Source organism: Catharus ustulatus, chromosome 1 (assembly GCF_009819885.2).
Source record: "Catharus ustulatus isolate bCatUst1 chromosome 1, bCatUst1.pri.v2, whole genome shotgun sequence".
Classification (NCBI taxonomy): Eukaryota; Metazoa; Chordata; class Aves; order Passeriformes; family Turdidae; genus Catharus; species Catharus ustulatus.
In genome coordinates this window covers 99,674,050-99,818,228 of record NC_046221.1, presented here as the reverse complement: position 1 = coordinate 99,818,228, position 144,179 = coordinate 99,674,050, and the positions used below count along the sequence as shown (strand labels likewise).

At 41.3% G+C, this 144,179-nt stretch overlaps 1 protein-coding gene across 2 annotated transcripts; it reads right to left on the bottom strand.

Annotated features, from left to right (window-relative positions):
- Positions 1-25,808: 25,808 nt before the first annotated feature.
- Positions 25,809-126,865, bottom strand: ZNF516 (zinc finger protein 516). Of its 2 annotated transcripts, XM_033074505.1 has the most exons (6): positions 126,784-126,865; positions 83,304-85,325; positions 41,062-42,525; positions 36,155-36,259; positions 35,184-35,251; positions 28,610-28,774 (listed from the first exon to the last, which is right to left on the bottom strand). In XM_033074505.1, exons 2-6 carry the CDS (start codon positions 85,198-85,200, stop codon positions 28,712-28,714), a joined length of 3,597 nt encoding a protein of 1,198 aa, XP_032930396.1. In that variant the 5' UTR covers positions 85,201-85,325; positions 126,784-126,865; the 3' UTR covers positions 28,610-28,711. The 2 variants fall into 2 exon arrangements, with proteins under 2 accessions (XP_032930387.1, XP_032930396.1); XM_033074496.1 differs by lacking the exon at positions 35,184-35,251 and having other exon boundaries at positions 25,809-28,774.
- Positions 126,866-144,179: the final 17,314 nt, after the last annotated feature.

Below are 144,179 nucleotides of genomic sequence, written 5' to 3'. Positions count from 1 at the left end.
GTAGCAGACTAAAGCATGCCTGAGCCAGACTAGGATGAGAGGGATACTTGAATGAGAGGGATGGTTGCAGTAGAGAAGGGCCAATTCAGACATTTAGGCTCTGTGTTTCTTCTTGGGCTGGTTTTGCCCTTTACCAATAAAAGAGGAACCAAACTACTCACTCTCCCTGCTGTTCTGCTGCTTTATGCCACAGGAAGAGGGGAAAGAGAAGAATGCATTGTTTGGAGCATCCATTCACCATTTAGATCCTGGAACCCACACCCCAGGACCATACTGCTACATCCCAGGAACAGCCCTCCTGGGAGAACAGGAGGCTCCTGGCTGCTGCAGTATGTCTGACAGAGTTGGTAGGCAAACTAAGATGGATTTGAAACTTCTCCTAGAATAAGAAGGAAAAAGGTTTTAAAAAATGGGCAACAGCCTAATGGTGCTGGTACAATCACTGGGAATGGCAGCTGTAATAGAGTCAGCCTTGAAGCGAGCTGCAGAGTGGTGATGTTACTTTATTCTTTGTAATGATCAGTGTTAACTAATATTTGTCTGCTGAATGCCCACAGGTCTTTGTTAAGGATCAGGCCCCCACTATGGCTGGCCCTGAATACAACCTAATAAAAAGCTGCCATCCTCCAGAGCTTGAAATTGAAGCACAAGTCAAAAGAAAATAAGTGAATTCTGCAAAGAAACAGGTGGACCCCAGGGTAACAATGAGACAAATGTGTCATGACATGGCCTGAAAGTGGCCAAACAGTTACATGCAAGAGAATGAGAAATGCTGCTATTTCTGTTAATTTGAAGAGTCTCTCGGACAGTCTATCTAAGTTAAAGTTGCCAGGTCTTTTGATGCCTTTTCAGAGTTGAAGTCCGCCTCCTGGTAAGCAGCTGTCAGCAAGGCAGGGAAGAGGTAGCCTCTCTCTCAAGGTGACATGAAGTGAACGTGGGAGCAGCAATGTTGATACCTAAGGCTAATTCTCTGCACACAGTCCATTTGAACTGTATCTTCCAGAAGCCAAACCGGACTTCCCAGGCAGCTAATAAAAGGGATTTGTCTTCTGTACAAACTGGCTGCTTCCAAACGGCCGCTGCAGAGTGAGCAGCCAGTCCTTCCCCAGGCTCGCACTCTTCAGAAAATAATGATGGCTTTGCTGTCTCTGCTGACCAGCTCTGTACCGAAATGGGAAAGGTTCCATACATGTAATAGGAGCTCAGAGACCATGGTAATGAGTATGGTGTAAAAAATGATAGATAGGTGGATGGACAGATACCTCTTTATCATTTTTCTGAGCCATCCAATTTCCCCAGGCACAGAGTACACCCCGGAGATTTGGGTTTAAGGCAGAGAAAGCTTTACACGATGGATTGAGTGTTGTGTAAATATGTAAATAAAGAATAGCTCTTTAATTTTTTATGAGGAGTGCATTTTAAAGCCCTGCTTTGGTCTTCTTACTCGGGCAAAATTGCCACCTAACAAAATGGCAGTCATACCTGAACAAACATAACTATGTTCTGCACATAAAACACCTGTATTAAAAATTAACTAATGAAAAATATTTGAATAATATTAAGAAAAGCAAAAAGCTTGTGCATCAGATAAAAGCTTCGTAGGGTATGAAGTGCATTTGGCTATCAAGATGCTCTTTGTAGGCCACATGCTGCTTGCTGACATGCTTGAATCCTAAATAAACAGACTTTATACAGGGAAGCTAACAGGGTTCAGGGGCAAGTGGAATGTCACAGCCACCCTACTGCCATGTGTGACGTGTCTGGAGGCAGTCTGTGCACAGCAGCGTGTAGTGGTGGCACCGTACAGGACTGAGCTGTTCAGCAGCAAGACTGGTACCTGAGCACCCAGGAGATGCCAGGCCCTCAATATGACTCCTGCAGGACTGTCAAGAAAGACTGCAATGGGATTTAAACACACCAGTTCCCAAACTGGAAGCTGGCAGAGAGAAATGGAGGGCCAATCAGTGCCCTCTGGCACTGTCTGAGCTGGCTGTAGGGTGCTGGGTCCCAGGCAGGCACCTCTGCACCCCACATCTCAAGCACACAGCCTGTGCCCCAGCATGTCAGCTCAGGACCTCTGAAGTGACGCCAGTTTTTGTGGTTTCCTTTGTCCCCACACAATCCCTCTGTCAGTGCCGCAGTAAGGAGACCTGCACGGCTCAGCTCCCAACTGCACAGAGGAACTGGCATGCTCTTGCCTGCCTGCCTGCCTTCCCCTGTCCTGGTGTGCCCTTACATGCTGAAACCGGGAAGGGAGAGGAAGCGAGCCCCCAAAGCAATGCATTGCAAGTGATTTACATGGAGAATGGCTAAGGCAAAGCCTAGGAACAACCCTGAGCTGGTAGGAGCACAGACAACACAGTCCAGTCATAATTGCTCTATTCCCCCTCCAGGATCTCCATCAAGATGTGAAAGGTTTCAGCGATTGATCACCATCATTCAAAGGGAAAAAGTAATTTTCAGAGGTCTGGTTCTGCTTGCATGTAAGAAAAAAATCTTCAAACTGTTTTACTGCCAGAAGTCCAAGTGTAAATATCATCCATGAGAACAGACTCTCTGCCATTAAAACCATCCTTGCTTTGTTCATACCACCAAAGACACAGTGTTCTGCCTAACTAAAGGTCACAAAACAGCAGAAATTTGAATGCCTCTATCAATGCTTCTAGCAATCCAGGAGATTTCACATGAAGCCTGTAATCCATCCGGTAAACATATCTACATACATACATACATACAGACATTTATATACACACAAATGCACACAATGAAGGAGGAAATACTCCCTTTAATAGCATGACCTTGTTGTTTTGTATCACTGCTTAAGAAAGGGATTATTAATGAAGCCAGAAGTAGCGCAGCAGTGTTTGTTAAGGCAGCAATTCCTCCTTTTTTCAGCCGAACTGAAACCCTCACATACATCCACACTCTTGCAGTGTTTAGGTGTAAATAACACCCGGTGTGTACAAAGCTCCCCCTTTCATATTCATTACTGTCATAGCTTTGAAAGGAAAAAAGCAGAGGTCATTTATTAGAGGTTACTTTTCATGCAAAACACCCTGTGGTTGCTGTCATTCAGAACTACTTAGTCTACGCCCTCAGTCATCTATTAGCAGGGCTTCAGGTCATAACCTTTAGTGGCATTTGGAATCCCAGAACCTCTGATTAGTGCAGGATTTACATATCCTTCAGTAAAAAATGCTCAGCTATAGAAATGCATGAAGTGTTGTAAATTTGTTTGGCCTTTTGTCTGGAATACATATGAACTCTGCATTCAAAGTAGGGTGCATTAAACTATATTTGTTTATCGTGTTGTAGCTCCTCTGTTAATGTGGCGTCCATTAACCCATTAAAGACAAACTGTCCTTTCAAAATGGGCTCGTAATTGAGCACAAAGAGGAGGTAGACGCCAGTGCAATTAATAGGTTCAGATCCCACAAGCCAAATGTTGGTGCTTCTTTAGGCCTGTTCTGTTTTTCTCTGAGAAGTAGCCATGCCTGTACGAAGTTTGATTTAATGGTCTCTGCTGGGATGCGTATCATGAAATTTTACTGGAAGGTGTGAAAGTACTACTGAGTTGCTGCCTTGGCAGATGGTAGCAAGGTGTAACCAATCATACATTTTTGAGTTTCAGTAGCATAGAAACATCATTCATTTGCAATATAGGATCAATACATGTTGGGGCTTTTTGTTGCTAGAATTTAGAAATAGAGCCAAATGACACTGTTCTTCTAACAGAAATGCCATTAACAAGCATTAGCATGACTAATTGGCTAGTTTAGCTCAGCAGAGAGGATTTGTCAAACAATACTAAGCCGGTTTCCCAGATTTGAGTACTTGGGGTGCTCTTCTGATACATTCTGGTGTATTTCAAAGAAGATATTTTTAAAGGGTATAGCATTCACAGCGCATGGCTGGAATCAGTCATTTGTGCATTTGGGAGGATGTCAGCTGAGCTGAAGTTCTCTAAGTCTTACACAGTGAGAGACCACCTATGTTTTATTTAGGTTGGTTTTGACTCTGCCTGGATGTGAATCCTAATAGTGATAACAAAAATGGTACCCTGTGCTCTTCCTCCTTGGAAAGTTAATTCAGACAGTCAGTGAGCACTAGTGACAGCAGACCAAACAGAACACTTGCCAGGAGTATTTTTTATACATACAGTATGATTTTATGTGGTTATACATCCCCTCTAGGTAAAGCTGGATATATTTTCACCATGAATTTACCAAAATAAATATTATTTTAAAATATTATTAATACCTTCTTACACCAAATGCATACATGACCATGAATACACGCTGGTGGACATCTCTAGCCCCCAGTTTCTTCCCATTTACAATCCAGCTGAGAGGTGACACTTACAAGTCAGTCTTGAAATTATTTTTTGAAAGAGCACCCTCAGCTGCCTCTCTGCCAATCCGTCCTTATTTCTGCATGTCTTGGTGTTTCATAAACTCAGATGTGAGATGTCCTGAAAATATCAATGGGAGATACAGTCTGAAGGGATGTTCCCTGCATGGATGGAGCCTTAGCAGACTGATCCATGGTCAGCAAGGAGGATATCACCTTTGCATATCCATCACATATCAACATCCAAATGACTGCCCAGTTCTGTAGCTACTCTTTGACTTGCCTGCAACAAATTGAGAATGTCAGAATGACCTGGCCTCTGAGTATGAAACTTGACTTTTGTGGTCACATCTGTGCATTGCTTCATTCAGGTATTTAAAAGTATCTCCTGATTTAAATTAAACTCAGTTATAAGAGGCAGAGAGACTGCACACTGGGGTGATTTGCTGAATGGCTTGGAACCAACCCACACCCCAGGAGTGCAGAAGGACATAAGCTCACCTTTAAATTGGCAGCAATGAGGAAAGACTCAACCTGTGAGCTGCATCTCAGGTGATTATAGTTAACTTGACTTTTTCAATTCAGGAAGGTATTTCAAGGCATACAGGCTGAAACTGAGAGCCACAGATCTAGACACAGCCCAAGAAGAAAACCTGCCCCTTTCTCTCTCTCTTACCACAGAGAAGCAATGCCTTTTCAATTACAAGAGACATCAAAAGGTCTATCTGTGACAGACAGAAGGCTAAAATACTTACCTAGAAAATGTCATTTTCCTGCAACATCAGGTTCTGGCATGGGTATCTTCACTGATCAGGCTTTATAACTCCTCAAGGTTACCAAACTCTTCAGGGTGGAATCATGTGTGCCCATCTTATTTTACTCTTCATATTTCCAGGCAGAACCAGATGAAAAGCAGAGTGCAATTTTCCGTCCTGCAGGATCAGAAAAGAGCCTACAATTATGTGAGCTTGTGAGCAAAGCTGAGGACATTTCCTGTGGGAATGTGAGGTGGAGAATGATCAACCCCAAAACACACTGAAAATAATGTCAAGGGTGCAGCCATGTCTTCCATTCATTTTTTGAAAGCCTGAAATGCTACTGATTCTTCGAGGTTGCACTCAGAAGCTGTAGGAGGCAGGATACTGCCAGGTGAACATGACATCTGAGCTTTCATGGGATTTCAGAAAAAAACTCATCAGTCAGCCCCTGATGACAAAAGAAGCTTCATGCATGGGACAGTGCTCACCACCCACAGAATAAGAGCCCTGGGGGACATATCAAGGGTAAGGGAGGATTAATAATGGGAAACAAGGAAAAGTAATAGAGAATGGAAAGTAAGAAGCAGTAAAATACATGGAGGAATGGGATCAAAGCAGTAAAATCACTTTGAAAGCAAATTTTCTCACATGATTGGTTGAAAAGAACAGATGGCACATGGACTTATTACAGCTGCTTGTCAGCACAAGTAAGAAGGCAGGCCTACAGATACCTCTGAGCCCAACAACTTCTGCCTGCCTGTGGCATGCACATCTATTCAATGTTAAAATGGTTAAAGCAGCACTCTAAAACAGAGGATTTTCTGGTGATATGAAGAAAGAAAACTGGAAACCACCAGTGATAGAAAAAGTGACCAGCTCCAGAAATTCATAGGAGAATTTGCTTTCTTCTACTATTGAAGCAGTTAATCTTCATTCATCAGAGTTTTTACACCTACTTTTAGGTTGTTTAACAATAATAGGACTCTAGCCCACCTTTATTAAGATGGAACACAAATGTTTTGCTGAAATGACATCCAAGGAAACCATTGTTTGCACAGAAGTCAGGGGATGCTTTGTGGCCACCTTCAGTGAAAGAAGACTGAATTCCATGTTGCACGGTTACAAATTGTGTTTTAAAAAATGAGTTTAATTTAGAAATCGTTTTAGTAAGATAAATACCATTAGTCCTCAGATAAATCCTCTATCCTTTGTTTTCCTCAAAACCTGATTATATGAAAGTACAATATTCTGGAAAATGTTTGAAATATACTGTTGTTGTTTAAACTGAAGATGATAAATAAATTCAATTGATCTGTCCCTGCTATGAACAGGAGAAGCTGCTGTTGAGGTCAGCACTGAGGAGTTGTCACCAGATCCCTGCCATGTCCCATCAGTTACTCATGCACTTTTGATGTACCAGACACCCACTGTGGTTTAGTTAAATTAGATGGGTTTAGCTTCTGTTGGATCTTGAATGTGAATCACATATTCTCAACTAAATAAGGAAATAAATACAATTTTGGTCAACCCTCTACCACAAGTGGAAGTTTTATGTTTGTATATAAAGATGTTTAAATCTCCATAGATGCATACAGTTTTTAGTGGATTATTCCGATTGTCTGCCATCACACTTGCTGTGTTTAAGAGCACTGTGACCTTCCCCTGCACAGGAGATTGTGACTGCAAGAGAAGACACATCCATATGTTCTCCCCTCTGCTTTTCCCTCCTCTGCTTCCGTACTCCCCCACATCCTGACACTTGCTCAGACAAGAAGGTCTGATAATTTTCCCACTTCACAGGTTAACTCATTTCATTACTCCACTATTCTTCAAAATTCTCCCCTGCTGCCCATGTTTGCAGTGCCTGCACTGCAGCACCTCCAAATATAACTCTCCTCTGTCTTAGGGGCTTGTGCGCTGACCTAATCAACTTCTCTTGGAACGATAGCCATAAACAGCACTTTAAACATCGGATTTATTTAAAAGTGAAGTGGTCAGGACAACCAGAGCTCAGGGAACATGTTTTTTTCCCGCTGGCTCTCACACTGACTGGCTATTAAGACTTCAGGCAAGTTACTGAGTTCCTCTGTGCTGAAGTTCAGTGCTCAGACACGTTTCACTCTAAACTTTGCTGTCTCAGAGACAAGGCCTGTCTTGTATGCTCTCATAAGAGAAGGGGTGGTGGGCTTAGGGCCACAGGGGGTTATTCTCAGCCAAGCACGTGGGCAGCGTGGGTGCTTCTGCCTGAAAAAGGTGTTGTGTAGAAATATCCTTAGTCAGCAGATGACTGAGAGTGAAGCTGCTCAGTAGAACATAAGGTGAGCAAATGGAAATGGAGGGGGGAGGAAATGACCCTGAAATGAGCCTGTGCCCAGCCAGGACTCTGCTGTCCCCTCCTGCAAAGAGGAGGCTGCAGTAGCTCTGCAAACATCTACTGACCTCACTGAAACACGTGGCAGAGATGAAGTAGGTGACAAACAGCAAAGGCATGATTTCCTAGACAGCCATATTTATAATTTGTAGGCATACACACACACTGTAGAGCAGAACTGGGACCTAAACAATTTGTGTGCATTGATTTTTGTACTAGACTCAAGCTGTTCAGTTCACCTCTGACATCTCTTAGCAGATTTTTTTTTAAACTACCATGTGACATTGAAGTGAAAAATCCCTGTTGAGCTGTCTCCATCACAAGTGTCTTCACCTCACTGAACTTTGCCAGTAAAGCATCCAGGAAACACAATGATGCCACTTTTAGTCATTGTCTCATTTTCCTGCTGTTGGTAATGGACACACTGTGCCTTAGCCTGTAATGATAAAACTGAAACCACACTCTGTTTTTTATAGGCCTCTGCTCTTTTGAATTTGTGACATCTATGCTAAAATAGATCTTTTTTGACTGCAACTGGAAAAATGCACCAATGAGACACTTAGCTGAAACATATTTTATCACGAAAAGGTGAGAAGGATTGTTTTTAAACAAATTTCATAAACAGAATGGTATATTTTTATGATTTTTAAATACTAGAGATTTGTAAAGAAAAGCAAAATAACAGTTCTATATGGATTTTGTCTTTGTGTATCATGGGGAAAAATCCTTTGAAATGTTTTAGTTGTAGATGCTGCTCAGTTAAATATCTCCTAAAGTGGCAAGGTTGAAGGTTTTTTGGAGAGGAGGTGCGAAGCCAGCAAATCCAGCCAGAACAATGTATTTATACTGTGTGTGAGCAAACCACAGTGAGCTGGGACTCAGACTGCCTGGTTAAGACTAGGAAAAAAGCTATAGCCTGGAGTAGGAAGGATCCCTCTCTCTGTTCCTGGGAGTCTTGTGCATTGCCATAAATGATCATCTGAAGGCTTTTTCAGAAAGACAAACAGACAGCCAAGGTAGCAGATGGTGTTTTAAAATGAGGCTATGGCACAGTCCCAGCTTGAGGGAATCCAGCAACACGGGGCTGATGAGGGAACCCCCGGCTGACTGGGTCACACTTGTGGCTACATTAAATTATAGCAGCAATGAACTCGCACTTACAGCGGGCTGAGATTTGGGGTCCTCAAAAAATGTAATGAAGTGACCAATGCTGTGCAGTCCCCTGCCCCAGGCTGTGTCAAATGGCCCTTGGGCTGGAATTCTCCAGCCAGCCAGAATCCTTTTCAAGGTGTGCTACCCACCAGCATTATCCCCTCACAAACACTGTCCTACATTTATCCCTCCTTCTTCCACTACCCACAAGAGCAAGTGCAATGCATGCGAAGGAAAACTTCCAGCTTCTATTCAAAAGATACCAGTGATAATATCTAGGAATTAGTCCTTTTGTTTTCCCATTATTAAATGCATCACAGGGGATAACCAGGCGGGGATGGGAGAAGGGAAGGGAGAGCACCAGCTGTTTCCAAAACTCCCAGCTGATCTCCCTGGAAGATGTCTCACACCTGGAAGGGGAACTGCTGGTGTGTGAATGGCAGTAGTTACTTAATCCCCACACCCCCGGAGAACGGGAGGAGAGCATAAAGGCTGAGGCAGTTCTGCTTGCTCCTATTGCCAGCCCCTGTTTTAGCAGCCCAGCACCATTTCCTCCTTACCTTGCCCCTCTCTCCACTCTCTCACCCCCAATTTAAACTGGAAACCAGTCAAATGTTTTCCTTAGGCCTGCAAGTCTAATTCTTTGTAGGCTTGAGTTGTTGGTTTGTGTTGGAGTTTTTTTTTCAAATGAAAATGCCTAGTTATGTGTAACATATGGATTTTATAAATGTGGCTATGTATTAAAGGTAAAACAGAAAAAGAAAGAACAAAGTTTATTATTTTACACAGAGGAGTAGACACCTCATATGGCTAATTCTTGAGTTAAATGAGTTTTCCAAGAAAATGTTTAGTCTTTCATTGAACAATTATTTTAAAAACTTTGCCACCAAGAAGTAAGGCAGTGTAAGTTTTATGAACATATTTTTTTTTCCCTTTCACAGAAACATTTGCCTGACTGATCCCCTATAGTTCCAGAAACAAATACGAGTGCATTTGCTTAAAATAACAAAACCACACACAATACTTAACTCATTAGGATGATTTACTGGTGGTTCAGTATTTCTTTTGGCTGAGGGTTCTGGATGAAATCCCATGTACACAGTCTTGTATTTTACGCTAATACTTTTACTTCAGGTTATACAGTAATCTCTGTCAGGCGCTGTGCCCCAAGTACAGTATTAAAAGCTATCTGCTGGTGGAATGTCTCTGTCAAAAGGGCATGTGCAAAATAGATTCTAAAAATTAAACTTGTTTAATGCATTACACTTCATGGGTGTTAGAGCGGAGAATTAACTGAGATAGTAAACCCATACTCCCCACCACTTAAAAGATAAACACAATCACTGAGCAAGGGATATATTTGTAACTATGAGGAAAAAAATTGCCTCAGTTCTAGAAAAACTGTCTCAAACTGTCCTCTTTCCTTTTCATGCCTGACACATGTAGAAATTAAACCTGTTAAGTTGTAAATTTAATTAAAAGAAACCTCATAAAATATATTAATACAATCTCTAGGAGTACTCCTCTGTACAAAACTTTTATTGGCTTCCCTTTTTATATGCCAGAATAATCCTTTGTGAAATTTCTCCTTAAATACATTTAATTTATGTCTCTCTGGCTGGTGACACTCACACTTAACATCCCTGCAGTATGGAGGCAGCTGGCTGTACCCTACACCCTGTGTTTCGAATGTGTGGCACAAGTTTTTCCTGCTGAAACTTGCCAAATGCTGTCCTGTGACCCCACAATCCACTGCCTACTGCTCGTGACCATTTAGGTACCAAAAAGCTACTTGGAAGAAGGCTGATGGAATCCTGACCTAAAGAAGACCATGTGTTTACAGGCACCATTCTGCCATCCTATCACAGCTTCCTGCTGACTTAATTAGAGCTGCAGAGGAACTTCTAATTTTTCTGGCCACACTTTATTATCTTCTGATTACTAACCATTAGTCTACAAGTTTCTCTAGTGTTTGGTGTCTCGGATTTTTTCTTTTTGGAGGGGGTGGGGTGGGGATTGGCACTTTAGGATTTCTTTGCTTTTTTAAGAAATACATATTTTTTAAATGGCCAGAAATGAGATATATGTTGAAAATCAATCTCCTCCTGTCAAAGGAATTGCTAGCTGGGGATGATAACTTCTTTATTCGGAGCAGATACAGAACTATTGTCTTGGCCTCCTAAATTGGCACACCATACCCCATGCTGTCTGCAAGCACCAGTGTGGAGCCATGCACAGTAGATGCTGAATATCCGATATAACGGTGGTGTCCCTGTCTAACAAAAACTAACTCCTTCTCCTTTTTTTTTTTTAATGGAAGAGAAATAATGAGACAACTGCACAGCATTTTAGTCCACATTTCTCTATTTCCTTCTCATAAAAGGTCTCAAAGAAATGCAAAGCACCATTGAGGAGTTCAAAGACATACCTCAGAATGTGACTGCACATTCAAGGCACACTGACATATTCAAGACTGGATAGCTCTATTGGAGGAGGGAAAAAAAGGAAAGAAAGAGAGAAAAGAAGGAAAAAGGCTCAGCATACAAAATACAATACACAATATCTACTTCTACTGTGTGAAACTCACTGCATTCATTTTGCTCACTGAGCAAACTAGGTCCCAGAGTATAACACACACAATAAATCCAGCCTTTTTTTTTCCATAGGAGCTGATTTCAAGAGAAGCTAAAAATTACCCAGTGTAAATGATGCAGAGGCTGATGCAGCTGAATTTATAAATTGGGTTGAAAAGTTGGACGTGTTGAATTAGATTATACTATATAATGCATCACTAAGTAATTGATATGTACATTACGTGCAAAGAAAGCTCCGCTAACTCATGTGTAACTTTCTTTTTTTCCCCCACATTATTGTGTAACTTGGCCATTGGCTCATTGTCAGTTGAACAAATTTTCAAAAGCAGATTTAGTCCCTTATAAGCTGAATAATTTTTTTTTTACATTCTGGTATTCTAAAAATAGAATACAGGACAAAGATATATTTTTTTAAAGTAGAAAATAGACAGGAATGGATCAGAGCATTTAAAGCCTCTTTTGTGGCCTTTTTTCCATTTTTAGGGAAGTTTTCCTTATATTTGCTCAAGAAATGTAAAAGCCAAGATGAAAGATGTGCTGTACCAGCACCAACTGGAGAGGTCATCGGAAATTTAAGGGAATGGGGAATATACCATTTCCTCAGCTAAAACCAAGCAATGTAACATTAATTTCTGTCTTCTGGAATTTTTATTTTTTTTTAAATCATACCAGAAAGAAATTTCAGTTTGATTCTGGCTGTTCAGTATTTACAGTCTTCTACTGATGATCTGCATTTATTTCAAGAAGATGAGAGCATTTCCCTCTGCAATTACTAGCATATCTGCTCTGATCCAATGTTGATTGCAGCACAGGGCCTTAAATCTCTGTAATCTGTCTGAAATGTTATTAAATATTAGATTTCACTGTGATTTGTTTTCTTATCACTTTACTTGTAACTTTACTGCCATTCACCGCCAAGAGACCTTGAACTGGAGGCTATGGCTTTAATCTCAATTTGTTATACTAAAATGCAAAATTAAAGAAGAATGAAAAAACGTTGAATATTACCAAGGAATGTAATTGATAACACTGTGTCAGTTTTGAGTTTTAATATTATAAACTGAATTTTATGATACTCTACCCTAACAGTGACATATTTAACATTTTAAGACGGGATATAATAATTTTATGGGACAAAATGGGTATTGTTAGAAGGTTATACAGTAGTACTTTATCAAGTCCTTGTATATTAAATACCAAAACACTATGATAAAATAATAGTAAGTCTCACTTCTCTTTGGAGAAGAAAATCTGTCTTTAATGTCTCATCTTTGGTTCAAGTCCTCCTGGAGGCCTCTGGTCAGGAAGCAGTGCAGTGCAGCATGTGCCACCAAAGCTCTGTGCACAGGGGTATGGACAGACAGCTTTTACAGAGTTGTGGCAGTTTTCATTTGAAAATGCGAAGCAGGAACGTTTTTATATCCTGACAAATTCCGCTTTGCTTCCAGGAAATCCTAGTTAGGTAGGTGCCCAAAGGACATATACCAAAGGGAAGAGGCATGAACATGCTTTCAAACAGTACAGGAGCTGCCAGGAATGGATGATTTTTTTTCCTTTCCTGTTTTACCACTCCTCAAAACAGAGGTTCTCTCTTCCATATCACCAGCCAGACTCAAATTTCCTTACATCCAAGTCCCTCTAATGCACCTCTGCATGCTGCTGGTTATGATTCTTGTTGATGTGCATCACATTTTCCTTCCAATCTTCTCTTCCCCTGGCCTCTATCTACCTCCCTCTCAGCTCATCCTTAAACATCCTTAAACTGTGGAGAACTTGGGATATTAAAAAAAAAAAAAAAAAAAAAAAAAAAAAAAACATGTAGAAATCCAAATCTGTGCTTCAAGTCAATTACCTTGCTGGAATGTGGCAGGATGTCATAATTTTTAACATTGGTACACATCTGTCATGGTGAAGAAAGGCAATTTTCTGGACTGGGAAAGAGAATAATTCCTTCTTGCCAGGAGCCTGCAATTCAGACAGTGTCCAAATGCAAAATAAAACTTAAAAAAAGATATTGATAGAAATATTAGATGTTATGAGTGCAGTATGGTAGCAGCTCTGGAGATGAGGCATAGTATGTGAGGGTACAGATGTACAAAGAGGGAGGATAGCACAGGACTTCCAACCATGGAAATATCCAGATCAGGATACTAAGCCAGCAGTTCCATTCTGCTTTTTCTGTCTGAATCACTCAAGCAATGTTCCTCCTCAAAAGTTTATCCTTAAAGCATATATAATAAAATGAGGCCACTGAGACTTGTACACAGCTGGCTCTCTCCACTGGTTTTAATTCACTACCTAGAAATGCTGCTCAAGGTCAGTTTATGTGGAAAAATCTGTATCAGCAGAGGCTGACACTGACCCTTCTTTCTGAAGAAAATGATAGGATTTGAAATTGGGGTTTTGTATAGATTGGGAAAAGTGTCCACAGAACAGAATGGCAACTGCAATTTTATACAGACACGTATAAAGGTTTTGAAGAGCTGTGCCATGCTTTTGCTAGTTCTGTAGGGCTCTTTCATGATCCACAAAGATCAAAACAATTCTAAACTGCCAAATAAAAGGGGTTTGGGGAAGTTTTCAAGAGGAGGGAGGGAGGGAGGGAGGGAGGGAGGGAGGGAAGGAAGGAAGGAAGGAAGGAAGGAAGGAAGGAAGGAAGGAAGGAAGGAAGGAAGGAAGGAAGGAAGGAAGGAAGGAAGGAATCACTAAATACAAAAAAACAATCTAGCTATATTTGATGTTCATTAATGGGTTAATGTTAGAGTTGGCTGCTCTAGAAAATTCTGTCCAACAAGTTCAGGTGTCCCTGCTGTAGAGCTCCAAGCACAACACTTTATTGCTTGTATTTGTCATCTCTTACTGCAACTACAATTTAGGGACAGATTTAGGATGAGATTTAGGGACAGAGTTCTTTTCCCACTTCTTCCCCACAAAGTACAGGTCAACAAAGGTCTTGTTAGCTGCTGTGTTTTCATAGTTTGCTTTCAGATTCACATCACAGATGAATACCTTAATATTTGCACTGTCTTTGTCTCTCCTTTGTGTCCATTTACACACAAAGTGAAACATTTTTCCTTTTAGTCCATCAGAGATATGTATTATTTTATTTTTTAATTCTAGAGTATCACAGGATTGGAAAATGTTAAGAGTAAAATAGGGATGGCTATCTATAGCAAGAGAAAGCCTACTAAAACCTTCAAAAATACAAAGGACAACATTCACCCAAAACAAGATCCAAACAGATTCTGTCTCCATTCATGGACAGTCCTGGAAAGAAAGGTCATGATCATCATCCTGTTGGAAGAGGATCACAAAATAATTTCTGAGATGTTAGTTTCAAATAGACATCAATCACTTTGCCTGCAACATTATCCCAGGGCTAAGTACAGAAGAGAAACATTTATTTAAACATACCAGCTGTGTTCAAAGTGAAAGAAAATTCCCCTAAAAATACTTTCAAAACAGAAATGAACATCAATTTAAAACAAATAAATAAAAATCAGCCCATGTTTATAAAACAAAAAGAGAAAACCTGCTGTCTGCACTGCAGAAGTACTTTGCACATTTTGTAGTACAAAGAAAGGAAGTGAAGTTATGGCTAATTTTCTCTGAGTTTTGTTTCTTTTTATTCTCAGAAAAGAAAGACACCAAAAAAAGTAAATAAAAAGTGGGTTCAAAAATGCACAGGGAAAAGGAAATGCTCACTCACAAAATGATTCTCTCCAATTCCACCTTTGGAGATGTCAGCAAACGTGAAAAGCTGCACTGGCAGCGGGACAGGTCATTACAAATATGAGGAGCCACACTTTGCACCAGGCTGAAGTCCCAGGGGCACTGTGACACCCAAGCAGGAGCAGCTGGCAGCTCCCCCAAGGCTTCTGTGCCCAGAACCAGGAGGGCAGAGCTGCCCCTGCAAGGGGCTGGGGCCAGCACTGGGCTGGACTGACTGTCCCAGCATCAGGGCACTGCAGCAAAAGGAAGGACACTCCATGTGCTTGCATGCTGTGAGGTGCTGTTCTAAAAATGACTCTTCCTGACACATGATTGCTGTGGTTTGGCTCACTGCTCTATCAGAATAAAAAAACAAAATAACTCCCCAAAACCCAATAAACAAACAAAGAAAAAAAAAATTAAAAAAAAAAAAATCAATCTTCTAGAAAAATTCTGTTTATGTTCAACCTGGAGAAAAAAGCTGAAACACCCAAGAGGTGCATCCCAGAGCCGTAACACCCCAGCAATAATTAAAGGAAAATTTTTGTATTATGGTACAATATAGTCACGGTGTTTGGACTTGTCAAAACAAACAAACCATATTCAGGGAAATCTGTGGTACAAAAGAGCTAAACAAATTATGGGGTAGAGGCAAACATGGCCACACCATCAGCATTCAAGACCTGAAGAAAAGAGTGGAAACTTTCAGGGTCTGAATGCGAGAGTGGAAAAGCTAATTGAGCACAAATGAAAGGATCTATTAGGGCTGAAAGAATAAGTGAGAGTACAGGCAGGACAATACTCTCATTTATGATTCAAATATCCATGGATAGTGCAGTACAGCTTTAAATACAATTTACAGCCTTGATTACAAATGACTATGTGCATCAACTTGGAAGCAATGCAAAGAGTGTGAGCGGGAGAAAGAGCCTGCCTTGTCAGAAAGGAAGGAGAGGGGGATAAGTGACGGCAGAGCTGGGCTGGACACTCAGAAGCAATTGGAATGTGCAGAATTATGAAATAGGGCTTTTAAAAACCTGAAGATGAACTGATTAGTGGGCAAGAAGGCCCACATTTAGAATAACCGAATTGCCCAGTGATAAGATTATAAAGGGAGATTTATGTTAGATAATCACAGTGAGATCAGGGGCAAAGGAGTATCATTCTGTCCCTGTGACTCCAAAAGCAAAATATAAATATATGGATGTGGTAAAAATAATAAGTACTGGAAATGAAGAGCAAGGACAGGCTCTTATTTTTATGGAAAGCAGCAGCAGCTTTTTTTTCTCAGCCTGCATGAGACCCAAAACTGACCTGAAACCACCCAAGTTGTGAATTACTTTCTACCCAGAAACTGCCTGTATACTCACTGCCTTTTTTTGGTTATAAGCTATGTTATGTTTTATTAACCAAACATTACTTTTGTTAAATTTCCAAGAGTTGCAAAACTCTAAAAATCTCACAAAAAGCATAAAATTATTTGGGCTCTGTAGCAACAAAATTAGAACTGGATGGACATTAGCACCAAAGACAGTGCACCCTGAGGTTCCACAGCCTGTATATTTTCATATTTTTTCTATTCCACATCCATTCTGAGCTCCAGCCATTGCATACCACAGCAGCTAACAGAAGTCAGGAAAATACCATCAACCATCCACAGGACCCACTTTCCCAGTTCTCCCAGAGCCTGCCTGAAACCAGAAGCTCTCTAAAAATCTAATGGTGGGAGTAGACCTCAGTGACAAGGAGACAAGCAGAAGCAAACAGCTGGGTGAAGGTGTGGCCTTCACACCTGCAGGAGGACATCAGTACCTGGGAGCTCAGCCCTGCCACACCTTTCACTAGGATTGGCTAAACAGCACAGGTAATTACTTTGCATTTACCTCTTCTCCTTGGTGGTCCTGAGACGATGTTTCTTCCGAGTGGAAATCGCTCAGTCGAAGTGATCTGTGCATCCAGGACTGTCAGTCTTAATCACAGGCAGTGCACCACGTTCTCAGGAGTGAAACCCAAATTTAAAAAGCCTTCATGCCTTGTGCAATATGCAGCAGTCCCTTGACTAAACCAAATTAAGGGGTGGATAAATTAAATTAAGGAGAGCTGTACATACATCCCTGCAACACCCCAACCCATTCCCTCTGAACACTTGTCAGAATCAGTTTTCAAAATTTACAAGTAGTGAGAACAACCAAACATCAGGAATCACCCCTCCTCTCACATCCAAAAGCCACAATCTCTGTAATTATGTGCATGGGAGACTGGAACTGTGCAATGAGGAGGAAGAAAATGAGAGGCTTCTGATGTCTGATTCAAGACAATGGAGCCCTCATCTCTGAGCCCAGAGAGTAACCACACAAAGGACAAACCCAAAGTCTCTTCTCTTTCCCTCATAACCATTCACTGCAGAGCACAATAATGCTGGCCAAACTGTGTGTATTTTTTACTTCTTTTGTAAGAGTTCAGGTGGCACCTTTCATAAGCAGGGCAGTTAGCATGAGTAGCCCAACACAGCACCCTTTCTCCACAATTACTCAGTTTTTATGGACACTGATTTTGAATGAAAAGGGAATGAAACTACATGAAATGCACTCCCAGTCTCAGATCAGGAGTGGAAGAAAATAATGACCACACACTGCTATACAATTAGGTCTGTCTTGGAAAGAAATTATACTGATGTATTTCTAAGCAATGCCAGGTGGTTTATTCACCAAATAATGAGATACTAAATGAATCTAAAAATTCTTGGTGACTGGTAAATGCTTACCTTGGACTCCCTATTCTTCTTCTCAATAAATGGTTTGCTTTGCCCAGGAGTTTTCTTAAGTAGCTCCTCAGCTGTGATTAAAAGTAACTAATGGTGGTCTGAGGGTTGGTTAACTTACACTTGTTTAATGCTAAGGAAGCTGCAAGTGCACCTCAGATGCCTCATTGATTTAGTAAACAGCTTCAGACATTAGAAGACCTTGGTTTTAAAGTCCATAATTCCCTTCCAGAAACAACAAAAAAATCCCAAACTGTTGTAGTTGACTTTTCTCTACTTGATCACTGCCCAAAATCCTATTAGAAAAAAAAAAAAATTAAATCTTCGCTTCATTATTTGCAAGAGCAACAAAAACTTGGAATCCTTTCCCTGAGAGTGCAGAAGGAGGGAACACAAGCTCTGGGAGCAGGAGGTGGCCACGTGTGGGCAGCAGCACAGCAAGGACTGGTGGTGTCCACAGCCCAGCAGGGAGGACCAAAGGAGCCAGGCTGGCCCCAGAGCTGAGCAAAGAAGGGAGAGACCTTCCGTATGTCAGCAGGCTTGTGCAGCCTCTGGGCTCCGCAAATCTGTGGACAAAGAAGGACTTGAGCGGAGCTGCCTCCAACTCTTGCCCAAGTAAAAGCTGTGGGGCAGCCAAGGACCTCAGAGCCAACAGGGAAGTAACTCCCAGGGTCATCCCATGCCCCTGGGGCCTGAGAAAGACCAGCTGAATGATCCCACTGATCACTGGAAACTCGATGTTCCAGCAACAGCTCTGTCCCTGTGCTGCTCCATCTCTGAGAACCAGGGAGTGCTCCAGCTCCAAACAAAACTGACCTGGGACAGGCCCCCTCCTGTACAGGAACAAAGCAATTAAAATAAACCTGGGGCTGCTGAGGGCAGGCACAGGGGCAGGCTGCTCACTGCTCTCCTTGCTGCACTGGCAGGGGTGGGCACAGCCTGGTGGGCACCAGCACCCAGCAGGTGACACTGGGATGTCACTCAGGAAAAAGGCTTTAGAGGAACAAGCCATTTCAGAGCTATCAGCAGACAGCAAATAGAGCCGCCGATGGATTTTGCTTCCCTTTCTTTTTGTCAATTTAGGGAGAGAAGCACATTATAAAAATATTAATAATGAAAAAAAATGCTGTGAATAATTCTTCGCTTATGGTTTCTCCTCCAAATATTCAGAATTAGTATTGCTCTGACCATCTTTGTCCGAAGATCGCTCCCATTTCAAAAGATGACTGTTCACAGACAGAGATTCAGAATTTCGTTTATGTGAATACAAATTGATATTTATGAAAAATCCTACATCTAAAGTACATCTGCTAGTGTAATTTTCTAGAATATTCCACAAAACTCTAAACATCGCAAGGCTTCTCAAGAAGAACTAATTACAATGCCCAAATTAATATTTGAAGAAAATCTTGAAGCAATGGCTCTGTTCTCATTTAAATATGTGACTACTCTCTTTATAATGTGCAAAGCATTATAACCATTTATATATGTTCCAAGTGATATATTACAGAGTTGAACCTAGATTCCCCTTCTTTTGTTCTGGGTTCATAACCTTGCTGTATTATCTTCCATAACTCTATAGCTTGCTAATGCATAATTCAAGCTTCTCTTATTGACAAAAGGCGGCAGAAAGAAAGAATATTTCAATGCCACTTTCCCACGTAGATAGTATTGCTTTCACTTCAGCTGGTATCATTTCCATACTAAAGCCAAATCTTTTAAAGTACATTAAGTATCATTTTCATAGCTTATTCACAATTGGTTCACTGGGACAACTACATCTGTTTACCTCCATCTTCTGAGACTACTTTATTGCAAGTTTTTTGTTGGGTTTTACTAGGGGTTTTTTTCGAAGTGGGTTTCTTGCCTAAAGAAGAAACTTCAGTTAAAACATTATGCACTAATGTATGACATCAGCTTCACACTAATCTCTTGATTCAACTAGAGCTTTGCTTTAGGACTAGTGTCACAGTTTCCCCAGATGCAAGTGTGAAACAGAACCATTTTGCCATCATCCTGCAAATCCTGTTCAAGTCCTTTCCCTGTAAACAGGCAAGTATCATGTTCCCATGAATCTCTGAGTGGAGGTCAAATTTGTCTTACAGTCAGCCACGCATCTATGCAAAAATCCCACTGATGTTAATGCAGTTCTTTTAAATATCACACAGGTGAGAAGGAGAAGACAGTTCACCCATTTTCCATGTTGGTGATAGATATACAGAACTCCAGTTGTTTTCAGTCTCCTCGAGAAACAGATTGCCTCCTTCCAATGGTACAAAAGTGACACAGGCCCACAGATAGACAGAATAATTAAAGACAATTAAAGGCTCCAAGAAACAGCCAAGTATCAACTTTTCCTCATCATTACCTGGGCAGGTTAAGACTCCACACACACTCAGTTCAATGTCCTTTCACTAGAGCATTGTTTGGAAGTCTAAAAAAAGACACATCTTCCTTCACAGATGGCTGTAGGGCAGCGAGCAGCCACTCTCCCAGCAGGGACTGCCACCACACCCTTCATACAGTCCCTGCTGTGTGTGGCTCAGCACACTGTCCTGTGCACGGAGCTGTGCGAGGCGAGGCTCCTCTGCAGCCTTCCTCCCTACCTGTGCATTTATCTGAGCTGTGAAACCCTGCTCTCACCTCATCCACCTTGCCCAGGCAGGCAGCCTGGGCTCAGACACATGGCACCTGCCCTTGTCCACCACCCAGCCACCATTATTTGTGCCATCTCTTGGCTGCATTAAGAGGTTGGGGCAGATCAGCCAAATCTGGGGGTGCCAGGGCCCATCCCCACAGCAGGAAATGCCTTTAGAGTATGGTGTGTGTGCCCTGTGCACTGTACCTCATATGCCTCTCAGGCAGCTTAAAGGCATTCAAGCAGGTAAGTGCCGTGGTCAGAGGGGAAATTTGCCCCCAAGGCTGGTGCAGCATCACTTCTGCATGGCAGCCCACACACAGCTTTAGCATCAGGAAATGTCTCTTAACATACAGTGCCCAGCAGAGAGGGACACCTACCTAAGATTCACCTATTTATATAATGAAGGAAACTGTAATCTTACCTTACTGTAATCTTACTCTGCCAAAAGTGGCATGAAAAATTACCAGAGGAGGCCCAACAAGGCACCTGGACTCCCTGGAATATTTACCAAACCAGACTCAGTAATTACACCATCTAGCTAGGTTTACAGCTCTGGTGTGTCTCTCTGTGCCACCTCAGCCACTCAGCTCTTTCTTGCAAGTTCAGCTTCCTGAAGCATTGCAATTCTGGCTACAGTCAAAATGATTTCTCTAAACTTAGGAGCTTATTTTTTTCTAAATACTCTCTAAGACTCATTTTCTGCAAAAATACTCAGAAAACACAGCTTGAGAAGCAAAATTCAGGTGGGTTTAATGGTGCCTCCAGCTGTGCTTCATTTTAAAGTCACTGTTTATTCAACAGAATCCATGCAAAGGAGAATTAACTCAAGTTATCTAATACTTTAAATGTCATGGTCTGAAAAAGTAGCAGTTTAGGAGAGTAACACTGCTGCCACTTGGACTATTCCCCTTCTACTTGCCTCACCTTAAAAGCCATGGGATTTCTCCTATCATATTCTGCCAGAGGAGACAAAATGAAAATAACTTATGTTACTTTGTAGGGAATTCCATGTTTCTAACCCTGAAAGCGCTAGTACTTTAAGGAGTAGCATAGGAAATGGTGCTGTGAAGTAAATCAGTAGCCTTGCCAGCAGCAAGTAAAAGGCCCATGTCATTTTTGACACTTGCTCACTGCCTGTCCTTCCCCCAGAGTTTCGCTTGGATCTGCCTGGATTTAATTCTAGCACTTGCATTTGACCTAGCTCAGGAAGTTCCTGCAGTTCTCATTCCACCAGAGATGACCCCTGGCCAAATGAAAGGATGGCTTAACTTGCAGGGGATGAAGACAGAGTTGCAGAGAACCTTTTCAGAAGATACTGCCCAGACTCTCAGCTGCTCATCACATCCAGAGAGGCCTGAACACCTCTCCAGCTAAAGGAGCACAGGGCTTACGGATCCTGGGCTGCTCCCATTGCATGGCTGGTGCAAAACGAAAAAACCCAGAACACAGCTGTGCCAAGATACTCTCCTCAATGACAGGGCTGAGAACCCAATTCCCTTCACACTCTGGCCAGGTGGATGTAGCCCCTGGGTTGTGAGACAGCAGAGCTTCCCCACTTGTGGCTGTGAGCTGGGAAGCAAGCAGGTCAGGGGAGGGAGCCCAGGAAAAGCCATGCATGTGTCACTGCTGGGGAAACAGCAGGTACAGGTCCCATTCCCCACCTGAGTGCCAGCCCAGGGCCAGTGGCAGCAGGCAGCCCTGCCCTCTCAAGGCACAGGGATGGTGAGCAACCAGACACTGAGGCTCTGAGCAGATTTCCACATAATTTCCCCTTCCTGTTAGCAAATTTCCACGATTCTCTCTTTGTAAAGAGCCCCTAGAACCTACAATAGACCTACAGTTCCTAGAGATAAAAATGTGCTTCATGTCTCACCTGCACTAAGCTTTTTCCTACCCCTCTAACAATGCAAACACTCCCTAACAAGGACACTCTTTACTCTTGTCAATATTTGAAAAAAAAAAATCTTGGGAAAAGCCAATAATTCCCATATCCATAGCAGGCTTTTGCACATTATTAGGAGCATGGCCATACAACTGATTTGCCATTTGTCAGGACAAGCAGGTAGGAAACTCCAGCAGAGGGGACAGGACCAGGCAAGCTCCTGATGTGGACTTCTTGTAAAGAGAAAACTCTTCCCAGCTGCCTGTCCCCACTGCTGCTTTGGGGGTGTCACCTCCTCTGTGGTGCAAGCAGCCACCCACATCTGTGTTCTCTGGAGGAGAGGAACACAAGGAAGAAAAATTTGGGAAAGCAGTAGCCAGCAAACTGGTTACCATTTTTCATCTATGGTTTTCTGTGGGTGAGATGACTGCAGTGACCTCCCACTGCTGGCTCCCTTGGGGAAGAACAGACCCAGTGTCCCTGCAGCAGCAGCATGACTCTTGTGAACACTCAAGGTAAAAGCAAGAAATGGTTTGGTTTGTGACCTACCTTTGCCAAGGAAAGTCACTCACAGAAGAACCATGTTTATTGGAGCATTCTGTGACGAGTTGTAGACCTCAGAAGCCACCACTGGCTTGTAAATTGTCCCAGGCAAAGCACAACACTGCCCTGTCCCAAAAAATAAGCTGAATTCTGGGAGTAAGATGAACTTAATCACAGAATTCAGGGTCAGTATTCCTTTTATTTTCTGTCATATCATAACAATGAATATTTAGAAGACAAAAAAAGAAAATTCTCTGCTTAGTAAAACCTTCTGAGGTTCCTGTGGTACTTTGGGTTGATGATGATGAAAGATGACATGCACAGCTTTTCACTTACAGAAAGGGAACATGGGTAACTCACATTTTCTAAACTCCTGACAAGTAACTCACCTGATGACACAGGACCAAACAAATCAAGCCATCTGTACCAATCTCACATGAACAACTTAAATTTGAGATACAAAGGATTTCACAAAGGAAAGAGAAAAGTGTCTGAAGCCATTTTAATATTGGACACGTTATCTTAACGGCTTTAAGCATCTCCAGCTCTTTTATCCAACAAACTATAAGGCATCCTAAAACATTCTGTGTTACAGAATGCTATCTGAACGTACCCTCTAGCATCCTTAAAGGATTGCTCCAGTTCAGCATCTGCTTAAAACACTGAGCCTTCTTGCCTGCCTTTCCCTTTCCTGCTTGGGGCTAATCAGTCTACTTGTTTCTCTAGAAGAGCAATATGCTTCTCAGAATGCCTTAGGTATTGAAAAGACCCTTCAGTCCACCCTCAACTACTCATAATTACAGTTCTACCTCTGATTCACTCATCAGTCAAGAATGCAGAGATCAAAAAAGGCATTCCCTTATTTTCTGTCAGAACATCATTCAGCCTAAGAACATTTCTGCAGAATGATTCACCAAGATCAAATTATGTGCTTATTTTCAGAAGTTTCTATTCCATCTTCCCAGAAGCTGTGTGCTTATTCCTCCCCTCTTTCATTTGAACAGAAGCCCTCTGCAATAGGCATACAACTCTTCTGGTTAGGTTTCAGAGTTTCTGCTCCACCTCCAAATTCTTATAATCTCTCAAATTTTTCACTTTGCCCTTTCTGGCAACTTTTTCACTCAGTGATAATTCTCCTCTCAACTTCTCACTCCTCTTCTGGCCTCTCCTTGGTCCTGTTATCAGCTACAGCCTACCTCAGAGACTGCTTTCCATCTGCTTCAATTTTAGAGGGTCAAAACTTAGCTCCTTACTGATCTTTCATGGGCTTTCTTCCTCTTTCTTATGGCCCTGTGAGTAACATTCACTGCAGTGTTCCAACCCACAGAGCTGGGAACAGCACAAACCCCTGGTCTGTGCCTGCTTCCTACTCACAGTATACCCCTTCCTCTCTCACTAGCAAAAGCATCCCTTACTTTGATCAGTAACTGGTGGGCAGTTTGGAAGCACTTACTTATATCCAACATATATGGATTTTTTTTTCTCATGTACTATTTACTTTGTGACTACCAGCCTCAAACAAAACAAAACAGCATTTTTTTTAGTGTTCTGGGGTGGTTATGATTTTCTTCCTCCCAAATGCAGTATTAATAAATCCAAGGGAAGAAAAACAAAACAAGCAACAGTATCTTTGTAACAGCTCCTGTATACTTGGAGATAGCTAATGATGTCATCACATGGGTACAGTCCATCTTGAAAACACCAGCATTCCCAGTATCCCATGGAAAGCAGCTAATAGGAGACCATATCTGTGCTTTCAATTATCTTCAACTGCTTTACACCACTTGCTGCTCCAGAAACAATCCTTTCATAATTTGCAATAAAAAAAAGTGAAGGGCAAGTTTTTTTATCAACACACTCCATTTCATTTGTGTTACCCTCTAAACAGCAGGGCTGGGCTGTTGTTCCTTACCTGCAAGCTCTCAGTGAATGCACTCGTGCCTCGTCTCTAACACTGGACTGCCCTGAAATATGGGGTTTTCAAACACAGTAAAAGAGAAAGGACAGAGCACAAGTGGAGCAGACTCTGCAATTTGGTGCTTTGAACAGAACTCTTGGCTTAAAAATAGTGGCTTGCATGGAGGCTGGGAAACTTGACTTGTCATAAAATGCAATCTTTCCCCCAGTAATCCACCACATTTTATGTAGTAAGAACCTAATGAAGAAGTTACCTCTTGCTTTGTTCCAGGTCTTGTGACAGATCAATTTTTCAAGGACAAATCCCCACCTATGTCAATGAATTCCAGCATTCCTGGTGGAGCTGCTGAGATACACCTGAGGTAACTCAGCATGGGAATATGGCAAGGACGAACAAAACCAAGCACAGGCCTGGCCAGAAATTCTTTGGGAATGAGAAGGAGCGAACAGTGGGGATGCACTCCCACTAGAATAACAGGATTTTGTAAGAGGGCTCCAAACATCACACACAGTCTGATGCCTCCAGTAGGATAAATGAAGACACCACACAGCTCCCCACAGCACGAGAATGCAGCAACACATTTACAGGGATTACCATGAAACCTGCAGGTATCAGTGCCGGGAAACCCTCCCAAGTGAGAGATTTGTATCCTACAGCCAATAGCAAACCACTTTTTGCACCCACCAGCAGATGCTGTTTTCTAAAGGATAATACCCAGTTGTTTTCATGGAAGCTCGGTCTTCAATAGGACAGAGGCAGCGATTTATGCAAAGGTGTATCACTAAGGACTTTTAAGAGGTTTTAAAATACAAACCTAAAAACTGTCTTGGCTTTCCAACTGGCTTAACTTTTTGTAGAATGCACCCATTTATACACAGCATTTCTCACAGAAGGAATCTCAAGAAGAACGTAGCATGGTGGCAATGTAGCTGATCAGCCTTGTGGAGAAAGTTTCTCCAAGCTGGACTTTTGGTCAACATACAACATTCAGGATACAAAAATACTCTGGTGGTTTTTCACTTCAGCCATAATAGAAGAGATTTCCTACACTTTAGCTAAAATAAACCACACACAAACCAGAGAGAGAGGGGGAGAGAGAAAGAGAGAGATGGCAGATACACTGAGAATCTGCAGCGTAGATAATCAAACCCTTTATTGTCTAAGTTACATTAGACTTGCAACACCATAAAAACCTGTTAAGAAGAAGAAACAGTAGATTGGTAGAGGTAGTAGAAAGTCCCTGTAACAGTCATAAAAGGGCTTTACAGGAGTGTGTCATGCCAAAAAAACTTATCACGTTGCTTAAAAGAGCTGATCAAAGCCCATCTGACTAAATAAATAAGAACACAACTCATTTTAAATACTATGGTCTAACTAAAATAACAAATCAATACAACACAATGATAAAGAAAAAAACCAGAAATCGTGGGATTCACTTTCAAAAACAGATGGTCCTCAAGGTTGGTTTTTCCCCACCCACTCTTATTTCTTGTTTAATTAAGTGAAAATCTCACTTCTGTGCTATACACAGCATATAATTATTTAAACTGATTTCCCCTACTGTTGTTCTTCATGAAGCTAAATTATGATTGTAAACTTTGCTGATTAGTACCCTGGTAATGGCAGTGACAGCACTAGTCTCTCTGGCAAGGATTTGGGAAGAAAATTCCAGAAAGAAGGTATTGGCTCTAAATATTAACTCAGTTTTTCTAGTTCAGCTTGCCAAAAAAATACAATTTAAAAAAAGAGAGAAATTACAAATGTACACTACACTTTTGTGCCATTTTGGGTATAGAAGAATTTTTAATAACTAAACCACAAACAAATAGGTTAAGCAACTAGCTTTTGTGTATTCCTGAACTATCACCATTATTTTTCTCATGGAAAATATGAGCCAGAAAAGCAACAAAACAAAAGAATAAACGAAATCAACAAAAAAAAAAATCAAAAACAAAGAGAAAGCTAGTGCAAACCCAAAATGATAATCATTAAGCAACACGGCAAAATATTTAATTTTTTTCTTTTTTTTTTTTTTTTGGTGTACAATGGAATGTGTCTATGCAACCTCCCTCAAAATAACTTCACAGAACAGTTAATTACAGTCACTTTTAAGTACTTGCACAGACATTCCTAACTACTCCGAGACTTACAGAGAATTCTGGTTTACATCTCGTGTAATAGCGTAAGGAAAATCTAGTTTAAAAAAAAATAAGTAAGAAAGTTAATTTGCATTGTTGCAAGTGTTGCAAAGTAACAAAACTTGTCAAGTAATTTAAAACAAGTAACAAGTAGTATCCAGCCCAAATTACTGACTAGATTTTTTTTTAAAAAAACAACCCCCCCACCTGTTAGAACAGAACTGTTAGAACAGAAAGATCACGTTTTAAGGTTTTTTCTGCCTTTTTTTTTTTTTTAACAAACCTTTTGTCAGAAGCCCATTTCTACAAAAACAGCACTATTCCATTACTGTATTAAGTAAACTGTGGTCTCACCTGTATTAAAGGTTAGCATCATTTCTGTACATGTAAAATTATTGCTTTTTTGAAAAATATATTTAGCATGCTAGTTGTTTTTTAACTCCATTTCCTGCCTTTACAAAATGTTACAATTAAAAAAAAAAAACTAGTAAAGCTTTTGCAAAAATTTTCACAGAACATTTTCTTTCAAGGCAGCAGTAACTTTTGATAATGCATAAAATTATATGTGCAAAATCTGAAACTTTCAGAAATATTACCATCACACATAGTGTCACAGCAATAAGAAAAGAAAATATTTATATCTGTGGAATACATTTTTAATTGCTTACACTGCATGGTTTAACAACCTGTTATGTGCCACAACCCCACCTTGAAAACTTGCAGTTAAAGAGTTACTGTAGAAGAGGTATATAAAGCTTTTTTTTTTTGCCTTTTTTTTTCCTAACACCACCAGTGATCACCAAGTACAAGACATGACACATTTATATAAACATTAACCTGCCACCACAAAAGAAGTTCCTCATCTTTCCAGAGCGTCAGCGGGCCCAAGGAGGAGTGGCAGCTGGTCTGCTGAACCAAAGGCAGGAGCAGAGAGCACCTTACGGCCCCAGGGCTCCCTGAATCCCTTCAGTGACACCTTTTCTCTTCTAAACAGACAGATCAGCGGTGTTAGACAGCTGAATGTTTTATTTTTTCCTTTTTATTTCTCATTAAGTGAAGACTTCCTTTGTGACCAGGTTGAAGAAAGTAGCCCTGTTACAAAAAAAAAGGTCCTGAGAGTAAAACACAGAAGCCTGTTTTTCTTTCTTAGTGTTCAACTAGCTTTTCTTTTCCAAAGCAGAATAGAAGCTTTTCTCTGGAAGTGTTTAAATTTCCATATTCACATACTATTAATGGTGCACAGTCAAGAGCAAGAGCACTAGAAATGCAAGTGGTCCCCAAACTGTAATGAAACAAACCACTGCAGAATGACGGTCTTTCTCTTTAGTCCCTTTAATCCTTCATCAAGCATTGCTTTCTCAGCACCGAATGCCACCTTTTCCTTCCCTGCACCCCCCATTCTTCCTCTCTCTGTTGCTGCTTTTTTTTTTTTAATTTGCTTTTCAGCATGACAGGCAGTGGCAGTTTCATTAATTAATACTTCTCCAGCCCTCAAATCCACTGCTGTTTTTCAAATGAATCAAATAGTCATTGTGAGCATCAGGGAGGTTTTTGTTACAGTGCTTAACTTCTTCATGCTGTCCAAATCACATAAAGTTTAATTTTTCCAGTGTCTCAAACTTCTCTTGATTAATATAGATGCCTTGTGCCGCCACAGTGCTTGCCAACTCCACTGTTTATTATAAAGGAAATAAGGAACCATGGGACTGATTAGTACGTCAATTTATATATATCTTGTGTAGCATCTTCATTTATTTTAAGATGATTAACAGCGCGGAGGCACCCCCCTCCTGGCAGAGCGCTGCTCACAGCCTCGGTGCGCGGCAGCTCCGGGCGCGGCGGTGGCTGGCAGGGGGATGGATGCTCTGGAGCATCTCTGCTCCGCCCGGGATCTAGGTTCCCTTCCGGAGGTGCAGCGTGTGGGCCGTGAGCTCTGCGCCGCCGTGGTCTCTCCCCTGCAAGAAGGACAACAAGGGGAAAAGCTCATTCGCGCCCCTGCTCCCAGGCACGCCCCTGCAGCAAGTTCTGCTGGCATTCGTTACCCTTTATGAGCATCATGTGCGTTCATCCTGACCCGCCACGCGAGAACACTTTGGGGTTTGGGTTTTTTTTGAGCATCTACACCAACAGCAAAGTGTGTCAGGCCCACATAAAGTCCCTGATGGACAAGAACAAGAAGTAACAGGATCTGGCGGAGCAGTTCAGAGAAGGCTGAGAACAAGGAGGGAAAGAAGAGGCCTCCAAAAAGTGGAAATTATAGTGCTAGCCAAAAGGGATTCACAACTAGATCAGTGCTTTAAAAAGCCTGAAGTTTGAGGTCACAGAGGCAGCTAAATGAAGAAAAACTGAATTCTTGTGCAGGTCTGTCAAATGCTAAGGCGGCTTTTTTCCCCCCTTGTCATCTTCCTTTTATTTTCTTAGACAATTTTCATGAATAATTACCATGTTGAAAAAAAAAAAAAGCAGGGATATTCTAAAATCAAGTGAAATTAAAGATAACATCATGAATAAGTGGGAGCCTGCAGCTCCCAAGAAAAGCTTTAAAATGACATTTAGAACATCACTGTTGGAACAATGCAGTTTACAATCCTGATCCTAAAACAACATGGCAAGATTAATCTTACATAAATGCATTATCCTTAAGCTAAAGTCTTGATGAAGTGAAACAGACCATTTTAAATTAATGCAACATAAAATACGGCACCCATGTAAAATCCAAGCAAGTTTCAAGCTGTGCCTATGGCAGCCCTCGAAATAGCTAAAGAAAGCCCAGCTCTGGTTGACATAATGTATTAAGTGCATCTCTTTTGTTAATAGATTTAGAAAATTCCTAATTAAACCTGGCCCAAGATTCATGACATTTACCAGTCAAAGTTTGGTTTTAAGTTGGAAAGATTTGCAACAAAATTAAAGAAAAAAAAAGCTGCTGTACAGACCGCAGTATATTTGAAATGTAGGAAACAGTAACTGAATGAGAGATGTGATAAAACTTCCTTAGTTGGATGCTGAATTTCTCGCAGTAAACTAAGAAAGATGCTTTACATTTTTGCGCGGCTGCATCATGCCTGAGAGACACAGCCACAATTCCAGGAGGAGGCATTCATCACTGGAATGCCTCGTATCGAACCGGCTCCACATACTCGGGAGAGCAAGGCAGAGCTTTGGGGGGCTGGGGAGGAGGGAGGGGAGGGCAGGAGGAGAGGGGAGGGCAAGCACCTTGCCCCACTTTCCCTGGCTGGGAACTGAAGAAGGGGTGTGATTAGGGGCACTCCTCTGGGATGGACAGCCTGCGAGGTGGTGAAGGCATGCCCTGCATGTCATGGACCACACAGCACAAAGGACACAGGGAAAGGACAATCCATCCTCCCCACACCTGCAAGGACAGTGCAGAGGGGCTGGAGGTGGTGGGCCCCTCTCAGGCACAGCTGTGCTCCCAGTTTCACTGGCAAACAGGACCTGAGCTTCCCCTGTGCCAAAACCCACCCAGGGGCTCACCCCCCTGTACTCACACCGTCCCAAGGTAGGATCGGGATTTTGAACCAGCTGATACAGAGCTGAATTGAATTCTTCCTGAAACAAAAATGCTCTCCCTTTTAAAAAGTAGGCTTTCTTCACAGCAACTTCCAGGGTTTTTCCCCAGTTAACAGGGAAAACCCAGTTTGTGTCCATGTTAATATGCTGGAGACAGATCACTGCATGACATTGAAGTAAACTGCAAGGAGCACAGATACCACTGCAGTTTACTAGCAAGGGACAAGTCTTGGGACAAGAACTACAGCTCCTAATCCTGTCTCTAATGCTCATAAAGTAACAGACATACAGTACATGCATATTACTCAGATGCCAGTACAGCAGCCTCCATGGTTCCTTGATTGTTTGCATTATAATCTCCATATGTATGAACGAGACAAATTAGGTTGCCATTTATTTGTTCATTATCTATTATTTTGATTAATGGAATTCTTGTTCTCAGAATAACTATTTAAAAATAACATTTGCAATAATGAGGACTGAACTATTAATCATGATCTTTGGAAGAAACTCTGTAAGGAACTGGGACAAGACATTACATATGAACAAATGTCATAAACAGGACTTCTAACAGACAGTACTAGAATTTTGAGTGCAAGAAAACCCAAACCAGCCAAACTATTTAAACCAATAGTTTAAATAACTTTTTAATCTGGGTTATGTTTTTTTGGATCCTCCCCTTCTCTGTAAAATTGCTTTATGACAAACAGAGGTATAGTGTTACTGGACTATAAAAACATTACAGGTAACAGATGTCCCCAGCTTTTCCCCCAAGCTCCTTTACAACACACACATATAGACATGTATATAGTGTTTTCTTGATGGTTCTTTCCAATCTTGCTATCCCCCAAGTTCAAGCTATTCACATTTATGCTATTTCAAGTACTGAATACTGCAATAAATATTTTAAAATACTTACAGTGGAGAAAATAAAGGTTAATGGACCCCTTAATGAAGGGTCACACAGTACCCTTGTCACACAGTCTTGTCACAACCTACTGCACACCTGTCTTTTCTGTGAATGAGGCCCAAAAACTGTGATGTCCAGAGCTGTTTCACAAAAAAGGCCCATCACTGCCTTCTGGTATGGGGAAAGCTTCAGCCAGAGACTTCAGGATACCAACTGTTTGGGTTTTTTCCCTGGGCTGATTTTCTGTAAATAAAAGGCTGTTTTTCTACAGAGGACAAAGGCTGGAGTTTTAGGGATTTTCCTTGTTTCACTCACACAGAGGATGGAGAACTTGATGTCTCTGGCTCCAGTGCTGCAAATACGGTTCATGCATATATACACTTAATTAGAGAGAGCTCTCCTTCATTGCTAACCATGAAAACATGCTTTTTGAACACCCAATTTCTTGTCCCTTAAAATCTTTAGAGCATATCAATTGACACTGGTAGAGCATAAACTGTATTCCTGAAGTGGGCTGAGCTTTTTATACGGCTTTAAAAACGCAGAGGGAGAAGTCAAACACACAGCGTACATGTTAGAAACTGCTACCACTGCTGTCACCACGGTGAAAAAGCAGGCTCCAGACTGACTCCTGTACCACTGGGAATTGGGCTTCTGGCTGCAGCATCAGGCAGTGCCTCTGAAATGACCCCATGCTTTAGGAGAGCCTTGCTTTGAGACACACGTGCTTGCAAGGGCCCCTTCTGAAGGGGAGCCAGCTTTTGTCTTGCCATGTACATGCAATTGGAGTGTGCTCCCTGAATTCATGCCTGCTAAATCATGTCTCTGGATGTTGCTTAAGAGTATTCCAAATTAAGATACATATTCATTGAGGATAAGCAAGTTTAATTATGTACATACTGGGATATTTAGCATTTTTAAAAATATTCAGAATATTCAATATGTTTAATATGGCAGCTTTTCAAGAGAATCTACATGACTTAGCACAGATTGTATTGACTTGAAGTATGTAATGAGCATTTTTTGTCCTTTAGACGAAGAGCAGGAAATATTCCTAAGTTCATGGGAAATTAATTTTATGTAAAAATGTCATTTTGTTGGGTTTTTTTAAAGCATTCAGGTAGAAATAAGAAACCACAATAAATAATGTTATGAATTAACATCTTATTTCCAACATTTTACTTATATTCCATTGGCACTGATAAAAAAGTGTGAAACACAGCCCAGTGCTAATAGCAGGAAAACTCTGTGTGTTTGATCTTTTTTACACACTCCTATAGGCGACCTCCTTTTCAGGAATGCTGAACACTTGCACCTCCTGTTGGTGGTTCACTACCCTAAAACAGGATTCTTATTTAGACACCTAAATATAGATTTAGCTGGTTTCGATTTTTGAAAAATCCTGGCTGTAGAGCCTATTTTTAACATGCAGAATTAGAATTATTCTGTGATAAAATTGCTATTCAATGTAGCACTATTGTAAGCTACAGTGCTGGGGGATTTTAAAAGCCCTACCCAACATTGTTTCCTAAAGGAAACCTTTAGAGATGATCTTCTGGCTGACTAGAGAAGGGAATGGGGGAACCGTGAAATACTAATGTTAATATTTTTACTCTTTAGCAGACTACTCAGGGGAAGATATTTTACCTGTGAGGTGGAAACATTATGTAAAGTGAATCATTTCCACTTGACATCAAAAAAACCCCTCTTTCCTCCTCAAACTACCACATAGGTAACCATTGTTTCTTGCTCGGAGCATGTGCACGGCACTTCTGTAACTTGAACTGACTTTACACCATAAACTCTCATGAACAGATCTGTCCCCAATTAAGAAATGAAATGAAGACATGCAGTGACAACGTTTAAAGTGGGAAATGGTAATGTTAACGGAATGCTGCAGGCACCGTTCTCACTGAGAGCTCATTTCTGCGCTTCTGAAGGCCCTACAGCTGCCTGTGGAGATGAGAGCACTCAGCACACCCTGTAACACCCAGGGACTGTGCAGGTGGAGCCTTCTGGGGCAGCACAGTGCCTGCCTGCAACGAGAGCCAGCAAAACAGCAGACAACTGAATAATCCCACCCGACACAGACGCTGACAAATTGAGACAAAGGCTGGGACTGAGGAGCAAACAAGACAAAAGAAAGGGAATGATCTCCTGCAGAAGTGATCACACCGCATCTTCTGTGGAAGAAATACTGACTGGTACGAGATGAAGCTATTCAAGAAGCCAGCCCCTACTCAGCGTTCTGCTGTGCTGAGAGATGCTGGAATTTAATCAATGCTTCCAAGGCAGACTGACAGATAGAGAGAGTAAACTACCTTTGCCATGGAAGAAGTTAGTCAATAAGTTCTGGCATGACAACAGTTCACAAAGACAAGATTATGAGTCATTTTATTGTGCAGTAATATAAGCCAAATTACAAAAAGAGTCCAGATGTGGTCTGAGCTGCCACTTTTCCTTTTGGATAGATAGGCCATTCCAGAATTTTTTGGAAATGTATTTCCAACTTTGACCTTATATTGTCTTCTAGAAGAAAGCCCAGATGCCTTCAGAATGTGATCTCAACTACACATGAGAGAAAACCACGAGCATGAAAAGATGAAAGAGCATTTTAGAAGATGCTTAGGTTTACTAAATCTGTGTTACTAAACTGATGAGAACCAAAGACTAGCTGAGCGAGTTGGCAGAGCTGCAGTATTTCACTCTGTCACAATGACTGTGTCTGTGTCTCTGTTATTCAGAGATGAGTCCTTGTACAATTTTATCAGATAAGCATTATAAGGGGGACACTGCAGGATAACTTTGTAGCTACTGTCCCACAAAAGCAAAGCAAACATTGCCCACAACAACAACAACTGAAGTGCTACGCCATCTTGGAAACTTTATGGGAATTGTTGGCCACTCCTATGGCTTGGTGTCAATTCAGATGCTCCACTGACAGAGTCTGAGTTCTCCATACAGCCTTCAGGCCAGAAAGATAGAAGGGCACAGAGAAGATGCCAAGAATTTTTATGAAGACATGTGAACTAGGCAGTATGGTGGTGCCCAGTGAGCATGTTTACTGAGCAAGTAGGAAACAATTCCTAAACTTCATAATGTCGGGAGTAGCATGGAAATGCATCCTCTAAGCATGACTGGAAACATCTGCAATAGCTTGGTACCACACAGGAGGACAGGGGCTGCTATAGTGAAAATTAAACTAAAAATGAGGATGAAAGGAAAAGTGATGCTGAAGGCCGTTCCACAATGGAAGAGAAGTGCCCCTGAGAAGGTGTGCTCTGAAACAAAGCTGCAAATGGAAAGGGAAGGCCCAGGCTACAACATTAGTCTCCAACGAAGTTAAGATACACAAAACAAATTCAGTTTAATGATTTTCTATGTAACATCCTTGTCATGTATAATTCAGAGCTCTGAGAAGTGTTAAGACTGGAAACTATATACTAGAAACAGGAAAGCACACTAACAGAGTCCATGGAAACTGGTGTATGAGAGCTTTTCAAAGGCCAGATACTGGATATCAGGGTATAAATACTCTTCAGAAAAATACAAACTAAATGTTAGCTGTCTTGTTGCAGCAGAAAAGGTGTTAATTGCAAAAGCAAATTTCCAGGAATTCTTTATGTACTATCTCACTATTACATGTCAGTGCATATTTCAGAGTTACCTATCCCATCAGTCCCCAGTAAGCCAGTAACATGTTTATTTAAACACTAACTACCTGCCTTACAATTAACTGACACTCTCTATATAATAAATTCTGATAAAATGCTTAAAAAATTTAAGAGCTAAAAATTAAGCAATACCATTATTATTTATAAATGTCATAAAACAGTCAGTGCTTTAGTGATGAGTATCACTCTGCAATTTTTTTCCCAGCTACCACATTAAAAACCAAACACCCAATTAATTGTAAAACATACTTGTTTTGGGGCATCTGCGGAGGTGGTGTGAACTTCAGTACCTCGGAGTCCATTAGACTCAAATACCACTGTGGGAACAAGGGGGCTTGTTAACAGATGAACATTCAAGCTTCGTTAGTGTGTGTACATTATTTGAGACCATTACAGATTAACCACGTTCAAAAAAAGACACCAGCTACTAGCCTGTGGCCGGAAAATACCAATTTACCGTAACACTTACTGTAAGAGAGTGTGCTAATGGCAGCCTAGGGCCACTGCCCTTTTTAATTCAGACTTCAGCGCTGAAGAAAGCAATCACTGACAACATTAATTATCAGTGTATGTGTAAAGGGACCCTCTTCTTGCATTACTTACCATTTGGCTTCTGTCATTTTGCATCAGACTGGCTTATGTATGCATCATTCACACTTCTGAGGAGGAACCTGCTACTCTGTCTCATGCAATGCTTAGGAGGGCTCATGACACTGGTAGCTTCAGCCTCCTCCAGCCTCAAACACAGACCATGTCAGGTTAAAAAAGGCTGCTAGGGATTTCCCATTTTAGGGCTGACCAGTCTGAGGAAAAACCTCATTTCCCACAAAAATGTTCCTGTCAACAGCAACGATGAGGCAAAACAAAGCCTTATGTTATGCTGAAAGGGGTACTTTGATTTCAATTTGTGCTGGTGGCAACAGAATTCATTAGCATATTCATTTCTGAGTACCCTACTCTCTAATTAAAATAAAACATTTGCAAACAGACTTATCTTAAATGCAATGCAATTTTATGGAGTTCGGGCAGGGATCAGGTAAGCAATATTTGGAGAACAAGAGCAATAGTCATAAAAATAAAAAACCTGTCTATTAGATTTAGGTACTGGAATTACTTAGCTTAACACGGTATGTGAAATGCAATTCTTGGCATTTTGTTAGCTGAATCTGAAAGCAGGCGAGTGGGAAAGGGAGGAAACAAGAGCAAGTGAGGAAAGATACCTGTGTGGGACCTCTGATGAGTCCTGAGGTGGCTGGGTTGGGTAAAGCATTTTCCACATTCTCTGCAGACACAGTCTCCTTGGCGTGTTTGTGTCCTGAGCATCCCTGTAGTCAGGAGAGAGGGAGGGAGGAGGGAGGGGGGGTGGGGGGGGAGAGGAGAGAGGAAAGTTGAGAAGAAAACATTATGCCAGAAGAAAACATCATTAGTATGTCTAATGTGTCATTATGTGAGGCTACCTTCAGGCCCTGGATGACAACTGTCAGCCTTCATCTAGGCACTGGCTGACAGGCCAGGCACACACAGGACTGCAAGAATGCATAAATTACATTGAATTAAAAAATGCTCCCCATGATGTGCCCGCACCAGGACTGGCATGTCAGGTGTGCGCTTTTCAGAGCAGCTGGATCCACTTCTCAGCCATCACCCAGCTTTGTCAAGCAGTACATCAGGCAAATCAAAGTGACTCCAGCGTGGCGGAGACAAGTCACATGGATAATAGGAAGTGAGTAGGACCAGAGCCCGACTGTCCCCCCCAGGCGGCAATACCTCAGAGACAAATGCAGAGCGAGCGGAGCCATCGCAGACTGATCAAACCTTTCGCCCCTGCCTACCTGCCTGCCGGTGCTGCTTTGACCCCGGACCTCTGAGGCACAGACGAAAGACATCTGTGAATGAAAGTGTCATTCCGGACATTTTGAGCTGGTAGCAGCACAGCAGCCTTCCCCCAGCCCTGGGTAAACATGTTTTCTAGGCCATTAGCATTTGTGGAAAACCGCTCAAACCTCTCCTTTTTCTCCAAAGGTCAGTTTACAGCATCTGACTTAAAGGGCTGGTCTTTGTCTTTTTGCTGCTGATCAAAAAAGACACATTTGACTTTTATTGGGCTTTTTTATTATTGAAAAAAAAATGTTTGAACATCATCTTTTCTATTTTGGTAAAACATCCTCTTTGGAAGAAAAGAGTTGATGTTTCCATTTGTCACTGGAATACTTTGGCTTTTAAAGAAATTCTGAGAGGGATGTCAACAGAAGTGAAGTTTCAGCTTCTCTTTCATATCCCCCCCTCCCCAGTTACAGCATTTAAAAAGTAAAATTTTGACCAAAACAGTGGCAACAAAAAACCTCCACACAACTGAAAGATCAACTGCAGGGTGTCACAAGATTCATCCAAAATATGGATGCTATATCTGAAAATGAATGGAGAAGAAGACATCTGTCATCTACTCTGCTCATATGACACCAAGCACCCTAGGATGGTTTTCACCAGACCATATACTGCAAAGAAATGTCTTGCTGCAAAAAAAACTTCAAAAAACCACCCCACTCACAGATCGTTTTCTCCTTTTATAATAGCACCTCCTGCAGATGGCAGCACAGTCTGCACAATGCACCTGAACACTCGCTCACAAAATTAAGTTTCTGACAGTCAAATACAAGATCGTGATTTGGGGAAAAATCTAGATCAGGTATACACACACAAACAAACAAACAAACAAAAAACCCTAAGAAAAAGATGCCCAAAAAATAAAATCTAAAAAATCACATAAGTGTTCTAAATATTAATGAGAACCTTACTGAACTGTAACGGGACAGGGTTGCCTTGTAAGGCAGTCAAGATTAAAGCAGGATTTCTGAGCTGTTACGAGCATTTACCCCTCACTGCCCAGAACTGGAGGTGCCAGCTGGAAAGCAAAGCTTTGCAGGCGTGCCATGCTGACTGCTGGACAGGCAGGGACTGGCAGAGTAGCTTTGTAAGGCTCAGGAGAGCTGGGTTCCTCAGGTCATGTTTCTGACACCTCTGGAATGACATTTAATCCCTCTATAACCCAGGTTTCCTTCTGCTGAAGGGGAATACACTTATCTCAGCAGCCATCACCAACCTGATCCAACAGCCTCCATGGAAGCATCGCTCCCACCCATGAGGGAAGGTTGAGGATGCTGTTGGTAAACCAGCGTATAAACAACAAGGGTGAGTGGCTTAAGACTTGCACCTAACTCCTCCCTAGCACTCACTTTATGGAGTTCTTCAAAAAGCAGGTGGAAAAAACGGATTGCTTCCAGGAGTATTTGCCATTGTTGCACTTCCCATGTAGCACCATAAGGTTTTTGATAGTTCAGAGCTTTGAGCTGTGGCTGCCACAAGGCAACACCCCTATGAGTCATCACTCAGGTTATCCTCTAGGTGAACAAAAGGGGGTGGATGACTACAGGTGTCCACAAATTAAGGTAAATGAACACCACTATGTGAATGGGAGTTCCTTTGCAATCCATGCTCAAAGCTGGTCTCAAAGGAGCCCCCCAAAAAGAGTGCATCTGTTGCCATAACCCACCCTTTCCTAATATATAAATGGCACAGATAAAAAAGTAACCTCTATTAAATGTAACAGTAAGATTCTCTCTACAGGCATTTGGGAAGACTGGGCAATGTGAAATAAACCTAGCATAAGCACAGCAAGCTCCATGTTTGCAGCTGTATCCCAACAGTGTACACAACAACTCTCTTCCAAGGACACACTGGAACAAAAACAAACGTCAAAGAAAGGATCCCAAAAACAAATGCAGCCACTCGAAAGGAACTCGAACACTGTACTACCACACACTAAAATAATCTAGTGTGATCCAAGATGACATCATATACCAAAAAACCCCAAGGAAAGTCTATTGAGAATACTCAACTGAGGGGAAAAAACATGACAAATACTATACCTAAGCAGGATTTTTGGATGTCCTTTATGTCACAAATGCCATATTCACATTACAGTATTAAGGCTAAATGGGATGATGCATACTGACTCAGAGGACTCAGCCTATCTAGAGCCATATGTTATTTCAGATGAAGTTCAATTACCCTCCTCTATCTGCAGTTGGTAGGAACTCGTTCCTTTTGCCTGAAGCAGCTTTTTATTTGAGTGCTATGAAAAACAGCCATCATGCCAATTGGTTTGGAGAAACATCAGCAACCTGGAAGTTGTATATAAAACAAAGACAAGCTATATTAAAAAAAAAAGAGGTTTCAAATTCTGAAAACTTGATTGCTATAAAACACTTGGAATGAAAGAAGAGGTTTCAAAGCAGAGAAGGGCACTAAATAACTTCCAGTTAAAGTGTCTCTAGAAAACACTGCCCAGCAAAAACATTTTGGCAATAAAATCCCTCTTTTAAAAAGCAGGTAATAGAGACCTCTTTAGAAACCCTGCCCCTATCTTACTTTGTTCCAAAAGTCATAATGAATTTTCTCATCCTTGCCTTCGCAAGTCATCTTCTATTTCCTAGCTTTTACTGTATTTCTCTTATCCCTTCTAACATGGCTGTGAGCTCACCAGAACAGTAAGATTTCTCTGAGAGGGCTGACACAATGTACTATTAAATAACATCAAGGAGGGCACCCAATGAGGGTATCCCAAGTTGGGGATGGAACAATTAGAGCAGGAAGTGAGCTGGGAGAAACTTTAGTCAACAATCCATTGGGACTGCAAAAGCAAAGCTGGCTGGCCAAAAAGCTCTAAGGAACACTTAGTTTTAGAAACTAAGCATGTCTTCCTCTGCTTCCTTAACAAAACCAGGAGCCTGATGCTGGCTGCAATCATCCCACAGGCCATAAGCTCCTGCAAAATGATCTTCTCAATAAATAACAAGCCCCTACACAGCACCAGCTTCGAAGTGACTGAGCAGAACTGACAATGAGGTGGCTGAAAGGTACAACTCACTCATGGAGACTGTGTCAGGCAGATTCTGTCCTCCTGTCTGCTCCAAAAGGCCCTTCCATCAAGACCTGACCTAACACTCCGGGTTCCTTTCTTGCCTCCACTTGCACAAACCTTCTGGGCACTAGACTGCCGCTGGCCTTACGACTACCGGCTTCCAAGTGTCCTGGATTCTGTACCACTTGCAAAAGCTCCATTTCAGACACGCTTTTGACAAAACAGAGCATATTATGTCAAGTGAAGACACTGGAACACCAGCCTGGAATGTGTGCACTTTTCATGTGGAATTGATTTGCATGGCTTCTACGAAGAGAAGAAGGGTATAAAAAACAGTATGGTTAACAAGTGGTGAGAGGTGAGACTATGGCTCCAATTCTCGTCCCTCACAGACATACACATATCTCATGTGTAATCAACCAGTGTGATTTTCAGTTTCCACTGAGACAAACCAATTCTGGTAGATCATGAGAAGAGTATGGTTTAAAATGCAAATACATAGGTGTATTTTTATTTATATGGCCGTTGAACTTTTTAGTCGCCAAACTTTTAAACTGGCTATTTGCAAAACTGATTTTTCTGCTTATGTGAATGGGCAGGCACATGTTCAGCTCTACTTCTTTTTAATTATAAGCATACAAACAGATCAAAAGACTCATTTGAAAAATACCTAGTGGCCTTTGATATGGACAAGGAAGATCTTAAGACTTTTGTCAAGAAAGACAAAGGACACTGACAAGTGATTATCCCTCTGTGTTGGAAGACTTGTTTGCAGACAAAATTGAACAAAATCTCCAAAATAACATCACAGATAAGCCCCGGAGGATGTTTATTTTGCCTGAAGCAAAAAGATGATGATGTGTGCCAGCACCAGCATATCAGGGGGGATCTTCCTGTGACAGCACATCTGTGTAACTCTAGCCTGCTTGAAGCAAGAGGACAAAGGAACAGCAGTACTCCAGGTGGAACCAGATACATTTAACCTGTGACAGAAATGTCACACAGTGCACAAGGGGGGACGCTGCAATGTTAAGAGAGAAGTAAACAAACCTATTCAAGCCTATCTAGCAATGATAAAAACAGCAAACTTGTAAACCTAACTGTTAAAAGCAGAGAAGGAAAAAACTGGGAAACAGCATGTCATGGCTCTGAACAAAGACAAACAAGCTACATCCTCAGCTATGAAAGGGCTTGTGAAAATCTTACCTGTATGATCTAGGACAGGGCTGTTGGCACCACAGGTTTGGTACAGTGAAGCAAGGTCCTTTGGAATGTATGTTTTAAAGATATTTAAAATGTCCAAATGTTTCTCATGCCCATCTGATCCCAGATCCTGTTTGCTGGAGTGTAAGGCCGGAGGAACTCCCACGGCGCCAGGCTGAGGCTGCAGCACTGGACTGGCTCGTGCTCCCGCTGTGCAGTTTGCCAATGTCCTCATCTCATTTCCAGCCTTCACGAGAGGCTCCCTCAGAGGCACCGACGGCTCTTCGAGTTTAGGGTACTGCTCACTTTTGCACAGAGGATGGTACTGCAGCGGGGGGGTGTACTTGGCCTTCACAGAGTCGGATGCACAGTGCTTACCTGGAGAGGCAAAACCAGTATTCCCTTGGGGAACCACGTACTTTTCCACTTGCTTACTGTTGGTGGGCTGCGTGCTAGGCCTGGATATAACTGTCTGAGTAGGTGTTATGCTTCTGCCATAGGTTCCCATTTGCATAAGTTTGGAATTTGCTTCATATTTGCTTTTGTGTTGTGCTGCCATGCTGTATTGCTCCTGGGAATGGTTTAACTTGGGCTGTCTGTACCCATCCAGAGCTGGCGCGCGTGAACCACAGTGGCCGTGACCGTCCTTTGGGGGATGCGTACTCCCACACTTTGTGGCCATCCCGACAGAAAGAGAGCTGGGTTTGGAACCTGGCAACGCACTTGGCACTTGAGTACGTGTAAATCTGGCAATGGGCAAAGGCTGGCATTCCTTACCACCGAGCACAGGAGGGGGGCCAGTGCGCCCACTCCTCGCCAGAAAGACCAGGTTGTTTTTAATACTCTTGAATCCGTTCTGTTGAACCCACGGGGGTACCATGGAGTTACAGCTGATTTTGTGCAAAATTCTTTTGTGCATCCACAGGACTTCAGGGTAGTAGGTCTTGTGACTGCAGAAAGGACATGGGTAGACAATTAAAGCAGCCTGCAAGGATGTATTCAGATATTTATTGCATGAAGTATCCCTTGTTGATTTTTCACTCAGATCGAGTGGAGCTACCTCTAGAGCTTCAGCACCTTTTTGTATCAGAGGATGCTCCCTGTGCAAGTCTAGCAAATTTTCTCTAGCACGACTAGCCTGCACTTCAAGTGTCGTTTTCAAGTCCATGACCATGTCTGAAGATGTCTGGCCCATACTCGAAGCAAAGCTAGCAATATGACTGGAGCAAGGAAGCCCTTGGCTGTGATGAAATACTGGCATCTTTATGTCTGCAGAGCCTTGGTATTTTGAAAAGGGTTCCTTGATGACACTCTCCAGCGCAGACACCAGAGCAGGAATCTCTGGTTTAGATTCCCTGGCCTCATTTTCTCTGGCGTTGTGGCCTCCGAGCTTTGGGAGTTCATCCAACTGAGATGTTATCATTGGGGTTTCCTCTTCAGGGAAGTTGCAGTGGTATGGCTTTCCATCTGAATGGGACAAATAAAAAAACCATCATTGTAATTTTACACAGAAAGGAGCCCAAAAGACAAAGCAGAACTCAAGATTAGAATATGATAGCAAGAGAAAAAGGAAACTTTGGTATTACTATGGTAATGATGTGCTACAGACCAAATGTACTGCATGAGCAAGAAAATCTTGAAATAAGACACAACAGTTCAATTTACTTTTAAAGGTGACTGCAGGGATCTGGATAAACTCTCTAATACTGCATGTTCATGACATTTTGAAGGAAAAAACAATTCAATAACATACCCATGTTAAAATTCTGGGACTGTGAGAAAACTAAAACAAATCTGCAACCATTTAATGCTTTAACAAAAGCAAAGATAATGGAGCCAGATAAAATTGACCTAGTTAAAGGTCTGTCAGCGCTTCCATTACAAGCCCCTATTTTCAAAGGGTTTATAACTCAGCAATAAAAATTGGCTTCACATGGAAACCAACCATATAAGCAGGTACAGCATACAGAATAAATTGCCCACTTAAGGGGGAGTTTTGCAGTGGTAAAGTATAAAAGATGAGTTATAGAGGGTGTAAATTTTGAATTTTCTATCCTTTAGTTTAAAGCAGGTATTTTTCCTTTGGTTTCTTTAATTTTTTTTTTTTTTTTGGTAACATATGTTCATGTTTGAGTCAAACTTCAAGAAAATTTTGTGACTGTTCAATCCATAGGAAGATAAGAATTCAATATCTCAGCTATTCAGATTACAAAATTCAAACACACTTTTAATTTTCCTCATTTGCTTTTCCACTTCTCAGGTCTCCAGAGTAAATTTATCCACCTAACACATGTCCTGGAAAGGGAACATACTGGCCAGTAATTAAAACTATTTAGGGTGAAAGAGAAGAGTAGGATTTGTTTTGCTAGGAGCGTGACTACATCTGCCTGCTCTCCCCATGCTGACCTCTGAGAGCCACTGATGAAGCCAATGAATCCCTTTAAATCAGTTCACAGATCAATTCCACAGAGATTTTCATCACAGCAGTAATGCTTACTGCACTGAATCCATTTAGCATGTAACTGAATTGAATCATCTGACAAACTTTCAGTTTCAATTAACACGCGGTTAATGAGCCACTGCCAGGCAAGTGTAAGGAGACCGTGCTCCATCTAAAACGTCACCAGTCCAAAGTGATCACTGCATCCAGAGGAGGGGTGAGAAGGGGAAAGGAGTGAGCTGCTCTAGAGCTGCATATCCTCTCACATCAGCTCAGAAAAGCCAGCCCTTCGGAAAACCAAGCACTGTTCGTTAGCGCAGGGCAGTGCCACAGGCATTATTCTGCACGGCGCAATGGAAGAACCACACTGATCACTGGAACTGCTCTGCACATAAAGTCTACTTAGCCTCACCTTCAATTCAAGCAAAAACATTCTTAAGCTTTTGTTTAATTCGAGGTAATTAGGTTAAAAATAACCCATAGGTTTGCAGCCTCGCAGGGCTGAATGCTCACTCTGCTAAGATCATTTTCCTTTCCAACTCCCTGGTATTCCAGGGGGAAAAATCCTCACAACCCAGAAACTTGTTTTTCCCGTGTTGCAGGCGACAAGGTTTTGGGAAAGCACATGCCCAGCACTACTAGCCAAATTTACAATTTGAAACAAAGACACTGCATGCAGCAGTGAAATCTGACACTGCACATCTGTGTTGTTTTCAAAGCATATCTGTCAAAGCCCAAAATACTTGTGCTCTTAAATAAGATTTTAAGGCTTCTCTTTATGATCACAAGGAGTAGCTGCTTTGATCATTGTAGTAAATAATAAAGCAAAGCAAAAACAAATCCTTTGGTTGCAGCAGTACTCACTGGAGAGAGACCCAACCTGCTGGCTGTACTGGGCAGAGGAGGGAAGTGGGAGACCACTGCCAGCCCCATTTCAGGGACTACAGAGCTGGGAGGCTCTTGGTCCACCGGTGCAGCTGTGATGCAGAGGGGCATCAGCAGAAACCTGCAACTGCCAGTTTGCTCTGTGTACCACAGACATTCCTACATACTTTCTTACTTGGTCAAAATCTATGTACCAAGCTGCTTCAGCAAGAACGACAAGGTCACACTGTGAGAGATGGCATATGTAAGATCTAGGCTTGGTCTTTAGGTCTGGACTATTCAATTTAGGTCTGTACTTGGGGAGAGGAGGAGGTGGAGAAAGCAGAGAGACAGCCCACAGTCCCATGTGCCCCCATAAAGCCTGGGACTGCAAATTTTGAGGCAGGTGCAGCCCTTTTTGCCCTATTTCCTAGTGCATCCACCTATGAAAAAGGGATTTTTTTCAGGTGGAAACTGTAGCACAGAGCAGAAAAATGATGAAGGCATTTCTGAGGTTATAGGCCTGCAGTTTCCCCAATGCTGGCAGTGCATTAGATGAAAATTTGTAAGACTATTACAAAACACAACCATAAGCTTCTAACACCAATTCCTCTGATGCCTCACAAGAACAGTAATGAACTTACTAGGAGTAATTTTAAAGCTTAGATCAGGAGGCTCAATAGCAGTATTTGTGCTAATTGCTCAAGTTGTACTTAAAAAAAAGACAAAACAACAACAAAAGAACAAACAAACAAAACTTCAAACAAACAAAAAATCCCCACATCCCTACCCCTACTTCCCAAGATTCAGACAGAAAAAATTTTCACCTTCAGGCCAACTCAGACTTCTTTATCAGCACAAAGCTCAGCCTATGCTCTTCCCTAGTCCCATCCTGCCCTCTGTAGGGATCCAAAACTACAGATCTCAACACTTAGACTGCCTCATGCCATCCTTCCCATCATGGCAGGTGGTCCAGGCTGGGCAGTGAGGAGGTAACAAAAGCCAGGTACAAGAGGGGATGCAGGCAAGAGCAAGAGAAGATGGTAAGCATACTTACCATACTTAAAAATACAGGTAAAAAATATAGGTAAATTCTTTTTAGAAAAATAGATTAAATTTATTTCTGCCTGCTCCCAGCTACTTGCCCCAGCTGAAAAGGGGTACTAATAATCCTTTTAAATCACTGGTATAAAATATTGTTCTAACCAGACCACTGCAGGCATTACTGCCACCAGAAACTTCTGAAATTTTATTATGGTCAGGTCAAAGCAAAAAGCCATGAATGAGATGCTTTCTGCTTGATCTCCAGGGACTATAACTCATACTCCTCATTGAAAGAGTTATTCCACAGTCTCCATCATCTCCTTATATTTTGTTTCAATTCCTTTGTTTCTTACCCCAAACAGCTGTTTTTATCTGTTGTACTTTAGAGTGAGAAAGGTCCTTTTACTGCAGAAAAAGCGTTTCAGTTTTTCTGTATCACAGATACCTGGGCAATAGCTAAAGCAGAGGAATTTTCCAAGGTGCCTAGCTAGGAGATGGCTGCTGATGCCATCTCAGGACTTCAGTTTGGCTGCAGCTTCAAGAATCAACAGCATCACAGGAAAAGGGAAAGCAAAGTAGGAGAGTGCAAAACACTTGACTATATAAAAAGCATGGTCTAGAAGCACAAGAATATTCAGGGATTTGAGCAGTTCCTCAGAAATACACCTAATGCCATCACCCAGTTACTCACACACAGATAAAAGCAACTCCCCTTCTCCCCACACACATATACCCCTCTTCTCACTTTCTCCACATGCATAAATTCTGCTTGTTTTCTTCCCAGCACTGTTTCTCCACAAAACTGAATTTCAGCATGGGCTGCACAGCTGTTTTGATTCATGAGGCTTCCTATAAAGTAAACCAGGCTACAAGGCTGAGGACAATGAAATCGTGATTTCTATTCAGAAGAGCAGAACTGGCTAGAAATTGGCCCCTTTTCTGGCTAGTGTTACAGCACTAGGAGTCTAAGGGAAAGGAGCAGATGTGGTGTGTTTGATTTTCAGTAAACATTTGATAGTGATTTGCACTTTGAGATGAATACTGTGGCTTGATTTGAAAACTGACTGGAAATAAATCATGATAAAAGCAAAGGATAACAAGGGAAGAAGGTGCAATATTGCAAAGACCTGTATTAGGTCCTATTTCACTTGGTATTTTCTTTAATGTTCCAGAAGAGATTCTAGACAGCATGCTCACTTAAATCTCCAGGAAATATCACATTTGGAGGAGCTGCAAAAATAATGGGGACAAGGAAATAATGCACAGGGACTCTGAGAGAATAGAAATGCAGTCTGAAAATAATCAAATGAGATTCATTCTGGGGAAGAAAAGGAGGCTAAGACAAGTGAAGGGAAATGATCCAAAAACATCCATGCAGTGGGAAGGCAAAATCTGGGAAGAAGCAATGTTGAAAATAACTGATGTTACAATAGACGGCAAGTTAAACATGAGTGTACTAGATGAAGTACTTCAGCTTAGCTTTCAGAAATACAAGCACACATTATAAAAACAAAAATAAAACTACCCTTCTGAAGAAGACACAATGGCCATGCTGGTCACATTGGGTTTTGAATATACAAAATATATAAAAAACATATATCAAAAATTTATCAATAGAAATAGACACAGGACATAATAAAGGGCACTATGCAGAAGCCCACAGTAAGCATAATACAATGGGACCCAGCAGGGGAAAAAAGGCAAAAAGCAGTTTTGCAGCAGAAAAGCAGGTCTTTTATTCTGTGAAAGGAAGGTTCAACAAAAACAGCCCATGCCCCCAGAATATCTGTGCAGATCTCCAAACACAGGTAAGTCAAAAAGAGTTCAGAGAACTGCCACAGAAAGGGAGCCCACCAGAAAATAAAGACAAAGAGTTTCCCCACATGGCTGAGGGAAGACAGAAGGGTGACAGGCCAAAGTCTGCAGCCTCTCTAAGAGTTCAAGCTCCAGAAGAACTATGTCATCCTAAGCACTGGAGTCTATCAACAACAATCAGATACACTTACATGCAAAAAACCTCATGATTAACAGAAATAAAAAGGTAACACGTATTTGCAGCTTGAAGAATAAATGTCAAGGGAAGAGGCAAAACACCACTTGGACTATAAAACCTGTATGGACAAAAACATTGACTATCAAAACAATAAAAATCCATCTTTTTCATGAGGAGGCAGAAAGCATGAGTTACTCCTCCCCTTTGCTCTATCAGCACAGCAAAGCAAAACCCTGAATAAGCCCAGTATCCACACACTGTAACTGCTTCACAGACATATGCCAAAAAATTAGCCTTCCCTTCATATTAATTCCAGACACACTTAGTTTAAGAAAGGACTCCTGGAGCATTCAACAGTGAGCCCATAACACTCCTCAGCAGCAGGTTTATCCTCTGAGCATAGCTCAGGCTGTTCAAAGAGACCTGGTATCTGTTTTTCAGAGAAGGATTTGTCTTAGCCAAGGCATGCCCCTTGTTTCAGCTGCCTGTGAGCCAAGTTTTTATACTCCACACACCGTCCACCACGTCCCTTGCTTTCTGATCCAATTTTGTCACTCAGAGAATCCCACGTGGTGCCAATGTGGGCATGAGGTGAGAGACAACTCCTACAAACCCTCTTAGGTTTTCTTACAGCACATGGCCACATGCCACAACGAGACACTGGGAAGAAAAAGTTATCCTGTTTTGACAGGAGATACAGCTTCTCATCTGCAAAGCTCCTCTTGCTTTACACATTGTTAGATGTTTTGAGGGGCTCCTACCTGAGCTCCCCAACAATTCAGAGAAAGATCAAGCACTAGACTGGAGCACTCAGCACCACAGGATGGGGCAGGTTAGCAGGTAAGAAGGTGATACTGAGGGTAGAAAGCACACAACCTACTAACATCCCTGCTTTCTCTCCAACTAATTTTAGAATTGACTGTGAGTGGTTTTGGCTGAGGTTTGAGGTTTTTAACAGGGCAGAAACCCAGCACAGCTCTGATGCTGGCTGATACAGATGGTTTGTCAGTCAGACAGCACACCCTGTCCCACAGAGGTTTCCCTTCAGCTACACAATGGGGAAAGAAGAGTAATGCTGTCCCACACCACAACCCAGGAGCACATGGAAAGCAAGTCCCAGGTGCCCTGAGAAGTCCTGCCTTCATCTGGTCATGAGCAAGATGCTTCTGGTTTGCATTACACTGCTTTTTTCTTATTACTTTGGAGTATTTTTTCTCTTGTTTTTGTTGTGGCTAGTTAGTTGTTGGGGAGGTAGTTTTATGCTTCCATACAATTAGCTATACATTTCTAGCAACATTATACATGCTTCCCAAATAAACCCAGGCCATGGGTTTACCAAGCAGAAGTTGCAGCCCTTTGGTACAGTTTACATTCACTGTCTCCCCATTCTCTTTTTCTACATCTAAACTTTAGTGGTTCCAAAAATGATTTCCCACTGACTTTTTAAACTCATAGCAAATAATTTCAAGCAAAGCATCCTGATAGGAACGCTTTATTTTCTATCAAGTACTGTAATTTCACGACTATAAGGCGCACCCTTTTGACTAAAATTTCCCCTCGAACCTGGAAGTGCGCCTTATAGTCTGGTGCGCCTTATCTGATGGACAAAGTTGCAAAATGTGCCGGCTCCCGGGGGGTGTGCCTTATAGTCCGGTGCACCTTATGGTCATGAAATTACTGTATTTATTGAGGAAGGAAGATGACTATGAAAACCCATGATCTCACAAGTAGAGAGGTAAGAACTGCTGATTTGCTCTGGTTTTTTTGGGGTCGAGGGGGAGAAGAGGGGGAGTGGGCCCAGAGTGGGAAAACAATTATCTGACGAAAAAATTATAACTATTTTTAGGCACTGTCCAGGACAGGGTTAATTTTTTGCAAAATCTGGGAGGGGACATGACTGGGACCCTAGTTTTTCAATACCAACTCAGGTCATTGTTGGGTGGAAGGGAAAGGGACACTTTCTCACTACTTAGAAGGGAGAAACCTGGAGACCAGACAAGTGCTGTATTTGTTTGTTGCTGGTTTTAGTTGGGTTTTTTCCCCAGTGTAAATAGTTTCTTTGTCTTATACCTCTTATTATTAATACTGTTTCTCTTTGGTTTTTTATCTCATTTCTATTTCCAATAAATTGCTCATTTCAATCTGTGATTTTTTGCTTTTTGTGTTTCCAATAGGAGGGGGAGGAGGAAGTGACCTGCAGTAGCATGATGTTCGTGGGAGTTCCAAACTGGAGAATAATATTCCTAAAGCACAAGAGGCACTCTAGAGTAACAAAATGTAACATTTTTACACCATTTACTTCCCAAACAGTACTATTGCTGTTGCCACAATGATAGTAATAATAATGGCTGGTGTCTTTAATTCAATTTTTTATAACCATGCTATTTTTCAGCTGATTTTTCTCCTTTTTTTAAATTTTTTTAGAATTTTTTTTAGGCTTCCCTTTGTTCCTGGAACAACAAAGTACTGATTTATTTCTAACTCCCATTTCCTTCATTTCACTAACTTTACCCTCTGCGATTTTTCACTTTACATGCAAGTTACTTTTTACCCTCACTGTCAAATGCATCATCCTTCCAAGCCTGGAGAGTGCAAACAGCTGAAGGGCCCCATTGCACTGTTCATCTCCTTCCCCTGCAGGACTGGGGGATATTGCAAGGGACAAAAACAGGACAGGACAGCCAAACCAAACACTTCCAATGCTTCCCTCAGTCTCCATTTGACTAATCTCTCCAGCACCATCCAGTAGGACACCTGCTGCTTATGAAAACAAAACCCACAGAGCTCTTACAATCCAGACAGCAAAAAACATGAATAGGTGACCATCAGACTTAATAAAGTTTGTTCAGTTCTGGACTGCACATGTTGAGATTTATTAATTATTTTAGATTATTAATGCTATCATTAGAGATACTGCATTAGTTTTGAACTTCAGACAGAATCTGGAATGTCACCAAGGTGAGTAGAGAAAAGTACAACAATTTTAGTTGATTACATTTGAAACTAAACCATTTAAAATGAGTGAAATCTGAGTCTGAGAACAGTAAAAGTACAGCACACAAAAGACCCCTCTCTACAAAATATTCCCTAGCTCAGTAAAATTACAAATTCATCTGCACAGCAGAAATGCTTTAGAGTTATGCCACACTTCAAGATCACTTTTTTTTTTCCAAGAGAAAAGGGAAGTCTGAAACCATCCCAGCATAGCTACAGATGCAAATGCCAGCAAGGTATTGAATTTCAAGCATAATCAAGAGAAGGCATCAATAAAGTAAGCCAAGAAACTAAGCTGTAAAGGGTATCTGGTCCAAAATCTCTCAGAGTGAAGTGCACATTGTTAGGTACTGGAAAAAAAAGTCTGAAAGTTCGCAGTGAACTTTTTGTCTCCAACTACTTGCCTACAAGGTTTTCTTTAAGAATATTTGGCTTTGTTGTTATCTAGGGTACTGATGCTACAAGCCTCTCAAAAGTCAACTGGTTGAAACAGCAGCTCCATGTGCAAATTACTCCAATATCCTCTTGCACAGTATCTTTTCATCACCCTCAGCTTTGTACCAGTGCACATCAGGTGCAAAAAGCTTTATAGGGAACTCCAAACACAATCTCTCTTCTAGGGCAGATGCTCTGGGACCTGTCTCCCAGGTATCAGCTCTTCAGAGGCAACACAGATATGGGGCTTATGGAAGAAAAGTATCCACAGCAGGGCATGTAATGAAGTGAAAGTGCAAATGTGGGTAAAATGGCTGCAGACACGACATTTCTGGCGTTGATCATTCTATACATGGTACAGGAATTCTGGGCAGTGGAAGAACTAGTCGTGACTTACCAGTCATTTCACCTGTGTATTTATCACAGAGGTCTGTGAGTGCATTCTCTGCCCAGCAGCTGGCAAAAAGCCCCACAAAACAATGTGTACTTATCTGCAGGTGAAGCTGTAGCTCCTGTTATCACAGCCTAAGTGCCTTTTTCACCCTTCATCCATATTATATCAACCAAGGGTAGTGAAGACTTCACTGAGGCTTTCACTATTTGAGAAAAAAGTTTGTCTTTTATCTAGAGCTGAGGGCAGGTGACACCAGTCTGACCAGTTCTACAAAGCAAGGCTGCAACTAATGCATCTGACCCCCATCCTGATGCCACATCCCCTTCTGGGACTTGGGACTGGACTTCCTGGTCACGGCCACAACCCGTCTTTGCCCTCTGAGCTTCAAGAGCATCCTGATGTCTTCCTATCTCACAGAAATCTGTTTCAGCTACAGTCTGGATCCTGGAAAAAGGTGGAAGAATAGTAACTACTTACCTAAAAATTGTGGGTAAAATAAAGGGCCAGAGGAATACATGTACAAAACTAATACAAACAGGGGCTGAAAGGGCTGGTTGCCAAAATGAAACTGTACAATTTGGCATTGCCTTAAACATTGCTGCTCATAATACACTTAAAGAAAATTATGGGATATAAAACCCCTGGAATGCTCTGCAAAATTAGGAAGTGATTAGGCCAGATGATACCAATTTGACTCTTAACACAGCTTTGCCGTAATTTCAGAGTTAACAGCAATATAGTAGAACTGGTCCAAAACCTAGGCAGTATGCTCTGTAGCTGCTGTACATTTCTCTGTGTGTGGCCCTGCCTGTGAAGTTTGGTGCAGGTAGATGGGGAAAAAAGAAAGGATCTAAGACCATTAACACAGCAGGATACATAATTAAATTTGAGAGGGCTGGATTTGGGCGAGGGCTGTTGTGGGTTTTTTGCTATTGGTACTTTTCTTCTAGTTTAAGGCACAGGAAGAGAAGCACAATTGCCTTTGATGCATCAAAAATACTTGCAGAGGAGATGGAAAATTATGACTCAGATTTTTTTAAGCAAGTGGCAGCTTGCCTGTACAATCCCTCCAAACAGATCCAAACAGTTGTAAATCTTCCTGGAGATTTTCCCTTTCATTCCAACAGTCAGATCTGCCACAATGTCTACTCCACAGCATCTTCTTGACCACCACCTGTTCATCTTCCTTCAAGTGCATTAAAAAGTAAGGCTTTCCAGGCCAGGACTGTGGACTGGCAGCCGTCCCAAACAGCTTAACATTCCTCATGCAATATTTCATTTCTCCCATCATTTGTTAAGCATGGGTAGCGTACTGCCATACATCATAAAGCCCTTTACTACAGCTACTCAATCTAAAAACAGAGGGTACAGCTGTGCTGTCAGCCAGCACTCTGCAGAAATACCTCAGCTACAGCCGGCAAGCCCAGCGTGGTAACAGAGGCAGCAGTCACAGAAATAAGGAGCTCTGCATGACCTAATTTACCTTGTTTCTCCTGCTGAAGGCCACGCTACCATAGCTGAGACAGACAGAATTAAGGCAGTCGAGAATCTCTGCTGTGTATGTCCATCACATAAAATACAGGAGCACATGACAGAAAGGGGAACTCAGATTGTAAGTATTACACAGATTTAAACATTTAGTAGCTATACAGTGCTTGGACAGAAAATATGCTTTCTTGGCTTATTGTTTTTCTGGCTTTCAGGGGAAAGAGGACTCTGAAAAGAGAAGGGAAGAAAATAGGGTCGGACCAGGGAAAGAAGTACACACTATCAAACCCAAAACATAGGCTGGACAGAACTATGATTCTCTGACCACCACTGGAAACTGGATGGCAACTGGATGCCCTTGGTGAGATGTGAAATTGCTGGATCATAATTAGCATAATTATGTGGTGCTGCAAGCACAAGGCAGGAAAGATGAGGGACCAAGCCCTACAGAGTTTTCTCAAGGAAGAAGGACCTATACTACTGAAAGATCAAAAGTTGATTTGAACAGCACTGCTCTGGATGGATGTCTTGGGTTTTAATACAGAATGTGACCAAAAGTATCTATTCTATCACCATCTGTTAAGACCGGGTGGGGCAGTGATCCTTATCTCCATGGGAGATATTCTCTGCTAATGGGCCATCTGTTAAAACCAGGTGGGGCATTGTTCTTTATCTATTCACAACCCATCTTTCCTCCAGGGAGTTATCTTCTGCTAATGGCCCACTGAGTCCCACTGTACGACTGATAAAATTACATCAACCCACTGGGAGATGCTTCAGCCAGGGGGAGAAGCCAAGCCTTTCCTACCAAGATAAAAACTGAGATTTGGGACACCAAGGGAGCCCTTTTTTCCACTCGATTCCAGAGGAAAACCGGACTTTTCCATATCTGCATCCGTCTACAGGACCACTGCTTCAACTGAACCACATCTGTCACTGCAGGAGGATGCAGCCACCATTTAATGGGACTGCTACCAACACCCTGCCTGATGGGGTGTCAGGTTGTACTCTTTGTCAGGGCTTGGGGTTTGTTCTTTGTAGTACTGTATTGCTACTCTAATTTTCTTAGTAAAGAACTGTTATTCCTATTCCCATATCTTTACCTAAGAGCCCTTTAATTTCAAAATTATAATGATTTGGAGGGAGGGGGTTTACATTCTCCATTTCAAAGAGAGGCACCTGCCTTTCTTAACAGATACCTATCCTCCAAACTATGGACCAAATGGAACCAGGGTTCCTGAAGAGGATGTGACTATAGGCACAAGAGCAGCCTTTTGCCACTCAGTACCCACTGCAGCGAAATTGCACCAAAGGCACTCTCCATGTGACACAACCTGCAGCCCAGAGCCAAAGGCCTCAAGAGGAGAGGCTGGAGGTGCCAGACCCAGCTCCCCTGCAGCCACCTCTGGCTTGCCATTGTCAGTGTTTGCCTCCTTTTGACTGCACAGGACAGGGGTATTTGCAGGTTGGTTAATTGCTGGGAAAGTACCTTCCCTTTCCCTTCCTTCCACTACTGTCCCTTATGGTAACAATGACATAGGAAGGCACTTCCAGAAAACGAAATGGTCTTTCAGATTCAGACTTGGCTCAAAACAACTCTGTGACAGGCTTATGCAGATCACTAAAGGCATCAGCCACTTACTGGCAACTTCCTTAATCCCCTTGGAGAGCTGACAGAGCAGGCTGGAACCTAGCACCACCAGTACAGCAGCAGAAAGGGTAGCTGTCTGCAGGCAAAATGCACTCTAAAAGGGATTTGGAACTTTAACATTTTTCCTGACACCATTCCTTTTATACCAAGAGGTAAATATGAGAGCTCATGAGACCACCAGAGTTCTGGGTTCACTTACATTCTTCCTTTTAAAGTCTTACTATTCTGAAAAATGAGTAAAGGTGAAAAAAAAAAAATTAAGATGTCATTTAAAAGTTAAAATAAAGAAATACTATCATCTATTAAACTCTGGTGGAAGAGACAGAGGAAGTCCTCTGTTTGGGAAAGAAGTCAGATGAGAATCATCCCAAGGTGCATGATGCAACTCAGAAAGGTCAGGAAACAAGGGTTGCAAAGATGTCTTGATAAAAAGAAGAACCAGCTGAAAACTTGTTTTAATGAATCAAATAATAGAAACTCTGTTATGCTAAAGGAGGATGGGGAAGATAAATCTATTTGAAAAACGGCAATAGAAACACATCACTTAAAAAAAGCTTCAGAGACAATGAAACAGGAATTCTGCACCTGTGAGCCATGATTATTTATATCACCACCTCATTTTAATAACAGCTGTGTGAAAATGCTAAAACATTATTAAATCTGAAACTAACTACTGCGTGTAGCAGCACATAGGGAGCTTCTCCACTTTCCAATTAGCACCAAGGCTTAAGCGTTAAAAGCAGCAGAAGCAAAAGAAATGCTGAAAAACACTGCCACAGGCTGGCTTAATTTGGAATTTCTCCTTTTCAAAAAGATTAAAAACAGAAAACCAAACAACCAAATACACACTTCCAGAAGGGCAAGAAAGTACTTCAGATTTATTTCCATCCCCCAGCACTTATTTTATTGCATTCTTACAAGTGAGCAGGTAAGTGTATTTAAGGGCAACTTGATTTGATAGAAAAGAACTTCACATGTACCTGCAGCATTTTACAAACACCACTTTGGGTGAGAGGCTGTGTTAACCTCGCTGGCATGTCTCACCTCCATAATGAGAGCAAGCCCCATCAAAGATCCCTGGGCCTGCCATGGGATTAGCAAAGGAAGATTTCAAAATGTCAATGATCAGTTATTTGTGAGGGGTCCTTAAACAGAAGAGATGTCTGACGTTTCAGTGCAGAGCTTGTCTGCTCACACATGCAGACCTGGCAGGATGGAAGAGCATCTCACTGGGAACAAGGAACAAGCTGCAAGGGCTGTGCTCCGTGTATTTTTTGTAGAAAGCAGTACTAACACCTCTCCTCTTGAGGAGTTTAAGTGTTAATTATTCCTCGGTGCTAAGGACTTACAGAGACCAGATTTTTTTGGAAGCTCAGGAAGGCCATCTGCTTTCCCAGCAGCACACAATAGGTGAGAACAACTCTACTGGGGAGTGGATGCACTGGGGAGGGATGAGGGGAACTAAGGTAACCAAACCAAACCATCCTCACCCCACTGCCCCAGACGTGTATCAATTGCAGGGCCTGTTTTTATGCATGTAACACTCCACGGGGAAAAATCAAAAGAAAGAAATATAAAGTAAAAAATAAGGAAAGAGTTCATCAGATCTCGGACATCACTTCCTTTTAATTTATCCACACCCTTCTTTACAAATGGCAGGACACCACAGCTGGCCCCTTTAAACTGCTTCCAGACAGAAATAAAACTTGTCTACAGAAGAATGGGCTTAAGAAAGTAATCTGGTTAATTCAGATTCTTAAATAGTAGAAAATCACACAGAAAAACAGATGCCTGCCCAGATATTTACTAAGAGTGTGTGTATGTGTCTCCCCAGTATCACCTCATGAATAAGTACTTAGTACCACGACTGCTCTGGCAAAGAGACAGATTAGGCCAACATCACAAAAATAAAACTATTTTGAAAATCCTTCTCAAAGTCAGAGTCATTTAAAATCTATTCACTATGACGCACTTAATCGGCAACATAATCCACCGCACACCTGACTGCACACGAGATCCAGGTGATAACCAGTCCTTATGTACAGACACCGACCACACCGAGCCAATTTCAGCTTTAGTTCCGTAACCAGAAGGAACACACAGCCTCCACAGGGGCTTTGGGGCCTTGTGAGGGAGGTTCCACAGCAAATGGAGGAACCATTCCCGGGGTTCAGCTCTGTGCTCCCGGCACTACTGAGCTCACAGTGGCACCTCCACCTGCGCACAGGTAACGCTGGAATCCCAGCCCAGGCCCTTACTGCCATGTGCAGCACTCTCGGGCTCCTCCTGCCACCAACAGCCCCCTCCACAGCTCCCCAAAGAGCCCAGCGACATCAAGGAGGAGAAGGAGTAGGAAAAGAGGAGGAGGAAGGTGCGGCGCCGGCCGTGGCCGCCAGGTGGCGCTGCCGCCCAGCGGATGATGGCGGAGCCGCTTCCCAAGGCAGAGCCGCCGCCTCGCTGTCTCCACTGGGAGATGCTGCCCCAAGCCCTACCCGTGGCCCCACAACCCTCCCCCGCTCCACAGAAAAAAACAAACTAACAAAAACAGCTTTAAAAAAATAAGAAAAAAAGGAATATAGAAATCCCCACCAAAAATTCCTCCACCGTCCATAACCAAATTCACGCGTGTCATTCCACCTCCATGTCTTGGGGACACGAACTCTTTAGTGGACAAGTGCAGGGCTCCTGTCAGAGCTGTGGGACAAAGAGAGGCTCCATCAAGTGACAAACGCTCCCTGCAGGACTGAGGTGTGCTGATATGGTTGATGATGACACCCAACTCACCCCAGGTCGAAGTACTTGCCACCATCAAGAAAACACAGCTATGTTCGGTCCAGCAACTTGAGGTGTAATTACAGGTTTTCTATATAATGAACTGTATTGCATAATTTTATTTTTTTTACCAAAATTCTCTTTATTTAAATAGTTCCTAACAGGTTAATATAGATTACTTTACAAGGAAGCACCATGTTTGCAGATGGTGGAAAGGCATCTCTTTTAAGGGAGACAAAACCTCTAATAGAGTTTTGTTCACTGACCCCACTATGCAGAAAAATCCCTGTCAAAACAGGCCAAAGTTTGGGTGGTCAGCAGCAGGATGAGGCAATGCCAACCTCTATCTTTCCTTGCAGAGTGTCCTTCTTCATGCATGGTAATCGCTTAGCCCACATGTTCCTCTCCACGGGAAAGGATGGCTTGAACTTTCCTAGCGCAGCCACTGGGGAAAACACAGAAACACGGGAGAAGAGAATACAAAGACCTCACAAATGCAAAAACCACTGCCTGCCAAGTGCTAATTGAGAGAACATTCTTGCCAATTAAAAAAGTGCTCTGCTAGTGGGAGAAGCTTCACTTTGAGCTAACAGGAAAGTAAACTAATAAGCAGTAACTTGCACAAGAAAACAGGTATCTATGGAGATGGTCGCCGACATTTGCAACCAGGTCAGTTCTAAACTACTTCAGACTGCTGGGTTTTTTTGCTGGTTTCCTTTACAGGAAGGCAAATTAGGATGTTGCAACAACATACTATTAAATTCAAAATGTTTGGAGCGTGCACGTGAATAAAAACTTCAGATTTTTTCAAATGCAGCAAAGAAGTAAAAAAAGCACAATACTGTGTTCTGAATTCAACTTAAAGACAAAGACCAGGAGAAGGATAAATGGAGCCAACTCTATTCTCAGGAAAAAGAAAATCAGTTCTTTAGAGGAAGGAGTCGTGAAATGAAGGTTTTTTTTAAGCAATAGAAGATTTTGGGGTACTGTGTTCTGGCAATAAAACTTATTTCATATGCTTTCATTCACAAGGCATAGCTTCCGGAAGTAAAAAATATTTCATCATGTTCTGCAGAATGCAGAAATTCTCTGCCACTGGGCACCCAAGCGCACTCTGTTCTTCGGCATTTGTTTTCAGTTCCAGCTTATGAAGAAATTAGAGCAAACCACTGACTCTTCCCTGATGCCTCACTTTTCTATTTTACTATCTGGGAATGGAAAGCAACAGTAGCCAAGTCAGAACATGCAGTTTAAGGATGTTTCAGCAAAGTTTTATAAAAAGCAACACTTTCAAAGTAAATTCTCAAAAAAATTGTCTTGGTTTAAAGATTTAGGGTTAATTCACATAATTCCTTCATTATTTCAGAATGAAAGTTCCCTGAAAAATATAAGAGCATAAATGAGCACTGAGTTTACCAGGGACTTTCCAAGGCTCTGTCATAATTTTGTGTACTTGTTGATGATACTGACTTTCCCAAGCTCACTGCTGACAATTCCTCCTTCTTAATGAGCCTTTGAAATTTTCTTTTGTCTGCAATTAAAAAAATTTCTGCACTATGAGGTACCTCCTTTCATCCTTTTTGGGCTGTTTAAGAAGGCTTCTCATGAGAAGTTTCTAGATAGTTTCTAGATAAGGTCTAGTTTCTAGACAGTATCTAGACAAGGTCTGTATTTAGGGTCACAGGTGTGAAAGCCACCCTTTTCAGCAGCGTGCAGAGTTCAGCAGCAAGCACTTTCTGCCAACTATGAAGCTGAGTCAACCTTTCAATCTCCTCCACTAAAGAACTCTACCCCAAGAGTTTTCTCCTTTGCCCTTCCTGACTGAATCTTCATGGCTGTCTTTCTGTAATTTTTAGCCTCTGGAAAAGCTCATTACTTAGGTCTAATGGCTTTTACCATTTATCACAACTATAAAGATATCTTCTGGATCTCTTTTCCCCACACCTTTCCAGTATCTTCTAAACACACACTTCTTGCTAGTCATTAGTATTCTTTCCCTCTCCTTTGTCTTGCTCCATTCTCTGCTTCACAAGAAAAGAAAAAAAAATTATCTCAGATGGTTTTGTAGTTAAAGACAACGAAAGACATTCCAAGCTACAGTTTCTGGGTTTACCACATACTTCAGTCCCATAAACAACCATGAGAAAGTTGTTCAATCCCTCTGAGATTAAAGTTCTCTATCCTCTGGAGGAGGAGCTCTGTTGCTCAGAAGTTAGAGTGTCTCTTAGCTCCAACTAACTGAGAAGATTTGTCCTCTACTCGACTCAGCTCTGCACACTGAAGTCTGTGTGTTATTTTCAGTTGTGGTTCCTTTATCACCTGCCCTGGTCAGGACAGAGAACTTAATAAGCTGGTACACTTCCACTTTTGAAGATGTAACAGGTTGAAAACAGCCTTTCTGATCACAACTCCTCACCACATCTAGTCCTCATCATTTACAAGAACTGAGCACTTACATCAGAGTTTGTAAACTCAAACTCTTACTCCTTCTTTTGGTCATTCCTTCTTTGTACTCTAGTTAACTAGTTGTAGTGAAGCTAAGTAAAGCAAGAAAAGTCCCAGTCATTATGAAAAATAGTAAATTAAAAATAAACAGCCCTTTACATTCTCCTTGCCTTTTTTCTTGTCCCAAAATCTTTGAACCCCACTCTTAGTTCTTCTCAGTTTTCTTTATACTTTCAGTACATTGCATTTGCACTCAGGCAAAGCCAAAAGCCAGAAATTCTTGTCCTAGAAATTCACGCTCCCTTAATCTAAACATAAAATTCATATTTCAGTTGAATTACTGTGCATTTCATACAGCTGAGTATTACTGGCACTAGCATTGTGCTAAATGTTTTTTTTACTGCTTAGTGTTGGACTTCACATGAAGTACAGTTCTACCCTGGAAATCCTCTCAACAGACAAAACATAAAACTTTTAAGACTGTGAAGTACTTTCAATATTGTGGTAAAGTACAATCCTCACTTTCAAACAAATAAAAAGTGCCACAGCAGCTCTTCTAAAAATCTCTTCATTTGGTTTACCTAGAAATGTTATTGCAGTGTCATACTCCTGTATTTACAATGTGAAGTGCCTTTAAAATGGAGTTGATTTTTTAATGCATATCCTATTTTGGTTCAAAAATTATCTACTGCTACTGATAGTAAATTTAAGCTGCAATGTTAAGAACATATACCTATATTTTTAATAGAAATTGTTTCTGTGTAACCTAATTTTCCAGGTTACTATCTGAGTCATCTTGTTACTAGGCTGAAAAAAACCCCAGAAAAACAAAGCAATACTTTGTCTAACATTGCTGAATCACAAGAAGTGAATTATTTTCTGTGGAAAGTAGTGGTTTCAGTATTATAGTATCACTCTGCTACAAACAATACTTTCAAAATAAGCATATTTAGATCTCAGACTCATTGTAAGTAGTTTTCGTGAGATTTTTCTAACCTTCACTTTCCTTTAAAGTGTGAGAAATTTAATGTATCCAAATGAGCTCAGTTAAAGTTGCCTCCAAATTCTGGGCTGACAGGTTCTGTAATCCAAGTTGAAAGGCATGAGGAGGGGTAGTCAGCGGTTTCTCTATCCCTTTGCCAGTCTTCTCAAACTCAAATCCTTGCCAGTGTAGTCTTCTCCGTTCCACACACTCTCTCTGCAAAGAAATGGCTACAGCCTCAAAATGGAGAGCCAGCACTGAACAAGTCTCACCTTTTCTTTGCAACTCCCTCTGAGGAGGTTTTCCATTCCCCTAAAGCTGGAAACAGATGAACACCAGCCCCTTTTTTATCATTCTTGTTGCAGGTGGGTGCCATCCTACCTCTTCTAACCAAGCTCCTTCCTGTGTCTAAGAGGATCTAAGAAATCCCTCACTTGATGTGGCCTGTCCTCTAAGACATGAAGTCTGGGGGTGATAATGGGTCAGAACAGTCTAAAGATAGATCAGCTTGCTCTAACAGCTTAATAGCTCGTTACAGGCAGCTGTAGCACTTAATGAGGCAAAGAACAACAACTCTGCTCCTTCGAGGTTCTGCTCCCAACTGCTGGGAGTGGCATTTGCCAACTTGGCCAAAAAATTAAAAACGACAAAACAAAACCAAAACAAAACCACAGGGAAAAAAAAATACCAGACAGAGAGTAAGAGAAAAATCATCATTTTACTACTCATCACTAAATTCATCTCAGAGCCGATGACAGTATCTGCACATCCTGGATGCAAAGCCTGTGTCTATCAGGTGATGCTGGCCAGAGATAGCATAAATGAAGTCTGCCTACTCACTCACTGAACTGGTATCGAGACAGGCTCTCCAGCAAACTGCTGGAAATGGATGCCACCTCCACCACATTTGATGATCAGTTTAAAGGGAAAACAAGAAAGCTGTTGGACTGGCAGCTCTTTCCTTTTCCCTTGCTGAACTCCAACACCAGATTAGCAGCCTGGCAGACGGTTACAGGTCTTCACCCATTCTCAACCTACGTGTTGTATCAGGCACTGCCAAGAAAGAGCCCTGACACTACACTGCAGCCTCGGGATACACGGTTTGGAAGAACGCAGAAGCTCGACCTTCTTAATTAGTTAATTCCCCAGAAGGAGTTCATTCCACGAACATCTGCTCTTCCTGGGAATGTCAAGCTTTGCTGGAAGAAGCAAAACCAGTAAGAAATCCACAGTATTCACAGGACTGACATTTTAAAATAAAACTTGCATGGCAGTTACTTTTAAGGACCTTTTTCTTTAAGCAACCTTGTCACAACTCATCAGTTTGGAACTCCAGAGGAGAGCCACCTACTTCGCTGTGACCATTGGTACTCCTGATACACGGCACTTTCAGATTTGAAAAATCTGCAGGTTTGTATTTTGCAGGGAAGAAGTAGTAAAGGAGAGGCTACTGCAGGCATATCTAAGAAGAAAAAGAAAAATGCTAACACTGCTGGATCATTGCAGTCATTGTGTTCAAACTTTTTTCCATATTAAAAAGTATGATGGTATTTTGGACCTGATAGAAAATAACCAACATTTCTTCAGTGCTTCCCCTGTGAGCCAAACAAGCCAGGAATAGAAATGTATGAGCCACTGCCCCAAGTGCTCCAACAGCACTCTGAGGCACATCAGACTGTGCTGAGCAGTGAAGCATCCCTGGAGCGCTGTAACTTCAGTTAGAACTTGCAATTCAGAAATCTCCCAGTGACCCCATTATCAGCGTAGCATAGAGAGAACAGGGCTGGTCTTGGTATATGAAGGCAATGACTATTCAGGGAGCCTTAATCAGAAGGAATTTAACTGAACAAACAGCCATGACTCCCAGAGAAAGGCCGAGTACTTTTAAAAATTGAAAGTAGCTGAGCGTATGCTTTAGAACAATAAGATAGAATTATTATACTAAAACCCTTTAATTAATGCATGCGACAGAAGCTGTGATTTTTAAACCCTAATCTCCCTGTCATTTCAGTTTTTAAGAAATAGTAAGAAGCACCCATCTGCTCAAGCTGCCACATGAGGCCCAAAGTTCTGTTCTCACACCAGTTTTGTGCCGGATGTCTCAATAAATTCACTGCTTATTTACATCAGCCAAAATGGAGAAGAAAGCTGCTGATCTCCTAAGTTTGCCCTCGTGCTGAAACAAAATATATTTCACTGTTACACACAGCACTCTTCCCCCTAAAAGCAGGGGTTTGTCTCCCCCTCCCCCAAAAAAAGAAAACCCATAGGGCATTTCTAAAAGCCTGACAGATGTTTAATTACAGAGGCACTAGCAGGCATTATTTTGAGAAGCTCAAACACAGAACGACTGTATCTGACGACCAAATGGCTAAAGTGTCTGCTGTACCACTAGCGAAGCAAAAACTCTGCTAATCCACATTTTGCTAATTCAAACACCTAATAATTCATATGCAAGCAAAAAGCTGCCGGTAGCGCAGCACATCTGAATAACCATTTAATAGGAGGAATCTGTGGTGCGATCTCATGTTACCAGGGGTGTATTAGGAAATACAGCAAACAGCAGGCAGAGCTATGTTGTGAAATATCAAACCCAACTCTTACTCTCAGCATCTAAGAACAAAGTACCTTTTGTAATGCAGGTTTCTCCTCCGTTCTGCATTTATTAATTCATTAACTTCATTCATTTAAATAGGTCCTTTAGTCACTGATGTAAATGAACAGGGAACTACAGTACGCCTGTGGGCTGTGTGGCAGGAAGAGAATAGAGATGGCACTGCCTTCTCCACTGTTATTTCCAGCTGTTTCTTACAAATTTTTCACTGATTCCCTGGAAATTCTCACACTAGGTTCCAATAAAAAAACTTTGTTTTATTCAGACAGAAAATCCTAGTTGGGCCTATTAAAAAATAAACAAAACCTAAAAATCCAGTCCCACAGATCTTTGTCTAAAATTTCTTGCCTATGCCTCTGAACGAAGTGGAACCTGCACCTTCTTTGCTGAGTCAAATTCAGTAGTGAATAATCTTCATCCTTTATCCACCCTCTGAGCTGAGTGAGGCGTGCGCGCCTTGCTGTGCTGTAGAATTGTGTACCGAGCACGCAGCAACATGAAATATTGTCCTAACAGATTTAAGCATGCCTCAAAGCACATTGTTCTGACAGCGCCTGGGTCTCCGTCATCACTCTCCTAACTATCAATGATTCTGGTTAATTTTACAATCACAAGAGGTACAAGCCTCCATCTGGTTAGTCTACATATTGCTGCAGAGTTGGAATCACACTGATCAACAAAATATGTTGGCTAGTAATGCTTTGTTAAGGTGGACTGATGAGTGGAGAACAGTCCTGCTTTCAGCTACATTAAAGACCCAGGAGCAAATACAAGGGAGCAGAGCACAAGGACTGGTGTTCCCTGGGGAAAGGTGCCTGACACTCTAGGGCTGCTGGGGGAGGCCAGACAGATCAGGATTCAGGTGCGCCAGCAGGTGTGCTCGGTAACCTAACACACCACATACAGTCTCCTGAACGTCTGCAATGCATAAAGCAACAGCCTGCCACAGCTCTTTCCCTGGAATGAAGCTGAAGGGAAGGGATTTCCTGGTTTAATGCCTGTGACTGAAGCAAACTTGTGAGCACAGGTGGCAGGATTTCCAAACACTTCTTGTTCCCCACTTGCTCAAATCCTAAGTACAACAGCCCCCTCACCTGCAAAGGAATCATGGCATAGCTGCCACTACAGAGCAAGCCACCACCATCGCTGTCATCCCTCACAAGACCTGGCTCACAGACCTTAGGGGTGCCAATGCATGGATCCTCACACCAGGAGTACAAAAGCTACATCCGTGCCGGCAGCCGAAATCAGACAGTGTCAGCATGGATGCCGATATCACGGCAAGGCTGCTGTTTGTGTTGTTACAGCCCCTCCTCAACACAAAAGCTAGCTGGAAGTGTCACTTGGCTGGCATTGCTGCATCTGCACCTGGGGTTCCCCTTCACCAGACCTACAGGGCTCAGGGGGCAACACTGCTCTAAGCCTAACACAGAGACAACCCTGCTGGCAGAACCTGCAACACAGAGTGCATCTGAGTCTCCTGTGAAACAGGTATTTCTTGCTGATCTTCCAATTCTGGGTTACTTTTGGATGCTGTCACAAACTAGGACTCTCTTCCATCTCCTTCTCTGTTCCAGCACAGTGCTGATTTCTCCCAAGTCTGACTCAATTTGTTTTGTACCTTCTAAACAGGCCCTTTCTAAGAACTGCTGGTAAGCAGTATGTTTAAATGCAGAACTCAGTTTTTACAGTTCTCTTCCTAGAGCTCTTCTCAAACAAAATTTGCAAAAACAAAAATTACTGTGCTTATATGCAATATATTTCATAAGCAAATTAAATTAAAAATTCAAGAGCCTTTTCTCATTCTGGACTTCAGAAAAGACTTCTTCAGTAAGGCCTGGAGTAAACTGATTTAAATGCTCTTAAAACTTCAGCTTATTCTTAACGCTAGATTTGCATCCGAGGCTCTTCACAGCACAGTATGTGTAATGTAGGATTATACAACGGAACTCTCTTTTGCAGCAGTTAAGAAGCAAAACACCTCAATCCTTATATTGTTTCAACCTCCTTTTTGCATTTAACCTACAAGTCAAACAGAAGTAGTCCATGAGCAAAGGGCAAGCAACACATCTTCCTCTGCTTTTGCTGAGAACTCCCCATAGCTCTGCTCACTTCTACTCACCATCAGGCACACCACTGAATCCCCCAACCGTGTTTTATTTCATTCATCTAACACTATTTTAAATATGTACATGAAGCCTGCCCACCGAAATCCTCGAGGACACAACTTGTAACCCCAAAAGGAAAAGAACTAGTCCGAAGAACATAAATAGAGAGAGAACAGTAAATTCAGAGCCTCTCCTAGCTCTGGACAGCTGGAGTTTTTAAAAGCACAGTAGCTCCGTAGCTTAAGAAATGAAAAACAGGTTGCAGAACTCAGCAACAGGAATTAATAAAAATGACCAAGGGTCATCTGTAGTCTATCAATCACTGTATCGTTTACAGTTCATATTACAGTAGAAAGGTATGAATGTTGTCAGTGTTATACACTGGCTACTCAGATCTATCATGAATAATTGATAGAGGTCATCCATCTGAGTCCCAGCCTATTAGTCAAAACTCTAAACCTGCTGCTCACCAACAGTAGAGCACTGCAGATGAAGGATAGACGGGCACTTATAGGGAACTATTTTCAATGGTGCAAGCAGTTATAAGGGAATGCAGATGATCTGAAAACAAAAGCTGAATTTTTATGAGACCTAAGACACTACTATTTGTGAATCAGCAAAAGAGCACTTCATGTATACCTATTTTGTACAATTTATTGTCAAGAATAAAATCCATAAGGTAAATTTGAAGTTTCAGTCTTAAATCTCTTAAAAGCTTGAGAAGCTCTAAGAGTGTTTGAGTTGAAGGCTGGAAGTGCATTTGCCTCACACTCCCTCAGACATTTTGCACCAAGCATCTACTACATCTCATCCTGATAAAGTGACTTTGAACTAAAATCAAAGAATAAAAAAACCTTCGTGTGATAGAACAAAGTTTTGATGTTACTTTTAAAATGAGTAAATAATAAACCAGGAATAGCTATATGTATGAATACATTGGGTGTTTGAGGAACTAAGACTTGCAACATGTCCTACACATTATTAACCCTGACACAGACATTACCCAAGTAACTTACTCCATGATCGTATTAATTCTAATGGTAGTAAATGGCAGCACACCTTGGAAATTTGGAGCAAGGTTGATAAACCAAACAAGCATCTTCTAACTACAAACAGTCCTACTAACTAGTGGCTTGTTTATTTACTTGTAGTTCACCATGACTGAATTGAAGAATTACCATCCTGACTATCTAAGTCCATACTGCAGGGTACAGAAACAGATCATAATTTCCTTTTAGATTTAAGGTCAAACTCACTGAGCTGCCTTTGTATGGTTTATAAGGGCAGAATAATCCTTTACAACAATGACGCCTGAGACATGGAATTGTCTACAAACAGCAGCCCCACTTTTTAATCTTTACAACAGCAATTCAGCAGTGGCATTTGAAACAACCATGATATAGTTACATCCTGACAAGCAACACCTGAAATGCCTTCCCTATCTGTGCACATCCCAGGAATCAACAAAAAATGTAACATCTTTTCCAATAAATATGAGAGGCAGGTAGCCAAAATACAGCTTTCTCTGAAATTTAGGGTTATCAGAGCCTACTTCTAATTCCCTTTGCTGAAATACAAGTCTCTGTCTAGACACCAGCCTTAAGGCACTCTCTTTGCATATAAGGCAGGTCAGGGTATACTGGAAGCATAAGGATTGTCAAAAAACCTGTTTGGGCTTTGGCAAAGTACTAGTACACATTCTGTAGACAGCACAGTTCTTAGGCTTCTGTCTGACAGAAGCAAAAAAAATGCTACAGTATTTTTGACAAACTCAAACTTTCCTTGCCAAAAGCCATCCTCTCCTCAACTCAGCCTGAAGGAGGCAAATCTCCCGTTAGGAAACTAGCCTGAAGAAGGCAAATCTCCACATTTTCTTACCCAGAGATAAATTTTGTTTATTTTGACTGAGTTTTGGAGGCTGCATACTTTGGACTCACAGACTCCAAAATCACTAATACAGGTTTTATACTTGACTTTTTACAGCCCGCCACTCATCTTTTTCACCAACTCAGTGATGCCACATTTTGACCAGAAACTAACATCCTGCCTGAACACACCAGTAGAGCCTATTCTCTCATGCTTCCTGTAAACAACAAAACCCAATCCCACTCCCATCTTCCCTTTAAAATATTTTTCTCACACCAAGCTCTTGTTCAACAGCTTGTGTGTAGTGGTCAGGCTGCAGACACCTTGCACATGTACAGTCAGTGGTTGCTTTTGATGGGTCAGACTCTCAGCTATTCCATTCCCAAGGCTTATGAATAGAGACTTCCAGGCAAGTCTGGAATTTAGTTTGGAACACAGGTTTGGACACAGGGCAATCGAAGGGACTGAACAGTTTCCACTAAGAAATTTACAGCTGAATTGGCTAAGTGGATGGTATGGCAGCAGGGTGAGGTGAAAACAAGACAGAGGGAAACAGATCTGATAGCAAACAAGCAATTTATCACTCACTTAACTCTGTTGCTTCCACATAATTCCTCAGTAAGTTAAAATGCCCACACGATACTTGACATGGACAGGAAAATGCAAACAGAAGCATTTAGTAAATCAGTTATTAAGATTAGCTTTGCCTTACAACAGCTGAGCAAAATACAAGATATTAAGCTCAAACAAACTTCATAATGTAGGAAAATAACTAACTGCACTTTAAAGAAAGCCTAGTAAATTACTACACCATCAGAAGGGAGTAATTTATTAATTATGTAATGATCATGGATTTCTGTTCTTTTTAGTTGGGCCTGGAGCTGAAATATGAGCCTTATATGGAAAGAAGCTTTGATGACAGTCATTTATTTGGGAAAGCTTTTCCAGCCTTTTTGTTTCACACAAATGATTTGAATGTTTAGAGTACTGAAATAATTTCATATCTAGGTATTAATAAAGAGATGTCTTTTCCATCTTTCATATTTTTATTAAGCTTTTGGTGAAAATGCGGCTGCTGGCTTATAAGCAATTCAAAAATAATATATATACAAGCAGGCAGCCATTTTCACAGTCTGGCAAGTAACAGATTTCCATAAATAACAAAGAATACAGGGTCATGATATCAGCTGTTCAGAAATTTTAAAAAGTCAGATTGCTTCTATTTTTGCAGTAACTATTTGCTGGATTATTTTTATTTATGGCTTGAAACAGAATCTAGAAATGTTTTCCCTGAACTTTAGACACTATGCTCCTGACTGACTGGCTTTCTCTCTGCTTTTTTTTCACTTGACTTCCATGCATCTGTGTCCAGTCTGAGGGCAGGGAATGGCATTGGCTCAGAAGCCGGGCCTGCAAGGGTCTGTGAACACATGAATATGCTCCTCATGCATTTGTATGCCCAGATTGCACAGGTATCGGAGTTATTTGCTCACATGGGTAGGTGGTCAGCTGCCCTTACCTGGCTCTTCAGACACAGCATTAATTGCACTGTACATCAGTTTTAGGTAATTAGACACAGCTGTATGCTTGAAAATGCTACCACGCAGTGGGAAATCCTTCTGGAAGATTTTGGTCATTAACACTTTCACAGTTCTTAGATATACCATTATCTACTCCTTAATTCTCTGTTTTGATCCCTGCCTAAAGTTTCCTTTTACTTTTCCCTTGGGAACTTTCAAGCTTTCCACTTGAAAATGATTCTGTGACACTGTGACTCTGCCTCTAACAGAAAAAAAAACATATATATAATTCTGTAAAAATGGAATCCATGTCCTTGAAAGATACAAGGAAAAAGGAAAAGAAAAAAAAGAACTATTTTTAACCAAGAAGTTGATGGACAAGATGAGGTTACTGGTTTTTGGGTTTTTTTCTTTTAAATGACATATGAAATAATGCATTTCACATACTTCTTCCTCCCTAGAAAAGCTGACCACTTTTCTAGAAAGAGACAGGAAGCTCCTCTTCTGGGAAAAAAACCCTAAAAACAACAAACACCCAAATTGTCTCAGATCTGCTCAATTAACTTTCTTTCACAAACAAAGGTTATAAGCCATGTTAATTTAGAACCAGATTTTGACAATCTCATTTCCTCATGATTCAGGTAGCTAAAAAAGAGGGGAAAAAAAAATCTATGCTACAGTTATTCACCAAAATTATGAGACTATTCTTGTTATTACTTATTTGAAAATATAAACAAGTTGGGTCTCAGACATCTTGAAAAAATGGCTTGTTTAATTTTGTTCTATTGGGAGGTTGCAAATAAAGAGGGAAGAGATTACACTGGTGATTGTGAAAGCATGAAAACTCAGCGGGCACAAAGGCAGACAAAGAAATAAATACAGCAAAAATAAATACAGTAGAATGAAAATTAAACGGGTTCATCCAGTCTAACTGCATATATGGCATCCCAGAACCAGAGAACAGTGTTAATTAAAGAGATCAAGCAATTTCTTTTTGGTTCCAAAAGTCCAGAGAGAAGAACACTGTAAGAAGAGCAGTGATAACATGGTAACCTCAGAAATTAGAGAAGTGTATATTGCTTTAATTTTGATTCATGAGCAAGGATTTCTTGTCTTCCTTTTTTTTCTCTCTAACTGTCACTAACTGTATTTCTGGTGTTCTGCTTCAAAGGAGCACCAAGCTACTAGGGGATTTCCTAAGTGGGATTACCCATGTTTCTTCAGTTCCTGCTGGCTGCTTACAGTTGCACCTGTGACAACTTAACCAAGTTGGCTGTCAACGACCTGCAACCAAACACGAGGATTTAAGCTCTCTCGGAAACAAAGCACATGGATGAAAGGTAACCTCAGGGTGGGATTTCTTTCTTTGGCTGAAATCAGTAAGGACTTCCAAGTCCTAAGAAAAAAATGATAAGCTCATCTAAAAACTTCCGCCTTTTAGTCAGGAGTCTTGTTTTTCCATTCAATTTTTGCTGAGGTGTAGTCACAGTGCAGAATATAATTAACTCTTGAGTAAGAGAGGAATGAGAAAACTGTTTCCCTTCTCAGGAAAAGCCTTTTGGGGTGGGAGGGTGGGCATCAAAACAGAACAGCACCAAAGCTTAAAGAGAGGCACAATTAAGCTTTCATACAACATCTGTATCACATTTACACATGCGCTCACTTCCAGGGAAGCGACAGACATCAAAACTAATGGAGAACATCCCAACTCTCCAAATGCAGGAAGAACACTGCAGCTTTCCCAGCTGTGCTCTTGGGACTGTAAAACAAGAGATAGCTAAAGAGCCTATTTTTTTATTGCTTTTACTATTGGTTTTAGCCAGGTAGGTCACAAAGCTCTTAAATAGAGTTATCCTACTGCACAACGAGAATTATGTACACCAGGACTAGTGGAAAACAATAGCTGCAGAATAATCCTCATCATCCTCTGGATGTTACGCACAGTAATTGGTTCCAGGGTCAACACTGTGATGCTACAACAAAGGGCTGTAGCTTGAGGGTAAAGAATAAACAGCAGGAGTTAATGGAAGCTCTGTTAATATATAAATGCCCCCCAAAATGAAAGAAAGGCAGAAAATAAAATATTCTGTATAAACAAAACTGATTATGAATCCAACATGCAACCTTAGCTCTCAACAAGCTGTTAATTTCATTAAAGAAACAGAGCAAGTACTTTCAAGTCACTGTAACAAGAAAGCAACACATTAAGATTTTGAAGCTAGTCTGACAAACACTGTGCTTGCCATGGGTGACAATTTATTTGTGTGAAAAATACAGACAAAGAAAGGTGTTTTATTCGCAAAATACCACTATTAGGGTATAGGCAACTTTGTTCAAAACACCATGTGTGATTGCTCCACTGAATCTAAACATCTGGGGCAAGTTATCCATCTGGCTTTAGTGCCTTTGAAATGACATGCTACATTTAAGCTAAGAGGTCCAGTCACACCAGTTTTAAATAATCATGTTTTCATAGTCCAGCACTTTATCATTTTGAATCTTTCATTCAATAACACCTGATAAAAATATATTTAATCCTTTTCCCCACACACCAGGCAACTGGAACAGATTCAGAGGTACAATTTTTTTCTAAGTATTTCTCCAAATATAACAATTATCTCCTGCCACTCAAGCACTCAGATTAAAAGGTACAAGGATCATTATCCTTGTGATTTGCCAGGTGAAACAGACAACATATCAAAATAGAATCCCTCATTAGTATGTCTCCTTATCATTTGTCCTTCCCTTTTCCATTTCCACTGTTCTCAGGACCTGAAAGAAACTTTTACCTGCTTTTCTTTCACCTGCTCTGCTGCTGTGCACAGCTTCAGATGCTGGGACTGCTCATGCAAGGTTGTAGCAGGTGCACTCTATGACCTCCTTCCCCAGCTCATTCCCACATCCTGAGGAGGATGCCATTGAGGTACAGCACCTTCTTCTTTGCTGCTCAATTTTTTCTCCTTGGTCACTCATTTCCTTCCTTTAAACAACACTGTTCCCAAATGCCAGCTGTGCCCATATAGGATGAGTTCCCACAGTATGCCAGCCTCCCTGGGACATGCTGCTCCAGACCTTGGCTATCTCCCATTAGCAAGCCAACACTATGACACCATTTTCGCAAGCACAGCACACTTTTACCTCCAGCTTACTTCCTCGTGCCATTGATTCAGCTTTTTTCCAAGGCTGCTCCTAAGGCTCCTCATTCCTACATAAACCACCCATGGCTTGCAGCTGACAAAAGCCTGAAATCCAGACCCTTCAAGACAAACTCTTCTAACGCCTCCTTCAGCTCAGCAACAAGTCATGGTTGCATCAAAGGAAAATACCCCCAGGCAGGTGCCATCCATCACCCAGCTCTCAGCAGCACCAGCCAGAGTGCCCGGTCTGCCCACAGCAACACCAGGATACATCCTGAAATGGCACTTTGGCTCACTCCCAGCTGGGACCCTCAGCAGAAGAAATAGAGACTGGTTATCCTACAGTGTATATGCTGTGGGATAATCTTGATACCATGCCTCAGATCAACCATGTGCATGTCAGAAAGCAAATTCACAGACAGGGCAGTTACTGCAGAAAACCACATTTCTGACTTGTGCTTTAGCACGGCTCCCACTCCCCACTACAACACTGTGGATTGTACTGGGGATCTCTGGAGAGCTGTCAGCAGCAGAGATCTGCTTGGAACTATCAATGAGCTTCCAGAAGAAGCTGTTTACATTGTTTGAATGCACCTCTAATACTAACACATCATCCCTTTACCATTCAGATCTATTTATCTGTACTTGTTACATGAACTCACTTTCTGATTTTCATCTTTCCTTTCTCAAACCTTTTTCTGCTTGATGGACTTTTTAATTACATTATGGTTTTGGCCCTTTCCAACCCTCCTTTCCTCCCTAGGTATCAAATTTCTTTCCTTTTGGCTTCTAAAGGCCTCACAGAAAGTTGCAAAACTGGAATTTGAGTAAATACTCTATCAAGAGTACCTTCCATGATGCCTTGGTTGAGTGAAATCAGTACTTCAATTTATTGAATATATTCTAAGATACTTTTTTTTTTTTAAAAACACAATCTTGCGCTAATAGAATTTACCAAGTAAGGTCAGTATAGCAGAAAATCTTACTCAGCACATAAAAACTTCATTATGAATTAATAGCACTTCATTTCTGTTATGAGCCTTAGTATTATATATTTGCATGCTGATAACATCTAAGATAAAAAATCCTAATAACATGCAAAATTATATTATTATGTTTGAATTATAACTAATATGTCATGTCTGTGTGTATTAAACTAAAAAAAGCACAACACTCCCTACTTCCACACAAATAACAGCACTGAGGCTTCCTTGCCAAATATATTTAGCATTACAGTAGCAAGTAAGTGATCCTCACTTATGTGCACCCATTTTGTTGTCCCAGAACAATCCAAGTAAAATTTAATTTTTTCCTGTTACAACTTTACTTGTCATTCTGTGTTTGGCTATTTCTTAAGGCTTTCCCAGGCTTCAACAGTACTTAAGGTTAAGACATTTCTGGGAAGTTACTGTGCATGTGCATACAGACATATGCAAGGACAAGAAACTTCTGCAAAGTATTATAAGGAGTTTAGGATTAATATGTTCCATGTGCAGTGTAAGCTGTACTTCCTGAATTCTCTTTTAAGGGAAGAGACAGATCTGTTTGCTTCATTATCTAGTACAAAAAGGCTTTACTACCTACTGAATAAAGGCCAAATCACAGAAAATTGATCATACCCTTGGTTCAATAGTGCTACACACCTACCAAAACGTGCAAAAGGCAGCAAGGAAACAGCATCTGCTCCAATACCTTGGGGTACAGCAGGCATAGGAAGAGATTAAGTTTTTTAAAACCCATTATCATCCCGCATCATTGCATTCAGTCTTTCACCATCATGACACTGGTAAAAGACCTCTACTGTCAAAACACCCAGAAAATGTTTCACAGGAGGAGAGACATGAGAGGAAAAAAAAAAGCACCCTTTAGATCTGAGGTTCACATTTCCCAAAGAAGCCATATATTTCCCTTGTGGTTATGCTTTTTTCTCCCCGCCAAATATTTAGGTTTTGCTGACAACAGCTTGCCTCAAATGCTATTTAAGCAGTAAGACATCACAAGACATATGCTATCCTAAGATAACACACACCTCTGAAGTGCTGTTAGGTGTAGCTGATGCCTTCAACTGCCTGATGAATTTGTTATCTCAAAGAAACACAAGGTTTGGGAGTGCCTTATATTACAAGCTAACCCTAAATTTAGTCTTTAAATAAATAAATAAAATCTGTGATTTTGCACCTTTAAAAAAAAAAAAAACACAGAGAGAGAGATCTGACTTGGAGTAAATCCTAACTTCTGGCTCCCAAACAAAACTACATTTTTTAGCTTTATATCTCTGATATGAAAATCATTTTAATGGCTATTTGTTTTTCTGCTATTTGAAGTAACAGAGAAAATGAAGTAATAACTGAGGTTTGAGATTACCAACCTGGAGAACAAAATTCTGAAAGCAGGAGGCAAATCTTCCCCCATGGGTCCTGTACAAGGATGAGTATCTCATCCTCTAAATCCATGTTAAGTAAGCACCTGTATTAAAGTTACAACAATCATCAACTGAGTGAGTACTTTTGTCTTTCACGTGGACACTTTCTCAACAGAAATTCTGCACTTTAAAAGGATGAAGGGTTGGATTTTTGCCCTCAGCATTGCTAAAGCATAACCAAATCCACCAACACAGTATCCACAGAAGACAATTCTGAGACTCACTCCTCCTCTGGTCTTATCCCCTGTAAAGTTTGCATGCTACAGTACATTCAGGATATGCAATTTACATTGGCATTGATTACAGAAAAGAAAGATTTCCCTATTCTTCTCTAATCTCAGGCCATTAGGTGCCAAGTGGTTCAACAAAGCAGTTAACAATGATTCCAATCTGACTGCTCCTATGCTCAAGATCAAGCCAGCAGTTATAACTACTGCTGTATCAGGGCCAAAGTATTCTGCAATTTTCCAGTCCAAACCTATGCTGTCTATAAACAAGAAAAACAAATTCACCATGAAAGTAAGTTCCCTACACATTACAAATCCATTCAGGGCATTGAAAATAATGTCTGTCTGTCAGTTGCAAAATATGGGACAGTAGCAATCACACACCAAGTACAAGGATCCAAAAAGTCTCATTCAAGGCCTAAGGCACTGAAAATAATAATGCAAAACTCAAAGTTTTCCTCCACAGTTTCAATAAAATTCACAGTATGTTTTTCATGTCCTTAAAAAATACAGGCTTGTTGACGATAAATCTTGTAAGCAATCAAAAGAAAAGAGAGTAAGAAAAGCTATTGATGCTTCCATCATAAAGAGTCCCCTTAACTGCAGCAAAGTTGCTCTTGACTTTTACTGGTAAGACTGGTACCACAATCAGGTCCTTTCACAGTAAAGTAATCCAGTGCCTGAATGAGACTACTGGGTTAAAAAGTAATAAAGTGAAGTCAAGTGAGACCTAGTAAAACTTGTATTTGTAAAACACACCTGCAGAAAACAAATTATCTACCAACGCTAGGCCCAACCACACACTACTTTTACACCCTGTGCAGCCCTGGGACTCCCCCACGTTTCAGCTCCTGCAGAATTCAGCCCACCCCATCCACTGAGAGTGCCTACTGTCAAACCTAGCGCACTGAAGAAGAAAATCTGACTCTTGATCGAGGGCAAATTGTGAACCATAATGTTAAGAACAGCAAAAAGATTTAACATTAAAGACATTTATACAAGTCCCTCGTTAGCAGTCATTTACAGATCGGTAGAATCCCACTAAGCACAGTCACGGAGCTACCAAAGTATTTGGGAATCAGATTAAAATACTACCATCACAGTTTTCATTGCCTCAATCTTGTTTTACTAGCTGGGGGGAGGCAGTCCTTGCTCACTGATCAGAAACTGCTTGAAAATAAAAGCACTACACAATGTGATCTTTTGACTATAAATGTCACAAAGCAGTATTTCACACGCTATAGTTTGATGTAATAGAAACATCTAGTACAAAGAATTACCAGAGATACTATACTGACTTTTACAAGGCAGCACAGCCAGGGCAGGTGTCAAGAAGTGAGGGGTTTGTTAAACTGAGGTTCTATGCAGATGGATTCCCAAGTGCACATCCCTATATGCATACATTTATTGTATTTACTGAAGAGCTAAAAGCCTAGCATGAACACTGGAAACCCTGTGAAACTGACCTAAACATAAAAGTGTATTTTGAATGCACAAACTGAAACCAAGATGGCAATAGCTTTCCACACCCTTGGAAGTAATTTTTTTTTAAATGTTAGTGTATGGTAAGTGCGGAATGGTGACTGACAGCTCAAGAAGGACTAAATGACACAAGCAATCCTCTGAAGAAACTCTTGGAACAGCATTTCCAAAAACTGTGAAAGTAGTAGTATGAAGAAATAATCTTGGGCATTTTCTATAAGCTTCAGGGCAAAGCTTATCCTGCTATCACCTACCTTTAAGAAACCACAATTGCTTCCTTGCTTCCTAAGAGATAAAATAAAGGCTGGGTAAACCTATCTCTCTCTTAGCATCTTGTACAATTTTTCTTCCAAGCTGATCTGTGTTTTGGTTGTTCATATCACAGAAGTACAGCTACAATGAACTGCCTAAGTAATACCTCTGTCTCACTGTGTCACTTGTTATTGCATATGGTAACCTGCAAAAAAGGAACACTAACAATTAAAGCTAAATACAACAGAAGTATCTTTGACATGCACAAAGTTCTTCTACACTTAACACCCTCACTGAAATGTTTACAAGGAATAAAAGTAGTGCTACACTTGGTCTAATGACTTCAAAACACTGCATAAGAAATTGTCTCTGCACAACAATAAATGCAATCTCTGTCACGAGAAGTCATTAATCTACTGAAGTATCTCAATCTCAGCCAGAAATCCTTAGTTCTGACTTGAGCTGACTGTGTGTTATCTGTTCCTCATCACCATGACCCATCTCAAGAGGAACTTGAATTGCTGTTTAATACTCTTGCTGGCCACCCACATTACACGGGACTGAGTAAAACAGGCCCTGGTAATGCAGATCAAAGTGTGGTAATCAGGAACACAGTGGAATTTACCTAAGATTCCTACAGGGCAATTGTTACATGTTCCTTAGTGGGTATGATGTCAGGTTAATACCGTCAGAGGGTACAGACTGCTTTATGCCAAAGCATTGCTGCCCTGTTCCAATCAAACACTTTCTGCAAGAGTTTCTTGAAGCACAGCTCCCACCATCAGCCTAAAATACAGAAGGGGCAAGCAACTTCATATGTGTGAAGTACACCTGCCAAGGGAGGTTTTAACCACATTTTAGATGTCCCATGGCTTTTCTCTCTTCTCTCAGTACACACTGAATTGATCCTGGCCTCCAGAACTTTTCTTGCTGTCAATTTTCTTGGGACAATCAGCACAATTTCCATTTTGTTCTTTTTCCTCAGTAGTCCTTCCCATTAAGATCAACCCATAGTTAAAGAGAAATAGAAACAAAACCTATTGCTGAGGGCAACACCACAGGAAAAAAAAAAATATATACGTATATATATATCTGAGTAGAGTACAGGAGGAAAAAGGTAACAAAGTGCTGCTGTGGAGATACACACAGCCCTGTACTAGCAAAAAAGAATGGTTCAACTTGCAGTGTTTGGCAGAGAAATCTCAGATCATGAGAAAGCACCACACTGCACATGGCTTTGCTAAGAGGCATCAGGATTGGACTATATGCATCACAGCAAGGTAGATATGAAATTTCTAAATGCTATTATTAGATGTGTTCAAACTAGGTAACAAATCTAGTCCAAATCTGCTTTAAGGAACAGATGAACTCTGCTAAGCCCCAACCAATATCTAATGGATCTCCTGCAAGTACAGGATCCGTGCCTCTTCCCAATTTCCCCTATCATTTGAATCATCAATTTGCTTATAATTCCAAGTTCCAGAGTTTCATTGATCTCACTGGAGTTAAGAATCCAAACAATTAGTTTGAGTTGTAAAGCTGAAAGGGTTCCCTATTGCAACAACCACCCCTCAGCAATGCCCAAATTAACTGGTAAATGTGTAATCACAGCATAACACTCTTATCTTCACAGTTCTGAGACACTGTTCCTTCTTGAAACTGCCTTATTTCTTGGAAGCCTGGGGCAATAGTTACCAATTGTCCAGCAGAGAAACATTCTCCAGTTCATTATATGCTTCTTCAGCAAACTAAATATGCTAAAAAACTTAAACATGCTTAAGACTGTACATACAGAGCAAGATACCATTTAGTGTAAAATGCCCCAAGAGCACTGCCTTTAGCAGCATAATACTGTGGGATTTACAGTAAGTGAGAGTCTGGCATGAGAAGCATCTGAAGTGTAATTAATCACGATATGTAGTAAAAATGTTTGATTTTTATGTAGTGGAGAGACCTCCCCCTGCACACAGAGAAACACTCTTTCATGTAAGAACAATGAAGTCCTGGTACTGGACACTGGCAGCTGTTCCATACACTCATGCTAGCAACAGAAAACATCTACTAGAAATAGCTCTGTTTTCTGGAATTACTACACGTTTTTATTTTTCTAATTTCATTTGCTTAGCTGTTTAATTCTTACTGTTACTTTCCTCCCAAAAATTACAGCCTTGCTGCTTTACTAAAGTATTAAAGCAACTCAAAACAACTTTTACTTTTGAATTATTTTACATCAAAAGACTTCTGAAAAGATGCACTTTTCAATAAAGTTCCAGCTCTTGGAGTTGTTATAATTCATATCTGAGCCAAAGTCCAAATTTGTGCTTCATAAATCTCCTCTACTCTTCTTCCTCAGAGCTTGCTAATGTTATGTTTCTATTCAAGCATTCCAGTTTACATATACAATTTTCATATAACAGGCCTGGGATAAATGGTACGTGTTACATCCCCAAGACTGTATAAGCTTTCATAGGCAGCTGTCTCTTCTCCAGTTTACTATATTAAATCAGTCTCTGGCCATGCTCTTCTGAGAGTTTTTGAAATGTAACAAACACAAAGGAAGAGGTCCACATCTTCTGGTTTTCACATGGAAATCCTCTTGGAGTTACCCACCCGAGCACAGCACATCATGAGCCTTTGCAGCTCCAGTGCAAGCCACCCAGCATGCTGGCACTGCCTTGGAGGGTTTGAATCCAGTGCCATTGCACACCTCCCTTCAGCCCCCCATGCCCTTGAAACCTCATCACTCCACAGCTCCCTTCACCAAGGTCCTGCTTCTCTCTCTGCCTTCCCCCATTCTCCTTTCTGTCCACCCTGCACCTAACTCCCATCTCATCCCAATCCTTCACAGTGCTCATGTTCTAAGAAGGTCCCACCACACCACCAGTGATTCCTGACACAAGCCACAAAACCACTGTTTTGTATTCACTGTTTGATGGGGTTTTTTTTTTACATTCTGCACAGTCTTGTGTCCCCCTCAGCCAGGTCATGAGCTTCTTGGGCAGAAAGCAGTATCGGTACAGGGCCCAGCACAACAGTCCCCACTCGCTGCCAGCCCCTTCCTACACTGCCAGTGTAGCAGAAACATGTGTGCAATACAAGTGAATCAGTCTCTCCTTAAAGCATCTCAAAAAATCAGGAGTCTGACAGAAGGGAAAAAAAGGCAAAGAGAACAGAGAGAGGAGGCAGGAGATAATGGAAATAGAATAGACAAGATGGTTTTCACTGGAAGCAGCATTCCGAGGTGATACATCCTCTCCTTTCCCTGATGTCCTTCCCTGACATGGCCATGCTAGAAGTAGCATTCCTCTCCTTTATTCCTACACAACGCTCCTTTGCTTTTTCTTTGTTTTCCCCTCCTAGATGAATTTTAACATTTATTTCTACCCCAGACTGACATTTACATGCAGGAGGAAGAACCACCTTCATGGCTCTTCCTCACTGGCTGGGTTATATCAAGTCTGGGGTTTTACTCCATGCATCACAAGAACCAAGTATTTAAATTCTTTTCACTTCTTTTCCTCATCTTTCCACCTGCCAAGAGCAGTCACAGCCTCAAAAATTATTCTTCCTTCTTCATTTCAGAACTGACATAGACCTTAAAGTAACAAACCCAAACACCTGCATTGCTAAAACCACCATGGTAAATGAAGGGGCTCATGCCTTAAAAATACTAACCACCAAATTACTTTGATATATCTAAAACTACATTTTAGGTGAGAGGCTGAAAGATTATAAAAATAGTGTTTTCCTTTCACTTTTATCCTCACATATATAATCCCTCTCTACTCTCTAAGTCACATCTCTGGGGATCTTTCCAGGGAAAATGAAAATAATGAAAAAATCCCAACCAAAAACCTCAATTTGGGGAAGAGGTGAGCAACAACCTTCAGACAGTTCACACAGCTTTGGATGCAACTTGGTGAACATTCAGGTACAGTTTGCAAGTGGCTTGAATGATAAATAAAAATGAAGAATCGTATGGGGCAGGAACACCTCCAAAATATTCAAAGTCTGATATCAACAAAGCAAACGTGCTCTGAGCCACTTCTTCCCACACGGCTGTTACACAAAGCAAAAACACTTCATGCCTGATCTCTGCATGACAGGTATCACACAGTACACTATGTGTAACTCTAGAAAACTCATTTTCACCCTCCCTCCAACCAGATGAAGTACACTTTGCAGTCAGCCACTTTACCCCCGACAGCTGATAAACTGGGTTTGCAACACTACATCTCAGTGCCTGAGAAACCCTGATGTTACCTGACAAAGGCAGCAGGGGCAAATCACAGACTTGTTAAGATCAAAGGAGTCCTGCCCTGGAGGCTCTCAACCCCAATTCTTGCTCTTCTCCCAGTGAGCCCTGTCAATACTTCCCTGCTCCTGCCACCCTCAGCCCCTACACCTGCTGGCCCAAAGTGACCACAGAGGTGCCCTGCCACCTACCCTGCTGCAAGACACTGTGTGTCAACAGCACTCCTCTGATTATTAAGAATTAAATGCACAAATAAATACTTTCAGCTGAGTCAAGGCCACAACATTCAATACTTGGCAGTCTCAAGGCCCTTTTCTGACACAGGATAACATAGTAATGTGTCAAAGGGGGAAAGGAAGAGTAAAGATAGGAAAGTAAAAAAACAAAAAAACCCAACAGATTTTATATAAACTTATGAGTAGTGCAAGATTTTCCTAATTACAGCCCGAGTAAAAATAATGCTGTAGAAATAATTTCACAAACAGGAAACTGAGAGCCCTGCTTGTCTGCTTCTACTGGGAAGGAAGCCTATCCACGGGGCTCTATTCTTGATAGAAAATCTTCACCTGGAAGAGTAACTAAAAAAAGCTGCAGCAAAGGACAGCAAACTACAGCAGTTCTAGAACAAAATGTGCTTCAAGGCCATACCAGAACACCTCATTTTTGCAGGCACATACATGAGGGCAGAATCCGGCCTATATTCCATATACCTTAAGTTATTGTGCATAGGGGAGGAGGAAAAAAACCTCTTTGAGTTACAGCAGAATCTGAAAAGAGTAAAATTAATCCCACAGCTTGCTGGACAGAAGGACCTTGTTCCTTAGAACACAATACCAGGGCAGTGCCAATAAACCTGCACACCAAAAAAAGAGACAATTGGGCAATTTTAGTCCTGAACATTTTCTTATGGAAACTCCTTTTAAATGTAACAAAAGAGATAGGCAAAAAACCTTAAACTTTCTTTCAAATTAAAAAAAACCCTGTCACTTGTAAAAATTGTTCCCTTCATTGAGACAGTGATTTGAGTTAAATAACCTATTAATAGGTAACATTTCTCTTGCACTGAAACGTCTCCCATTAGCCAATTAAATACTTGATTAGCTCTTCAACTGTGATGTTAGCAAATACAAAACGCAGCAGCCATCCTTCCAGCCCATCATTGCAAATATACCCCTTTTCCAAAATGTGCCTTTATTCAGGCCCACCAGTTTGCTGCTTCTTTACCGTTAAAGCAAACAGGGATCAATTTGGTACCCAAAAGAAGTGAGTTTCCAGTTGCTGGCATCAGTTAAGCCAGTAACTTTAATTCCTATGAGACCAAAGTGCTGTGTGACTAACTCTCCCCTTCTACCCCTGCAACAAGGGCTCAAAGCCTGAGCTGAGGCAAGAAGTAGAACAGGCAAAGATGTGAGACAATTCCTCTTGTTGGAAATAAAATATGGAGAGCATGTAGGAACAGTTTTCCTATTTGAACATCATACAAAGACGCAATGTTTTCAACCCACCTCCAGAGAGATGGTTTTCCATCACAGCAGTTCTGATCGCAGCACTGTACATTACACTGGTGAAACATGGCAGCCTCATTTCGCTCTAGACAAAGCTGCAATTTTATCGCCACACCTTGTGTCAGCTGTACCAAGGTGGCAGCTGATGGACTTGCACACAAAACAGGCATGTGCTGATAAAGAAATTTAAGTGTTCAAGAATCCAAGAGCAGTTGGGAAAGCCAAATTCTCAGTCTTTTAAACATGCAAGTAGTTACACTGCAAATATTTAAGAATCTGTAAGAATCTAGCTTGTCACTAGATTTTTGGAGTTTATTTATGAAAATGGGAAAAGGCATTAAAAAATTGGTGTTCTTGGATTAATTTGAATATATCCAACACTGCTTCAAAAATTTATGAAAAACATGTAACAATTCACAATTCTTGAAAATGTTGCTTTGTTGCTGTGGGTCTGAAGCCAGGAGAAAAGGCAACATTATATAATATCCTGAAAGAGTAAGGTAATTGAATAAACCCACTCTCTTCCACAATGGTGCAGATTACTTCATCCACGATGGTCTTGAAAATGAGTTTAACTCTATAGATAACTATGTTCTTCACAACAAAAGGAATGAAAATGAGAGGAAACCGTTTTTGTTCACCAAACAGAAAACAAACAAAAACCAGCAGAAGGGTTAGTAAGGAAAGAATGGTTAATCTCACATTTCTAAAAGGGTATTATAAACAAAGCATGGTGAACAACAAAAATAAAGGATTAAAAAAAAAAGATACGAAAGTGCTTAATGGTGTTCTTTTAAATATTTACTTTGCTGCTATTTGGAGAATAATTTGTTCCATTTAGTAGCATTGGGCTCAAAGGACCGCTTTAATCCAGAGAGATTAATTATAGCCTTTGGAGTTATAAACACAATTTGGGAAGTGAAGCGGAGAAGAGGAGAGAGACTCCTCTCACGCTGGCACTTAACAAGTTTATGTGCTTTGGGGCTATGCTACGCAGGCTACACCTGTACACTGCAGGCAGAACACTGCACAGGACAACCATGAATTGTAGAAAAACAGCCCCCAAGATATCCAGGGAAAACATTATCCTATCCTACAGTGTTGCTATAGGCAACTAATATACTTCTCAGGTGTCCTTCATCAAAATATGAGTTCACCAGCACATTACAAAAACGTCATCTCGCTTTTATTACCTGCACCATAAATGAGCTGCCACACTGAGACAAGCAGGCACAGGACCTTTAAAATCTCTCACATGCTTTCACGTATTTCTCCCTCTGGTCATCGCTGTGTCCCAGACCAGGAGACACAGGGACCAGCAACAATGACTAGGGCAAAGCTGGGAGCGATCTTACCTAGCAAGGGGTTGGCTGCTCCTTCCTCCGAGCTTTCCTCAGCCCCCTCCTCTCCCAAGCCAGAGGTGGCCGAGTCCTCTGGGGCGGATGCAGAGCCAGGGGTGCTGGGCCCGCTGACAGAGCCCGAGTCCCCTTCCTCGCTGCTGGAGCCGTAGCGGTCCGGCTGGGCGGCCGTCCCGCCGTCACCGCAGCTCCTGCGTTCCTTGCGGTGCACCCGCGAGTGCAGCACCATTTGGTGGTAGGTGCGGAAGATCTTCCCGCACTCAAAGCACTCTGTGGACTTGTTCTGGGCGGCCCGCCGGCTCTGCCGGGACGCAGGGCGATAGTCCAGATCCGCTGGGGCAAGCGGGCAGCTCTCCCCTGCTGGGACATTGCTGGTTTTCTCCAGGCGTCCACCAGTGCAGCTCTTCTTCTTGGGGTTGCTGGGTGAGTCCTGGTCTCGCTTGCGCTTCTCCTGGTTGACAAGGATATACTCCCTCTTATCCTTGTCATAAGTCACATCTGCATCTGCCAGGGCCTCATCCCATCCCACATACTTCACATACTCTGAGGGCTCTACTACTTTCCCTTTGGTGGCCAGCTGCCAAGCTTGGTAGCTACTGACCGGATCCAGCTCAGCTACTCTTTTCCCAGCCTGTCCTCTCGTAACTCTATCCAGCCCTACAGATGGCAGTAGATTGAGACACTGCAAGAAAAACTGCTTGGTTACCGAGGAGTTCAGGCTCCCATCAGCCAAGCCCTCAGTTTTATCCCCAGTGCTGCCCGGCTGCACGCGGTAGTGAACAGCATTATGCACTTTCAGGCTTTCCATATTTGTAAACAGATTTCCACACTTGGTGCAAACTTCATACAGAGATAGGCCTGTCACAATTGTCTCCTCTTGTATCACATCATTGATAGTGGCAATCAGCTCCAAATCATTTTTTGGTTTGTTTTTGCTCCCAGACCTGGGGCCATGCGACTTCATGTGGTTTTTGAGAAACCAGGGCTCTTTGAATCTCCTGCCGCAAATATGGCACCCGTGATCAAATGAGCCCCTGTGCTTTTTCATGTGAGCTTTCAAGAACCAGGTTTGACTAAAGGTCTGACCACAGACTTCGCATGGGAACTCACCCGCATTCAGCTCGCTCTTGCAGTTCTCAGTGTAGGTCTCCCCATTGGGGACCTGAGCTGTTATATGGTCTTTCTCTATATGGTTTAACAGCGTCTCCTCCCTCAGGGTCATGTAGCTGCACAGCCTGCACTTGAACGGTTTGTGGACCTGCTGCAGGTGCTGCTCCAGGTCCTTCTTCCTTTCGAATTTGTTTTTGCAGAAGGTGCACTGGTAAGAGGTCAGCTTGCCATCCTCCTCGGCTGGTGCCATCTCTGTGACCTCCTTCTTGCTGCTTCTCAACAAGATCTTGCTGTTATCGACCTGAGTGGTACCATTCAAGATTTTGTTGCAGGCAGATGTACTTTTAGTGGGGCTGGTGCACCCACCAAGACCCTCTGAAACACCCATCTCCCCCAGCTGTGCCTCTCCCATCTCTGCCTCGTGCCCCTGACTTAAAGTGCCTGTCCTGTGACTGCGGATGTGGATCTTCAGGTTGCCCTTTTGGGAAGCTCTGTGATCGCAGTAAGGGCATTTGTAGGGCTTCTCACCTGTGTGCTTCCTCATGTGCTGCGACAGGGAGCTCTGAAAAGGGAAACTTTTGCCGCAGATGCAACAGCTGTGGCACATGGTCTTGTCAGCATCCATGTCGTTCTTGCTTAGCTTGCCAGGGCTGGAGGATCTCCGTAACTCCATTTCTGCCTCTCTGCTACGATCCATCTGTATTACTGCAACAGCGGGTAAGCGGGGCAGGAGTACAAAAGCATGTCCGGCAGCAGAGGAGGGCTGAACCGCGTTTTCAATCATACGGCTCTGCGGAGAGGTGTTTTATTGCTTCATTCTCAGGGTAACGTTTCTCCTTTCAGCTGCTCTGCAGACTCCACAGCACCGATTTATTTCTGCGTGCTCTGCAAGTAGATGGCATAGATCACCTGAAACAAGAACAAAATCATACAAATGTACAGATTCTTAAATATATTCAAACCTATTCATGTTTTGGATTCAACGGCTTCCATCACTCACTCCGCACTCAGAAGCACACCATATGACAATCTATTGCACCAAGAAGCAGTAGTTTCTTTTTTTGTTGATATTCTAGACTTCAATGACAAGCACAATTACCAAATAAGTAAAATCCATAAAAGAGCAAATACTCATTTCCATACCCTGACATCAGTGTCTTGAACGAAGTGCAAACTTTAAAAATACTTTTTGTTTTAAAACCAGGCAGAAGTGGCTAAAAATACACCATAAATGAGGAAAACATTTCTTGTGGGGGTTATTACACTTTAAATCTGTGGCTTTACCATCATGTGTAATTTCATGTAAAAAACGTACTTGCCAAAGATAAAAGGCTTTCCTAGAGACTTTAGCAAGTATCATATTCCTGCTGGCAACTGCATTACTTTGTGTCTCAGACAGCTCGGCTGTGCTTGAAGTGGCAGGCACAGAAAGGCGCAAAGGCTGAGGACGCTCAGTACTTTGATTACAGAGCAAACAAGAATGCAGAGCCTGACAAAGCATTCATGAAAACTAAAAGTTATTTCCTGCTGGACAGTGAACTACAAAAACCCTCCAAGAAAAAATTTTAGTCTCAAACTAACAAAGCAAACTGATAACGCAGCTCTCAAATTACCTCAAATCTGAGTGATTTATGTCAACATGACGCACAGGAAATGACACCATCACCCACCTCAATGAAACAGAATTTTAACCATAAGCAAACAAACAAAACAAGAAAAAACTCTGATTAGCAGACCAGATTAATCAAAGTTTAAATAGTTTTGTATTTTTTCATGAATAAATGCAAGGGTCAGTATCTTAGTGTAAGATCAAACACACCAGCACCTTGTACACAGCAAAAAATGATCAAAATCCACACAGGCTGTTTCTCTTCCAATTACTACCCTGTAAAACAAAATCTTGCCCCCCTCCTATCCTCATTAAGGACTACAAACACCACATGACTAAGATCAAAGAACACAGACAGCATTCTCTAATGAAAAGAACCGATCTATTGCCACATTAAGAAAACATCAGCTTCTTAAAATGTAGCTAAAAATATGCAGAGCACTAACGAGACCATATATTCCCACATTCATCACTTGACATCTATGACTCAACAAAGAGCTGCAGATCTACAGCTGCAAATTTTAAGATTTCTCACTGTATTCACCTCAGAGTCTCTTCAATACGTAAATAAGTAGTCCAACCACATCACCAGTATGAGCTAAACAAAAAGCAAGACTGTCGCAATGCTCGTCTCAGTTATGGGCTACAGAAGAACTTCATTACACTTAATTTAATCCAGCCCTCTTATTTGCTACAAGACATTCATTTCTGGGCTGGATTTTCTGCATATCTAGTATCCATTTAGCATGTTAGGAGTTCTCAAACAGCATCAAACCCAAACTACCTTGTCCTCAGAGAGCTGACAATAACATTTAAGGGATGAGTTACAAAAGCAATTTCATTTCTTGAATGAAGCCCTTTTTAATTATTAAAAAAATAAGACATCTCAAATTCACAAGTCTATATGAGCACGAAGTTTACAAACTACAGAATCAAAACTAATCTTTGAAATTAGTCATTTAAAATCAAACTGAGGGACAGCCTCAGAAGAGGCTTACTGGGTGAATAAAGGATATCAGCCACTGAAATTGTCGCTGCACTAGAAGGTACAAACACACCAAAAAGAAAATACCAGTTTATATTGCCCATCAGTGGATGAAACAACCAGTTTATATTGCCCATCAGTGGATGAAACAACTTCAAGTAACCTCTTATTTATGTGACCCACAATCTAAAACTGCCAAGTAACAACCTATATTGTCTTATAATCAAAGATTTAGCCTAAAAGTCATTAGAGCATAAAAAGAAACACCAGGCTCTTGTTCAAGTATACTGCACTAAATGCAAGCAACAGTTTCTTCTGACATGTCCCATACCATTTCAAAAATTAAAAAAAAAATAGATAAATAAAGCTTTGGGGGGAAAAAAATAATGTATTTTATACAATGTTTTCTACATTCTTAGTTTTCTACATCTTACACCAGTGAGAATACTGCTTCTATTGGTAGGCTGATTTTTAGACTAACGACTTTTTATTTTAAAATGTAGGGTCCATTTTAACACAACTTTCTGCAGTGTTTCCTGTCTGAAAGTTCAAAAGAGCTTTAAGAGCCAAGCTTAGACAAGAATGCTGTATGCAGCAGTCCAAGAACATGTAGATCCAAAGCTTCAGAGTCCCTTTGTTTACTTGGCCACAGATTCCCTGGGCTTAGTCTTGACATATTTCACTTTAATTATTTATAGCATTTTCATTAATGAAACTTAGTTATGAAAATGAGGCTATGAAGAAAGCATTACTTATAAGAAGGGTATTAGCCACTCACAGGAGATCCCTGTAGTCCCGTATTAAATTAGGCCTGAGGGGGAAAAATGTCAGACTTGAAAACTACTGAATAATTTTATTAGTCTAAAATACTTAATGGAAGTGTTACTGTCTTCACAAAAACAATCTGAGAATTTTTTTTTCATCTTTTTTACTTTATCTTGCCCAATGCACTGCAATCTGTGACTTTAAAAGTTGAAATAAAGTATTCCTAGACTTAAATTATTCAAATTCATGCACATGTAAGACTCACAAAATTTCAAGTCTGATATTCCAGACAAAATTCTAGAGGAATGAAGGGTGTCCACCCAATCTGAACTTGCTTTACATGGAGATCAATCTTTCGCTTTGGTAAAATACATAAACAACTCACTCCTCCATCTCATATCATCTTAGTGGCTACTTAAAAGTAATTCTTCCAGAGAGGTCCCTTTGCAGAATAGCAAAGTTGGTTCATTGAAAAGTAGTAAATAAAATTACAACTTCGAAAAAAAGTTTCAAATTAGAAGACTGAACTTACAAAATAAAGGAAAAAACACCTGTAAAGAATCCTAAAAATAGGAAATAATATTCTGTCAATTTTTACCTCAGGATTAATTACTAAACATCAAAGACGGCCCAATGAATGGAAGATGTCAACTGGTAAATCAAACAGTACCAGTTACTCTTTCATTAGGAATAAAATTTTGCCATAGTTATCTTTGTTTCTTTCTGGTCGACTGTGATGATAAAAATATCTGTGTTTTGAAATAATTCCAAATTTTAAAGTATTCTGAAATAATTCTTTATCAGCACATGCATGGAATGAAGCCACCTCCAGCTACCCTCAGGCCACTGAAAGTGTTTCACCTCTCAGTAATTTCAGGTGGTAACCAGCAGCCTTTCACTGCTTTGGTCCAAGCCCACCCTGCAGTTCCATAGCACTGTCTCATCATACAGAATTCACAGCAGAGTCACACCCAGCCTGCAGATTCCTCCCAGCTTGTCACAGCACAGAAATCCTCACCAGCAGAGAGGCCACAAGAAAACAAGTGAATGTAAGCCATAAATTAATATGCAGCCTTTAAAAATACTCTGTGTGTTTTAATGCCAAATGCCATCCAGCTACTTGGGGGAGCTGTGATACTCTAAGGAGCGTAGAACTACATTTAGTTTATTTTGTTGAGCTAGGAATCAGCAGTTTGTGTGAGAAACAGCTGGCCAGTATCCATGATGCATTTTCAGCCCCTTTAAAGTACACTTATCGTCACTGTTTACTTGTGAGTTTGGTATATAAAGCAAGACTGAAGAGAAACATGGACAAAGACCCAAAACCAGGAGGGGTGGTGGTCTGAGGAATAAATGCCTTTGCACAGTCAAATATTTTAGCAATAAGGTTTCTTCCTGCACCATTGCCTCACTAGATTCTTTGCCTTGACCCACATGGGAACAAATACAAACAAACTTTTTTTTATTGCCTTGGTGCCTCCAAAGGGAAGACAAGCTTTCCTACTTAAAGCAAGTACTTGTCAAAATCTACTCTATTTCAAACATTTAGGCATTAAAACTCCTCTGGTTTTTAAAACTAACTTGGATAGAGTTGTTTCCTTCCAGAGAAAGCACATTTGACCAAAGTGACTTGCTCTCACCACAGAGCCCCAGCATCTTGTCCATGATCATCCACAGCTTTCCCAGCGAGGCTGTGGAAGTAATTGCAAATTCATTTCTTACATATAAATATGCTGTGCAGTGCAGACAGAGAAAAACACACAAAATTATTCCTGTTCCAACACAGAACAAGCAAATTATACATTTCTTCTAAATTTCTCCTCAGTTATACATGATTTTTAAAATCATATTGCATGACCTATAGTGGCAAGAAGGGAAAACTCCTCGGTATGTATTAGAGAAGAAAATACAATTTGGGAAGCTACATAGACCTATTCGAATAGCACAGTGCATCTTTTAAAACAAACTGCTTTCAGTCAGGGTGCATTTCAAGTCCCTGCTGAAAGATAAATGCACTGGAGAAATAATCGCTCTTCTAATCTCCAAGAGGTTTGAACATACACTGCCATGTTCCTCTGCCAAGAGTAACAAGGACTTTAAAAAAAAGGAAACCTATGGGAGGCATGATCTTGTGGAAAAGTATCTTACTGTAATTCCTTCCAGATGATGAAATGATAGGACATAGCATGTAAATATCTAGATGAATTTCAGGAAGTTGTGTTTTTGAAGAACAGCAACCTGGAGATTTGAGAAGGCTCAGGTTGCCGCTTTGCGATTCAGAGCAAAGACGCCAGAGAAGAGCAAAGTGCAAGAAGAGAGGGAATAAAACACAGAACATTTTACAGCTGCCCCACCAGCCTTTGAGCTCACTGAACCAGAGACCTTTCTCCCACTCCATGTCTTCACTCTGGGCTACACTGTCCTCCACACACACCAGCCTTGCTCTACCTGCACGTCCTCCTCCTCACTTTGTGAGGGGACGCGGCTTCTTCTGAACAGCCACATCCCACGGGGCTCATTGGTCCATCACCCTGAGTAAAGGCTCTATCCTGCCATCCTTATTCACACACCAGTCCTACCCAATTGCCTCTTAGAGACCATATCACCAAACCATGGACCACAGACTGCACCACAGCACAGAAGAACGAGCTTATCTTCAAACAGTAAGCCTGTACCTGAATTTGCAGGAAATTCTGGCATTCTGTAGCCCATAAAGGTAAAGGCAGCATAGTTCTGAATTGATTTTTTGAGAATAACCCAAACTAACCCAGTAAAAACCTATCTAAAAATCCCCAGCCAACTGCAGAAGACTGGCAAATTTTCCAAATGTATTCAGTTATCAGAAGTAGCAATCTTGATAACAGACCTCCTGAAGTCTGTTGAAGCCTGCCAAAATTGACACAGGACTGAAAAAGAAAAATAAAAAGCTTCTGGGAAAACAAACAAGAAACTTCTATTAATCTATTTCCGCTCAGGCTTTTAAAATCCTTGGGGCAGCATTTTGCAAGATGTTTTGTTTAATTATTTTCAACCAGCCTTCCCCTGCAGCTGGTGAAGCTCTTCCCATTTGCAAAGTTTGTTGTCTGAACCCTGAGATATTATTTTGAGCTTCTCCAAATACATCATGTGTTTTTGTGTCTTTCTCCCTCCATGAGCTAATGACATTTTGCAGCAGGCTTCCAAGCAGCAGCCAGGAAAGCAGAGTCAGGCCTTTCCCAACTGATGCCGCACCCTTAACAGAGGAAGAAATACATGAAATAAAGGTTAAAAACACTAAGGCTGAAAAAGCTGGAGGTTTCCATTTGCAACGAGGTGATTGTTCTCAAAATGAAGTCAGTAAAACCTCTGTAACCCAGATTTTTTTGTGGGTCCTCGGGAATCAGTTCAGGAGACAAGGCTGGGTGGGGGGGAGTTTGTTTTCACACTGCTACAGGGTATGTTGAGAAACACGGAGCTGTCACCCACTCAGTACATACTTTGTGTTTTAGTGTACTGTGCCGTGTTTGTCTTCAGAGAGACAAAGAAATGTACTTTACTAGTTACACTGTAGTATTCTAAGCAATGAATTGAAATGTATCATTAACATCCAGGACAAGCTTTATCTTGCTACCAAAACAAAGGGACTATTCTTTGAACAAATTGAGGGGGAAAATCCCATAATGACAATGAAGAGTTCCTCTCCCTAAAAACTGTGCTGCACTAGAGTAACAATTACGGGCTTATATTCCACAGACCGAGGTTGAGAATGGCTGCATGAAGTGATGCATTCACTATTGGGAGAGTAAGTACCATTGATGACAAGGCCTTGGGGCTTCTGCTGTTTGCAGACCAATCAATAATCCATTATGAACAAACTACATTTCCCCCTAATATGAAGAAATGAATAAAAGGGAACCACTAACACTAGTACTTTCATGGAAAAAAACCCAACAATGCAGAAATCACAAAATGCCATCACAAGACTTAAAACTATTGGTGATGCCTAACCCTGACAAAACTACCCACAATAATCCTTCATTTTACAGCAATTTCTGGAGACCATTACATTATATTTACAAAAAAAAAAAAAAAAAGCTTATTTTAACAGCAAGGGTTTTTTTTTTTTTCAGGCTACTTATTCTGGCTGTGGGACAAAACAAAAAGCAACATTAATCTTTCAAAGCAAGGAGGAGAAAATGAACTAACTTCACCCAAACATCTACCAGCTTGTTTCAAACTATTTTCTAATGCAACGTAAATAAGAACTTCTAATTAGAAATAACTGTCCAAATGTGACTGGTCAACCATAACAAGACTTTATTGCAGCAGCTGCGTTACCATCCAGACATGAGGCCCTGAAACTGTTGTTCTCCCATTGTCATTGTCAGATGCTACAATACAATCAAGAGAGGATCCATTTAAATAGCACAACCATAGCAAACCCCAGCATCCCGAGTCCAGTTTCTACCCAGACCTCTCAGCACAGCACCAGAAGGCAGAAGAGAAAAAGCTCTCCTGAAAAATTACAGATAAATAAATTTTAAAAGCAAAGTTACTGATTTTTTTGATGGGCAACAGTAAATTAAGACTCAAAGGAAACACTGAGATTGATACTACTAATGCATAAGGCAGTCCATGCCCTTTTTCTGAAATGTAAAGACTAGTAGTTAAAGTTGACCTCACAGGGTGGGAGGCTAGCAGGAATGAATGCACAATGTGATTATTGATCAGCCCCAGAAGAGCCAAGAACTGCACCAGCGCAGATGTGATTTTTCTTTTCCTAGGGTCATTAATGATATATATTGGCAAGTCAAAAGCTCTTATTTTGACATGCTGTAACAATATCATTAATTCTGAAAATAAGCATCAAACTTAGGCTCCAAAAAAAAAGAAAAAATGAAAAACCCCCAATAACAACAAAAACCCCTCCATTTTACTTCAGTGTAACACTAATGTTCTCCGATATGGCCACAGCCACCAAGGGAGACCTAAGATTTTAAAGCTGAAGAAACATTTACAGTTCTGATAGTTTCAAACAAAAAAAAAATAAGTCAGTTACAAGCAAAGTCACCTCAATACTGTGTATTACCTCCTTATTCAAATCGATGGCATTGATGCTGGCTATTCATGCATGTCTGTAGAGATGCATATATATATGGGCAGCACAGTATTTTCCCAGCATCCAATAGTGCTTTTATATTTAATGATCTTGTTAGAGTTTCTACTGCAGACCAATGTACACGGAGTTGTAACATGGCCATTTTAAATCTTCAGTGTGGGGGTTGATTCCAAACTGTATGGGAAGGATATTTTTCTGTCAATAAGCTCTGTTCTGAGCTCAGTTTCTATCTTACAACAGTAAAAAAAAATTAGAAGTATCTATTTTATTTGCAGTGTCATGACAAGGACATACTTAGGATTTTTGCAATTTTTACCTTATCTGTATAGAAGAACAGGGACTGGATCATCAATTGGCAGAAAATGCAGGAGTGCAGTAAATGGCACACACAGACATATACCCACCCCTTCTTGCTGCCTCTTTTGTTTGCCCCATCAATGCAAGCTACACACAGACCACATCCTCAGCTGCCGTAAGTGCACACAGTGCCATGAAATCAATTTGTATCAATTCAGAAGCTGTACTGCTAACTAAAACTGGAATGCCTTTGTGCTGCATACATCAAGACCTAAATGCAAGAAAAACATGAGCATAATTAAAGGTAAACATTTTGAATTGTTGATTTCCTACCCCAGTGAAAGTTACACGAAGCAACCTTGCCCTCAGTGCCCAAATTCCACTCTGTCACAACTAACAATTGCACCAGAAAGGAACAAACTTCGGTGCTTTAGTAGACTCATGCAGCGCTGTAACTTGTCCATAGTAGACATCAAATGCAAAAAGTTGTATGTTTAATACCAAACAAGTTTACTAGCTACAGCCATGTGTTCACTAGGTCAAAGGAAGGTAAATATTATTTCTATGGGCCACTGCTGCACGATAAGCTGTGTAAAGAATTAAGAAATTCAAGGTAATAAATTAATTTCATTTATACCTAATATATCCCACTGCTCAAACTGCAACAGTAAAATCATTACCTTATAAATAGATGTGTTGCCAAGCGTTAACTTGTTAATAGACTTAGAATTGCAGCACTGTGCTTTGATTAACTACTAATGTCTTATGGTTACAAAAATTATTTCTTAAGTAACACCAAGTTGTTTGCTTACTTCTTCCCCCTCCACAGTATTAAAAAGGAATTGTAAAGCAGTGAAACGAAAGCAAAAAGTGCGTTGGGAAAAACAAAAAAAAATTGGAGGGAGGGGAGAAGGAGTGGGACAAGAAAGGGCAGAGGGGAAAAGGAGAGGAACTGTGCCCTGAAATACAAGGAGGAATAATCATATGCAATAAACCATGAAAGCATTCTGTTAAACATTACCTTCTGAGATAACACTGAGAAGTAACACAAAATTCACAAAACACACAGCTGGCAAAACCTCATTTAGAGACGTTGGGCTACTTTTTTTTTTTTTGCGTGTGCGTAGAGGTGTGTGTGTGTGTGTGTGTATATGAAGTATTTCACTGTTAGCTCTTGTACAGCACAAAACAGCATGGACAAGCTCTATTTTAGGAAGCTTTCTTAAACTTCTTAAGAACTTAAGCAGGTAATTCATTAAGACTTTCAATCACAGTTTTTCCATTCTCTGCAACATTTCTGAATGCCAAGCATGCAGACAATACCCAGGCCCAGACGAAGACACTGCACTTCAGATCTCTCACCACCCAAGCTGCAGGTTGCTCTAGACCAGCTGAGACTCAGGACCTACTGTGCTGCTTAAATCACACACAGCTTTGGCTCCATGACACCACCAGTGCTAAAGTGGCAGAGGACAGTGCTGAGGGCTAATCTGTGGATAGCCAGTGCCTTGTTCATTTCACCTTATTTACACTAAAGTACACAGTACCCCCGAAAATCACTCCATCCACAAATTTAATTTGTGATGATGAGCTTATCTGACACATAGCAGTAAGATGGGTGACTGCTAGCAGTTTAAAAGGAGGATGAGAAGTTCCTAAGTTCACCAGTAGTTTTAAAGATGAGATGTCAGCTATTGCTTCATTACTCCAACAGTTCATTTTAGAGTTTTCTGCAGTTATAATAATTAAAAGCCATTTCCATTATATATGTGATAAATCCAACTTTGAAATACACTGAATCTTGTACTGGTCTGTCCCTGCCATCACAGACAAGCAAACACCCACAGCCAGTAAAATAAAAGTGGCACAACCACAAAGCATGAGTTGATTTGCACAGTGAAGTAACTACTTTTCTCCACTTTTCATTCATTTACTTCTTTAAACATAAAGTGAAAAAAGGATTAGTCTTGTATGTCCAATGAATACAAAGCACAAGATTACTTTTTCTGGATTTCAAACCTTCCAGTCAGGAGAAAAGAAACTAAACCTGAAATCAAGTCTTTCAGCTGTCTGTTGGTCTGGCTTATTTTGGTATCAAGTGCTGAATTATCTCTGTGGAACATCGCTGCAGTGCATCACCTAAAAGAGACAAACATTCCATCTACTCCTTATAAATACAATTTCAAAGCACATTTTACCATCCCTGTAAATTCTGCTCTCATAACAGCACAACGTAATGCATCCTTCAGAATTTGGCAGGTCAGGACATTGTGGAATCACAAGATGAACCCCGATTAACTCTGTTCAGAACTACTCCATACATGTACTTCTCTTCTTGCAATTTAATCGAAGACTTGGAACTTTTGGGCCAGTCCTTCACCTACAGTGTACAAGGCCAAAGACAGACAGAAATTTATCCAAATGCAGAAAATTATTCTGCATTAGATCCTCTGTGAAAAAGAAGGGCCTGGGTGGACATCAATTTCCAAACCCATTCCTGAGCTCACTGCTCGCCTTTGGTACATGAAGGCAGAGTTAAGAGCAGGAAAAAAGTAAAGGAACAAACCCCGCTCCTACTTAGATACTCTCCTAACAGCCTCAACACTCGAATGCTGAGCAACTACATCAAAAAAACCCAAAACCTCTGAAATTATCACTCACAGGACAGCAAGTAAGCAAGCCTGCAAAGGAAGAAAGTTCTGTTGCACAGGCTGTTGCTGGTTTACTTCTTTTTCCATACACTACAACTATAATCTGCAAGAATTGATAAGAACATGAATTACATACACCGAGAACATCAATCTGTTTGCATCACAAAGTATTAGACTTTATTACCGCTCTCAAAAAAACGAGCCTATGTACCGCACGCACAGACCAGCACCCTCCCTTCTCACCACCCTTCACAACAGAGACCTCAACACTCCCCCATCACACACGTGCCACTGCACCTTCCACCACAGCCCATGTCCCTGTCCGTGCCACGTCCCTGTCCGTGCCACCCACTCACTCCTGTGCACTCACCTCCTCACTGCCACCCTCCGACCTGGCTCCACTCCACCGCTGTCACCACCATGCCTCCTACCCCAGCTATCCACACCCGCGCCCTCAGCCCGTCTCATTCCTTCTGGGCCACCTGAGGCCAGCTGCCAGGCTCACACCCCCTTCCCGTCCACTGCCACCCCACAGATGTACTTTAAAGGCCTGTCTTTTCCCCATTCTTCCCCATCTGTCTGTCTGCCCTCCAGCCCTTTTCTCAGTTGTCCCCAACACTTCTGCTTCTTCCAGGAGCACTTTCACTTCCTTCTCTCTCCCAAACCTGTTTGGGCCCTTCGTGACTAACTCTTCCATTTGGGCTCCTTCATTAGTACAGTCTCAGTTGTTTGCCAGGACATTCCAGCACACATTCACATGCCTCCTCCTTGCCCCTGCTGTCCTCTTCCCCAGAAGATGCCCACTCTTCAGGTTTTCATATCCTCAGTCACAACAGAACCATCTCCAGGCTCCAAGCCTGTAACTTGTTCCCCTCTGTCTGTTCAGTAACTGCTGCTGTCCCAAAAATCAAAGGATGCCAACACCCATGTGAAATGCCTCGCGTGTGAGGTTCAAGCACCATTCTTCTTCTTCAAGGACCTACACCGTTCCACCCTACTCTCTTTTGTGTGGGCAGTGATTCACCCTCCCTAATCCATCTTTTATATCAGTTTCCTACTTATGACCTTGTGCTCTGACACTGCATTTAAAACTGGTTATTCATTATATTTTCATTCATTCTCAAATTATATTTTCCACAAATTACTCAAAATTATTTTCTAAAATTAAATCTATTACTCAGTTTTGTAGCTTTCTCCCCCAGATGCATAATATGTGTACTACATATTGCTATGTTCTAACTGGTATGTACATTCCTCAAGGCGGGAACTTGAGATCTTTTATATGTGTTCTTTTATGTACTTTTAAACAGTGCCAAATGTTCCAACTTCAAATAATTTCTAAGAGTAAATTATCATTATAAAGTCAAGATTCACCTTTTCAAAGAGTCAAAGTCCCTCTTTTCATCAGAGGCACAGACAGAAGTTGAGAAATAGCTTCTTTCCCATGAGCTCCTAAAGTAAACTAACCCCTTCTTCTGCCTACCCAGAGTTCATCTCTTAAGTTAACCAAAAGGCTCATCAAACAAATGGCAAAGTTGAGCCAGTAAAGAAGCTAACAAGGCATAAATCACATCACTAACCTGAGCTTCTCTGCCTTTTTGAAACGTACACTTCCAGCCAGTGTTATGCATTTGCATTTAATAACAAACAAGAAGCATAATGAGAAATAGAATTCAAGTGCTGCACTTCTCTCTCCATTTCAACAAGCAACTGGAAAAAAGTAGGCTATGCAGAACATCAAATTAAAGGGTAAGATCCTTAGAGGTGATGCTCACTTCAGTGACATGTTCTTCTTACAGGAGTTAGTCTCTTCCAACACATGGGACTGTAAGTATAATTTGAAAGCTTTTCAAACTCACTTTCCTCCAGCATGAGCACGCTGCTTTGTATCACACATTTTACCATTCTGCAAATAGAAATATACTCCTTCACCCCTCAGGGCAATGCTGAAGCAAGTACATTTTCCACCAGAGAAGCACAACATAACTGTGACTCTTTAACTCCAAGAGCAGAATTTGAGCCACACTGCTAAATCCTTAAACCTGTTACACAACAAATAAGCATGGATTACAGCGTAGCTGGTTCATTATGGGATGTTTTGTGATGCTATTCCTAACACACAAACACCATTTGTCTTGGCCACACACATAAAGATCATCCTCCTATTTTAGGTTATCCATCTTTACCATCGCTTTCACTTCTCTGCATCTCACCCATTTATTACTCATTTACTCCCTATTTAATGTATTTCTACATCATAGACAGTTCTAAATAATCATGATGTAGCAGCACAGTATTATATTTGCTCTCTATATAAACAACTGCTACACTACAGTTACCTGACACTTCTTACTACCAAAACAAACCATTTGTAACTATATATTACCTTTAGTACTCCATGGCTACTCCACTTGCAGCACTAAACAAAGAGCATACAAATAAAAAGAAGCAATCTATGCCAGGAAGGTTTATATTTCAGTAGAAATAGCAAGCATAAGTTATAGAAAATGCCTGACTAAAAGGACATTTTTAGGCAGGTGTAATCTAATTTTGGCAGGTTTACAACAGTCAGCTAGAAAATTTGCTAATACTTTAGAGGATTTGGGATTTTATTTTTTTTTAACAGGTTTAGACAAGCACACATGTATTCTCTTCCTTAAGTAATGGGTACATTTACCAAAGCTACTGTTTATAATCTGAAGAGATGATTTTCTTACAAGTAAAAACTTGCCATATATATAAGAAAAAAATAGCCTCAATTTGACCAAGAGTAAACAAACACAATCCTGACAGAAAAACACATACATTATTACTACCGTGTATGGGGTCAAAAGTACACCAACCTTATCTATAATCAAGTATTTTGTAAAAATAAGGAAACATTTTCCTTAAACCCTTTTATCAGGTTTGTATTCAAACAAGACAACTCCTTTCAATATCACAACCCTGAAAACACAGGTTTACAACTACAACTATTGTCCTTCATTTTGTCACACTTCTTTTTTGACAGGCTCTCAAGTATCTCCTGAACTTGATTAATTCAAGCATGATTCATTCAATTAACATTTAAAATCAAAACCAGATATGGATAAAAGTTGCAGAGAAAGCACAACAAAAATGGTTATTACAGTACTGCCAACTCAGAGCACTTAACCTCATGGGTCAAGTATTCAAATATCATGGTATATCCACCGACGTAGGCTAGGTTTTTGACCATAACTTGGCTGTGGATTCTCTTATTTGTCTTTCGAGCTTTTATAGTACACTCAGTCATATCTCAAACTTCTTCCAATAACCACGAAGTCAAGGAACTTTCTGTTTTCACAGGCTTACATCTTCTCTTTTGGAACCACTGGACTGTAGAAAAAGAGGCTTTGGGAAATGATCCCTACCTTCTCCACTGACAAAACTGTAAGTGGGAAAACTGTAACTGAAGCAAACAGATGTGGTACTCTTTTGCTCTGCTGCTTCACTCATAAAATACTCCTCAGAAAGCTCCAAAAGCTACCTATAAACAGAACAATCCCTCCACATACACAATCATTGGGTGGATGGTTAAATTCACAGAGCAGGAATTTAGAGGTAATAAAAAAATTAGGAAAAGAAAGATCTTCTGCCAGAATGTTTCTAGTATAACCCTGAATATAAGTAGAATAGATGGTGACAACACCACTGCAAGACAATGCAACTCTGAAAGAGGTGACAAACCTCACTGTGTCTCACTGGGTTTGTCATTTGAAAAACTGTCTGTCTTGGGTACAGCTAAAGGCAGTTGCAGCATCTGCTAACACCAGAACCAGTAAGAAGTTGTTTCAGCCCAAATTGTTAGGTATTCTATAATGGAGAAGTCAACATAACAACCCTCTGAGATACAGCAATAGTGCTGGAAAATGAAGTCCAGAATAGCCTCTGTTTTATCACTTATTCTCTAGTGTATTACCAACTTGGAACCTGTGGCAACAACATTCCTTCATATGCTTTATGATAACAAACCAAAGGTGCAAAGGGTGGTCTCATGCTGTTACCTAGATGACTGGACCAAGAGAAGCTGGTGCAGTCACTGAAGTGGTGTTTGGCCATCAGCAGGCCCTGTCACTGTCAACATGATACATCTCGCATGAGGCAACTCTTCTTTGGGAAACCCATCATGGCAGCTGTATACAGCTCATTTAATCAACAAGTTTCTCTCATCTCAGAAAGACTGCCAGCTTACAAGAGGTTTACACCCACTCAAGGCTTTGGTTACAAACTGAGGGTCAAATTCTAACCCGAGTCAGACAAGCGTCACTCCGGACTTACTGTGACAACTTTAGCACTCACTGCACACTTATACCAATACAGGATGGGAGACACCAGTCCTTCAGTTTTTGTTTTGAAGTCCAAGGCAGACATTTACCTTCCTTATACATTTAGAATTACTTCCTTTTGCACTGGAATTTTTTAAACCCTGCCTGAGCCTACAAGGTGCACATTAGCTGGAAACTAAGACACTCAAAATTTTAAGAAAGTTCCCAGTTTGCCTAGCACATATCACCACTATCTAACCAATTCACATAAGGCTTAATATTTGCAAATGGACAAACTCCAGAAAGAAAAGCCTATCTCAGCTAAAAAACCAAGAAGACTCAGATATGACCTCTAGCTTAGTCACTGAACTGCAAACTCGTCAAACTGGGAGAGTACCCCAAAGAGGCTTCTGATGCTCCAAGCACTGTGAGAGTAAAGACAGGGGGTGGAGCACATAAATCTTCGGCCTGACTCAATTCAGACCCTCTTATGTTCCCATGACTATCAGTAACAAATCCAAAGCTATCTGCTGCTGCACAAGGGAAGTGCAAAGGCCTTCCCACATTCGGATCTTACAGCCCAGCCACCTCCAGTCGAAGGGTGGGGAGTTGCTTTTATGTGGCCGCAGAATTTCAGGGCAAGGCTTATCTTTCACAGCAAGTTGCAAAACAGCTGGTGCTGCAGCCACCCAGAGCACAGCCACCATCTCTGGCACAGCAGCAGGAATACGCCTTGGCAAGGTAAAGAGGACTCCCTTCCCTGCCTTTTTATGATCATATGTGAGAGGTCAACAGCGTCCAAAAGAGCTGACAACACAACCTTCAAACTGGGAAGGCAAACAGTGCTGATTCCCTGGAAAAAAAAAAAAACAAAAAAAACAAAGCTCTAAAAATACACACATCTACCACTCTGTTACCTGCTCTGTTTATATGGCACTACTTCCCACCACACAGGCTGTCAGGAACACAGACACCTCCCTTACTACAAACCAGACACTGCCTACAAGTGACTTCAGAGGCATCCTCATTGTGCCTCCACTGAATGAACTTGAGTGACCAACTCACAGCAATTATCTTGCAGCCAAAAAGACGGAACAAAAACCAAGTTAATAAACTTTGGTAAATAATGACAGGGATTCTTTAAACCTTAAACAATGGCAAATAAAAATATGTCAGTGAGATTTAAAGGGCATTTAAAGCACATAGATTTTTTGAGTAAAGGGTGTGCTACTATGAAGAGAGGAGATTATCAGTGTATTTGCACACACACCAAACTTCACAGCTTTCACTGCTAAACCAATAGTTTGTCTGTTTGAAACAGTGAAGCTCTGTAGAAATTTTGCAGCTAACAAGCATTTGATTTCACTTTCCAGCAACAATACGACCATCATATTACAAATACCATCAAATAAAGTTTTAATTATTTTCTAAGAGTCAGTTGGTAGCTATTAATGAATGCAAACTGTTAGGGAAATCCTGCCAAAAAAAAGTAACGACCAGATGTGTACCAGTGCAGCAAGGTCTAACTTAACTGAATAACAACTTGAAATCATTAAAGAGTTGGACTCATCTACTATGAACCTTCCTCCCAACATTTATTTTAAAGTATTCCTCCTAGCCCAGGATCTATATAAGTCCTTGACCAAAGTAGTTTAGAAATCGTGAAATATATGTTAATATCTAAGTAAGAGAAAGAGCACCCATTTTACATTTAAATCTCAAATTCTTTTGAGTAACTTTCATTAATCTCTCTATACAGCTTTTTCAGAGTTTGTAATGCTTCCTGCAGCCTAAAATAAAACAAACTGCAGAGATGTGAGAAAGTTATAGACTTAATTACCCTATATTAATAATGTTTGTCATCTACATTAACATTGTAAATGAAAACGACACATGCAGATCCAGAGATGTGCTTGCAATAGCTTGTACCCTTGGCCACCACGCCTGTGCGGCAGCAGCTAATTACAGGAGTGAGCTATGCCAATATGGAGCTCACGCTTGTATTGCAAAAAAAGAGCAATTCATAGCCCAGCCTACATTTAAGTGCACAGCGTGGGGCTTGGAGAAAAGACCCACATTTTGTACTGATATTATTAGACTGGTATTTTTCACAGAACTGAGGAGAACTATGTTTCCGTATACATCAAATAAACCAAAAACGCAACTGAACCAACACCTCTTGTATCATGCTGCATTTCCTTATAAGGGATCTGCAACCCAAAATACTTAAAACTACTCTGATAATCCCCTGATATGAACATACGAAACTCCAAGGCATAAAACCACAACATATCTTTAGCACAGCACAGAAATATCAAATTTAAAAGTGATTTCATTTGTAAATGCATCCTTATTAGAAGAATGCTTATTGCTTCACTGGTTCATAGTCCCAAGTCTCTGGCCTATTGAGCAAGTAAGGGAAACAACATCTATGCATTTTAAAATTAAGTTATCTCCACATTATTGTTCTTGTTCTGCACTGTTGAAAGCACTAAAGGAAAAAATGCAGCTGCTGAGCACAAAAGGCACTCCTCATTTAACGTACCTTACTGAACAAAGGCTTAAGTCAAAAGTTGGTCACATTCATTCAGCATAAAAAAACTTTTCTGAGGAGAGTTACCACAATCATCAATAATGAATCATAAAATGTGCAAAAAAATCAGTTTTTCACCCTTCAATTCCAGCATCCACAGGTAGATTTTCTGCTAGTGTTACACTTATTTTTATCTATAATTATTTGAATCAATTCTCTAAAGAAACACAACCAAGAGCTGAAAAACTACATGTAAGGTTTTAATTATTCTCTTAGTGTCTTGCTATGAAGTTTGTTCTAACATTTTTCCAGCTGCCCAAGAAGAGAAAACATGTGTCAAGGTCAGAGAGAAATAGTTGGTTCTTGCTTCATTTGAATTCCAGTTCTGGGCAACAAAAATATCCAGCAATTTAAGCAGGAAACTGGCTTAATAGTTCTGAATTCATCTTTTCCATGAATGGAGAAGCAACATGCAGCAAGTCTGCCTCGTTCTGCTTGTTTCATCAATGAGAGAAAGAAAAAAAAATTTAAAAGCCTCAGATTTGGTCTTGCTGAAGCAGATCGGCAAGCAGTGGCTGATTTAATAAAGCTAATCTTCAGTGAAGCACATGATATGTAAATTGCAGACCACAGTAGTGTGTAGCTTTCCTAATACTACAGTGTTGGTTTCTGACATGAATTGGAACCTCTTGTAAAAAACTTCTGAGGGTAATCATGTGCAAGTGCTGCCAGGTCACCATTCCTTGTCATACAATTTCGTGTCGTTTCAGTGACATTGCAAGTGCTCTGTAGCTTTACTATGGCTGACTTCGAGCTTAACGGCTGCAATAGTTTCCTTTTTTTTAAATCAATTTTATTGCAATAAATTCCCTTTTGTGACAGATGCTGTTCATATTTGGTATCAAAATAACAGAGCATGCACAATCATGAGGACATTTCCTTAAAATTTGAGCCACTATAGCAATGAATTCAGATGAAAAAAAATACTTTTTCTAAAACCAGAGCCATCCTTCATCTAAAGAAAAGCAGCAAGAGATGAGACCAGTACCCCAACTTCAGAGGGCACAAAGTGATTTAGAAGGCAAGAGCATCCTTCTTTGAAAATGTGTCTTCTTGACTTTATGCTTTCAGTAGCCCTCTTAAGCCAAAAGTCGTATGTCATAACCCCTCCATTAGTTAGCCTGAGCTGTAATGTTTTACTCTGATAATATCTCAGTATAGTGAGTTCCACAGGTCAAATGTCTTGGAGAGGTCAGCTCATTCTGGCACCCAGCCACATGAAGACATTTCTCAAGCCTCGGTCCAACACCACAGGCTGTAAACAGGCAGTACTGGGTTTGAATAGAAGTTCAACCTAGAATATTGGTGAAATAACCTGAGCCTAAAACAATCTTTCCTCAATGACTACATTTAATTTGGAACAGATGTTTAGCCAATTTTACCATACAGCTCATTTCATATACTTGCACGTGCACAGATGCACAATATAGATAGAAAATGAAAGAGGCATAAACTGAAATTTTCAAAGCAGCTGAAGAGTCTTAGAAATGGTGTTATGGAGGTTCCTTTGAAAACTTCAGCTATCCTTTTTGTAAGTCTCCACATTGGCTTTTTAATGCAAGAGCTAATCAGATAATTTAGTGGTAAGTGCTCAAGAACGCACAGCTAGAAAGGAAAAAAAAAGTCTTTAGCACACAGGAGGAAGTGGGGAAAAACAGAGGGAGGGAGGTTATAGTGTATATTTTTAAGGGAAGTACTTTTTGGTCTACTTAGTGCATGGGAGTTCAGTAGGCTTTAACTGCTGCTTTGAAAATGCCCCAATTTGTCTGCAGAGCAACCTAAAAGGTGTCTGAAACCATTAAACTTCCAGGTATTACCCAGAACAACTGCATAAAAGGACACAGTGAATCCTGCTTAAAATTTAATAACAAGAAGTATTTTATATTGTCTGAGGAAATCTAGGATGTCCTGAGCTTCACAGAATGTCCACACTGTATGAAACTATTTCAGGATGTATTTAAAACTGCTCATTCATGAATACATTTTCCTAAAATAAGTAATCTTATCATTTCCATGTTTTGTTGTATATTGCTTGAACAGAATTATTCGTTGCACATTATTCACAGTGTCCTAAAGAGGTCTGCATTTGAGAAAGTCTCATCCATCTTCTCATTCCACATAAAACCATTAAACTGCTCCAAATGGTAAAGTCATCATTTTGTAATTATAATTCTAAATTAAGGCTTTTGTGTTGTTAATTCTCCAGGAAAACTTGCACCTATGTTTTACAATGAAAGGAAAAATATCAAAATACATCTAACTAAAGGTTCATGAATGAATCCATTGTATCACTGAAGAAACACGCATAAAGCCAAAATCCGTTCTATTTCCACATCAGTTTTTTTTTCCTTCTACAGGAACAGCAGTTGACCTAAAATGATTTTCCTTTCTGAAACCAAATGCAGAGTGAGCTGTGCTGTAAATACAGGCTTTTCAGACACCTTAAAAATAAAGTCATTAAGAATTAAACATAAAGAAATTTAAGCCATTAACTGGAATTTTACACAACTCCCAGTTCTGCACACACTTATGCAATTCAGTAACTTCACACACATAAATAATCTGCTTAAGTCCAGTGGGGCTACTCTTATTTTCAAAACCTTTCAAAGACTTTTTGAATGTGAGTAGAATCATGATAGTACATCTAATAAAAAACAAAATCAGAGATTTCACTGGGTCAAAAAAGACAGTACTTAAAATATATAATCAAATTCTACTCATCTGCAGCAAGCAAAAATATCCACAAGATTCAGAATTATTTAAAATTAAACCTGAAATTTCCCAAATGATGTGCAAATGTTTTTCAAACACTTCACTGGCTCTGGAGATACTAACCAGGTTAGTAATTTTGGTAAAGAATTTTCATGTCTCAAATATCTCTACAAACCATCATGTGTAAGGGCTTAACAAGGAAAGCTTGCTTTTCAAAGTGCTTATTATTGCATTTCCCATTGACTGCAAAGGGATTTCCAAGTACTCAGCTCTTCTGAGTAAGGGAATACTTAATAACAGGACACAGTGCAAATTAAGAAATCTATAATTAGGTCATCCAGATTTTACAGTTTTTTACCTGAATAACTAATTTGTGCATTGCACTAGAGATGACAAACTATCACACACACACAAAAACAAGAGGTAAAAAAACCAAACAAACCCCTAGAAATTATGACACGGTAAAATACAAAGCACACACCCTTGCTATGAGAGAATGCCAATAAAAGACTGGAGCTTTGATCTTATTTTCAACAGTCACTCATAGAGTGGCAGAAACATCCTTAATCCTCAAAAATATATTCAGCCAAGGCTACAAGATGCCAGTGCTTTCTCCATAAGCATTAACCAGAGGATGACTTCACCTGAGAAGTCCTTTAATCCTTCCCATATTACTTAGTTGTCTAAGCACATAGCAAAAACCCTTCTGTTGTACCTCTCCCTGGATGCACAGAGAGCATTCTCTACAACTTGGATGCAATAAACTGCAGTTCATTTTTCAAGCATGGAATCAATACTGTTAAGTGGGAATCTGGGTGGGTTTTCCTCCCCTTTTATGAATGCTTGTAACCATTATTGAATCATTTCTCATCTGCTATCTTGCATAACATTGGCATTTGGTCTTTCAAATTTCACCTTTGCTTCTGCTGCATCTCTACTTTCAGAACCTGCTTCCAGACTCATATTGGAGGCACTTAGTCATAGCAGGGTGGTAAGACCATTTCTTTGGGTTGCTCACTTTGTGCTATGTTAAACAAACAAACAAACAAACACACAAAAAGCACATCAAACATATTAAATAAAAAAAAAGTCACTTCCTGATACTTTCATTGATTTTTTTTCCTCCTAAATTTTAGGGCGTTAGTGACTCAGCTCTTAAATGAAATTGATGCTGGAAAGCTGTCAGGAAACTATATTTATCTGGCAAGTTATTAAGTGTTGCAAATGTTTATGTTGTAATTTTGAGAAATTATCTGTTACCAATACTTAACCATCTCAATCACTAATTTCCTAACATTACACACCCATAACCGAAAGACAGATCAATACACATCTGATAATCACCCAGCACAAATTGCCCTTTTATAGTATTGATCAGCAGCTTTTTCTACACGTGCAGGAGTTCGAGGGAGTAACAGGCACTTGGCAGTATCAACAGTGCGCTGACAGAAAGAGAAACTGGCTGGCACTCGTGCAACATCGTGTCAGTAGATACCACGTCCATCAAATGCTGACAGTTTGGCAGATCAGACGCTCTCTGCCATAATGTCATAATGACTTCAATTTACTTCTCCGCAGCACCCAAAGGCTGCGATTTTATGAGCTATCCAAGTCTCTTCTCTTCAAGAACAAGGCTCTCTTGCTTTTGCAGCCTTGACAGCTTCATTTATTTCCTTAAAGTTTCCTAGTAGGAATAACCAGAACAGTAAGAAACACAAAGCTGTTGACTGATTCCCTCATAATTTATATAAATAACTGAAGTTTTATTTAGCAATTAAAATTTCACTCTCAATATTCGAATAGCAGCAAGTTTCAATTACTGAAAAACAAACAGAAGCAGACGAAGGAAACCCTACAAAACTAGGATAGCGACTTCGAAAACCCAAGGTCAACAAGGCTCCTGACTGGAGAGTAAGATGCCAGCATTCAACATTCAGGAATGTGCTTCCATGCAGCAAGAGGAGGCAACAACAGTTTCAATCAAGAATAGGCAGCAGCACAGAGATGAATCCTAGTGCTCGCTCCTGTGCACCCTGGATGGAAGAAAGCCCCAGCAGCAGGCGTGTGTTCAGGCACCAGTGGGAGAGAACACACATTACGGCATGAGGTCACCAAGACACCACCAGCAACCAGGAGATACTCAGGTATTTCTTCACAGTTACTCAGATGCTGCAACAGGGGCAATGATTGTGTCAGTCAACACTTGAACTGAAACTGCTGTTTGAGTTTTGGCATAAAAATGCTACAGGTCCCTTAATCTGCACCAGCATTTTTAATTGAACAGGTACTTTTGTTTTCTCTTCCTTTTTACCTCCCAGCTCCCCCAGGTCTCTGCTGGCCAAGACAATGACTTAAATACTTTACAGGGTCTTGAAAAGCACAATTTGAATATTTTCCTTTAATAGTTAACAAATGCAGCATTCTTTTGTAAGAGCAGAGAGACTCAGAATTGAGAAATCAAACATGGGTTTCTGCATGCGATTTCTGTTTGCCACAGGAAACATTCTGTTCTTGTAAAGCACAGGCAGCTAAACCTACGCTTCTGGTAAAGTGTAGGTAGAAAACCTACTACCTGAAAGCAAAGACAAGCAAGGAGGCAGGCTTTCCACCAGAGGACTTCAAAGCACTCCCCAACTCAAACAAAACGTCTCAACGATTCCATGGAGGTGAGCCAGCCCCTCCAGGCTATATCCCTGCCCTCCTGTCTCCACCTCTTCCACTCCTACCCCTCCACCAGGGCTCTGCCCCCCACTCCACGGCCATTACGACAAAGACAGACACCAGGACACGACAGACAGGAGCTCTCCTTTAGGAGATTTGGCTCCTCAAGAAGTCTGGCCCATTGGCCATGAAAGAAGAGACCCATACACCACAAGGCAGAACTACTACGCTATTGAATCTACATAAAGCAACAACACTTTTGTTGCAATTTGCACCACTGCAGTGGTTACATCCTATGTGCAGGGGAAAAAAATAGCACGATCTTGCCATCTAATTTTATTTAAAAGAAAAATAAACCAACTTTTAATTTACAGTAACAAAAACAATCCTAAAGAAAAGTTTATATAAGCTACCTCGCTTACACCGCAACAAGTGATTGTTATATAAATACAGAGTAATTACATCTTAAACCCCCTGCTTTAAGAGACAGATCTCATTAATCTGAAGTAGGATGCAAAGTCTTTTTGTAATGCTTTGCAACCACCCCAGACTATTAAATCTGTAAGATCAGGTACTGTATGACCTAGCTCAAACATGCAGATGCCTGCTATGCTGCAGGATGCCTCACCTATCAGTAACTACAGGAAGAGTAACGAAGCACAGGACAATCAAATCTGACTGCACCCCAGTGACTGCATCCAGTTGGTCTTAGCACACTTCAGCATTCTTGCCGATTGCTAAATCTCAACCAAATCCCTTCCTCCTCAACCTGGCAAAGTTACATAGGACATCTAATGTGTTAATGCTGTTTCTCAGCAGATCTGGTTTTCACCTATGTCAGTGTCACAACCACAAAATAAACAAACGAAAAAAAGTACATGGATTAAATCAAAAAAGAAACCCCAAAAACCACATCTCACAATATTGAATCAGCCACTCCATACCAAATCTTTCCTCTGAAGGAAGGGGTAAGGGATACAGCAGGCTGAGGAACCCACTCATGCCACTCTCTCTTGTTAAGATCACCTCTTCACAAACAGTCACAATGAAGGGTCATGTCTGTTCCTAGATGAATCTACTGATGTGTTTAAAATCACTACAAAAAGAAAATTAAAATACTGTTTAGTTACCCAAAACCTTTTATACTTGCAATACCATGTCCTTGATCTGGAGTGTTCTAAACCAAATATTTCATATCAAAACTAATCGCCTCCTCCCAGATATATCCAATGTTGATACACATTTTTATTAAATTCATGTAATTTTAATGAGCAAGAGTTAGGGTTTGGTTTTTTCAAAGAAAACTAAGTAATTCTCACTAACTTCTTTGCTTTGCAACCTTTCAACCACACGCAAGAGCAGAGTTGTCTTCGCAGTGACACCTGCAGTGACTCCCTCTAAGCACATATGCAAGCAGGCAGTGTCAAAACATGCTTCCTAAAGTGATGCCTGAGAGAAGTTTTTGGCCAGAAGACATCCATATAGGAGTTGCAACATGAAAACTTGCAGAGGGGAGCAGATATGTGCTACCCTGCCCAACCGCCCCAGCTGTCACAACGGGGCATGTGGAGCAACCAGGCAACAAGATCTCACCTATGTTATGTCAGCACTGCATTTATTAAGCTGGTTTCCATTTATGCAAGTTGGTATTTTAGCCTTCCTAAACCTTCTTTCACATTCTCCTCCCTGCTTATAGAAAAATCCACAGGAACAACTGTCCCTGCCTGCTGACTTTGTACCTGCAGCTCTGCCACCCTTCAGGTGCCTGGGCAGAAGCATCAGCTGGGGCTGGAGCCCTCGACCTGCAGCAGGGCTATCCCTGCACACTGGTATTGCATCATATGCCCAACGAGGCTCTTTAATCATCCTGATGATGACAGCTTCCCTTAGGGTAACTTCAATGGGCTGCCTCAGTCCTCTCTGACTGAGCATAAATCACAGCTGACTTGGGAAGAGTACCAAGCTCCTCAACATCTTGAAAAACACAACCACTGGGGAGCTGTAAGGATGAAGACACTTTATAGATCTGAAAACTACATCTGAGCATCAAATGCTAAATCTAGTGCTCAGGGGCACTGTGGATCTCTGACACTTCCAGGAGGACACTGAATACATAAACTTGCGGATGGATTGCACACATTACACTGATACATAAACACAGTGGTTTCACGCAGTAGACAAACTGTTTCTCCTTCCGTTTAAACTACCTGCTTTTACACCCTAGTTAGGAACACTTCAAAAAGAAGCACTGATAGCAAAGCAATTATTTGAGCTCCAAAATTAGGCAATAACGAATCACTGTCTCTGAAACTAAACCCCAAATTTTACAGACTGACCCACATGATCAAATCTTTGCAGTCAGTTCAATAGACTTCCAAGTGGCCACCAGCATCTGCCTACAGGGATCAGCTTACCAGACCAAGGAGTGTTAAATTACAAGCTTTGTACTCATGGCAAGCATGTTGATTAAATAAATAAATAAATATCTATTTTATTATTGGCAGAATGGCAGCCTCATGCAAAAACTTGAAAACCTCTTTTCATTTTGAGTTCACTCTAATATTAGTTTAAAAAATATCAAATCAACAGCATCTTTTAACGTTTATGCAAACAAGCTACACTTGTCCCTGGTTAAACTCTGCCACACTGGAAAAGAACCAGAGATTCATTTCATTGAATGAATTTGGCTTTTAACCTAGACAATAAAATTTACTAGTATAAAAGCTTAAATCCCAACTGGCAATGTAAGGATGCCTTAGGGTACACTGCTTCTTGCCAACACCACATATCCACCTTTAAAGCTTTAAAATAAATCTCCGACTTTTTTTCCACATGTATAGGCATACTCTATATTTGTACTACAAAAAATCAACACTGACTTGCAAGGGTTAATAATATGATGCTTGCTAATATATGACCTCAAACCATAGAGGACTACAGATAACCTACTTCTGGAAAATTGGAAATAGAAGGAAAAAAAAATCTGCTATTTACCAAAACAAAAGAAGCAGAAATACTGAATGACAACAGGATTCTGAAGTCACTCCATTAAACTGGATTGTTATCTTTGGCATCAGGTTCATCATACACTTACTACTATTCTAAGTAAGCACCTTTTTTAACAAAATACCTAGCTAAGTGTCTTCTGTCTTACATGAGGAACTGCAGAAAACAATCTCTGTTTCTAAAGTCATCATCATGACAATATTGCCTTCATTTTCCCATTACCCAGCAAGGCATGCACCATTTTCTGTTAACAAATGACCTGCTGTTTATATAAATACATTCTGAGCATGCAGATCTATGTCCTGTGTAAAAAGAGAACCAAACTGGCCCCGCCTACACCCCTGACCTCTCCATGTCAGCGGGTGGAGATGGTAAAGAGAATCCAGCCCACAGAGTCACAAAGGAGGCAAGGGGACAGAAGCACATCACATTGCACTGCCATAATGTTCCACATCATTATGTGCAGCCAAGGAGGTACTTGTACCTAAAGGGCTGCAGGTATTCTGTTTGCCTGACTTTAAACAGCATCAACAGACACAAAACAAACAATTTCTTTTTTTTCAAAACCTGGTCAGGTAACACCTTTTTTTTTTTTTTCTTTTTTTTCTCCTTTTTCTTTGTTCATGTATGTGTATGTGCTCCTGCCCAGGCAATGCCAAACTCAGGGTAACTGAGTCACACCACCACCCTCTGGGGCCAGGCTGGGCCACCACTGCTAACACTGGCAAACTCCTACTCACGAGAAAGTGCCTCTCAAGTCAGCGAGGCTCCTCAGATGAGTAAGAAGTGCTCACTGATGTCAGTGAAGATTACCCAGTGAGGGCTTTGAAGTTGCTATTTTGTAGTGGGGGGTGTGTGCGCGTGCACATGCACAGGAGCAGACATGACTCCTTAAAAGCCATGAATTCATCATCAAACTACAAGGCAGCACGGCTTACAGTCAGAAAGTGAGATAATGACCCTATGCCATGACCTCAAGGTAGAAATAACCTGGGCGTAGGCAGTACCTACCGATACCAGGATTAACATGACTCAGGGAATACAGGCTAAAATAAAGTATTCAAGAGGCACAAAACATGCCATGAGCACATCTCCTTCTGCCAGCCCAGTTCCCTGTCATCCTGCTCCACTTTCTATGCCACAGTGCCTGTTTAGCACACCCAATGCAAAGCTCTAGTCCAATGTATGCTGATGTAAATTTAAACTAACATGGCCAAAGGAACTGGAGAAACACCACCAAAATGCACAATAACTGAGTAAGGTTTAGCCTCCGGGGTCAAGCTGATGCAATGTCCTAAAGTGATGGAATATATATCATTTTCTGACCACTGTCTAGAAGAAATTACAATGCTATTTACGTGTCCACGGGATGTGGCACCACTTCACTTCCAGTTGCACTGCTCAGGAAATACATAAAAGTAGTATTCGTATCTGTGCATATTTACTATGCCACACAGCTCTTACTAGCTGGCTGAATTACCAAAACCAGAAAGTTGTTGCTGCTGTTTGAAAAAGGAAAGTATCTTTACACTGAAAGAGAATTCCATACACAGTACTTTTCCCCAGGGAAGGGAGCTGTACTCACATGATTATACCCATGATATATGGCATGCTAAACCTTTCCCTCCTTGGTCACTGATCTCTTATGTGACTTTTCCCTACTACCCCTCCGTAATGGACACAAAGAGAGAGGGCTAATGAACCATCCTAATATTTTTCAGGTAGCTGGCAGGTTAATTTCTAGAATGACCCAGGGACACTGGCATTGACATTTCTAGGCACCCATGGTGTGATACAGAACCAGGGCCCCATGATGGTGTTTTCTTGCAAGCCTGAGGCAGGACCAGTTTCTGCAGAGAAACCAGCTGTGTTTGGAGGAGAGCAGAGGATATTTCCACAGCATCACCATACAGGCATCCTTCAGTACCAGGAAGACTGTGGCCAAATTTTTGCCTTGTATTATGCATACACATTCAAATGCCGGATAAGGATGAAACAAAAAAGTTGGCTTCCCCCACTGTAGTAAAATGCACAGTAAATTCAATTCTAATAACTTATTATTGCGAAGAGGACTGTGATAATTAACTGACATTTATTAGCATTTAATTTGACAGCAGATATGCTTTGGAGAACTTTAATGACCCCTTAATGGATCCATACAACCACATGTACACAGAAGAGATACAATCAAGTCCTGGAACTTATTCCTACTGTGTGTTTGTACACATCCCAGAACAGCAGCAACAGATCATCATTGCAACTGGGTGCCACCATATGACAACAGCTTATAATTATACTCTCTTGATAAATCATAATCTTCTGTAAGCCTAAACCGCTGACTTTGTGTCAGATAAAAACAGATGCCTGCTATGTTCCCACGCACCTTTACCTGACCATCATGTTGTGGTTTGATGTAGAGGATGATTGTTAGCATAAGGAACTGAGTAGAGCTACAGAGGCCTCGAAAAGGAAACTGTTGCAACTCCTCATTTTATCTCTCTTTATAATGCTAAAAACATAAAGCTACTACCTCTTTTTAAGAGAGCAGAAACATTACACCCAGCACATTCTTTGCAAAAGTCATCAGAGTTAAGGCTGTAGCAGTAAAAGTCATGTCTAGAAAATGTGCTTTCAGGACAGATTCATGACAGTATTCACAGAAAAGACAGGAGATGAACAACAGACTTCCCAAGTGCTTTTTCTTTTCATGGTTGTTTTTGCTGACATGCATCTTTCATAAACCCAGCTAGTCCTAACAAATTCTATTCATTAACAGCAATTTCTTTCTTAAGGAAGTTTGCTACCAGTGCTAAAAACTAATCAGTCTTAGATGGCTGTTCACATCATGCCTGACATCCTCCTTCTGTGCCAAGAGCCTGGTTTCTCAGCATAGCTTCATCCTTCTCACGGGCCCCTTGCAACACCTGGATTGCTCCCATTTTCATTCTGAACACAAACCTGCTCCACTTCATATTCCTCCTCCAAAAACTCTCATGCTCAGCATGCCACATCCACCCACTCATCCCAAGTCTCTGCCACCTTCCAGTTTTGAGTGCTGACACCAGCTCAAGTTCAGAAATGCGCAACAGCCAGGAAAAAGGGACTGCAGAGCAAAGTACGCCTGGGGGACAAGAGACAGGAGAGGAGTCTACAATAAACGGTGATTTGTGCAGTAGAACCAAGTCTTAAATCCCTTCAAGAAACTACACAGAAGAAAAATTTAGTTACCCCACACACGTGCTTGGCCAACCTCCTCTTCTTCTGTTTAATATCTCCTCTCCAAAACCACCACCACTCTAATTTTATCTAGGGCTCCTTGTGACTGCACATGTTAGGCACCAGACGAAACACCAGGCATCTCCCATATCCTGCTCCTACACAGCTCTGCACACACCCCATCTCATTCTGGTGCTGCTGCAGGATGGCAGAGACCACCCAGCAGACCAGTGCTGCAGGAAATTAAACAAATCTCAGTCAGACCCCATTAATGCATCCAAGACAGCAACACTCAGCAACACTGTACAGGGACATAATGACCAGGGGAGCTCTAGCCACATCTCAGCCTCATCACTCATGAAAAAAAGCATCACCAAAGGGGAATGATTCTTGTATTACCTTGATGCAGGTAACTACAGATTCCTGCCATGGTGATTTCTGATGAAAGAAAGACACCCCCACCTACAGAAACTCAGCATTCCTAGGTACAGGGGAAAGTAGTCTTCCACCTTCAACAGTCTTTCTGGACACCCACAGCTGCTCCAAACACCCATTTCCTCCTCCTTATTTCTGTATGATCTTGCTACAGTCTTTTCTCCTTTAAGGCTGTGTGCAGCTCATCACACCCAGTTTTCTTCTCCTCCAGTTTTGCTGTGCCTGCTGCTTGCACCAGCCCTTCATCACTTCTGAGCAAAGAGAGCGACACTGATGCCAGATGTGCAACAGAGAGATCTTTACACGTGAACCAGTTCATATTGGCATAGCTCCGCTATCCTAAACACAAGGTGTAATTACCTTACTTGTGGGTGGAATTACACAAGGAGTAATTCTGGTTACCTGGTCTTCAATAAACTTCACAGAGCTGGTGTAAGATTCCACAAGAATTGAGTTATGCTAGGTAAAATCCATTGGATCTTAAGAGCATGGTAGGAAAATAGGGAGGACTGTGTGAAGAGCATTTTTATTATTTCTCCGCAAAACTGTTTTCCTACATTCACATGCTGCTACACCTACATGGATATTTTCTTTTTAAAAGGAGATTCACGTTCAAAACTTCATTTTGCATATTAAAATGCGAAACTGAGATTTTAGCCCTTCAAATACTGTTATCTTCTTCAAAGTGTAAAATACAATGAATAAAGCAGAACAAACTGGGTGTTTAAGAAAACAAAAATCTGTTCATGTCTAGCATCTTCTTAAGCTGACAGACTCTCAACTCTCATCATCTTATCCTTTTTCTTACATGTTGAGGAGAGTTTAAGAGATACTGTTCTTCTCCCACAGGGATCAGAGATGACAGAGACTGTACCAAGTAATGAGGTTTTTATCCTGTTCAGAGGAAGTACCAACTCAGAGGGCAGCATTTCCAATCCCACTGAGCCAGCAGGACAGCTTTAAGCTCCCTACACACTCCACAGTAACCTGTGCTGGTGTGCAAACTGAACTGCAGGAGAAAAGACTCAAACCAAAATTCAGACAAATTTCTTGACCCTGTCACTGCCCTGGGCCACTCATCCTTCATCAAGTCCATTACGCTCTCTCCTCCATCCTCCAGGAGCACAAAACTCACTCAAGAGCTACACTTAACAGGTGTGTCCTCCTCTCCAGTCTGATGGTACAAGACTTGAACCTTAGAACACGCAGGAAGCTTGGGCAAGCTTTCTGCAAGGACATAAGAAGACCTAGTCTTTAGAAGGGTAAGGAATTAGCCTGATCTCTTACATCTCAAGGTCCCCATTTCCATCTCTTTTTGCCAGCCTGCCAGATCAGCCAGTCCCCAGAGGATTTCTTTTAAGTTTGTATCTTCCACTCCTCAAACCAACCAAGTCAGCATTTCTCTTCTTGAACTTCTTGTTCTCTCTCTTATCTTCTGTCAGAGCCAAGGACACAAAAACAATTACAGGCTTCTCCACCAATCTTGTTCAGTACTCCACATCTAGCTAAAAAGCTGCAGAAATGTTCACCTGCTATTTCATTGCATTTGACTTAGCAAGAATTGAAAAGCCAAATAAATGTCACTATGTTATCTCAAGCTGTACATCAGGACAAGGTAGCACAGAGTGTGAAAGTCACAGCATCTCCTGGACTAGATAGCAGAAGGTAAGAGTAATATCTAAAGGGTTCCATCATGGTTGTCATCTTTTCATGAGGATTCAGAGGGGATGCCCTGGTTTGCAACTCTATCCCTAGCTCAGAGACATATGTTTGATCTACAATGAAAAGGTGGCAGTTCAATCTCCTGCATTGAAACCAAGAGACACAACAGTAGGCAATTCAGCAGCAGGCATTTAAAATTTTCTTAGTGGCCTGCATGAATTTCACAGATTACTGTTTTGTACCATTTTTCAGACTTCTAACAAGCCAAACCAACCCTTCACAATACCCAGGCTCCTTAGACACCTACTTCAGAATATAAAAAGGGGAAAGGCTGCCCACAATCTAGAAACCACTTTTGAGCTCCAGAAACCCTCCTTCTAAGTGCATCAATCTTCGAAGTGAAATATTAGCAATCCTCGCTTTTTGCACTGCTTACTTTTGTGATGGCAACCTATAATCCCTAATCAACCTAGAAAATAAATGACCGATAAACCAATCTGCTTGTAACCCCATTAACAGATTCTGGCTTCAGTATCAACAGGGTAATTTGCTGAGACTATTTTTAATCCCAGCTGCTAAACCATTAATCCCACAATTTCCACATAGTACTTCCACCACCCCCCAAATTTACTCAAGGTTACCAACAATTTTGCAACTCATTAAAAAGCAGATAAATAAATAGCATTTGCAAATATACACCTCCTGGCACTGGAGAACTGACAGACTCCGATTACTTGGTTGATCCCGTTAAAGCCATTACTTTCTAATTGGAAAGAGTCATTCAGAAGCAAAGCTGTGTGTCTGGCATGTCACTTGACACCTGGTATGTACTGCTCATGATAAGAAGAACTCTCCAATATGCTTGCCACAATGAAAAGAAGTGGGTTATTTCATCACACCACTGATAGTCACAGCTCTCTACTAAAATCTGTTCTAATTTAATGGGACCAAGGTTACCAATATAAATTGTCATGTTTTCTCAAACTGGCATTAAAATATTCTCCAACTATCATTATTAATGTCAATATAAATTATGCATTGAAGATCACAGCATTCATTACTGAGGTAAAATTTATCTGGAGGGAAAGGAAAAAAGAGACAAACAGCAAATCTAATTAAAGCAAGTATTTATAGATTTCATAGAGCTTTTCTCTTTAGTGACGAAAACACTACTTTAAAAAAGGTCTTAAAATAAGCATTCACAGAGCCATCAAAAGCAGTACTAAGAAAGCACTATGTTAATCAGCTAAAGGTACAGTTACACACAGGATACTGCAAAGGGACTGATGTGATAATACACGAGCCTGGTAGTTTATCCAAGGATGTATCAACGTGCTAGCACAAAAATCTGGAAGGCAAACCCTTGGTTTCACATAAGCAGCTACACACAGGAGAAGGAATAGCTGTATTTAGTGTTGGAAGGGTGGTGTTTAATGCTCCTTTCAACTTCTGTAAATTACAACGTCAGCCATTCCTAATTGGTATACATTAGTATTCAAACACCACGTTGAAATTAGAAGCTTAGCAGTTTTTCGGTACACTTATAGACACTTTACACAAACACATGAATAACCTTGTTGAAATATTTTAGAGTCCCAAGGTTAAAAGAAATTACTTTAAGAGACAGATGGTGAGCAACTGGTACCTCAGTGAGGAGTGCCACCGCCTTTTGAAAGTTCTCACGCAACGCACCGTATGGGGCTAACTCCTATTTACTGCACACTTTGGGACTGACTTTGCAGTGGAGCCTCATCTCCTGAAACCCTGAAGATATGCATAGATAGGATGGCACAGGGGAAAGAAAGCCTAAAAATACAACTCCCAGGGAAATCCAAATTCAAAGGGAAAATAAGATACCTTATTCCCCTAACTGCATAGTTTAAGTCAGTCCTTAAGTCGCCTAATTCCTAGTTTTATCATACTTGTGGCTGCCAATGCTGCTCCCAGCTCACCAATACAGGTGCCTCACGGTCTACCACAAAGGAAGCCAGAATGCATCCATTAAAATAGACAACTAAGCAACCTCTGTGTAAAGACTGGTGGACGAGGGGGGGGAGAGAAAGACTTTGCAAGCGTATACTCTACCATCAAAAGAGCAGCTCTAGTTTCAGCCAGCAGAGACTGTAACACCTCGCCCCGCAATCCTTTACAAAACACCGTGTCACTGGCTATTGTTCATAACTCTTCTCGCAAACCATTTCAACATTCAGAGAGCGATTATTTCGTAAGGAAATTATTTCAGAAGGGGAAAATATTGCTTACTCATGAACCTGGTATCATTGTAACAATGAGGCAAAACAGCTACAGACAATTACATTGCACAATTCTAAATGCATCTTTTATTGTACTAGATTTCAAAAAAAGAACATTCTGCAACACTGAAATAAATCAGAGAATAAATGTGACTTGTTGTCAGCTCATACAATATGGGTTAAATGCTACCATATGGTGAGTGCACACACGTTACCCTTTTAAAAACAAAGAACATGGCTAATTTCATTCCCAAATCTATTTTTAAATAAGTAAACGTGACCATTTTAAAATCAGGCTGCAATTGTGACTAGAACACCTCAATTTGCACCAGCTTCTCTCCCTCTTTCTTTACTGAAAACTAACACCACTTCCCTGCTCACCATCTTTTTTAAAAAGACAAGGAAAAATTACTATTCAGTCAGCTTTATCCCCGTAATAAGCCAACACAAGCATTTCTATGCAGTGTAAAAATAGTGACAAGCCAACTCACCGTTCTTCCTTTATTATACCTGCCGGAAAAGCAAAGCATGCGTGCGTGTGTGTCTGTGTGTGTGCAGTACGTTAAAACTCACTGACATACGATCCGGTTTTCAGCAAATACTCACAACAGGACCTGCCCGGCACACAGAGCTCTCGTTTTCTCTGCACCCCCTAGCATGTACTGAGATATTCAGTTTCGGTGCACTCCCAGCCAAAAAAGAACAAAAAAAAAAAACCCAAAGGAAACATATATTAAATACACACAGGGTAGCTGAAGTGGATGCTGTTAATTTGAAAATTGTCTATCTAGCAACTGTGCTATTTTTTTTAATCAATATACTATAAACGAAACACATCAGGAGTCTAAAAATAGCTACAAATTGTAATTACATATGCTTTGTAGTTTTTATTTTACTTTGGAAAGAAGATTAAAAGCTAGATAATTTTAGAAACCAGCCTTAAAGATTCAGGGAGCCACAAAATTCTTCTACTTTGCAATTTGAAGTACACTGTTGGAAAGCATTTCCTTTGGGACATAAATATGACAGCCCCAACATGAAGAAGCAAGCTCCCAACACCACACAGTGGGATGGCAAGAAAGAAAAGGGAGAAGAGTAGACAAAGGAAAAAGTAATTTCTTAGAGATTCTAAGAGTGCCCTGATTACGGATGTAATACTATAAGCTTTAATTAGGAGCTAAGTGCTGTGTGCTAAATTCATCCCCACATCCAGTGCTGTAAATTCAGTCACCCTACTAAAGTTACCTTGGGCTTACCACAACAGCAATGCCAGGCCTACAGCTTCTGCAACAGCCCATAATGAAATGTGGATTTTGTTGAACAAGTGTTAAGCGACACAATATCCTGCTGGTAAAAATTTAATTCTTTTCCATAACCAATCACTTAAATGAAAGGTTAGCAGAAATGAATTTTAAGTAGTCCTCAGAAGGTAAGTAGTCTTGAATCCACAGAAAAGAGCCTCTATTCTTCCATGACTTGAAACAGTTTATAGACCAAAGTCTTCAGCAGCCACTGTCCCAATGTCCCTGCCATGGACACTATGTGCAGCGTTAGCTCACAACTTAGCAGTGATAAACAAACAACTTATCTTACAGCAGATGTGTGCTACTGCTACGAGACCTGCTAGAATGTATTAGGCAATAAATAGTTTGGTAGCAACTTATGAGATGCAAGTTCTGTCCCTCCACGTGCTAATTTAATCTCAGGACGCACGCTTAATGCCCCGTGTTCGTTTGCGAAAGCGCTGCTGCAGTAATGCAGGTTCAGGAATGCAAGAAAAAACTGCTAACACCAAGTGTGTAACAACGCTGATGGGCCTCTGCAGATAACCAAGATGTAAACAACATCAAAAAACGAACAACCAGCATTGAGTAATTATCACACCAAAAAAAAAGAGACCTCGCTGGCTTCAAATGGCAAAGCAGGTTCAGCAGATCAAGAGACCAAACATTTGCTGACTAACAGTTAGGTAATGAAAGTAAACATCTGTAATGAAGTCATCGCCCTAATGAAAGCTGTGTTAACTACCTGGACCATAATCCACTCTCAAGTTTTAATGCAGGTTCACTAATATAATATTTACTAGAATCCTTTTCCTGCTGGAAAAGGAAAGGAAGTTTCATTTACTTTTTAACATAGAAGTGACAACCAAGAAATATTGCTATCTGTTAAGTCGTTCTAACTCCCAAGTACTGTACCAAATTTCTGTGCAATTACAGTGGGTAACTGAAAAACAGAATTTTGCCTTCAGTGTCTGAGTCAGAACAGCTTTATCCTAGCACTGAAGTGTATAAATATTTGCAGCATTTAAGATGTCTGCTTTGAAAAAGCAGTGTTGCTCCAAGTTTCAAATATTTATATTGCAGATCTCTAATCAAATAAATGTGACTTTTTTTTCCTGCTTTTTTTGCCAAACTGCGATTAGGTATCTGGGTTAAGTTTATGGCTAGAGGAAAAAAATGACCACAGTAAGTTTTAGCTGATTAACTGCCAATATAGCTAAGGATTTCAGATACGCATACAGAAACTGTAATTCCACCCAGAATCACCCTCGTGCAACTCCCAGTAGTCAATGGGAGTGGAAAGGGTGCTTATTATGGGGCAGCAGCGGATTCTCAAGCAACAAGTCAATTTTTAGGGTGGTTGTACATGCTCTTATCCAACTGAAGAACATCACATGGTTGTGAAAAACAATAGTAAGTCCATTTCTCCTTTCTGTGCAGAAACCCAATGCCCATTCAGTTTCAAAAGGTATGAATCTACAAATTCATACTTGTGTCTCAAAAACTTAAACAGACACTTTTCTTGTGAAATTTGCAAGCTTGGACAAGTTGCTTCCTGCAAAATACAATCACTTTGCATTTCAGCTTTCTATTTTGATGACTTTAAGAAACGCTTTACTCAAACCCAGATTTCCAGTTAGTACACATATATAGACTTCATCACTCGTCTCAATGAAAGCTTAATGCACTGGATCATTCTGCATACTGCATGTAATCCCAGAGAAGTCCTGGAAGTTCTTGGCACGAACTGAACTCTTCACGGAAGTTAGGCCTTTCAAAGCCGACAGGTTTTGGATCATACTAAAAATAGATACCCTTCATTAGACGGGACCTTAGCATAAAACTCATCAGATCTTGATCACAGAGAACTATAGATAGGTAACTATAGATAACTATAGTTATAGGTAACTACAGACAGATAATACTTATCAGTAATTATAACTACATATACATATAACTATGTAAGATAATATTTATAGGTAACTGAAGGTAACTGTTGAAGTCACCAGCACACAAAGAACTTACGAAAAAAAATCCAAATAAGCAGACTACCCAAAGTTCTCAAGAGCTGGTGACTACACCATTTCTAAGAGGATACTCTTCCAGGTTGCCCCCTCTGGTGTAAGCCCCCACAGCAGAATGCATTTTAAAGGTTATGCATTTTTCAGTCAACTAAAGCCAATAGTCCAGCTTCTGAAGGTGATCTGTAAGATGTTAAGACACGAACATCATCCTTGGCTAAAATGAGGATCAGTTCAACAGGGAGATTCAGAACAATGGCACAATAATTTTCAACCCTTTCAATAAACACTTCTGTACTGATAATTGCTATTATTCAATCATGGTGACAGCATGATACTATGACCAATTATAAAACCATACAATGAACCTATTTTTTTGAGTAAATACATTAGTCACTGCCACAGGAAAACTTCAATCTACAAAATGTTGCTCCATTCTAGGCATATAGAGTTAGTGAGGCCACTTGTAAGTAACAGTAGGTTTCACCCTAGTGATGTAAGCCCTTTTCTGTGATGCACAGAGAAATAGTCGTTCACATTCATGGAGGGACTAATACATAGTTTGTCTCCTACAGGAGTTTAGAAGGTCGTGCTGAGCTTAGATAGGGGCCCTGCTAACAAAGACCACTCCTCTCTTCAAACATATTTCAGATCATTCCTTAGGACAATGTTATTCTCACTGATGCTTTATTTCTTCTCTCCTTCCTATAAGCATTATCTTTGCATATTAATCTAACAGTTTAGAGGGAGGGCTATAATGCCCTATTGTTCACGCAGTAGTCTGTTCACAGAGTACTTATCACTAACTAGGTGCCACTTCAACACCACTCAGTTTTACAGGAACTAAAGGCTTGAAAACAAACCCCAGGCAAGAATTTCTAGAGATAGCTAAAAACCACTTTACACCAGGAGCTAGTAAAGGTGTGTTTGTGCCAGTAACACAGAGCCCCATGCAAATGACTTTATTATACAGAGCTCATTCAAGATGGCTATGGCAGCTACTCTTGTGAAACTGAAGATGTCTCCTGGAATATCTGCACCTTGATAATTACACCACAGGTGCTCCTATGTAACCTCAGCTTCCAGTTTCAACAAGAGGAAAGCTCCAAAAACCATTGTGTCCACTCTGGTGGGACTGTGTTGGGGTACACAGAGTAGCAGATAACCAGGCTGCTGATTGTGGGTTTGCTCTGACAGAAGTGAAGGACACTTAGGCAGAGAAACAAAGCAACAACGTTCACTGAGAGACAACTCACCCCAGCCAGCTGCCACAGACAAAACTACTGGAGCAAAACTACCAACATGCTCCCTGCCAAGATGAAACTTTTGCTCCTGTTACCAACACCCCTTCCTGGCACTGCTCCCCCCGAAAAAAGCCAATATCTCTTACAATGCAGTTACATTACTTATAGCCAGCCTGGGGGGCAAGCATATGAGAGCCTCACTAGAGAAGCCCAAGATGCACTGCTATCCACACCTGCCCATGGGACACATCCACAAACACGGGGACATGAGCACACACATGCACCCGCTTCAATGAAGCCTTCCCCCACCCCACAACCATGCAAGCCTCATTCTGCTCATATGCCATTCTGCACATACCCAGAAGGACCTACAGGCACACACATCTGGATCCCATGCAGCAGTGCAACATACCCCATCTCTGCCCTGCATCTGTGCACACACACTCCTGTCCACCTGCTGCAACACCGCTCCCAGCCCTGCATGCACCTGCCCCGCATGCAGCACCCAGATCCCCAGAATGTACTCACACACACTGCCCCCAGCCCCATCCACATATCCCTCACAGGGCAGCTGAAGGTCACTGCCCTGCCACAGGGTCAGCATCCTCCTGCTTGGTCCAGGACACACAGGGCAGTAAAACACACCACTAGCAAGCAATGGTCAAAAATCAGGACACACAGCACATCTCACAAAATAAAACTCAAGGCTATCGTCCTACCCATACACCATGCCCAGTGATGGGAGCACAAGCGAAATCTGACAGACAACAGTGAAAAAGACTCCCCCTCTCAAATCAAAATCAACGCATGTTATACCACTCAATTTTTGTTTAAAATTATGCTTTTTGGGTTTTTTTAGGGGGGGTGGTGGGGGGAGAAGCCAACGAAATACACGGTTGCCAAGTCGAGTTAATGAAAAACCCTTTGGCTGTTAACTCATTTAGTGCAGCAAGCATGAAATAAGGTCCGTGGCATGGGGCCAAAGCGCAGCGGCCCTTTGCCGGGCGGGCTTCTGGGACCTCTCCCCGGCCGCACAGGAGCCGGCCCTGAGCACGGGCACAGACTCTCCAGAAACCGGCGAGACCGCCTCAAAATAATAAAAATAATAAAGTAAATGCCACAAAAAATCGAAGTATCCATGACCCCGGCAGGCCCGAGGAGCTTTTCCATAAAGGCGCTTTTGCACCCACTTCCAAATAGCAGCCGGATCCCGGCGCTGCGGGGGGAACGGCGAGGGGACAGCGGTAACGAGGGCGGGCCGGGGGTGCGCTCGGAGCGGGGCAGGGCAGGGCAGGGCAGGGCAGGGCAGGGAAGGGCAGGGCAGGGCAGCGGGAAGGCGGCGGCACGGCGGCTCCTCGTCCCACCTCGCCGCGCCCCGACACCCCGGGGCCGAGCGGAGCGGGGCCGGGCCGGGCCGGGCGGTGGCGGGGGGCGGGCCCGCGGGTTGGGGCCGCCCCGGCGAGGCGGGGCTGCCGGCGGGCGGGGGCTCGGCTCCGCGTTCGGCCGGCCCCATTCCCCAACCCCCCCGCACCTCGGCACCCCCCGCGTCCCTCCCCGCCGAGGAAACTTCTCCGCTCGCTGGGAGAGTTCGGCTCGCCGGCCGGGGGAGACGCTGGGTGCGAGCGGGGGGGCGGCGGGGAGCGCCCGGCAATGGGGAGCGAGGGGAGGAGGAAGAGGAGGAGGAGGAGGCGGCGAGAGAGTTGCGCCTCTCCCCAAAAAGGGACTTTGACCCCGCACCGCTCTCCAGCGGACCGCGAATTACATATTTTTGTCACAGGTCGGATTCTAACGCACGTCGACACAGCGTCTAATTTATGAACTCATCAGCCTAATTTCATTATTTAATCATGCGCCCAGCAATCGTGTTTCCTTAAGAAAGGACTGACCTATTTTTGGCTGGAGATAAACGATCATGTTAACAGATGTTAATCTTGTAATCTGTTTTTCCTGTAAGCACTTCGCATACCCGCGTTTCAGACATTAAAAAAAAAAAAAAAAATTAAAAAATCTTGCCCAAACGACTTGACGTCACGATTGAGTTCTTATTAAAAAAAAAATCTCGCAGTGGTTTCAAAGACATTAAATCTTTTTCACTTTATAAATGCTGATTTGTTCTGCCTCAACTCCCACAGGCTTTTATTTGCATTTCAAATTCCACAGGTTACACCAGTCGCCTTTTCAGAAAATGTACACCAACAATAAGGCAGCAAATGGGGGGGGGGGGGGGGGGAGGGGAACCCTGCATCTGGATTAAATAAAGAATAGAATTAATGTTTCGAAAATAGTCCGAGCAAAATTATATTCGCGCGTCCAGTGCCCGAGCGCCTCCGTATCTATAGGGGTAATGTAAAGGATAAGCTGTGGGCACACACAATGCGCATTCCCCAGAAGATCCCTGTCTGCTGCTGGGAGCTTATTAACGCTCCTAATAAATGGTGCTGACTCCAAACCGACACTTTTCGGCTTAAAACACAGGGTTTGTCTCCAGCAGTTAATTGCAGAGGTTAGCTGGTTTGAGGGGAAAAACAACGGCCGGCTGTCATGCTCCACACGCCTCCCCACACGTACTGCCAGTTCCAGCACCCCACCTTCCTCCCTTCATAGCAAACTTCACCCATCCAAACTTTCCTCAACTTGCCCAAGTGCTTAATTCGCATGAGGATCGCGACTCGGCGCTATGCTAATGATCACCGAAGATAGTAATGGGGGGAGGGAGGGAGGGACGAGGAGGAGGAAAGCTTTTATAGCACAAAATGTCTGGAACTGCATTATTTCTATTCTTCTTTTCTCTCCCTCCCTCTCTATCTCTCTCTCCTTCCTTCCCTCTTCTCGACCCCCCCCTTTTTTTTTTTAGCATGTACATTAAACTCCCTGCCTCCCTCCCCCAACCCACCCGCATCAAACGGGCTATTTTTCCTCTTCTGGAAATAATCGCTACGGAGACATTGTCCTCCGAGTCCTCCTCGCTGTCTATATGTGAATAATTGTTTTCTCTGCCCGCCCACCCCCAACTTCCTTTGATAAACTGTGTACTTCTCTAACGGGGATCACGCAGCGACCGGCTCGCCACGGAACCGAGAGCGGCTCGCAAACAAGGGGGGCACGCACGGACACAGCCCCGCACCGGGCACTGCACCCGCACGCTGAATCAATACCGGCGGGGCTCGGGGAGAAAGGGGGGCAATAACCCGCTTTTAATAATTGAAGTGGCTACTCGGGGCTCGACGACCCATCACCCACCTTCTACAGCCGAAGCTTTTTACTTTAAAGTGCGGCAATTTGTTCTTTGTCTCTTAATGGATTAATATCGCAGTCCGCCCCCCCCAACGCCCCTGACGGAGCGTACAAAGCCAAAAGGCTGCCGGAGCCCGCAGGGCTCCCCCACCCCCCGGCACCACCACTGCAGCAAACCCGACCTCCTCCTCGCAGAACAGCGCAAAGTTACCATTTTGGAGCTGCTCCGATGACCGGGGGGACAGTCCCCGTACCCCGGGGGAGGCGCGAAGTTGAGGGGTTTTTTTTTCCCCCCGAGGGGCACAGCCCGAGGACCCCCCGCCCCCCGGGCCATTCCCCCGCCCCGCCGCCCCTCACCTCCTGCGCGGCCGGCGGCGGCAGCGTTCGGGGAAGGGCGCGCCGAGCCGCTCTGAAGGTGAAACCACGCGCCGCATGCGAGCGGCGCCGCGCTGCACATGATCCGCCGAGCGGCTCCACTGGCGCGGGCGGGGGCGGCCCCGCCGGCCCCCGCCGCGCTCCGCGCACCGCCCCCGCCGCGCCCGCCGCGCCCCGCCCGCCCCGCCGCCGCCGCCGCGCGTCCCCCGGCGGCCGCGCTGGTGTGGCCGGTGCCGAGCCCGCTCGCACCCGCCGGGGACCATTGTGTGTGCGGGGCAGAGTTGGGGCGCGGGTGCCGCCGCCCCCGGGCGCTGCGGGAGCGCGGGGGGAGGAAGGTGGGCGCCGCGTTGTGCGGGAGCGCGGAGTGGCTCTTCTGCCCACCGCCGCCCCGGTTCCCACGTACCTCCTCCGCTGCGAAAGGTACGGGCTGAGTTGCCCCAGATGCATTTCTATGACAAACTTTTTTTTTTTTTTCTTTTTATTTATTTTTTTTCTTGGCGAATTCCACTGGTAAAATATTTATGGATCTATTGAAATGCGCAGAAACAACAACATTAAAGTCCTCAATCAAGATCAAAGAGGAATACTGTTCAACAGCCACGCTGGGGAAGTTGAAAGACCTCCGAACAAATCAATCTGCCATATGGCTTTGGAAAGAAAAAAAATAAAAAACAAGCAACAAAAATGCCCCCCCCACCCCCCACCCCTTCCTATGGCTGAAAAGTTTAATTCTTGTTTTCCTGCCTGTTTGCGAAGCTCGGTTTAATCACGCCAAATCTGTGTGTGCCACGGGCGAGAGGAGTGTGTTTAGTCTATGGCTGGGAAGCCTAATTTAACGCTCGGTACTAGACATCAAGGGTGTGGATAGAACCTTTTTTTTTTTTTTTTTTTTTTTTTTGCCTTTCTTTGTCTCGTAATGTGCGATGTGCCGTACAATTGGTACGGAGCGGTTTTGACGGAGGCACGGTGTTATGTGGACGGCCCGGGCCGGCAGAACCCCATCATCGCCCCGGGCACCCCGGCTCTGAGCTCCCCGCCCGAGTCGCCCCCCGGCCCGGGCCGGCCCTTCCTGGGCGCACCGGCCCCGCTCCGCCCTCCCTCCGTCTTGCACTTGGGACGCGAACTGCTCCGGCGACGAGAAGAAAACAAAATCGGGGCGGGGGGAGGCTTTAAATCCTGCCCTTTCCAGTGCTTATTACAAGAACCCTCAGAATAAAGGGAAGGGGTGGGGGGCAGCGAGCGAGAGGGGAAAGTTGGTAATGAAGGATACACGAATCATAAAATGTAAGCTATGTGTGATTAATGATCTGCACTAATTTGTATAGCAGGCGTGTTAAAGGTCATTGACAATTGTTGCTGCTTTCAGCATGAATGCCTGAGTGGGATGTATTTGGGACAATCAAATTTAATTCTAATTTACAGAAAAAGAAACAAGTAGACCTGCATAGCAGCTGGTCAAAATACAGAGAGGATGCACTTTAAAAAATGCACGTTGCCTATTCTTCAAAAGCAGTTTCGTTACATTAATGTGGTGTCTTTAAGTGCCTCAATAGTAAATAACGCATCTGGAATGTCTGGATTTTGTCCCTTATGCATCAGCATCTTTCCTGCATACTTTTTCAATTGCAGGCCAAATTGGGTTCCCAGTTACTCCAGAAGTGCAGCATTTTGTGGAAATTCCGAGTTCTCTGGTGCCAGATTTACCTGTCAGTGGACCAGAGTATATGTCACCTCTCTCAGCCTGAAGAATCCACCCCAGGCACACGCCTATAACACAAGCGTGTAGATTCTCTAATCACAGTGTATATAGTACTTTAGCATTTCTTTACACAAAGAGTAAGAAATCCATTATAAATCAGCATTCCTGGGCAGTATTTAGAACTACAGTATTAAGCTAACAATTTCCATATGGTGAAAATTGACAAGTCAGAGCAATGAAAGGTGCATGAGACTTCTCAACTCCTCTACCTAAAAATGTGATTTTTATGACCTACTCCTTTTCTCTCGGAGCCTGTACAGATTTTTTTCCTTAGACAGTAAAACATGAGAATACACAACACAGTGCTTGCTCTATTACTTGACAGAGTAATGCTTAAAATGCTTAATATTTTCCATATTTGGTTTCCATAGGGCCCAGTTTTATACCCCTTGTTCTCATTAGAAAGTAGGAGGCTACAGGAGTGAAAGGATTGGAGAACCCATCTCAAGCTTAGTACACGAGGGGTATTCCACTTTAATGGAAAGGCAATTAAAAATTCAGAAGATGCAGAGACCTTAAAAACAATCAAGCGGTATATTAATTTCACGGAAAGTCACCAGCAGAGTTCCTCTGTCCATGTAATTTTAAATAGGAGATTTTCTCACATTTCTTCTGCTGAGCCCAGCACTTCTGGGTTTTAAAAGCAAAACTGAAACAGTGTAAGAATTTATAGACTCAAAAGATATGCAGGACATATCTGCAGAATATCATTGATGTCATTAGAAATTTCAGGTAGAGATGATGTTCTTAATGTTCAATTCATTAGTAATGCAGCATTTCTATGGGTGACTAATTTGTTTGTAGACAGTTTACTCATTTTATCTTTGCCAGAAATCTTCCAGGAGATGTCCTCCAGTTTCAAATTCTTTAAATTACAGTATTTTGTAGGAGAATGTCAGCGATATTAATGGCTCAATACGTGTTTTACTATTTATAGACTTGCATGTATAATAATTCTGGCTAATGAAATACTTGGAGCAGGAAAGCATTTATTTACTTTTGCTATGGTCTATAAATTATTTGTTCAGCGTTTGGGACCAGGCTTTCTCAAGTTAGGGAAAATGGCAGTTTGATGAAATTCTGTGCGATGACTTGTCTGCATAACTTAGCCTTCGGAGTGATTGGTGGAAGTTTAGATAAGAAAAGGTTCCCAAGAAACACTGTGGTAGAGTAGTGAGGAAAAAGGCCATCTCTGTAAAAGCGAGGCTGAAAGCACAGATAAATACTTCAAGACAGGCAAACAAGCCAAGTTTGGATTACATTTCATATATATGTGTCTGCATATGTGTGCGTGTACATGTCACAAACACAAATATGGTCTGCAAAATGTAATCTAGGGGAGTCAGTCTCTTCTTCTGTGTGCTTGCTCAGAGTTACTCGGGTTTTGTGCCAATTAATATTTTCAGTTACTACAAATCCATCTGAAATTCTATTTAAATCTAAGAGATTTTGCTCTCAAACTGTGCTTGATCAGAAAAGGGGCACACAAACTGATGACAAATAATCTTATACTATTCTTTACATTCTAAACCAGACTTTTTCTTGGTGTATCTGGAGATACAAAAAAAAATGTGCAGAAGTTACCAATTGGAAGGCACAGGCAGCTCTAATACCCATTTATGTGTGCGGATCACCACACAGAAGCATTCCCAGTAATGCTTTTAAAAAAGAAACTCACATTTCTGACTGCAGTTAAAATGGGCCATTCTAACACTGGTGTGCTTCCAGAGTTTCTGTGAGTGGCACAAATTTCACTCTGGAAAAAAAAAGCCTTCACTTAATAACAAGCATATACACTTGGATTAAATACACTGACTTCTGATGTGCACCACAACAATCTTTCTCTCCTCTCTAATCATGCCTCAGTAGCTGTGCGATGTCAGGCTGCTTCCAGAGTTTGTGCTATGAAAATACACCCCCACCCATCAAAGTTTTGCACACCAGCGTCTGGATCTGAATGGACTGAGGTCAAGCTCTTGCACCCCGCTAATTTAGTCAGGCATAAATCTAGCAAATGGATTTGAAAATATTTTTCCATTTGGAGAGGTGCACGTATTTCATGATTTGATGTGTCTATTAATGTGTAACAGCAATAAGCAACTTGGTCATATCTGTTGACAAATTGTATCAGGTGTCAGGATGTGGTCATAACCTCTTTACTTTCTACTCATGCAAGTTGTCCCCTTGCTATCAATGTAATTGCATCAATGATAAAAGATGACTGGTGTTTGTTTCCATCATCTCATTTATGGCATGTAGTGAGCTTTTCCTTATGGCAGAAATAATCTGGAGACCTTTCTTGAAGAATCAACATTTTTAACTCTAATGTCTTTCATATTTGCCCCTACCGCCAACACAGTTGCTAGGAAATAGCCTGATTTTGATTTTTTGTGCTTTGATCCTCTCGAACCCACATTTTTTTTAAACTGCATTATCCAATATTGCTTTTACAATGACACTGAGGAAAAGAGCAGAAAAAGTTAATATTGCAAATAAGTACAGCCTCAGCATACACGGCTATTTTAGGTTCATGCTAAATGTACCAACTTTTCCAGCCCTGGCAGTCAGATTTTCTCACTCATATGTAATTTTATAAACTACATCACGGCTTCACAGCAGGTAGGGAGCCCACAAACCTGTTCTTAATTTCAGCTTAACTGAAAGAATCTCAGCAGCAGCTGGTTTCAGAATAGTTGATACAGACTTCCACAGATGTGGCCCATAATAGGTTCAGAAATAAAAAAGAACTAGGCCACAAAGAAGAATTAATTTCAAGGAAGACAAATTCAATAAGGATGCGACTTTCAAGATTTTTTTTTTTCCTTTGAGACAGAGATCATTGAGAGGGCATATTTCTGTGGCTTGCGTTTTTCCATTCTGTCTACCAATAGTGATACTGCAGTACACTGATTTTCTGGCAGGCTGGACCTGGCTGTAAGCGGGCTGTGCTCTCCAAAAGCAGAAAAACGGGATATTTCTGAGTTTGTGTCGCCTCCTCTCCCCTCCCCCTCACCCTTCTTATGTTCCTCCAAGCATAACTGATAGTAGTGGAGTGCTTGTGCGCTTTTCTAACTGGACCAGACAAAGACGTACAATAGCTAAAAATGACCTGTGATGGAACAGCGAATGCGCCGCTTGGTAAAACTGGGGAAATTGGTTGCCGGCTCTAAACAATGTGTTATCTGGGGCTGTTACACAAACTTTAAATAAAGGACTACAGGAAAACAATAGTTTCACAAATGTTCATTTCTGGAGTTTAGCAAGGAGAAAAATTTAAATGATTTATGGAACAACATGGCAAATACATCATTGTACTATCTTCTGCTGAGTAAAAAATACCTCAAAAGTAAAAGTGGAACAAAACAGTCACTTGTCCTCGCTAACAAAATTCCCCTTGACATTCTGTGCAGTGGTCTAAAGTGGTTGAATAATCTTAGTTTATATGGTCTTTCAGCTCAGGCATGCGAGGAAAAAGGAACTTCAAAAAGAGAATATTTTACCTGACGTGTACTATTTTAAGGCTTTAGTAATTAGAGAACTGCAAAGGTCAAAATAGCCATCAATATCACAAGCAACAGAGTAGAAGTAACATGTTTGAGAGGAAGTTAGTTGGTTGGCTGTAACATAATATGCCGTAAGCACTCGGATGTGGATCTGCAATGACGAGCAGCAGAAGAAACAGTAAAAGTTAACCAGCATCAGATATTTACTTGGCTGAAAGCACACAGGAACTTGCAGATGAGAAATAGAGATGCCTTAGAGTCTAAATGCCAGAGTTTATTGCCTCACTGCAGAGATGCTGCAACTTACACCGAGGTCCATCCACACAGATCCATTCACAGGCTGGAGTAAAAGTTTGCCAAAGCCTTCTAACCTTTCAGTGAGCCAGACAAAAACTCAGCATTCAGAAGCTCCCAAACCTTTTTTCTACCTTCTGGATCTCATTCAAATCAGAAATGTGTGTCATTAGCCTAGTTTTAGCATACTGCTGCCCACATCCTAAAGTAAAATCAGGAAATACTAGATTGGGGTGGGTAGCTAAGATGTTGCTGTGTGTCTGCTACTCCTGAAACTGTGTGTGCCAGCCTGTATTTCTGAACTGGCATAAATTAAAAATGAGTAAAAGTACAATGATTACATCTGAAGCTGCAGTAGTTTTCAACAGTATAAGTCATAATAAATATACAGATTTTTGGGGAAAATTATTTTGAGAACAGGAACTCTTCCAAAAACTTCCCACTATTTCTTTCATTGCTGATAGACCATTTTTCTTCCCTGCACAATTTTATGCCAAATTGGCTACTTTTCTAATTTCCTCATAAATCACACGAAATTCATGATTCCTTTTTTTCACATTAGGATCCACAAATCAACCAACTGAATTTGTTCAAGTGAGAGAAAGAGGCTGAAACAAACACTCAGGATAATTAGCATAGAATTATTAGCATAAAATTATTCTGACTTATAACAACAAGTTGCAGGCAGCTTCTCATTTGTTGCTTTCATAGGTTTTGAAAGACAGAAGTGAGTTAGGGAAGTTGTCTACTACAGATCTACAGAGTTTGTGAGGCATTTGCCTTTTTCCCCCCATTAAACTCCAAAGCTAATAAACCCAGAGCATTCAGTAACAAGCAAGGCACTCATGTCAACAAAGACCTTACTTAGAGACGGCAAGGTTTTGACAAACTTCTGTGGCGAGAATTTGAAGATATTTTAGTCATATGCAGTGCACTTTTGCTTCTCTATTTCCTACAGTATAATCCCCTTTGCTTTCCCCCCTCTGTGTTTTAAAACGAGCACAGAAAAGGCTGAGTGTTAAACTACACTATTCAATTGTCTGGTAAGTACACAAATTCTGTTCAAATCAGAACAAACTTTCAAGTAGACAGAAAGGGGTATTTGGATTTCTATTTGGATTTCTATTTTATCCTGGAAACCCTGCTGAACACCAGTGTGATGGGGAATATAGCCATATCAGACCAACAAAAGGCTCCTAATGTAGTGAAGACCTCCTCCCCCCTCTTCTCCAAGGAAGCCGGCTGGCAGAGCTTTTGCTATCGGAATTGTTTGCAGAATAACCAAACTAAAGCAGCTCCCTATGTGGGTACCTCATTCAGGAGTAAGCAGCACTTTTATTCTAAAACACTTATCTAGCTTCCTGAAGAGAACAGGCTATTTGGAAGATACTTCTTTGTTTTGAACGTTCTTGTGGAGCAATACCTTATCTGTTTGGGTTTTTTTTTCCCCTTCTATTTACATTTTCATTTGCTTCTCTGACAAAAGCAGAGATGTACTCACTCAATAAAGCAGTTATCACATACGCCAGCAACTCTTAGATTCCTTCTGCTGTTCAAAAGGTTGCCAATAACTGTTTTTATTGCAAAGAATCCCATTAATATCAGTGGTGCAAACATCCTGTTTGCTCCTAGGGGCTTTATATAACAAAAAGGTTATGCTTTATAAAGTCAAATGCAGTAGGTCTGCATTTCACATCACTAGCATGACAATGTTCTTGCAATGCAAGATATACCACTAGTCATACTTTTATTGCTATGAAGTATGTTGCTGTGTAATACTCCACATATTTTTCCCTAAGACGTAAGAACATTTCATGCCAAATCCCTCTATCATCTAAGGAGTCCAGGATCCGATTTATTTTGATGGAAGTTGGGGTAATAAAAATAATAGATTGCAAAATAACTGTGGTAACAACACTGCCAAAAATGCTTGCAGAATGATGCTGTTAGTATTGTCCAAGCCAATGTTTTGTCTCTCCAGAGAATGCAAGGGTGCATGTCAGTGTGTGCTGTCAACTCCATTTGGTGTCACGAAGGATAAAGTGTGTGTTGGTTTGTTTGTTTATTTGTGTTACAGAATTGAAGAGAGTTGGGTTCACCGTTTGGTGCTTAACTCACTGAAAGCTTCGCCAGGTAGAAAACTGACACAAAACAAGGATCTACATCTGTAGTCCACAGGAGAGACACCATGAGGCATAAGTGGGGGAAGAAGGGGTCAATGGGCTGCGAAGAGACACCAGGAGCCCTCTGGAAGTGCTCTCCTGCCTTGTAACTCCAATAAATGTTATGGTGGTTCCAGTGCCAAGTCTGTGAGAGGCCAGCAACTGGAAGCTGGTGTGAACAGCCGAACATGAACTGCTGCCCTAAGCTGCAGGAACTAAGGAGGGGGGCTGTTGGGGTCATAGCCAGGAGCTCTGCTGTGGGACCTGGGACAAAACCGGCAGTTTTGGCTACCCACTGCCTGGCTCTACATCTGCTCCTGCAGCCTCCTGTGTTCCCACCTTTGCTTTTTTGGAGAAAGCTACTTGGCAGAGCATTAACAGTACCTCTGCACACTCTTTACTTCATTCACAAGTGCTTCTGCAAGGAATATATAACTACATTGAGTTAATGTTCAGGAGTTTTCTGCTAAGTTCATACCATTCTGCTGTAGGGCAGGCATAGTATCCATAATGTGGTTATTAAAAAAGTGCTGGTAAATGGGATATTTGCATGAATGACCTCATTTTTCACTTGCTCACTAGAACATTTTTAAAAGGAAGTATTTGCTTGGTTGGTAGCCAAGTGTTTTCTCCTTGACTACCAAATGTGTTTAGTCCATATTAAGGGTAAAATTCTCTCCAAAGTTCACTGGTAATTTCCAGACCCTGAAAGATTTGCACGCAAGAGACTGACACGAACATTCTTATTTAATCATTTCCCACCATATTTCAAAAAAATGTGGTTTTCCAGATGCTCCCGTCTTCCAAATGCAAAGTGGAAAATATCCAAAAAAGGCATTACTTCATCTAATGTCATTTATTTAGCACACGTACAATCCTTATGTCCTTCTTCTGCTTTATCAAAAGCAAGGGGATGACTTAAATATCTTATCTGGATTTGCATAAGTGCATTCAGCAGCTTTCTCAGATGTACAGTTAATAGGAAATTCCATGAGTTTTACACTTAATCAGAGATATGAATGGAGGAATGGAAGAATGGAAGAATGTAACCATCAAAGCTATTGTGTCCTTCACTCCCTGACCTTAGGGCCCATAAACCCATGAATAAGTTACATTCATCCACATACTAACACCTTTTTTTTCATCGCTAATGCAAAATGGGTTTAGAACTTCAGCTATTGATCCAAGTTGAATTTCACTCAAACTGCACACAGAGTGGATACTTAGCCCTTACCAAGGGTTTGTAGAACTTGTCCTCTCTTCACCCCATGCAGCACAGGTAAGTGAGAAGAGGGGAAGGACTGCAACCCTGAGCAGAGCTGATGTGGCTCATCTCAATCCCAGGCAATTATTGGCTGCCCGTGGCTGCATCTGCACCTCCCTGTCAGCAGGGTGACATGTGCCATGGTCCCCTGTCCCTGGGTGTCACTGCAGCTGCTGCAGCAGGGAATGCAGGAATAACACATCTCTGCCCTGCTCCCACAGCACCACACTGAGTCTGATTCCCATTGCAGCTGTATATATGGGGTTTGGGGAGGACACTCCACTCACTGCGTAAGTCAGCTATTCTTCTCACTGAGCCTCATTTTCTTGTAGCTGCAAATTGGGTCAGTACTTTCAGAGAGCTGCACTCACTACTGCTGTAATGAAATACCCTGAGACCTTTGCTGACCCTGGCAGAGCAAACTGTGGCACAAGTCATGCTTGGTACCTGTGCTTGGAATTGTGTTTTGGCATTTGAACCTCACGTAGCAAGGGTTACATCCATTCAGTGATCTCTGCTGAAAGCGGTTTTGCATCTTCTTTGAGTTGGCTGCGTAACCAGAGTCAGTCACCCAGCTAAAAGAGAACAAATATACTTTGAATAGAACAGAGACTCTGTCCCAAACGTGCACCAGAGGAAAAAAACAAGGTCTGCTGCACATCCAGTGCAGGTTTTCTTGCACTGCTCCAAGATGGTAGATCAGGAAAGTGTAAGAAGGAAGAGCCCACTCAGATAAAGACCTCCAAGATAAAAATCTCTCCGTCAGCACAAACTGAATATTAATGAAAAGATACAATAGACCAATTGAATTATATTTAGAGGACTTTTCAGTGAAAAGTTAAAATGGTTTTTTGTGTTCAGATTTGGGAAGTGAATAGAAAAAAAAATCAATATCATAATATAATATTTTAAAAATGTAATATTTTATAATATTTTATATATAAATATATAAAAATATATTTAAAATATACATAAATATATATTTATATATAAATATAAAATCTATAAATCTATAAATATATAAAGATATAAAGATATATAAATATATATTTTATAATGTTTTATAATATTTAAAAAATATAATATAATATTTTTAAAATAGTCTCCTTTATAATATTAAAATGTATTAAAATAGTATTTAAAATATAATATTAAAATGTTTTTTAAATAGCTCTGGTTGATAAAATTTAATTTTTTTTTTGTTTAAAAAAAGAAGTGTACCATCCAGACACACCTGTAAGCAAAGTTTTGACTTGATGCAATTTGATACAGGTGAGATATTAAACCCTGAAGACCAAGTTAACAATGGAAACAGTGACAGACAGTTAACAGTAGTAAAGGGTAGTAGCTGCCATTATACTCGTACATGCTTTTCACAGCACAGTGGGACAGCTGATAAACCCTGAACCTGCCTTGCTGCCTTTAGTTTGCCAGTAGTTTGTTTCCAGGAATGACCTTGTGTTTACTGATTAATTCTGTGACTCACTTCATGGGAATTAGAACAACTAGAAAATTTTTAATATCAAGAGCATTTTGCCTCATTTCTTCATTGTCTTTGCAATTTAAATATCCTGTTGTGTAAGCCTAAAGGCAGGAAGTGAGCTATAGAAACCCTTACAATAACAGTATTAGGTTGCAGATAAGCCCATGTGCTCAGTGGTGTTGGGTAATTTTTTTTTCCCCAAGGTAATACAAATTCTGCCAATACTGGAAGAAATGCTAGAATGCTTTAACACATTTAAATTTTTCAAAATGAGCTTCATCTGTTGCACACACAAAAAAAATACGCTCCTGATAACAAGAAATTACTTTGGCCCATTATGCCAGGCTTTAATTATTTATCTTCACTCTGTATTTGTGTTTCTGCCATGAAACCCAAACCTTTTCAGCAGGCAGAGAGATGGTGGTGGGGTAGGTGACTACCTGTCCTCCCTTCCAACTCAGCACTGTTTTAGTGCAAATCAAACCCTTGATTAGGTACATAGCCAGCACAGATATTCTTACGCTTCATGCACCTGGCAGTCAGCTTTCCTGCCGAGGCTGCTGCAGAACTGGATTGTTTCCTCTTGTGGTGATTACACTTATTACTCTGCAATAAAAGACAACAAAAATTTCTTACAGATGATAAACACAAGCTTTCTTTTTTAGTATATACATGGATTTATAGGCCTAAGGGAGAGAATTCTGTTAATCGTAAAATTTAGAATTTCGCAAATAAATCAAACCATTTTTGCAAACCAGACACACAATGAGCATTTCAAGCCATGTGCAAGCATGTAACCCACCAGTGCTGCATTTAACAAAAGTAGGACATGATTCCTGCATCTATTCTCCTTTAATAAGATTATGATCCTGACTGTCCTGTTCTGACTGCAGTTGGAGGTAGCGTTGTTGCTGAGTGGCTCACGAGCAGCAGGCTTGTGTGCTTGCATAACTGATCCCGAATTACACGCAGCGACTATCTATAGGTGCTAATCTTGAACATGACAAAACATTTGATCTCTCTGTGTATATTTGCACAAGTACATTTTCACCCCCCCTGCAAATACAGACATATACACATTCATATCAAACACACAGCATTATGTGTAATGGGATTATTACAGGTTTGTGTAGGTGCACTGTGAAAAGGAAAAATTGCCTGACGCTCTACCTTTATAAGGCTGTGTTCACAGACAGCTAAATTTTATCAGTTTTCTGCTGTCATTTTGTGCAGCATCTAATTTAGGCCTGAATGCTAATGACAATTTCAGCCAAAAGTGTTTAGCTGTTTCTGAAACAGAAAGCAGGTTGTTTTGCTTATCAATAAACAGTCTGGATTTTCTCTGGGAATTGTTCTAGCACCTTCACAATTTGAAGCCAGAGTCTGAAAAATCTGAAGTCTCCCTATGCTTTGCCTTTTGCTATTCTCGTTACACATTTGGCTATGTTATAAGTCTGTGAAAAATCACAGTTTGCACATGCTCCATCACTACCTCTTCCATTGGAGTTGCTAAATTCTAAGATTCTGCTGTAACTGAGGATGCTCAGGTTTCTCACAGCTGGTAGCGCTGACTGAACCACATATGCCACGTCCTCAGTTACAGACTACAGTGTCCCACTATTTCATGCTCGAATATATTATTCTAGGGTAGATTACACGGGCAAAGCCAAAATTTCACTATACTACGAACTCAGAGCAGTAACGTTGGGATGAATTCCAACAGCAACTGCCAAGATGGAGATATATTAATTTATGTTCATGAAGCATTCAAATACTGCAGAACTGGTCACCACAGAAAAGCTCACGAGGAATTATTTCTTTTTGAGAGAAGCATTTGTATAAAGTTATTATGTGGTTGTGTGATTAAAGATGATACCATAAAGCACGCATATAAGGGGACGAGTGAACAGACTGAGTATTGGAATCCTCACTGTAGGAACTTTCTACGTTAGTTTGTCTGCGTGACTTAAGAACACATAAAGAGCCTAGTTCCTTTAATTTATGCATTCATACATCCACAGATCCACATGTCTATAATTAGCTTGCCTCCAATTCAAAATAATAAAATAATGGTGGACAAGGGGTTAATAGTTAATTGCATTTAACAATATGAAAAAGGCAGGAATAGCTTATATAAAGTTATCAGAGACAATTATTTACTAGACATCATGGGCAACCTACAGCGTAGAGCTTTCAGCTATCCTCCCTGGGATATTAAAATCTGTGATATCAGTGAAGTACAGAGTAAGGCGCTTTCTGGAGTTCCCATTCATGTCTCAGCAGGCTTTTAACAGAACAACCAGGGGGAACTGCCTACAATAAACTTCTCTTTGTCTTCACCTCTTCCAGCTTCAGTATGCAAGGAGCTCCATTTTCAGCTATGGAAATGAACCATTTCATTTTTATGAGATCTAATTTCAGTAGTCTATTTGAATAATAAACAACAATTAACTTTCAGAGCACAGGGGAAGATGTATAATTTTTAAGGCACATCCTGTTTCAAGGACTTCAGGATATAAACTACCCAAGAGCAAGAAATTGTAGAAATAAATGAGACAGAACAAAGTTGTTCCCAGTACAGTGAGGCTGTCAATCTTTCTGTACTCCTGCCCTTGTAATCGTCTGCACCGGGCCTGATTCCCTGACTTCATGTGAGATCCTTTGGGAGAAATCTGAAGTAGCATACTGTGTGATTGTGTACTTCTCCCAACATTTGTTTTTTTGGAGGGGCAGTCTAGTGTGGTGCTTAAAAGCTTCACATGAATTGCACAGAGCTTTCATGATTTCTTTTGGTTTCATGAAAGAGTAAGTACGGCAGAGCTTGTGCAGCGTTATTTCCTGAGAGCCTATTTAAGCAGGTTTTAGTGTGAGCTTCAACTTCTTAACAAGCTTAAGTACAGCATCACATTTGATTTGGTTTTGCAAATGTCTGGAACTTTTCATGTGGAATTAGCAAATCTCAGTCTTCAAGCCTAATGAACTCAGATAAAACTCAGCAGGATGTCCTGTTGGAAACTAATTTTTTTGTACGAAGACAGCTCTTTGGTCCTCTTTTCTTGCCTTGCGTTTGTTGACTTGTCTCAGAAGCTCGTAAGCTATCAGCTCTCTTATTGATCTACTCTAGAGTCACTTGAAAACATAATTTTGAAAGCAGCATTTCAGCACCTCTCCTTGTTTGATCTCGTTGCTGTGGCACAGTTTTTCAAGCACTAGGCTGAAAATCAATGTTGGGGGTTATTTTATGCTTAAAAATACATATTTTTAAAAAATCTTTACATCTGTCTAATTTTATTTTAAATGCCTCTCTAGATGTTAAATTTTCTGCTTTATTAAAATCAGTCTAAGGATTCACATCCCTTCATTTTAATTTAGCTACAAATTGATTCTTAAAGTATCACATCTAATAGCCTTTGGGGTTTGATGCACAAACTATTCTGACGTCTATTCATAGACCTTTATAATGGGACCCACTCCAGTTTATCCCTTGAACTGTCAGGCTCTTTGGGAAATAATAGCTCCTGACAGTTCTAGAGTTAAAATATAGGATTAATGATCAGCTTTTAATGTGCAAATGGGGTATTCAGCTTTCCTCTTACCCATCCTATTTAATGCAAATTCACTGTTGAAACAGGTAGCATGAATTTCTTCTCTCACTAAACATAGATCAGGGTAGGTTCCTGAATCAAAATAGAAATTTAGATACACACAGCAAAGTAAATACAGGGCACTGCATTTGTGTTGATTTATAAGCAAGTATTTTTCTTCTGCCAAGTCCATCATTTATTTTTAAGGTTTCAAAACCTCACTTTCACACAAAAATAAAAATAGCTGTGCATTGCAGCAACCAATTTAACCAGCAGGAAGTATTCTGCCTCTCTCTATTAAGTACAGCTGGAGAAAGCCCCATGGACTTTGATTTAATTGTTTCCAATAGTCCAAAACAATCATCAACCTGCACTTAGCAAAAAGTGAAAAAGAAAAAAGACAGGGATTTCTACAGTGAATCATGGAGGAGATCAGATGTTTTCATTAGGAGATTAATGACATGTTTGTGATTCTTGGCCTTAGGAATTGTATGGTAATTATCAATTGGGGCATCCTATTAAAAAGCTGCCTATCTGTACAAAATTAGACTATTTGTTTAGAAAATATTATATATTCATGTAATTGGAAAATGCATTTTAAACATAATAAGAAGCATTTGTCCATTATGTTCTGCAGTGATAGGCAGCACTGTGTCCAAGGAGCAGAGCATGGGAGTTGCTGGGTTAAGGTGACACCTAAAGAATCTTGCACCTGGGAGTATTTGGGGGAAAAAGGTTTTCAGGGTAACTTAAGTGAAAGTCAGAACATGAAAAAAGTAAAACGAACACTGAGTCATTCCAAAAAAGTCTTTCATATTTAAGGCAGTCACACACCTGCCCATATATCTCTGATAACCACTAGCTTTCCCAAGCACATGAAACAGAAAGGTGTCCCTCAAGACGTAAGACTTAATCCTTGCAGTGCTTGAATGCCTTAAGCTGCCAATAAAGCAGAGTGAAGTCTGTTGTCTGCAATAATTCCTTTGAAAGGAGTCACATCAGAGCAGCACACATATATAAGTATCTTGAGAAGCAAAGGAAGAGGGAGAAGAGCAAGAAGAATGCACAGTGCATCACTTGCATGCAACTTTTGTGTCTTCTATTATATTTGCTGATACCTTTGCATACATGCTTTAACACACTAACAGGGAAGAATACCATTAATGTTATTTTGGAAACCTGGATTCAATAGCATCTAAATGGCCCCCAGGGATTTCTTTTGTTGTTTTGATAACAGTGTCCATTTACATGGATACTGTCCCCCCACACCCCCACCCCCCATTTCTAAGAATGCAAAGCAATCTATCATCAATGACTCTTGAGAAACATAAGCTAAATTTAAATTAACCTCACAGACATTGTTTATAACATCCTTAGCTACTCTGCTCGTAATTTTTCGCTGCCTTCTACCTTGTATTCACAGCTGTGCAAAGCAACTCAAAACAGCAGTCAGGCAGCAGTGTTCTGCAGACAGGCTGCATTCACATTGCTTTGGTGTAAGTTAGGGACAATGCAGCAGAAAATAAGTGGTTGCAGACATTCAGGTAAATATATAGCCATAGTAACCATAGCAGGCTGCGGTCACCAGATGTGATGAAGGTGTTACTCAGCACTCAATGAGCTGGAGAATGCTTTAGCTACCTTATGCAATTTTTGACCCTCACTAGCAAGTTCTGTCTCCTGTGTCCATCCTGCACTATTTTCCTGGTTCTGTAGGAGGTAGGATGTTGGATCTGGTTCCCTGGAAACAAGAAACTTCCAGAAAAGATAGAATAGACAAACAAATAGAAAATTCAAGAATAAATTATGATTTTCCCCAGGATTCAACTCTCTCTTTAAGGCAGGACAAATTACTAAGGGCCAAGGCCAAGACAAAGCAGTGGCAGGTGACAGGGAAGAGAGGAGGTTGCTGGACACATTCCTGAAAAGGTGTTCATCAAATTATACCAGGAGAAACCAGAGTATTCTAATTCCCAACCAGGAATCTCCTCTCTGTAAGAGGCTACACCCAAACTCCAGCTTTTTCATGCCTTGCTGCAGCTCTATGTTCCTGTCTTCCCTGGACAGAAAAGGGAGTGATGTTTTCCCAGCACAAGGTATTGGGTAGGTACACAGGGAGACAGTTTGTGCTTGGGCTTGGAGCCTTAATTTTCAATATCTTGGTGTTTTTGGTTTACAATGATTCCAAAACGCCTTCAAGCTTGCAAAATGCTTGTCAAGCCTTGTCGAAGTTAAACCCACAGGTTCTAAATTATATGGCTGTTTTCTGTATTTTGAGAGAATTTTCTCTGGAGACATGTTTTTATATAGAGAGATGGGAGGTTTTTTTAGGTTTTCTGAAAAACCCTTTCAGAATTCTTAAATGAATGAACTTAAATGAAAAAAAAAAAAAGAAATTAAAAATTAGTCATTGCATTTAACAAGTTTCACCGATAAAATCAATTTGTCACTCATGGTTGATTTGATTTCACAGTCATAGCCAGGAAACCTTAATATTTCTTTTCTGACTTGTTCGTTGGGCACTTAAAATTAGAGATCAGAAAAAGTGCAGCTCACAAGAGGACAAAAAAGTTTTTACTAATCCAGCAAGCAGAGATTAACTGAGCTTAGAATTCAGCTAATGAAGGGGAAAAACACTAAAAACCAGGAGCTGCAGTGTATGTCAGAGGGCCAGTTTGGGGGGTAGTGGAGAAAAGAGGGCTCGAAGGAATGAGGAGGTGCTGATGGCTCTGGAGATTTATTCATTTGAAGTATCCCAGAAAACAGATCCAGCAAAGCTAGGAATCACAACTGTCTCCCAGGCTGAATTCATCAGTGCACAAAACTCAAAAAAAACACCTATTAATCAGAGGACAATTAATGTTTCTCTTCATTGTCAACACAGTTGTTGTGGCTCGTGTTCAGGAAACAAAAGGGATGGGCCCTTGATATTGGGACACCTATCTGCTGGCACAGGCAGCAGCATGGACTAATGGGAGCACTGAATCCCAGCCTGTCCTCCTGTTTTTGCCCAAGCAGCAGATAAGAACCATTTCACACACCCACCTAGTTCAATGAAGCATTTTATTTTAACCCCAGCTATTAGCCTAAAATGATGTAAGGATTCAAAACACTTAGAAAACTGGAATCCAAATTTTTGTGGTTAAGGGGATGACCCCCACCTCATCCTCGTGCAACTCACCACTGCCCTGATTTCACGTGGCTAAGTGGGAATAATTGCAGAGGATGGACTCTCCTAGCTCACAGTTTTGTCCTGCAGCCATTCAATTGCCCCTCTTTTGTTTTGGCTTGTTTTGTTTGTATTTTCCAACCTTGCATAACTTTAAAAT

What these genes read in the sequence shown, in the direction of transcription:
- ZNF516 (XM_033074496.1), bottom strand. Translation starts at nt 85,200, where the DNA reads ATGATTGAAAACGCGGTTCAGCCCTCCTCTGCTGCCGGACATGCTTTT. An exon ending in CCCTGTCCTAGATCATACAG is followed by an intron (nt 36,260 to 41,061) that starts GTAAGATTTTCA and finishes TCCTGACTACAG; the next exon opens with GGATGCTCAGGACACAAACA. An exon ending in TCATCAGAGGTCCCACACAG is followed by an intron (nt 28,775 to 36,154) that starts GTATCTTTCCTC and finishes TCCTTCTTGCAG; the next exon opens with GGGAGAGACCACGGCGGCGC.